Here is a 119,785-nt window from a genome sequence, read left to right as displayed (position 1 = left end):
TACGAATAAATGAGGCTGTATATCAACACTGTCTTATTTTGACGATTATACACAGTTCCTGGAATGACAGATAAAAGGCTCAGTATATTAAATGTCTGTACCAGATATGCAACACTACAGATCTTGTGGGTTATGTTGTGATTGCACCAGAATTGATTAATTTTCCAGGTTGTTCACTTTGAAGTTTAATTTGAAGTAAAGTGTAAAATCAACCAAATGTTTTTAAGGTTAACATTTGCACAACTTGGAGCTTTGTGAGTTGCTTTTACCTTTTTCAGTTTTATGAAACTGCTGCTCTTTTCCAATAAATAAGATTTGATACCATTGACTTTATGTAATTTGGATGTTTTTGCAGTTGTAATATTAGTGCCACCTGAATTTAGAATATTCTGGGTATAAAACCAGTACGATGTGCGTATTTTGATGAGTTTTTATAATAATTGCAATAAACTTACACAAGCAAGTTAGATCAGTTGTGCAATAGTTACTATGACTTAAAAAGTTAAGTTACAGGTCCAGTACATATTGAGTGTCAATTACTTAGGGTTTGTCTGTTGAATTTAAAGACAGTTTTACAAATTACAAAAAAAACTGAGTTTCGAAACTTAATTCAACGAATTACCTCAAATAATTTGAGTAAACTTAACTTGTTAGGGTTTACAGTGCAGGAGCTTTGTCCAAGTCAAAGGCCTGCCGCAGCAACTCTGACACTGCAGAGCTGGTGAGCGAGATCGTCTCCCCCTCTGGGACACCGACGATCCTGATGTTCTGGTGGCGAGACCTGGACTCCAGCTCATCACACCAGCGTCTCAACCGGAGTGAGGTACTTAGCCGTAGGGTGAGTAACGGCTCTCGACGGCGAGGCTGTGTGTTGGAGAGCTGGCCGTATAAGCAGCTGAGAGGGACCGGGATCTTTGGTAGCTTTAGCGGCTTTTGGAGGCATAATGTCCACCAAACAAGTCCACAAAGTTCACAAAGACATTAAGTGCAGTGACAAACCAACCAAGAAGTGAAAACGAGCCTCAAAACATTAAAATAAAACTCCGATCGGTGGAGAGCTGCAAAAACACGGCTACACCATGCTGCGCCACACCGGAAGTCTCAGACTCAATGTTAATTTAAGGATCTATTTATTATTTTATATATATATATATATATATATATATATATATATATATTTAGTCTTTAGCTAAGATTATATATTACATCACTGTTGGTCACTGGAGTTGAGGTGGCCGTTTACCATAGATTGAGCGGATCCAGCGACTGATACTGTCTGGGAATTCATTCATTTACAGTAAAAACCTGATGCTGCTCGACTGTTTACATGTAACCATGGTGACAAAATGTGGGCGGGGCGTTTGGGCAGCGGTGACATCACAGTCGCGGAGGCTATAAAAGGCGAGTGCTGCTTGAAAATCCTTGTTGCGTTTGCGTCGCAGATCCCAAAGCAGGAACGGTAAGTCGGAGCCGGAGTGTTCTGAGTGTATGTAGGTATATATATGTATACATCCGTGTCTGTGTGTCTCTCTCAAATAAAAAATATATACATCCGTGTCTCTCTCCCATAAAAAATGCATTCATCCGTGTCTGTCTCTCTCTCTCTCTCTCTCTCTCTCTCTCTCTCTCACACACAAATAAAAAATGCATACATCCGTCTCTCTCTCTCTCTCCCATAAAAAATGCATTCATCCGTGTCTGTCTCTCTCTCTCTCTCACACAAAAAATGCCTACATCCGTGTAGGGCTGCACGATTTGGGCAAAATATCTAATTGCGATTTTTCCACAGAATATTGCGATTTAAATTGTGATTATTTTTAATCCATTAAATCCTAAACCTGTATTAGTGTTTCAAATATCAAATATAATTATAAACTTCTACATAAAAAAATATTCCCAGGGTTGTCAGATTAAATGCAGTTGTCAGTTTTATTTTTAAAACTCAACACCTTTAAAGAACAACAAAATTCACATAAAGGTTTAACTGCAACATCAGTTACTGACTAGTCAGCAGTGGACAGTCATGCATCAGTAGAAAAGCTGAAATAAGCAAAATATCACAGCTATATGTTAAACTCTGAGTACAAGATGCATTTTTACAAAATAAACTTAGCAGTAAATCACATTAAGGGCAAAAGTAGCATCATCAAATGTTTGCATGTATAGACAGAAACCAGTGATCACAGGTTTCTTGCCAAAAAGATGAGCATGTCCGCCTTTTGCGGCTTAAGGCATGAACGCTGACAGTTCACAATGTTGCCTCCTGCACTAAAGAGCCTTTCTGAGGGTGAACTTGTTGCTGGTGCACAAAGATATTTGCAGGCCTGCCTGCTCAATTTTGGAAAGTTTTGGTCCACTGGTTTATGTCGGCTGCCTTTATCATGTTAGATGTGTTATCTGTGGTTATGCACACTTGCCCCCCGTCATTTAAACCCCAGTTGGCCAACGCGCCTTTTAATCCATTCGCGATGTTCTCTCCCGTATGGTCAAGAGAAAAGTACGAAGTATGTAGAGAACATATCTTTCACATCTTTAATTCAAAATGTTAATTTATGAAGTGAACAGTGAGGCTTTGGTAAGGTTCAGCGGTTCAGCTCGACCACATATCTGTCGTTGTTGCGTGATACTCCACACTTCTCAGCTCCGTTTCAACTTTGTTCCTACATGTAGTGTACAGTTCTGGAATGGCGACTTGGCTGAAGTATGTGCGGGATAGAAGCTGGTATCTTTTGTCAAGAGTCAAGAGAAAGTTTTGAAAGCTATTTTTGGACACCAAATCGGTACCATGTCTTTAGCCATGTACTTCGCGATAGCATCGGTTATCTTTTTTTCATATGGCGCAATGCGGTCGAAGGCCTGTGTAACAGAAGTTTGCCTGGCCGTGGTACCAGATAAATGTGCCTGAGGTAGGGATTCATCACTGGACCTTTTTAACATGCACTCATCGTACAGCTGTCCATGATGTTTCTTCAGGTGTTGATAGAGGTTAGTGGTGTTATCTCGTGAGGTTAGCACCGATGCTCCACACGTCTTGCACAGTACCTGTTTTTGGCCAATGTCAGTTATCCTGAAACCAAAATGCTCCCACACACACGATGTGCCATTTTTCTTTGGTACCAACTCGTCCACTGGACTTTGGGTTAATCTTTCGAGTTTTGCCTTAGGGATGTGCATGACTAGCGGCTTCTGATTGGTCAACCGCAGGCCGTTCACGCGTTTTTTTGTTGTTGGGATGATTTTTTCCTGGTCCTACTTGCAGGCTATTGGCTCATTCAAATCGCAGCTCTTGCGATTGGAAAATCGCGTCCATTCAAATCGATTTCGATTAAAAAACGATTAATCGTTCAGCCCTACATCCGTGTCTCTCTCTCCCTTACATAAAAATTCATACATCCGTGTGTGTCCACACACACCTGAAAAAAATAAAGGGAACACTTAAACAACACAATATAACTCCATATAAATCAAACTGTCCACTTAGGAAGCAACACTGATTGACAATCAATTTCACAGCTGTTGTGCAAATGGAATAGACAACAGGGGGAAATTATTGGCAATTAGCAAGACACACTCAATAAAGGAGTGGTTCTGCAGGTGGGGACCACAGACCACTTCTCAGTACCTTTCTGCTTTCTGGCTGATGTTGTGGTCACTTTTGAATGTTGGTGGTGCTTTCACACTCGTGGTAGCATGAGACGGACTCTACAACCCACACAAGTGGCTCGGGTAGTGCAGCTCATCCAGGATGGCACATCAATGCGAGCTGTGGCAAGAAGGTTTGCTGTGTCTGTCAGCGTAGTGTCCAGAGGCTGGAGGCGCTACCAGGAGACGTGGAGGAGGCCGTAGGAGGGCAACAACCCAGCAGCAGGACTGCTACCTCTGCCTTTGTGCAAGGAGGAACAGGAGGGAGCCCTGCCAGAGCCCTGCAAAATGACCTCCAGCAGGCCACAAATGTGCCGACTCCATGAGGTTGGTATGAGGGCCCGACGTCCACAGATGGGGGTTGTGCTCACAGCCCAACACCGTGCAGGACGCTTGGCATTTGCCAGAGAACACCAGGATTGGCAAATTTGCCACTGGCGCCCTGTGCTCTTCACAGATGAAAGCAGGTTCACACTGAGCACATGTGACAGACGTGACAGAGTCTGGAGACGCCGTGGAGAGCGATCTGCTGCCTGCAACATCCTTCAGTATGACCGGTTTTGGCAGTGGGTCAGTAATGGTGTGGGGTGGCATTTCTTTGGAGGGCCACACAGCCCTCCATGTGCTCGCCAGAGGTAGCCTGACTGCCATTATGTACCCAGATGAGATCCTCAGACCCCTTGTGAGACCATATGCTGGTGCGGTTGGCCCTGGATTCCTCCTAATGCAGGACAACGCTAGACCTCATGTGGCTGGAGTGTGTCAGCAGTTCCTGCAAGATGAAGGCATTGATTTTATATAATAATAATAATAATAATAATAATAATAATAAAAAATATAGCCGCAAGCGGCGATGAGCGGGTTCAAGCACACACAAGCAGTACCAGACCTTCAGCAGGTTTAGCCCATCAGGCGTAAAAAGGCCTCAAGCTGTTTGTTCGCATGCAGAGTGAATAGAACTGAAAGGAGCTCAGATCATGAAAAGGCCTTCATTTGCTATAAACAGCAAGCAGAGGTCTTTACCCACATTATAAGTTTCCATTCATATGTACTGAGCTACACTGGTTTGTAGAACATAGATGTCAGAACTACATGACCATTGGCAGCATTTCTCACATAGTACCACTTGCACAGTGGACTGGTTCAGTATTTAACCCATTGACTTGATGTAGGCCATAGTGAGGCCTAATGCAGTCATAATGGGCCCTTTAGGTGTAGAGCAGCTCAGTGAAACTGGGTCAGAATCAGTCAAAAGGCCTCAATATGATATCAGTATTGATCAAGGACTAAAACCATAGACGTTCACCAGGTTTTGGTCAGAATGACCTTTTGACCTTTGTATAATAAGCCTTTGTAGTGAAATCTTTGAAGAAATAAGACAAAATACCAGACAAGCCGTACAATTTGACATGACATGCAATCAGAATGTTTTTCAGGTGAGTGAACTGAGTCATATGACACCAAGTGTGCATTGATCAACCTTGTAATAACATTGTAATAACAATTTAGTTGGTTAATAAGTGTTTTTGAGTGCTGAAGTGACATCTAAAGGCCAATCTGGACCAAACATAGCACACACCCTAAGACTCTCAGTATGTTAACATGTTTCACATTTTCAGATGATCTGGCCAATGACTGTTGAGTTATAGCAAATCGAGCTAGAAATACCATGACCCCAGTAATTTGTTGACTGATCCACATGACCCAGAGTAGAAAAGTCCAAATGTTTTTAATAATTTTTTACCTAGAGAGGCCCCAGAATCATTCTAGACCAAATTTGAAAAGTTTGGATTAAAATCCAGAGACTAGTTTGAAAAGGAGGGTTTTCAAACAGTTATCGACTACATAAAAACTATGCACTTTTTTAACAAACATATATTGGCAAAATAGTTTGTCATGATGCAGTACATTCGATCCTAGGTGAAGTTTGTAATAGTATTGTAATAACATGTAATAACATGATAATTTTTTGAATAGCGCCACCCAGTGGCCAAATCCGTTGAAACTTGACTGGTTGTTACGAAGTGGCAACCTAGAGCCAACATTCAAGTTTCATGATGACTGGTCATTGTTAAGTCTGTCAAAAGCCTTCTGAATCCTGATTGGCTGATGGCGGCCTTAAATTCCAATCTCTCAAATTGTCCTTCGAGATCCACTTATACTCTGTCCAGTAGCTCCTACTTGCCAAGTTTCAGCTCAATCGGATGCACGGATGCTGAGAAACAGTTAATGGGCAATGGCCCCGCCCCCTAATGACATATGCACACCAAAATTGATAAGCAACCACAGAATCTGGTCCCAAATGTGCATGTCAAGTTTCAATGTAAAAGGCAGAAGCATTCTCCACATATAGAGTTTTAAATTAATTATGATCTATGTCAGAAGTGTTAATTAGCATATGGCAGCCATCTTGTTCATTGAAGTCAACATATTGTTAATAACTATTGATGAGCAGACTCTTTTGAACGTTTTGATATCAGACACATGAGGATTGCTTGAAAACCCTTGAACTAGTTTGCAAAAGTAGGTTTTGCATATTATGCAAATTAGCAAAAAATCTAAGTGGGTGGAGCTAAATGGTCCAAATGGCAAAGTTGTTTGTCTTGATGCAAGGAATCAGACAAAAAAAGAATTTTTACTCCAGACTTCATGGTGTAGGAGTTATGAAGCAAAACGTGTTTTGCTGCTCTATCCTGCCATCCTTTGGCCAATCCTGCTCTATCCTGCCATCCTTTGGCCAATCGGGGTCATTTTTTGTCGCTGGCGAGATGCACACAAACTACACCTACCCACCAAGTTTGGTGTCTCTACCACTTACAGTCTCTGCTCCACAACCATTTTTGTAGGAGAAAAAGAATAATAATAATAAGAAGAAGAAGAAGAAAAATCCGAGCAAAAACAATAGGGTTCTTGCACCTCGTGCTTGAACCCTAATAAAAAACACACATATATATACAGACACACAATATATATGCATGCATGCATTCATATACATATGTATGCATATATAAGTACATGCATACACGTACATCCACACACACCAGCCCCCCTTCCAAGCCATTTATTATTGAAGAGAAACCCCAAAGTACCACCACTGAATATAGATTATTTGGGTGGTGGCCCTTGGTCCTTGGACATGGTACTGACGTTGTAGTGTGCATGCTGCTTTTTTTTGTAGTCTATTACAGTCTATTTAGTCTATTAGAGTGAAAGCACAGACCGTACATACCCCTGAGGATGACTGAAAATGGACGAGCCCAGCAAATATGCCTTTTGTAAAACGTCAGCATTTCTCTCTCCCTCTCTCTCTCTTGCGGATCTCTTGTGAAATCAGCTTCAAGTCTGGTTCAAATTTCCAATCTACAAAAAATGCAAACTTGAAGTGAGAAAAGAAATATGTGCAATCAGCAAAACTCTGGTTACTTCCAATATGTGAGTCCTAACCTTGACTATCCAGACTGCCCCTGCCTCTGGCCTCTAAGACCGATCCACGGCACTCTGAATTGTCGCTGCCACCGTCTTCCAGGGCTGCACAATGTCTTCCTGGACATCATCTTCCACTGATGTCCAAAGCCAAAACATGACTGTGCCTGCCTCGGTCATCTGAGGGTAGCCCTTGGCTATCTAATCTGCGTCTCACTTCCAACGGCTGTTGCTCCTGGTTAGTTTTTCTGTCTGCTGCTACTATATTCTTCAGATCTGAAATAGAAGTTTAATTTTTATGCAGGACCGTGTTTGTCAGACAGGAGGCCGGAGTCAAAAAGTGTCTTTTTTCAGAACTTCATAAAGTTATGAAAAATTGTTACTCTTCAAAAAACCTCTTATGAATTCTTATTTTATTTTCTTAACCATTTTCTTAAGAGATTCTAAGAAGAAATTGTATTCTTGAAATCATTATATTCTTAAATGTTTTTTCAACCTTCTAACAGACCCATACTTTCTTAGGCTGTAAGAACTGACGAAGTCAGAGTCTAAATTTACAGACATAGTTTCTGCTCCTCTTGCCCATCCTCATCTGTCACCACTCAATTATCATAATTTCCAATGAGGCTTTTTACCTGTTTTTTCCACCATCATCTAGTTCTTGTTTACACAATTTTTTAATGCCTGGTTTGATGATTTTCCTCTCTTTTGCTCCTCTGAGTAGATTAACTAAACAGAAATGAAGTTAATACACATTCAAAATCTCTCATGCATTGTTTATGATGTGTGGTAAACTGCACCGTAGCCCACATATGAAAACAATGAAGATTTTCTTAGGAAAACAAACACCTAGAAGTTCATAAGAGAGGGAATTTCATTCCCCAACATCTTCCTAATTTTTTTCTTTAAATTGTTTTTGAAATAGATGCCAAGTAAAAGTTGACAGATTTATGACGCGTTCTTAACCCACAGAATTGTTTGCACTTTTGTACTCGAGTGTGTATTCTGTTCTTCCCTAAAAAGAAATCCCAAATAAGAAAACAATGGAGAATATCAGAATCTTTGTCAAAGCTGCATAAGTGGATTTTAAGAAGAAATTTCTGCTAAAGAACAGTTGATGAATGAGGCCTTAAATGCAACTGTTAAAAATAAAAATAATAATCTCAAGTATTCTCTTAAGATAATATTCATTATTTTCTCAATAAAAGAAAAATCTTCATTGTTTTCTTATGTGGGCTACATTGCATTTTACCGTGTAAAGGGAGCAAAATACCAAGGGGAGCAAAATGTAGGAAAAACATCAAACCAATAGTTGATAAATTTTTTTTTTTAGCAAACTACAACTAAAGGTAATGGTGGAAGAAACAGGATGGGCAGGAGTAGCAGAGGCAATGTCTGTGATAAATGTAGGCACTAACCTGAGGCTGTCATAATATTTAGAAAACATTTAAGAACATTTTCTAGAATACCACTTGCTCTTAGAATGACACTTAAGAAAATAGTTAAGAAAAGAAAATAAGAATTCTTAAAAAGATATATGAAATATAAATGTCATTTTTTTCTTAAGACACTTTGATAAATTTGGCCTGTAATGACAGTCTCTTACAAGCTGCACTGGTCCACATGGTCCTGTATTTCAGCATGGCAGAATAGTTCGTTGCAGTAAATGCACTGCATCTTCGGCCCATTTTCATGTATTGCTTTAGATATATTCTAAGACTCACATCCAGGAGACCATTCCAAACACTACAGTCCCTCTTCAGTTTGCATAAGTCCACAGATGACGCAGTGAACGCTGCCCTCCACACAGCCCCCACACACCTGGAGAGCAAGAACACGTATATCAGAATGCTTTTCATTGACTACAGCTCAGCATTTAACATGGTCATCCTAAACCAACTTTTCAGAAAAGCTCCTCACCCTCGGACTGACACCCGCCATCTGTACCTGGGTGCTGAACTTTCTAACAGGTAGACCCCAGTCAGTCAGAGCCAGCAGCTGCACATCCAGCACAAGAACAGTGAGCACAGGGGTCCCCCAGGGCTGTGTACCGAGTCCCCTTCTGTACACACTTCACTTATGACTGTGTGGCCTCCCAGAACAGCACCAGCATCAGGTTTGCTCATGATACTACAGTCGTTGGAATGATCACTGGTGGGGACGAGACAGCGTACAGGAAGGAGGTGGCTGAGCTAGTGGCCTGGTGTCAATTTTTCCCTGAATGCAGACAAGACCAAGGAAATGATTGTTGATCCATGGAGGAAGCTTAAGCTGCACACACCCATGTACATTGGTGAGACTGAGGTGCAGAGGGTGAAAACCTTCAAATTCCTCAGCATGCACATCAGTGAGGATCTCACCTGGTCTCGCAACACACACATCAGGAAGTCCCAGCAGCGACTGTACTTTCTGAGAAGACTGAGCAAATTTTGCATGCCAGCCAAAATTCTCAGCACCTTCTACAGGAGTACGATCTGGTATGGAAACTCTACTGCTCAGGACAGAAAGGCTCTGCACTTACTACCCCCCCCCCCTCCCATCCTGAACTGGTTTAACTTTGGCCAACCTTGCACTCAATAACTGCACCTTACCTATACTACTACTGCTGCTGTTAGAACAATACTGTTTACATCTATACCTTACACAGAACATTACTGTTCACATCGGTTACTTGATGCACTTTATGAACAACTGCTCTACATATTTGCACATGCAACTAATTTTATTTCAACTTTGCACATACTGCACATTTTTACTATTGCTTTTAGAGTTATTCTTATTTTTTTCTCCATTCTCTTAAGATTATGTTTGGTGAATGGAGGAACAGCAAAGTAAGAATTTCATTGTACAGTGTAACTGCCTGTTCTGCTGTGCATATGACAAAAACACACTGTCCATTGTTTATGTCCATCCTGTCTGTTCATTTCTCTCGGCCAAACACTGCTCCGGTTTTATTTATAGGCATCCTTAGGCCCAAGTTAGGCCTAACTGGTTTAAACTGTAAAAGGGCTGCTGATGCGTATTTGAACCCGCTTATTGCTGCCAGCAGATATTTCTTTTTATTCATCTGATTATTCTCTACAAATATCTGGCCAAACCAAATAGTAGATCCCAGAGACAAGAAACTTCAACAGATCGTACTTTCTCCCATTACTCAGGCACATGAAATAAGATTCAAAATTGCATAATATACAAAACTTACTTTTGCCAACTAATCATAGGGTTTTTGCTCAATTCCCACACAACTAGTGTCAAAACACTCCCAGAAAAGCCTGAACCTCAATAACTATCAAAAATCTTCACTTTTATAAACAATATGGCTGCCATATGCCAATGAACACATCTGAAACAATTTATTAGTTCAAAAATTCCATAACTCAATGCTTCATCAAAATTTGAAACTTAATAGGCTACCTCTGAATGTACTCCTCAATATGAATATCAATTGTGGGGCACTGTAACTTAAATACCGCAATCTGTAAATCCAATCAGGCTGAAATTTCTGCAACTAGTAACTACTTGACAAAGTAGATATCAAGTCACAATAATACAATCCTTTCATAATTATTCTTTTACAACTACTCTTTGGATTTTCATCTCAACTGGTCTAGAAATACTCAGGCCTCTCTAGGTAAATCATTAAAAAAAAAAAAAAAGCCTTTATTACTTAACATTGTGTTGCTCCATCAAATAATCACTGTAGCCATGACATTGCTAGCTTAAATTGCTTCAAATTTATCAGTCCTTGGTTCAATCATCTCAAAACTTCATAGGCTTGTCAAATAAATACATTCTGGTTGTGTCTGCCAAGTTTCTGCAGATGGGGTGGCTTTAGCACAAAATCACAATATTATTACAAAGTCCACAGATAAACAATCAATGCCATCAGATTCAGGCTACCTTGTCACCCACTTTCACTTGGCTGCTCTATGCCAAACGGGCCCCCCTATGGGTGGCACTGGGCCTCATTATGGCATACATATTAAAGAGGTTAAATATGGAGAACCAAACCACTTTGCAAACACAACCATGAGAAATTTTGCCATTAAATTATGTAGTTTTGACATCTATGTCGATGTATTCCTGCATCTTCTACAAACCTTTGACCAGCACAAATGAATGTAAACGTATTTAAATTGCACTGCCCACTGTTTGACAACACATGGCCTTTTGATAAGCTGACTTCCTTTCAGTTTCATTTCCCCTGCCTATAAATAAGGCCCAAACAGCGATAGTCCTTCTTAGGCCCAATTGGTTTAAACTGCAAAAGGGCTCATACTCCTCATACATACTTGAATCCACTTATTGCTGCTCACCGCTGTATTTCTTGTTATGATGATTCTTCCCTACAATAACCTGGCCAAACCAAACTGTAGGTCATGAAACTTCGTCAACAGATGGTACTCTTTCCCACTACTCATGTGCTGAAATAAGCCCAGCTGGCATAAAAGGGATGCAGTTGCACAGCACGTTCGACCTTTTAACTTCGAAAGCAAAATTTTTAGACACCGATCCCTTCAGTCAAAACAAAATAATCTGTAATTTGGGACTTTTTCCTCCGCCCAGTTAGATTATTCACAAAATGTGCAAAACATTTTTGCAAACTAGTCAGAGTTTCCTCTCAATTCTCACACCACTGGTGTCAAAAAACTCACAAGAGCCTGAACCTCAATAATAAGCAAATAATCTTGACTTATACAAACAATACGGCTGCCATGTGCCACTTAACACCTATGAAATTATGAATTAATTCCGAATGACACTGACAAATGAAGGCCTTTTGAGAAGCTCTGAATTCCTTGCATTTTTCTTCTTCTCTCTATAGATAAGTCCCAAACTAAATCAGGCCTTGTTAGGCCTAGCTGGCTAAAACCGTATCACTGCCGTTTGCAGCTATATCGTTCTCTTTGGTTTCATATTAGGGCATCTGAATGAGCACTAAACTCAGGACAGCCATATGATCTGAAATACATAAAAGCCAAAATTACAACAACTGCTGCTATCACTCCTTGTGCATTTAAGAAATTGACAAAGAAAAAACCTCCAGCCACAAAACTCCAGAGATGCTCACCCGTTACTTTTGGTCCATGTGCATGAAATTCTCGAGCTGACAGAGACCATACAAGTTGTGAGAAAACAAATTAAAAGCCTACACATTTTTCTTTCACATCAAAAGATGCAATATTGTCATACATAAATCAAATTAGAAAAAAACTTGCATAAAAACAAAAACCCACAAACAAAAGCCCAGAGGTTTTCTGCATGCGTATTGTGTCAGATTGTGTACCAAACTACTCATCAAGACGAAGTCTCAAAAGGTACATGGGAAAAAATAAATAAAGACAATTTCACAATTTGCTTAATAATAAAAACCTGGACATTATTACACTAAACAGCCCTTTTTTTTTAACAACTAAAAATCCTCACACTTCCTTACAAAAGATGTTAACACATCGTTGCATGTCTTTTCTTTGACCAGTGAAATCAGGGGAGAGCGCGAACGCAGTCCCCCACTACCAGAAATTATGCAGTCGAGATTCCCACATTTGGGGAATTCGCAGGGGTCAGCACAACCGGAGTGCAATGGCTGAGCCTCACCCTGGGTGAACCACCTTCTTGATCATGGTATCTCCCCTGCCAGGTAAGTATGAGTTGTACACGCACTGCAGAGCATCACCACCACTGGCTGTACTATTCACAGTGACGGTGGACACTTCATTCACTACATAAACAAAACAAGGAAAACTATAAATGACAAAAAAAAAAAAACACCAAAGCACACATACTGCATAGTGCATAAATGTACATACAAAAGTATATGTAGATGTTTTTCTTGTGAATAAGACCCAGAACACCACTTCCCATGATGCACTGCTTCTCAGATTGTCCTCTCAACTCTTTGGTCTTGTGGTTCTCTTTGGTTTGGCATCTAAATAAAATTAAAAAAAAAAAAAAAAAAAAAAAAAAATCACTGCCAACCAAACTGAATAAATAGTCAGAAATTACAACAACCGCTTTCACTGTTCTCACACACCAAAGAAAAAACAAAGAAAATGTCTCCTCCCACAACTACACACATCACACACTAGGGGCGCTCTCACCTTACTCTTTGTTAATTTGCATTAGTCACAGACAAAGAAACGAGCTGCAACAAAGCCAAAAAAAAAAAAAAACTTTTCTTACATATCAGAGTATTACACAGTCATAAAAATAACCAGAGACTTCAAAAAATTTAATACAAAAAGATATAAGCTCTCTACATATGCATTTCACAGCTCTTTTTTTGCCAGATTGTGGACAAAACTATTTATCAATATAAAAGTCGTGTCCCCCCGAAAAACTTGGTAGATAAAATAAACAGAGAAAGCCATGAACATGATCCCATAACCCATACAGTTATACTAAATAACTGTAACAAAAGAGCACATGCCATTCTAATAATTCCTCCACCACCATATAAACAGAGTCTTCTTTTGACCAGTGAAATCAGGGGAGAGCGCGAACGCAGTCCCCCACTACCAGAAATTATGCAGTCGAGATTCCCACATTTGGGGAATTCGCAGGGGTCAGCACAACCGGAGTGCAATGGCTGAGCCTCACCCTGGGTGAACCACCTTCTTGATCATGGTATCTCCCCTGCCAGGTAAGTATGAGTTGTACACGCACTGGTGAGCATCACCACCACTGGCTGTACTATTCACAGTGACGGTGGACAATTCAGTCATTACACAACCAAATGATGAAACCAAGAAAAAACAACAAAAACAAAAAAAGCCACATACTGCATGGTGCTTTATCCATGGATATCACACGCACAACAGAACATTGGGCTGTTTCACTTGTGAATAAAAGTCAGAACACCACTTCCCATGATGCACTGCTTCTGAACATATCAACGTTCTACTCAAGTGTTTGTTTCCTTTGCTTTTATATATTATGGCATTTAAATGAGCTCTAAACTCATGGAAGCCAGCTGATCTGGGAAAAAAAGGGAGAAATAACGGCTGCTTTTCATCTTATGCACCACAGAAATCGACAGACAGAAAATGTCTCCACCCACTACTACAGACATCAGACACTAGGGGCGCTCTCCCCTTACTCTGTATTCATTAAATCCACAAGAGTCAACACAGGCAAAGCAATACGCTGACGCAAAGCAAAACAGGGGGAAAAAAAAGCCTTCATTCATTTTCTTACACATCAAAAGATTCAAGTGTCATAAAAAGGGACCAGCCACAAGCTTTCCATATGACCGAGCTTTTCTGTCAAATTGTGGACCAAAACATTATTTCTCATCATAAAACACTAAAAACCAGTAAAAAAATAAAAATAAACAAAAAATACAGAAGACCTCGAACACAATTCCACAGTTCACTTAATGGTAGAGACTTCCCTATGAATCTTGTTTTCACTAAACATTCATCATCACAAACATGCAAAAACATCACCACATGAGCAAAGTCTTCTATTAAACAGTGAAGTCTGGGGGATTCCAGGGGTCAGCATGACCATAAGAGCAATGGCTGAGCCTGCGTGAACCACCTTCTTCTTAATCACAGCATCTCCTCTGCCAGGTATGCGAGTTCTACGCACCCTGGGGAGTGAAATCACTACTGGCTAAACTATTCACTACGATGGAGCGCGGTCAATTAATTTCAAATTAGACCAAAAACTTGTGTAAACACTATTTCAAGTTACTAGCTGCATGTTTATATCATATTGCTGCATGTTCGCAGATAACTACCGTGTGTATATAATTTATGTATGTGTATATAATTTATATAACTAACATTTAATTATAAATATACAAATATGTAAAATATTTTATAGATGTTTTATATACACAAGAACAAACACATAGACTTGTTTCTTTTTGTTATTAAATATTGTTCTTTTTATGGACACAGTTCTATTTTAAAGTATCTACATTCACAACAGTCAAAACACACACAGGAACATGTCCGACTTTTCCTAGCACAACTCCTACGATATTAAGGCAGGGTTTTTTACCATTTCTTGTTCTTTTAGTTTTTCTTGTTCTTTGGACCATGAAAACCACACAAAGGAAAAAGCCTGGACAAATTCTGATTCCAGTGTTCTTACAGAAGCATTTACACACAATGAGATCAACAAAACAGCCAAGTAAACAAAAAAGCAAAGCGACTGCATAGAGAGAACTACTTCAGCCCCTCACTGCCACATAGTCAACTCTTACCGTCTATATCATTATATCAAATAGCCCTACCTCGGCATGCAGCTTAGACGTGATATTTGCGAAAAAACATGAAACATCAGGAACGATTTTGTGTATTAACGTACACACATAACACGTTAAAAGCGCTTGACATTAATACCGAGTCTTATTTTCACCAACAGAGGGGGGTGCACCGTTCCCGGAGGTACTGCAATACCGGGTCGATGCGTGGAGTGGACGGAGCAAGCCCCTATTCCATCTCCCTGCTCCAAAAATCAATTTAATATATGGTCCCCGGGTAGGGGACGTATCAGATATTAAACTGATAAGAACAGATACTACACTTGATCTTAGCCAAAAGGCCGAGAAGCGATACTGAAACAGCGCCACAACGAAGCAAGTCACTGTTGAAAGTCGATTGCACGGGGGCGGTAAATAACGCTTTCGGCCATCGTCATCGCCAAAAAATACACAATTCAACAGACGTACCGTTTTACGCTCAAGCTCTCTGAAGAATAAAGGGACTCAAACGTGCACAGACGCCAAAACATAAAAGCGGAGAAAATGATCATGAGCTCACCAGCGGTCCAATCAGAATCGTCGAAGCACATTTAAGCTTGTTTAAATGTAAGTTTAGAAATAAGATATCGCAACCTTGGGACAAAACAAACGAGAATACGTCCTTCTCGCTAATAAAGTCACAGGCCTTAAAGGAGCCGTTTTAAAGGACGACAAACGTTGGCTCTGACAGCACCGCTTGCCTGTCAGTGGCCAAATGCGGTATTGCAGGCGAAATGTCGCCATGGAGCCTCTCAGAAATGGGAAGGCCAAGCTGTCGATTTGCAGATCTCATCATTGCTTCGGTAACACCATTTAAACCATACACCACTGCACACGCACCATTTAACAGTTTCATTTTCAGTTGAACGAAGAATATTCACATGGAAACCAGGGTGTATGATCACAAAATATTACAGCGTTATCTGGCCGTTTTAAAGCGTTCAACGTTCCTCGACTCAAACACGCAACGGCCGACGTTAAACTGCCGAATCCCGCTCGTTCATTTTGAACGGCAACATTTGCTGTTAGCCAGATTTTTTTAACGCCATTTGCTCAGCATGTATCGTTTTACAACATCATGCATAAAATATTAAGAACACTTCGTTAGCTTGACATTAATACAGCAACAGGTGTACATGTCTTACCTGAACGAGGTGCAGAAGCCTCTTCCTCCCAGTTTAGCCAAGTTAACTTCTCCTCGCTAGCTAGGTTAGCGAGCTAATTGGCTAGCATAATCAACGCAGGCCGACCAACTCCCGACAGGAAAAAAACATAAAAACAGAGCTCCCGAGGGCAAATTATCTGTGGGAAGCGGTTAAACCACCGAAGCTGCAACGGGGAAAGTCGTGGCTTAAAGTCTAACAGAATGTATTTTATCGATGTATTCTTGCTTCGTTTAACCACTTCGAGTGGGCCTGATAGCGGCGCCGCTAAAGTAGTTAGCTTAGCCTAGAGCAGCTCGTTAGCTACGCTGATTACTTTAGCGCTGACGCCGCGTTATTAGCGCTGGGCGTTTAAAATTTGTATAACATTGTCTTACACGCATTAATAAAAGCTATTATTACTTACTTGTGCCAATATTAACATTTCAGGAAATCATCATCTTTAGAAGACGGAGAAGACGCGTCTCTCTCCTCGCCCGAACAAACTCAAAGTCAACTCCCCAACACCGCCTCTCAGCTCATCAGCTCACACCCTGTCCAGTCATGATAAAACAACAGTCAAAAGTAAGTGACATGGACCTGATTGTCATTAGGAAACGAATCATTTTGGGTTGTCTTTTTATTAGTGCAACTATTCTTTTTTTTTTTTTTTTTTACAGGCACATGGATATTACAGCCAGCTGTTTTGGATCTCTACTCTCCAGGGTTGTATATCTCCAGGACTGGGTCCTGCAATAAACCAAACAGTGCCTGTATGTACTATGTGTGTAAACTTTAGTAGTTTTAATAAAATCATAGCTTCATTAATAGCTTTTTTGATTGTCTGAAAATGATTCACAGTTGACTAGTGTCCTGACTGGACTCGACTCGTTCTAATATGACAAACATGATATAAATCAATTGGTGCTCTCTAAGATGAAGTCTTTATATTACTACAGTCTATTTTTATAGAGCAAGGCCTATTGATTCAGTCTTCCTCAAGGAAACCTTCTTCTTACGCACCTTAGAGCAGGGGTCACCAACATGGTCTGTCAATCTGTCGTTCCTTTTGGTTTATGTGTGTATAAAAACATGACATGTCAAAATGAAAGAAGCACAGAGCAAGAACACCAATCAGGGCCCAGCACACACTTTGTATTGAGCTTGTTTTGACCTGTTGGTCATACGACCCAGTGCAAGCACACGGTTCAACGTCAGCGCAGCAGCGTAAAATTTTGGGCGAGTCTATTCAACATAAATGATGGAACTAACCTAACTTTGTGTAATATTTTACCTTGGGTATCTCTGCTTTAATTCAAGTACCTGGTTTGCGTACTTCATTCACTACTGTCAATAATAACATATAATTAAAGGTAAATTGTTATTTCAAAAGTGTGTATCAAACTGGTAGCCCTTCGCATTAATCGGTACCCAAGAAGTAGCTCTCAGTTTCAAAAAGGTTGGTGACCCCTGCCTTAGAGCGATCAGCTCTATATCACTTAGCATTAACCTCAACTGAATCCCTCCCATTACACACACCCACGCTGTCTTGTGTTAACAAACCGTAAATGGCACTGATAGTAGAGCAGTAAATATGAACAGGTATCAAAGGGCATCCAGCAGTTTCAGTCAGATCCCCTCAATGTGCCTGTCAATAGCTGGCACAGTAACAGCAGCACAATCGGTCTCAGAAACTCTGCTTGATTTTATTTGTGCACAGCATCAAGTTTAGCTGTGAGTTTTGTTCTACAGCCTTTTTTGGTCTTCATATATAGATTATTTAATCTAAGATCTTAAGAGATGTGTTGTACAGGAAAGTGTGCGCGGTTAGTAGGTTTGATTCTGCTGCCCTCAGCGTTTGCATGCATGTTAGCCAACCTGCTGCTGTTCTTCCCCAATGGTGAGCGTCTGGAGAATAGTCAGATCTCGACGCAGGTCTGGCTCATGGGAGGACTGATCGGTGGAGGACTGTTTGTGAGTAATGGTTCACTCTCACTCTCTTTTTTTTCTTTGATCTTTCTGTTTTTCACCACAGTCTTACTCTTTCTCAGTTGCTGCATTCGAAACAAATATATTCTTAATTTTCTTCAACGGCAAAATCAAATAGAAATACCTTTCAAAAATAAAGGTTCCTAAATGGTCCTAAATGGATGTGTCCTTAACTGGTATAGAAGCTTTACATCATGTGAAGTTTGCTCATAGTTTTAAAAAAAGGGTTCTTCATAACATCTCATTAACGAAAAGAATTATTTAAAAATGTCAATTGAACGGTCCAACTGTAAATGTTCTTTAAGGAACTAAAAATTATTCTGTTATGATTCTCTCTTCAGCTCTTTAATTACTGTTATAGATATATAGATCTCTCTCTCTTTCTCTCTCTATATACTTTCTATCTCTCGCATACTATACTATGTGTGTGTGTATATATATATATATATATATATATATATATATATATATATATACACACACACACACATATAAACGTCAAAGGAAGTATTTTTCATGAAGTCTTAACATGTTGTAAAGGGCAGCTGGCATTTTCAAATTCTGTAAAAAATAAAACATTTAAAACAATGAAAATGGAGATACAAGCTTTTGTTGTGACAGCAGTGGTATACGGTATTGGTCAGTGATCTCCATAATAAACCTGAACATAAAAATTTACTAAGGAAGCCCATTTTTGTTTGCTTATGAATGATGGGAAACCTTCACTGCCTTTACGTAAGATTTTAGCCTCAAATAAGTTAACAAAGTAAGAAACAAAAATTACTTGCATTGTATTGTATCAGCACTGGTTTTTTCTGACAGTGTCTTAGCTCAAGGGTAGTTTGGGGTCTTACCTGTCTGTACAACCTAGGATACATTCTCTGAGTGGACAACAATGCACTTTTGCTGCTCTGGATAAGAGCGTCTGCTGAACGCTTTAAATCTAAAAGGAAACTAACTATTTTAATAGTTCAATGAACTCAGAAATTTGAGGCAGCCAGGTTATTAGGTTTTTTTAAGTTGAAACAACACATCTTTTCTAGAGTGCTTCTTTGTACAAACTCCTACAAATGTGTCTGGGCTTGCTGGCTGCTATCACTGTGTCACACTCAGCTGCAATGGTTTGTTATCACCCTATTCATGCGGCTAAAGTGCCCTTGCACTTTGGAATAAAAAACCCTGAAAAAAGAGATAATCTGACAAATATAGAATAAGATTAGATAAGAATAATGTATCAGTCTACTACACAGCACAGACCTGATCACATGGAATTGCATAAACTCTTATTATTAAACACTGTGTCATAAATGATGTTGTAAAAGTCTTTTGTGTTCAGTGATCTTTTATTGTCCATCAGATGCTGTGTCCAAGCTGTTCTGCTATCAGAGCTGGGGGCAAGGGTTGCTGTGGGAAAGGTTGCTGTGGGAACCGCTGCCGTGTGAGTGAACATGCTCTAGCAGAGAAAAATACAAGGAAAACGTAAACTCAACATAGAACTGATGGAGTGGAGAGAAAGTGGACTGATGTTTGAATTGTGAGCGGAATGTTGCACAAATCAATACATGTTGTAAATCAGTAACAGAGTTCACACAAAGCACTCTTTTTCTGGTTTCACATAAAATACATCTTTTATTCGAAAAATGAAAAGAGCTGAAAGAAATGTTAGTTGCTGAGATTACAGGTAGACTATAGTCATATACGGAACTTTGGACACCCCTGTTCTACAAGTTTTGTTGATTTTCTTAGTAAAAAGAAGTTAACATATCCTCTTTAAGACACTTTTGTGTGATTTGTGTTATGTGCTGTGTTTAACATATTGAAAAAAAATGTAAATATAAAATGTACCATAACTTTTGCACAGGCTCCATTTTATGTTTTATTTTTTTCCTCCCAATATGATAAATTCATCAAATAAAAAGTAATTGTGCATTAAACTGTGCAGGATGAGTTCTCTGTAGAAAGACTTATTTTCACCTAGAAAATCAATAAAGCATGTAATGACGAGGGGCGCCCAAACTTTGGCATATGACTGTAGCTGTACTAATACACAATTAATTGTAACTACAATCTTACAAGTGTGCATTTGTGTCTGCAGATGCTGAATTCTGTGTTCTCCTCTGCGTTTGGTCTGATTGGGGCGATATACAGCACCAGCGTTGCATCTGCAGGACTGGCTATTGGACCAAAATGCAGAGTGTCTGATGAGACCTGGAAGTACCCCTTTGAGGACGCACCCCAAGGGTAACTGAGCCTTAAAGTAAAGGCAAACAAAAACAGTTCATTACATATTTCAGTTTAGCATTAATATATATGGTTGAATTCCCAACTGCCGCTAATTCAATCAAGAACTTCTACAGCAATTTGCTGCCTAGGAAATCATAATGTCTAGCATTACATACAAACAGCAGGTGTTTATTAGATAAATTTTTACTGTAGCCACTAGATGGATCTGTAGCAGTGGATCTCATCAAGGTTTCAGTCCAAAATACAGTTTATTTACTTGTTATAATTTTGGACATAAATGTGTCCATTGAATGTACAACACACTTAATCAAAACACACATTTATTTCTCTTATAAACATGCTATTTGTTTATATAGTAGCATACTCTCAGCAACATACATCTTGGGGAGGAGAGGAAAACAGTTATGACATTTTGAAGCAAAATCATTCACATCTTTTCATGAAATTTGTAGCCCAATCAGGCTGATTTGAGCACTGATTATGTCAGGTTGTAAAGTCTTTGTAGGTGGGACATTTAGAACACATGTTCAGTTATTTTGCTCTAAACCTACCAAAATATTTACCCTGACGACAATTTAAATATGTCATTTTTAATGATCTTTTTTTCTGAGTAGACATGTTATATTGGTGTATAGAGGCTTGATTTTATTTTCTCTATATTGTCTCCGATTTTACATCTACAAGATGGAGCAACAAGGTAGGTGTCTAACAGAGAGGACAGTGACTGGACACAATGTTTAAAATCTACAGTAACACTGCTGTGTCTGGTCCACTTGATCTGTGGTGGTCCTGTGGGGGGTCTCACCATTGAAGAACAGGGTAAAAGGGGATTAACAAAGTATGCAGTGAAAGAGATGGACTACAGTCTGTAATTGTAGAAGTATAATGTGCACATATGTGTTAAGTGGAGCTGTTAAAATGGACAATTAGTGTAGAACAAGGTAGGTGTAATTAATGAAGTGGCCAGTCACTGAACATACATTCCTGTGCAAAAGTTCTATATGCAGCCAAGAATATTGTTTAAAGCTAATGTCTTGGCAGTAAAATGTACTGCTCAGATAATTAGCTTTACATTTCACTTTCTCAGACGGCTAAGACTGCACAATACAGTATTTCTCTCTCTCTCGTCCTCTACAGAAACAGCAGTTACTTAGTGGATAAATCTTTGTGGTCTGTCTGCGTGTTCCCGGAGAATGCAGTTCTTTGGCATATCGTTCTTTTTTCCATAATCTTGGGGCTGGGCACGGTGCAGGTGGTGCTCCTCGCCATCCAGGTCATCAATGGTTGCCTGGGCTGCTTCTGTGGGGACTGCAGAAACAGCAAAGAGGTAAACATTACAGCAGTGCTTTTATAATGTTCCAGTTTGGTCTGCCAGGGTGATGTGGCTGGGTGCATTAATTAATTTATTAGTAATAAATTTAGGGCAATTTGTGACGCCAAACCATAATGGCCAAAGAATCAATAGAGGGTTAAAGATTTTATAGTTAAACATACAGTGACAGGCAAGGCATTTAAACATGCTGGCTCTACACATATGTACTTCACCTCCCTGAGTGCACTTTGTGCCATTGGCTGACTTTTTGATGTGTAAATTCAGAAAAAAGATCATTAAGGCTTTAAGCATTGGGATGCATGTTAGTCTAGGCCATTTTAATCTGGGCCTTAAAACTTAATATTATTATGATAGTGTGTTTTTGTTTGTTTTTTGTGTTTCTTGAAAAAATATAACAAAAATTAAAGCCTGATCTATTTAGCCAATTACAAGGTATTGCTAAGTTACACTAATAAGGACAGTAGGGGCATGTACGCCAAGTTATTAATTATTAACATTTTTCTTACTATTTTTCAGGATGATGGAGGATTGTGAAAAGAAGATTTTATGGATGATGAGTTATTCATATGCCAGACTTCTTTTTCCATACATGTATGCACACTATATTTATGCTATAAGTACATGTATGGACACCAGCTTCCACATTTACATATTAACTTGACGATATGTTAATTCAGTACCAGTAAATAGCTAAATATCCATTATGAAATAGGATTTAGTACATTTATATTTCAAAATGATAGCTGTATTGTGCTTCATTGTGCTGATTTAAAAGATCAAAAGATCTATTTTTATACATTTAATGACAAGTGGTCCCAAAGCACTCTAGCAATGTGGAAATCGGAACATTTTCTAAGTGTGTTTTCCTTTAAGTCCCTCTGAACTTCTGACATTGTATGATTACATAAGCATCTATTATCAAAGGCAACTTGTACTACACTATTTATGTTTCTGTTATCATTAATTATTAAAGTGAATATGTCAGAAAGAGTTATGAATTATTGACTGAAAGAGAGTCATTCCTACACTTGGAGTTCCCAGGCTGGGTAAGAAAAACAGCCTAAGAAGTTTCATTACAATGGGATTCTATTTGATACCAGGACTATCACTATTAATCAACTAATCTAGTGATTATGTTAATGATTAACTAAGTAATATGGTCAAACAATAAAAACTGACAAAGGGATTTTTATTTTATGATTAACCATCCAAAATCACAATACCTTCTGAGTTTTATATGCAATGTTGATAACAGTAAAATAGTGGAAAATAAAAATATAAATAAATAAACAAAATCTTGACAAACTTTTCTTTGGGCACTATTCTGTCTTACAACACCCTGCATGTACCTCTCCAACGTGATAAAAAAATGAATAGATCAAAAACTGAAAAGCTTAGGCTGAAATCCTCTTAAAATGATCAGAAAACAATATACAGGGCAACATGCGGCAAATTCATAAGCATATCATGTAATAACTAAAAAGCTCCAAAGTTGTTACACAAAGTTGTTTCACATTAAACCTCTCTGAATTTTTTTATTTATGTACAGAAAAATACTTTATGAAATAAATGATAAACATGTAAACACTGTGGAAAAATATAGTATATAGTATATAGATGAGTATAAAGTATATAGATGAGTTGGTGAGGTTGCTTCAGCTTCAGTTCTTACTATAATAGAAACCAGTAGCAACATTCAAAATATGCTTTATCATCATGCAGGTGCTGATTCATTGAGGTCAATTTTAAAATCACATAATCCAGGCCTAAAAGTGACATGCTCTAATAACTGTGGAACTAAGCTGACACAACAACCTCATGCTTGTTATTTACTGGAATGCCTTCGTAGTGCTTTCACTCTTTCAGCTCCACACCAGTATGAACTGGAATCTGTTTGAGAGAAGGGTGAAAGGCCAGGCACTCTTGTGGTGGAAGTGACATCCACAGCTGTACAAACAGCCTGGAGGCCAGTATTAATGTACTTTTGTCAAACACATAATTTTACACTGAACTGGGAGAATTCAGTGAATATTCTGATGTTTTCAACTTAATCTCTATTTGCTATGTCGGTTTTCCCTAATTTATTGAGAAAAGAGCAGAAATGCTATTAATTGAAAACACTTCAGCACCTGCCCATTGGCTTCTAAAAAACTTGGGTGTCACTTTAACTGATTTTCTGTTCTTTTAGAGGGTTCAGGGAAAGTACAGGAAAACATACATCAAAATTACTGTGCATGGAGGTCGACTGTATGCTACAGATGTTGCAGATAGAGATTAAACAGAAAAATGCCAGAGTATTCCTTTAAGATTTGAGTAGGTGATGCTATTTTTACATAAGCATAAAATGTTGACCTATACTCAGCACTAAGGGCAGAGCCTGTAATCATAAGGTATCTCATAGTGCTGTACCTGAATCAGTTAGGCTTTTCAACACTCAGTACCACATAGCAGAAGAATCCCTGGTCCTAGATCAGTTATTCCACTCCGAGGATGCTTCTGCAGATCATGAACTTAGGTTAAGCACATAATCTTTGTTGCCACAGCACCAGTGAACTGTAATTGTTGCCTAACCTGAAGATAAACACCCTATTACTGTTTGACTGTGCCCAGTGCTACAGAACCCCGCCAACTCAAGCTGAAGTAGCCTCACCAACTGATAAACGCAAACATACCTTGCATGTTTTAGCCATATGTGGTCAGGAGAACCTCTTGTTTGTCATATGAGTTGAATGAATGTGATCTTGTTTCAGATCAGGTGCAGACCTCTATTTAGCTAAGGGACCAGTTGGATCAGCATAGCAGAAAAGGTTGAACGCTTTGGTAGCACTGTTTTGGTGCTTTATCATATGAAATATTCAGGCTTGCGTTTCTTTAACCCTGTAAATGGCCACAGCTCAACTCCTGGAAACACTCTATCCAAAGAATGGCCCATGCTATTTCATAATACCAGCTGCCCTTAATATTGTGAGAACATGAATGAATAGAAATGAAAAATTATTTGGATTACATTTTTTGTTACATTGAGGTTAAGAACATTTTTCTTGTCCTATAAAGTTATCATTTCAAGGTTTTCTTTTGACACAGACAATTTGTTGGTTTGGCAGTGTTAACACATACTAATCAACATAATTATTCTGAGATACAAATGTGCCAGATTTTGCTGAATGTCTACTCTTCATCTGATGTCCCTGGGCAAGTTAATGCTCCAAAATATGACCAATATGCAGAAGCAAGTGCAGAAAACAAGCCAAAACAAGAAGTAAAAAGAGGCTTGAAGAAACACTGAAGCAGGAAGAGAAAGAATGAGACCAAAAGACATTCTATGCTTCTTCTCATGCAGATCACACAGCCAAGGACAAGGGGAACGAGAAGAGTGAAAGACAGTGTAGACAAAAGAGCTAAAGGGCTGAGCTAGAAAAAAACATTTAAAAAAAAGACAGACGTGTTGGGTCAGATTGAGGAATGGAACAGACCAGCAGCAGTGACAGTTGGTGTGTACTCAAACAGACTAATTCAGTCTGACCACTCCGCCAATTACACAGCCTTTCAGGCCTCGCAACCCACAGAGAGTGCAGGGGCAAAACATACACAAACTCCAACAATGCAGTCCGGAACAGAGGAGAACAGAGCAGAACTGGAGCAGACCAGTTACAAATGAATGAATCCGACGGACCGTATTGGCATGGTGCTCAGTAGCAGTGTGATCTCAAAATGGCACGTAGAACCACAGCTCTTTACCCAAACAAAACAAAACACACTGCTATTTCCAGAAAGCTGCTTTTAAACATACTCCACGCATATTTGCGCTGGCCTTATGCATGTGGATATACAAGCACTGTCATGTTTTGACTGGTGCAGGAATAAACCTTCCACACTGTAAACACACTTCTCTGAGACTGACTTAATACCTCAGGAGAGACATCACATCACAGGTGCTAGATAGGATGGAATTCAACACAGACTTGCAGGGAGCTGCACACGTACTGATCATGCAACACTGAGCCAAGCAACAGAGCTGACCTGACATCTTCCTCCATAGGAAAATTGAATATTTTGCAGCATGTGGTCAGTATGTTAAAAATGTGAACAGAATGTATTGGAATATTCTTTCAGTATATTTCTTTTTTGAATTAGAGTGAGGGAACAAGTGAAGGAGGTGGCCGACAGAGGGAAGAGAAGGACAAAGCAGGAGGAAGCAGGGGTGGGGGTGGGGGGGGGTCCATGAAAAGGAAGGGAGGGCGCAATTTGGGGTAACACAACTAGAAAACTGGACTGAGGCGACTTGAGCTAGCCTGTGCCAGTAATAGCTCTGTATGTTCCAAAGCTCAGTACAGCCAGAGTACAAATACAGCTATAGGCTCTGGCATGAATTAAGGGACTCTTACAGTGGTAATCTTAAAAGGCAATGCCATCTATTAAAAAAAAATCTGTGTAGTTCAGATGTAAATAAAGTTATTTAGAGTAGTTTGATGTGAAATCGTACATTGTAGAGAAACTTACAGATAGCCATTTTATTTAAGATGCAAAATCATGCAAAATAAAATTTGACTAATGCTAAAATAGTGGTAAATCTTAAAAGTGGTAAATGTGTGGCCTCTTTTGCTGTATAATGCCACACATATATCTCTCCACCTTGACTGTTTTAAAATAATACGTTTACGATGCCATCTCATATGAGGGGTACCACCCCAGTGACAGTTTAGTACTTTGGTTCTGAGAGTGTACTTCCTATTACTATCACTTAAAAGCAATTTTGGCTACATTTCTCAAGAACAACGCATTGCAGTTCAAATCAATGAATCACTTAGTTTACATCTCACAAATTTAATTATGCAGGAATTTTTAAAATTCAGTGGAATTCTCATTTAAATAAGAAGCATATGTGTCATTTTTCACCATCAAGCACAGCCGACAGCCACATAAATGCTTTCTGTGAAAACATAGTATACAACACAAAAACATAGTTTTTGGGCTTTATTGATTTTTATTGCAGCCTATAAGTCTCTGACAACCACAAATACCTGTTGGAACCTTTATATCTATATGCACTTTGATATAAAGCTACCAAAATGATTCCCATCTTGGTCAAAGGGAAAATAATTACTTGATTTGGAGCATTAGATGAAGAAATTTTAAAAAGGTTATTCACACTGGCACATCTCAATTACAGACATTATTCTTTAAGGAACCATGAATTAAAAAGTTCATTCAAACTTGTTCAAAATTACATTCATTCAAAATGGGTTCTGGCATCATTCTTTTGGCTCTAGAATGCTTTCTGGATTCTTTATTTTTTGAGAGTGTAGAAAAAAAACCTTCTAGAATTTTTATGTAGCATGGATGTTCTTTAGATAGCAAGAAACAGCAAGGAAAAATGAACAGGGTTGATTAAGAAATAAAAGACATCAATCTTGCCTTTGGTAATGAGATTTGTCTTTACATATTGCAGTCTGACTGTAATGATCTTAGATGGCTCAATCTCTGCAGGAGATCATTTTCCCCATGACTGTGTATAATTTCCTGATTGCGGCCTCCTTCTGTCTGCCATCACTACTACTTATGTTTATGGAGTTGCTATTCTTATCCTTTGCTATCTGATTCCAGCGGCAGCCTTTTTTCTAAATAACAGGAGGGCCAAATATTCACTGGGGATGAGCTATTCAATAGCCTCTGATTGGTCTGTAATGGAACATGAATTAAGTTACAGTGGCAGCTGCCAATGGGCGCTCATGGGGTCAGAGAGAGGTGTGTTCCATTAGGGAGTAACACGTGTCATTCATGGAAGGTGACTGTCAAAGATCACATATTCAATCATGGTACAAATACTTTCTTTTGAAGGGCATGGAGAGGAATTCTCAAAGATTGGGACAAATTAAATTCTTTAGGTCATGCAACGTAACTACAAATCTCAGATGCTGTGTTCAGTGGAGGTTCTTATCTGAGAGAGGTTTGTAACAGGATTACAACATACAGTGTAGTTAATGACCTCTGTGATAAATATAAATAGTTCCTTTTGTCACTGGTGAGGTGTATAAATTACAGTGCACTGCATCCACTGTTGAGGTTATCATCTCATTTGGTCCAGTTATAATGAATTGCCTTGAGAAAGGTCAAGCGTATTGCATAAGGAAAATTTCCATAATTGTCTCAAATTGCTTTCCATTCTCTTCTGTTTTCAGTATACAAGTGTTCTAGCAGCAGCTTTAAAGGGAAACTTTGCTGATTTTTCAAAATTCCTGCATAATTAAATCACTGCAATTTCACAGTGTTCACTTAGTGGTTGTGACAGGAACCAGATGTCTGAAGAGTTTAATACCTCTAATAGCTCCCTTACAGCTATTACATGAAATGCTCACAAATACATGGTCTATGTAGTGCACTGCATGTGTCATGAAACTATGGCCTCTCCACAGAATAGTGGAGAGTGCTCTAAACGTTAGGTGGAGATTCATACAGCTTATGGTGGAATATAAATTGCTTTCTGTTGCACAATTCGGGTGTAGAAGGTATTATTTTATGATCTGTGTAGTTCACTATTTTAAGAGAAGATTTCGGCTCAGAAAACCAAAAAGACATCTGTAGGTTCACTGTTTGTTTTGAATGCCAAATAAAATGGTTATATTTACATTGTAGACATTATGACCCCTGGTTCCTATCACCACTACTGTGAAAAAATCTGTCTAAGTTTTTCTGCAACTAACCATTTCACATCAAACCACTCTGAATCACCTTGATTACATCTCAACAATTGAATTACTCAGACATTTAGAAGAACTGCTTAAATTCCCCTTTAACTGTCAGCAACCAATACTGGCCCTTTTTTCCAAACGTTTCACTGATCTCATTTGGGATCAGTTCTGTCTCAGTACTGAAGCGCTAAAGGGCAGCTACTAGTTGCTTTGTTGCTCTTTATCAATGGCTCACAGTTCTTGGTTAATGATCCGCTGCTCACTTATGTGTGTCACTGAAAGATAGTGGCCCACTTCACGACTCCAAAACTGTCCTTCACCCACATCCAGTGTAATGGGTGTTGAAATTAGAAAAAGGGAGAGGGGAGGGCAAAATAAAACAGATGCGAAGATGAAGGAGGGAGACCAAGAAGCCATAAAGGTGGGAGAGAGAGAGAAAGAATTACAGCTGAGGTGGACATTGCCAATAGCAATTCAGAACAGTCAAGTGGAGAGAATTTTTACTACTACCCTTTCAGAAATGTACTGCCCTAAGAGAGAATAAAGTGAGGTTTGTTCAGCTCAGACAGCAAATATGACTATATTACAGCGCTACTGCATAACGTCTGATAATACACACATGAATATAATGAAATGTACACACAAATAAAAAATATGACCTTAAAAGGGATCTAAGACCAGCTTTCTTTCTTCAGCTTTTTTCATCATTCTAACCAAAATTGTTTGAAGTCATTACAGGCCAGGACCAGGTCTTAATTTGTTCTAAATTCCACAGTGCCAAAAAGCCAGTGCTTAAAAACTGAACCCACAGCAACAGAATAGTTAGCGTTGATGGAGAATCTGGACTGCAACCCAGATTGTGCAGCAGATACTCTGGTGCACATTATAATCTGTTTCTTCTTTGGAAATCAGCTCTGTAAATTTCCATTGGAGAAAATCCAATGGCAAAGTTCCTGAAAGACTGGCCCAGATAACAATGTGAATAAGGGCATGGGCCCAGTTAGCAAACCCTTGCTGCACTCTTAAAAAAGGGGTTCTTCAAAGTCAGTTGTTTGATTGTCACAGTCCGAGCAAAACCTCCCATCACTAAAAATGTAAAAACTTTTAATGTAAATGAATGTAATAAGATTTTAATCAAAGTCCTTTTGGACCATTTCTATTGCTCCATTTGTCACGAAATGTTTGACATAGTGGGAAGAGCACCTTTTTTAAGTTACAAAAACGGAAATGCAAAGTTTTGTTCTGACAACGATGATGTGTAGAACTGTGAACTTTCAAAGAGCCAGTTCAATGCTTTGCATGATTAATTGGTCTTTCCTCATGATGGAAAGCCTGTAGAAAGCTTTGAAAGAATCATAAAGGGTTCTGCTATTGTTGCAAACCATAGAACCTTTCTATGTAGAACTCTTTTTGCTAACTACACCTTAAATATTGCATGCATCTCATGCAAAACAAACTTCAGCAGAAATGGGCTACACTGTTGTACTCTAAATAGGTCCACACACACACACCTTCTAACCCGATTATCCTTCTGGGTCACAGGGGGAGCTAGAGCCTAATTCATAAAGCTTAATTCATAAATGGACTGTATGGACAGGAGAGTGAATGGTACATTTTGTATGTTTGAATGGTTAACAATGTTTACATACTACACCAAGGAATAGTGAGGAAAATTCAGGTTTCTTCTGCCTTGTTTCACTTCTTAGCCTGTATAAGCAAACAAAATGAAGGCATCAATAGTGATGAGGACTCTCTTACTCACAGGAAATGAATGAGACCCACTCACTGCCTAAGCTGACACTTCACCACCAGGTAGATACACTTGCAGCTAAAACTATTCTCTCTAGTCAGGTGGTATAGTGGTGCTGCTGGTATACCCAATTCAAATAGATACATTTACTTTAAAAATATAGTATCAAATTCAGTTTCCATTCAGGTGAAGCTCCACCTCAGGGCTTCTAGCTAAGATAGAAAAAATGTTTTGTTTTGTTTTTTCGTCACTCTCAGCTTACGTAGCACAGCAATCCATGCAAGTCACTGAACCAGTTTAGAGATACAGGCTTTCATCAGGTCCCTAGAGTAATGCAGATTTAAACTCAAACTAGAGCACTGGAGACTATGACGGGGCTGGGCTTATAAGGTCAAAATCAGTATAGAGTGCCCAGTTAAGCTTACGAAATCAATGAAATCCAAAAACACCAAAGAACATTGCAACAATTTAACATTTAAAAGTAAAGAATATACAAGAAATACACCAGAAAATAAATACATAGAACAAAAAATACACAAAACAATAATTATAAACAAAAAATATTCATGACACTAAATAGACAGATTAAAATTTTGCCTACAACTGTGCCTGATTCAAATGAATAAAAATATCAGGACTTTGTCCTTCTGTTTACTTATGTCCAGCAATAGTAGTCTTGATGTAACATGTTCTTTCATATTTGAGTCAAATACATTCAATACAGTTCTGTGTTCAGTTTGCAGCAAATAAGGTGGAACAAGGATAAATATATACTTTTTACAGTCGCTCGCTGTATGTCTATATGAAAAGCCAACACTCCACACATAGCCGGTAATGTCTATTTGATACTTCTGTAATCCCACAGGGTTCAGAGGATTTCCCTGGACACAACAGTCACATCAATGGGGTTCTTTCTTTCTGTGTTTTCATTCACTACTCTGCATACTGATTTTTTTAGAGTTATTATTTTGAAAGTTATTACTCTATCCTGTAACAATATGCTGATACAATGCATTAGCCTAATAGCAAAACATACAGCCTAGTAATTGTTCATTTTCATGTAGATTTCATTTTAGAGTGCCTTAATTGTCTTTTTTGTTCTGTTTTAGTTTTCTGTTTCTCTGTTTGTTTTGTTATGCCTAGATTTTTGGTTTATCTGTTCCTTTGGGTGACACTATACAGAAATTTGATATATGACAATGTGTGGATTTCTAATATGACATACATTACCATAAACTAAATAGCATATACAGATTTCCCTTGAGCCCAACTTACCATTGGAACATATCGCTGCTGTCAGAAGAAAACCTTGTATATCCATTTTTGTCGATTTTCAGTTTTGAAATAATTTGAAAAGGCATGTTGGCCTTTACATTCTGTGTAAATTTCATGAAGGATGGACCAAAAAAACAGCCAAAAATGACTTGGGAAAAAGTCTGGTTCCATTGACTTACATTGAAAGTAATGCATGTTTTTTCCTTCTCCTGTAAATTTACCATTTTGGAGATACAAGGTTTTGTTCCGACAGCAGTGATATGGCCATGCATGTGACATATATGGTAACTTATTTGAAACTGGCCATTTTCAAATATGGAACATATATTTCAGTCATATATCAACAGATACAAATTTATATGTATAACAAACACAGTTCTTTGCTTTTAAAACTCTTTCAATGTATCAGATGTATGATCCATGCATAAAACATCTGTCAGACATACAGTATATGTGCATATATTGTGTCCAATATTTGATAAATGAACACATACATAGACTTTGAAATATATGCCTGACTCTTTATGATTCAGATTTCCATATGGGACGTCAGTTGATTTTAAATGTTGGCTACTTTATAAATAAAACTTACTAACTTGCTAACAGTGAGGGAAACGGGCGTTCTTTAGACTCTGAAAACACTGGATCTAACACAGCCGGTCTACTCTGTAAGATTCCTACAAGTGGTCGGACAAGCGGTCCAAGGCGGTCTGTGAAGAGCGTGTTTATCACTCCTCTCTGGAGCCCTGCCAGAGTCTTGAGGAAGCACTGAGCGGAGCGGGAGGGGCGTGGCCTGTGTATGTGGGGGCGTGGCCTGTGCTCAGCGTGCGCCGTAGCTGCTGAGATGAGCTATTTAAAGCTAAAGCGCTCCGTGTGCTCCCCGAGCTTTGCGCGCTGTCTGGACAGGAACAGCCACTGAAATGTTATTAATCTGACTGAGTCAAGCAGCTGAGACGACCAACCGAGGAAGCACGATTTCAGTGCAACTGGGACGATTTGAAACGCCACTTCAAACTCTCTTTCCACTTTTTCCGAGACTGCTTCATTTTACTGGTAAGGCAACGCTGTAAATTACCATTTACATTCTGCACGACAGGCGGGACAGACTGCTTTAAACGAACAAAACGCCTGCACTGCTAGTGAACACAAGGTAGAGGGTAAAAAAGGCTGTTTACCTGACTTCTGCTGGAGGTGTGTCACTTTAGGAGGGTCTGTGTAATGCAAGAAATATTACCGCCAACGTTGCCACACATTTCACTGTATTAAAGCAGAGTAAAGAAAACAGCTGCATATTCAACAGTACGCCTTTACAAAACATCTACACTAATGCTCAAATAAAATACCTGTAGTGCTGAGCATGCTTTAATGATGTATAATAATGTGATATTCCTGCAGCACAGCCTTAGAGTAATCTTTGAAACGTATGTAGTAGCTTGTAGTAAAGTATTATTAAAAGTATTCATTTACTTAAACGCGTGAAGCGTTTGTTCTGTGGCTTTTTCATTAGAATCGTTTCCTCTTAAGTAGAGAAATGCAATCAAAGCTTGCTCGAAGAACGAAGCTGAAGTCATCCTCTTATTCGAATCTTCCCGTCCCGCCTTAAACGGTGCAGTCATTTAAGGCGTCAGAGTGGAACTGCTGCACCATTTAAGGTGGAACGGGAAAATCTGAAGCAGGAGTTGGCGAATAGGAAGCCAACTTCAGCCTCGTGCTGGAAGAGGCCTTCAGTCAGCTGAATGAACGCAGCTCGGTGGGTTTCCTCTGATTAGCTCACACATAGCTGAGATTACGGCTTTTATCGCCCATGATACCGCTCCGCTTTCTCCTGAACGTCCACCACTTTTATGTAACAGTGGATGGAGCAGCAGTAGGTCTGCTGAAGGCGTTCCCGACCGTCCAGCTGAGTGATTTAGTTTGAGTTCAGCGGCTCGTTATTAGCTGGGAAGCGCTGTTGGTCCCCTTTGCCGTCAGCTTGTACGTCACGTACGACACGCTGAGTCCGTGTGGGAGAGCACAGCGCTGAAGAAGCAGGGCGATTGCGCAATTCCCCCAGTATCCGCCTCCCTTCCGAGCTGCTGAAGTTCGCTTTCGTCTCTTTAGTGTTGTTGTTTGGATGTCCGGAACGCTATAGGCGCCACTACAGTCAACGCGTTATCGTGCGTGTTTGAGAGAGCCTAATTATTCGCTGTCCGCACTTTGTCCTGCACAGCTCATACAAACAGTGGTTGAACTGTAAAAGTCTTCAAGGGGCGGTGTCTTGCTGAAAGAAATCACAGAAACCATTTAAACGTTTCTGTTGGTTCCTGGTGGTGTCTAATAGTCGCTAATGTTATTCCATCAGGTTTTAATCCACAGGATCTAATTGTCTTTTTTAACCCACCATGCTTTCTAATGGGAACTGGCTTAATAGTTACCAGAAGAGACCAAAGGTTTCCTGTAGAACACCTTTAAACCCCATTTAGGAAACCATCAAATGCACCTGGTTCCATCAGTTCCAGAACACATGTTAATCCATTAGAGTCCTCTACACTGTGATATCAGATCAACACAAAATATCATTACTGACTATTGGAACCAACAGAAACTTTAATGTTTTTTAGCAGGATTATCATCAGCAGATGACTATAGTATAAAACATCTTACCATTACTTGGTTTTGCTGTGTTCATTTTTGTGGCATTTTGCATTTCAAAGGCAAATATCATAAATTTAAAGGGTCTTAAAATACAGATAATAGACATCTCAGGTGCGATAATAAACTGTTATAATAAAATAAAGTGATTAAAATCCACTCCCAAATTGAATCCTAGCTATAAAGGGAGTTTGTATTGCATAGTGGGTAACACAGCTGCCCTCCACCCCCCTTGAAGCAGAGTAAGGTTCTATACCCTGCCCGGGCAAGCACCATGTTGTACTAATATGAGTCTTTGGGAAAGGCTCCTGACGCTACGTTTTGGCTTCTGCTGTGACGTGACATGAGTGTCTGTCAGTGCTGTAAATGTCTTGGATTCAGTATATAAAGCAATGGTTCCTGGACCGGGAGAACTCATCTTTTGCACATTTGGGTCTTTTTTCTGCTCTAACACACTCACTTCTGTTCAGGAAGGGCTTATTCACTAATAGGTTGGTTGACAGAGCAGAGCATGGAAAACACCAAAAAAAGCAGGACAGGGCTACCCCAGTACTACAGATGGGAACCGCTGATAGAAAGAACTGCATTCTGTATTCAATTCTCAGGAAAAGAAATTTGCTCATATTTGGCACCAGACCGTTCTGGCAGCAGAGGACACTGCAAATCACTTGGTGTCAACTTAAGTGCCTTGAGTATCTCCATTCTTCTCTCCTGTTATTATTAGTCAAATGCTCCACTTTAGGCTCGTAAATACTTAAGCACAGAAAGTGCCTTTACAGACTGTAAAAGTCTTTATAGCACTTTGATCTGTAACATAATCTACATCTTGATTGCTATGTACTTTAATTTATATGTATATGTGATCTTTTTCACTATTTTTGGGAACATATTATATAATATGCTCAAACTGTGAACCACTATACAGTCTTTACTACTTAACGTTTCTGCATGGTCAAGTATACATTTCAAAAGACCAAAGTCAGTCTCTCACAATGTTAGAGAGTGGTAAGTTTATCAGAGTAAGTTATGGATGGTGATGCTGAAGACAGAGACCTTTGGAAGGACCTTTAGATATATTTACCCGTCCTGATTCTTTGGGGAGATTTTCAATAGGCCAGTTTGTCCAAACATATTAACGTGAAATGGCAGCAGCATCGCTGTGTGCTGGGCACAGTGCCTGACTCAGAGGGGTCCAAGGAGGAATGAAGCCAAATACCTCAACATCACCAGAAAGTTACCCATAACCCACTCAACCACACATTCCATGGTTGTGGATATGAATTGCAATTTCAAACTTTGAAAAAGCTTAAGAATATTTTTTTGCTGTCATTTAACATGTGCCGTATATTAGAGGCCTAACCACAGAGTTAATATCTCATTTTGACTTTTTTTTTTTTTGGTTCAAGAAGCATTTTATGGATGCTATGTCCCTGTTGGTATACTCTTAAAAAACTAAGATTGCCAAATGGCTTGTATGTTGGACTTGCGATTCTAGGAGAATTCTTTAATTGACACAGATCCTTTACATTATGTGGAGGTTCTTCAAACTTGCACATGAAAGGCTCCTAAAACTGTATGTCTAAGTCAATAATGTTCTTTAAAGAATCAAAACTGGTTTTTCTACTACGCTGCTCCAAAGAAGCTTTTTGGGCACCTTTATTCTTGTAAAGATCTGTGGAGTATGAAGAACCTTTTTAAGTTTGAAGAACTACCCCATAATGATAAGGTTCTTGAAAGAAGCCTTAAATTGGTATAGAACGTTTATAGTTTGTAAAGGTTATATAAGCCTTTAAAAGGTTCTTCACACTCACACATCTCTTTTTCAAACAAAGTTGTTCTTCTATGGCATCGCATATCAGATGCCCTTTACATTGTGTAAAATTTCATGATGAATGGACCAATAGGCATGCTCCAAAACTGCTTGGAATAAAACGTCTATGCATTAATATGTTAAAAGTTAAGGATATTTTTGCTTTCTCCTTTAAAGTTGTCAGTTATGAGATATTTGTTTTCCTTGAACGGTTACGATATACTGTGTGTATAAACAGTGGGACTTGGGAGCTCAGGATTCTCAGAAAAGTCTAGGCCTACATGAGGAAGCAGGGGCATGGCCATGTGTTGTGAGTAAACTTTGGAGAACTGCATGGAAAAAGTCAAGTTGAATTCCTTCATTTGTGTTTACTTAACCTATGAAGGAGTGAAAACACACAGACACAGATATGTAGCTTGTCCTACCATTCAGTGTACGTACATGGAACTGCTGCCATGCATAATCAGAGATCCTGTTTGTGAAAGGCCTCATAAGTTTTTAAGTAAATGACCCCTTGAGCAGCAAGACAGCTTGGCGCAGGCCCACAGGTTTCCCACGTCATACTGGGACTCAGGGATAGAACCTTGAGTTAAAAAATATAACAGGGAAGAGGAAAAAATGGATCTCTCTGGCATTTAAAGGTAGAATTCCAACTGTTTTTTTCCTACATTATTCCACTGTTCTTTATTTCTGCATAATACAATCACTATAAACTGAGTCACTCAGATGTGATCAATCCATTATAGAGAAGCTACCAACTCAGATTTTTTTTACAATGGTGGTCATAGGAAGCATGGTAGCAATGTCTACAACACAAATGTGGTCATTTTATTTACTATCCAAAATGACCAGTGAACCTACATATCTTCTGAGTTTTTATAAGTAATGTCTATAATAATAAAAAGGTGATAAAGCAAGAAAAAGGTTTTCTTTGGGGACCGTTTTGGCTTAAAACACCTTGAATGGAGTTGAAAAAATGAAAAAACCTCCTCTCAAAACAATCAAGAAACAAAATCTTAGGCATCAGGCAGTGTAATTATAATCATTTCATAAAATAGCTTTCTATGGGGTGGGTACCTTTTTTAAAGATGTTAAACTCTTTGGACGTCTGGTTCCTATCACCACCATTGTGAACAGTTCTGACTTGGTAAGTTTCTTTAAAATGGAGCATTTCACCTCAAACCACTCTGAATGACTGAGTTTACATATTGATCATTTAATTATGTGAAAGGTTTGAGAAATCAGTGGAATTCCCCTTTTAAGTCCCCAGTTACGATTTATTTTACTCTCTCTCTCATCTCTCTCTCTCTCTATATCCCTACTGAGTGCTGCCAGAGAACTCTTCAGCCTGAAAGAACAAGGGCCTACAGTTCCTCACCGCTGACGATACCGTCTACACAACGTGTCTGTGTTGAATTAAGGGTGTGACAGTGAGGGGAGGAGTATGCATTGGCTGTATCTGAGCTAGTAAGCAGAATGGCATTAATATTGGTCATCTGTTCCATTTTGACTTTTCAGCTGTAAGTGAGAGGACTACACGAGGCTGCTGTTGTAACAAAACCTCGTATCACTGAAGTTCTTTATAGGGGAAAGGGGAAAAAACAACAATCTTTTAAAAGAAGTTAAAGTAACAAGATTTTATTACGTCATTTTGGAGCGTTTCTATTCTCTTTCAAAAAACAAAAACTAATGGAGTGACAAGGTTTAGATATGAGAGCATGTAAGAGTTCCAATTGCTACATGAAAACAATAACACTAATAAGATCTTACTCTTGCTTTGGGGCTGTAGTACTGGGAAAGCTTTCGGAGAAAATCCTCGAACATTGTGTTCTCCCAGTAAGCTCGGGGGATGGGGGAGCAAGCCTGATCCAGTGACAAACACCATGGTTGCACTAAAGGCTTGAGTAGTTTACAATTACAATGCACAGAGATGGCTTAGGATTACATTTTCAAGGCAACACCATTGAATGAGCATCTGTACTTTATTGGCTATCACTGTGGACAAAACACAGAGCCAGATATGTAATTCATCCCTCAGTCCTAGCGTAAGAATAGGGAAAGTAGTTGCATAGAGACATTGTTTGTAAAAGATGTAATCCATGCTCTTGGTATTTAAGTAAATGGCCACTTAAACAGCAAAACAACTTAACACAGGCTCACAGATTTCCCTTCTATGTAAAGTGAATGTAACAGAAATGTATAACAGTGATACAACGGTTATATGTTTAGATGTAAAGCTCAACCGGACATTTGAAGATGTCCAGGCTTGGAGGAAGCTCCATAAAATAAACCTTTATAATGATATTTTTTCCATAGCAACCCTTCCTTCATAATATACTGTAATGCTAGGTTCAAAGTTAAAAAGTTAAGTACAGCCATGTTTCATGACATGTTTTGTTGATTTTCTAAGTGAATTTAAGTTAACACATCTTCTACAGAGAACACACTTTTCATGTACAATTTAAATGCACAATTAATATCTATTTGCTGAATTTAACATATGGGAAAAAATGAAATCTATAATGTGGCCAGTGCAAATAAAAAAAAAAAAACATTTTGTATGGAATGGAAATAGTGCATTAGAATTAGCAGGAAAAAATGACAGGTATTTAAGTGCATTCCCTGTGTGGGATGTGTTCACTTATTTTCACAAAGAAAATGAACAAATTTGATTGGAGTGTTCAAGCTTTTGCATGTGATTGTACATGCAGACTTCTAAGATCTTACTGTCATTGTGGCTTTTACAGTTTCCAAGAACCACATAAAACCTCATCTCATACTGACCCTTTACACAATCGGCACCAAATCTGTAACTACACTTGAGTGATTGCCAGGCTGCAAAGGCACGTATACTGTTTTATATTGTTTTGCACTATCACATAAGTCAAATGGAAACACAATCGCCATTGTGTGCTCTGGGGGAACTGACATTGTCCCAGAAGTTTTTTTTTTTTTCATGGGCTGGAACTGAGTGCGGTTGATCATGTGCCAGATTATTAGAAGTGTGAGAAAGCTACCAAGCTTTGGAAAGTTTAACACATAACTGTAAGGTATGGGGTAGCTGGAGGAGTGACAGGCAGGCGAGAGAGCGCTGTGGATAGAACGAACATTAAGTCATAATGTCAAAAAGAAAGAAATAAGACTATCCAGCAGCAGTGTAAAAATGCCTTGATCTAAAGGTGGAATTTTAAAGATGTTTGGACTATTTTCAAATGTACCAATCTTAAAAAAGAGCTTGTTTTGTCTTGTTATATTCGACTACTGCGTTCCTGCAGTACTGGATGTATAGCAAGAGTTTTTTTATACCCTAAAAAATCTAATCATATTGTTCTGAGGCCAAAGATTTATGCTCTTAATATTCAGCCTTAAAGAGAATGAGAAATGCTTTAGGAGGCGTGTCTAGGGCATGTACTGGCATGGGTCTCTGTGACAGTGACTTTGTCAGCAACATCTACTGACACTATATCTGTGTCCATAACTTAAATGGTAAATGTGGGATATATACATTCACTCATTTCAATTATATATACACTCACTTTTTTTATCTCTACTGTGAGAGCGGCCTTGTTTACACAGGCTCTATAATCTGTAAGTTAATCATTTCAGTGAATGAGACAGAGCGGTATAAAATGAGAAGGCCTTGCAGCGATCATGTAACCTGATAGATGTTTTAAATACAAACCAGTACAACTAGTTTGCGGTTCATGTTTGAACATATTAAAATCTGGTGAAAGAGCATTTGTTGTTTTACTGGCTCAAATAAAAGTAAAACTGTCTTTCCAAAAACACAACTTGAGCTCAAATAACTACATTGCAGAGTTCCCAATAGAACTGCAGTGGAAATTCTTGTAAGCAGCCCTGATCAGCATAAGAACTGCTGTTTCCTACATGATATTCTTCTCCTTATATGATCCTTTTGGGCTAAAATAAAATGGTGAACTTCCAAATTCAGAGGTGTGATTAGCAAGAAATCATTACAGATGATGTCACTGTCACATTTTGAAATGAAACCCCTAAAAAGAATTTGCAGTTAAATGTTAGGGACGTAAATTTAAAATGTAGATTAATCTGCGATACATATATAGGCTACTTTATGTAAAAGTCATTTAAAATGAATCAAATGTACAAATCCACCAAAATGAGTAAATGAGAGTAGTAAGCCCACCTCTGCTGGCTATTACTGACAGTTTAGAGTTATGACTTTCAACAGGATCATAAAGAGATCTGCATGTCTGAGAACATGACCTATTGTGTTGACTAATGCCAATCAAGGGCTTAGCAGGACGCCTGTCTAGTCCTCTGACGTCGATTCACAGGATTAGCTAGCGCTGGACAGCGGTGCCACACCTTTTTCTGAAGACACTATGGCAGGGGGTGAAGATTCGATTATCCTCCTCAACACAATCAAACTATTCCCATCAGTACTGCAATGGCTGTAATCAGATCGTGATTTAATGATGGGTCTTACTCTCAATTCACAAAAAGCATAAATGGGATTAATGGGATCAAATGAGTTTGAAGTATGCGACATCTGTATAGAAGCCCATTACCCCACCTAAACTAAAAATCCAGCACCTAATTATAATTTTATCACTGAATTGCCATGCCATTATTTTGAGAAAGTTCCTCGTTATTAGTAGTTCTTTTATATAATGTGTGTGTGTGTTAAAATTAATGAGAAAGTTTGTCAAAATAACAACATATAATAAAAGAATAATGGCACAGCAATTCACTTTATGATGAAACAAAAAAATATAATTAGGTGCTGAATATTTAATTTTAAGTGGCATGAATTTGTTCATTTAAAACTCTGAAAAGAAACGGGCTCTTCTCCCTGATAAATTTCTTACATTGCCCTCCTTCTTATTCCTTAGCGCCCCCTGGAGGAATGGGTGTGAAGGTGCTCCTGTGCTTCCCTTTCTACAGACGCTGCAAAGACAAATGCAAGAACAGGCAGTGCCCTCCTGAGCCAGGTAGGGGACCTCAGCTACTGATTTCACATTACTGTAATCATTAAAGCCATTACGATCGATTATATCATAATTGGATCATCCATCGATTATTTTGACAATTAAACTGTTGGAGCTTTTTAAAACGGCTGAACAAAAGTGGACTTAACAACAGCAAATAGCAAACCATGCAGAGCTTTTTAAATATCCTGAAATACTTAATTAGGAAAAAGATCATGTAGGAAACCTTTAAAAAAGACTCTCGTATGTACAATACACCATGTGGCTAAAAATACACATGGCTCTGTGTGTAACTGTGAGAGAATGTAATGTGCAATGTCAGCATGCAAACTGCCAACTAAACACCAAGAAGGCACATTTTAACTGACTATTAAATCGTGTTAAGTTTTAACTGTGACAGCACTAGATTTCACCTTATCATCCTGCAGATGACTTTTGTTCAAGCTTTATTTATAAGAATTAAATGTTTTTCCCAATAATAATAAAAAAATAAATACCATATCACCGTAAAAAGAATTACGATTAAGGTTTTCCTGTAACACAGTATGGTGCTGACATCTCACTATCTGATGGGTTTGGGATTTCTGAAGTCAAACTCTTGGTTTTTTTCTAAATATGAAACCTAATACTTCCAATTCTGACAGATAAGACAGACAGAACTCACCTTTCCCAACACTGAGTGCTATCTGATTAGAACTGAATGGAGGCTTAACAGTACTTTGGTTAATATATATATATATATATATATATATATATATATATATATATATAAAATAGTATTCTACACTATCTGCTCATGGATTTAAAACTCAAGCCATTACTAGAAACAGATATTAGCTCTTTGTATTTTGTTCTATCCTGGTTGTAACATTCTAATGCAATTCTCTCTTTAAGAAACTGTAGTATCATGTGAGGAACCAAAGCCACGTCTCTCTTCCACCACATCAATGGGCAGTGAGGGTGACAGCGGGAGCAGCCTGGGTGGCCCTCAGGTATATTTTTCCCAGAAAGCTCGAGTCTCCTTCAGACACCAGATGGACAGCAACATCAATGCAGTAGATGCCACATATTAACTTCCATTGGTTGCCAAGCTCCTGAAAAGGACTCTGACCCCTCAGTTGTGAACTGTAAGGAGAGACAGGGGTGTTATCATGGGTAAAGGAAGGTGAACTGAAACGAGATGTGTCTCACAGCCACTCAGTGGGTGACCTCTTTTAAATGCTGACACGAAGATGGAATCGGTCAGTGTGTTTGCCACCAAAACACCACTGACTGGCAGAGTTACACTGGAGAGGGAAGAAGGGAAAAATGAAGGTCCTGAGCTTTTATGGAGAGATGTTAATGAGACTACAAAAAGTGCTTTCTGGGTTCTTTAGTTTCTGTCCTGCTCACTTCCCTTGGCATGGCCTTTCATACTGTCTGGTACTTCTACACAGATGTCTGCTTAGAGTTGATTGTTCTGTGGAAATGTTTGTCACGTTTTCAATTCACAAGCAAAAATTATTCCGTTCTTATTATTCTTAGCTAACAAACCCTACATGCAAATACTATCAGTAAAAAGAGGTAGAGGTATTTTTTCTGGCCTACAAAACAAGGGGCTCTTTTCTTTTCAAGACCATTTTGGTTTCTTTACAAGTGCTCTTTTCCTTTTGCCTCTTATACTGACATAGAGCACAGATTGGTTAGTATGCAGACACAATTTGTTAAATACTACACAGTTGTTCATTCTAAATGCTTCATGCTTTTACAGCATCAAGTAGCGATATTACAGCAAACAGGTTTACGTTTATCCTAGAGTACGGTTGGTGATTGTCAAGACACCTTCAAACTCATCTCGTCAACCACCATAACACCGTTCAAAAAGTGTGTTGCATGTTTTTAACAAAAAAAGGTTTGCAGATTTTAACAAAAAATGTGATTAACAAAAACGAGGTTAATACTGAGATTTCATTAATGGCAAAATTACATTTCTCTGCATTTAAAAAAAATTACAAAAACAATAAGGTCTACATTTGTTTGACAGAATGCAAGAAAACGTTGTGCTAAATTTTTGTTTGGTCAAATTTAAACAAAAAAAACTTTTTAAACTGTCCATTGCTCTCATAGAGCTCTGTCTCAAAAATGACTTTATGATCTGTATGTGCCATTTTGCTATTAAAAACAGTTCTAAAAACACTTTCACTCTGCTGTTTTATTAAAAACACATGACAATACAAAAATATTCACAGGCTGGACATAACCAGTCTTTAAACTATCCTGTAACCTGCAAGTTTCTGAGAGGACTCTACATGTGTCAGTCATGAGTTTCTTCACATGTTTTTGGGTTTGGAGATCACTCCGTCTGGATAGCGCTTCTTGAAGCGAGCTACTACATCAGGGTCCAATAAGTGAATTCCATCCAATTGATTTCCCAAAGTTACCCTGGAATTGAAGAAAGGACAAGCCTGAGTAACAGGAGTGAAGAGAAAAAAAAAATATTCATAGGTATAACTTTTATAAATTATGTACCAGTTTGGCTGGACATTGTGTGGCCTTCCAAAGAGCTCAATCTTCCTAGTGCCAGGAGATAAACGCTCAATCATGCCATATATCTCATCTGGCTTGTGACTTGTCGAACGGACCTAATATAGAAATGTGTGAGAAAACCAATGTTTTAGTTTGTTTTATTTTTAAATATACAAGATCAACATAACAAATATCATGTGAAAGAGTCATATTTCCAGTCATATTTCTGTTTCTACCTCTGCAACGATCACATCACAGTCCAGGCCTCTGTTGAATCCCTGAGGGTTTCCTTTCACTCCCACCTAATAGAGGAGAATAAGACACAGATTTAAAGTTACAAAAAAACGGAGGAAAAAAACCCCAACATGAAACACAACTCAGTCGAAAGTACACAGAAACTCACTAAGCAGTGTTCTTTGCCGTGGTTCAGCCAATGTCCAGTCCTGCCTGTGCGAATGATCCGCTGGAGCTGGTTGGTCTTTACCCAAATGATCTCGTCAACACGTTCATATCTGAGAGAGAGAGAGAAGGAGCGAGAGAATCACAGCCCAGCCGAGGTGAACACTGCCAGTGCCAGTTTGAAACGGACAACTGGAGAGAATTTTTATTGCTTCTTTAGAGAGCAAATTTGATCACATTATGCTACTGCTAAAGTGTAACTAATTTCTGATAATACAAAACACAAGCAGGTCTTTTACCATTTTGCACAGAGCTGAACATTATTATAAATAATACACCTACCCCCAGAGGCTCAGACACTCTCTGCCAAGCTCCATAGCTCTGTAAGCAAATGTGAACATTGAGAGAAGTTGTAAATATCTGTATTTTAAATGCTCTCAAATCTATAAATGGCATGTTAATTTCTGACATTTTATGGGAAACACTGGTTTACTAAAATATTTGTTGGGGCAGTCGTGGGCTGGAGGTTAGGGATCCGGCCCTGTGACCGGAAGGTTGCCGGTTCGATCCCCACTGCCGACAGTCCATAACTGAGACACCTAACCCCCCAACTGCTCCCCGGGCGCTGTGGACTGGGCTGCCCACCGCTCCGGGCAAGTGTGCTCACTGCCCCCTAGTGTGTGTGTTCACTAGTGTGCGTATGTGGTGTTTCACTTCATGGATGGGTTAAATGCGGAGGTGGAATTTCCCCATTTGTGGGATCAAAAAAAGTATCACTTATTTCATCTGTTGCAGAAAATGGAGCAGAAGGAGGCCTGAAGGGTCCCTACTAATACAGCAGACTCATTTTCCCTAGGGACACCTTCAAAGCTAGACACTCCTAAAGCACTTTTTTCAACACTGCGATTAGTAATTTAGCTTATACATTTACCTTTATGAAAATAGCTACTCCGCCTCCTCTCGATTCCCTGCCAATTCTATATTAGAGCTACATCTGCATCATATATGGAATGCTTAAGCCATGTCTCTGTTAGGATTAATATATCTAGGTCAGAATGTAGTCAGTGCTTTGGTCCATTTTATTCTATTGAGGTAGACTTTTAATATTTAAATTAATTATTTCAAGATTGTTTCTTCTTTGAGAACTAGCAAATCTTTTTCAGAGCTTATAGGAGGTTTTGGCTGGGAATAGAGAGGAGGTGAAGGCTCTATGCAGATTAGGTTGTTTGTATTTATAAAACCATAAAATTTGTCTGCTTCATTTGACAGTTCTTATGTGCTTATATAGAGAACTGGTCCTAGGTCTACTACCAATAATTGCTGGAACATCAGAGCAAATATCATAGGTATTGCATAATCATCTAAAATGAAAAACAGAGTAAAATGTGTTGTGTCCTATAATCTGTAAACCAAGCCAGTTTAGATGAGTTCTATTAGATCTGTAGAATAATGGCTGGCTCCAGAAGATAACTGCCAATAAAAGCCAGTGCAGAGGTTTTTTTGAAGGCAATTATGAAGGTTTAAAATGCAACTACACCTCTACCCAGGATCGGAACTGGGCCAGAGATTTCAAGCAGGCTTTTATAGAAGATAAGTAAGAATGTGAAGTCTCTTAACAATTTTGGGTTTTGAGCTCTGATATCACTGCATGTACGATTATCTTCTTTAAAAGATTAGAAAGCTGCAGTGTAACGTCTGAGACTTCTGCACCAGGGACTGGGTGAACAACAGCTATGGCATGTTTAATGGCAAGACCAAGATCAAGGTTTAAACAAGATGCACTGTTTAAAGATGGGTTAAACAGTACCTCTACTTTGTAAAAGATCCAAAATTTAACTTGCAAAGTCATAATAAGCATAGAACACCTGTAAAATGATTAAATTAAATAATGCTACTTTTATCCACACCTGCCAGTGACCCAGAGGAACAAGAAGCCATCGTCCTGGAGAATTGGGATGTTGAGTTTTCTCATCTCGTCATCAGTCAACGTTCCATATGGAAGCTCCATGTGGATGTCCCATGGAGGATCAGCCATCACCACAGCAAATTTCCCCAGGATGGACACATCCAGGTAGCGTATATCACAGCAGATCCACTGATGAGGAATAAAAAAATAAAAATAAAGGAAACTGCTACAGCTGGACTAGGACAATATCAGTACATAAAATCTATGAAAAAGGGGAGCCTAAAGGCATTAAGTTAAAATTTTAGGCATGGATACATTTAGCCCTCCTGAAGTCTGAAAAACTCAGATACTGCTAAATCACAATGCAGACGGCTGGCTCCAGCATGAAATAATAAATTCCAACATCAGCCAAGCCAGTTCTTTTTTCATAACAACCAGCACTAACACATGTGGAAAGGGAAAGCTTCCAAGAATGCTTCTATCTCAGCAAAAAATAAGATGGCTTTCAGAATCCCAACAGTCACTGCGCAAAACTGTCAATAATTATAAGTTCTGAAAGAAGGCCAAAACACAGATGTCCTCTCAGGTTGAACAATAGAGTTAACCTGAATCCAATTCTGGCCCAGCATCAAGATCTCCGTTAATCATGAGATAGTCTACTGCTTAGTCACTATCTACAGTCAAATGTTCTCTCCTTTTCTCAAATACTCAGTAGATCTCCTACCTGCGCTGGGAACAGTTTCCCCACGTTGCTGTCCGCATCTCCAGAATGCAGGCCCAGTTCAGCGGCCCCTGCTTGTGGTCCCAATGTGCCGCTCTCAGCCTCAGGTGGGCTGTCAATCTCATAGTGCACGTATTTGCATGTGTCCATGTGGAAACAGGTGTTCAAGAAGGAGCAGTCACCCAAGCTTTCGTCTGTGTGCTTGTTGATGATTCGCCTATAGAAGTCACATGACTGTTTCAACCAGTAGAACTTGGACACAAAAATGCCTTACACAATGTTCATTTCCTTACTCACCATGTTTTTATATCTAACACACATTTTATATCTAAGCACATATTTGACAACTAAATAGTCCACCACAATTATTTCAAGATGTGGTGCTCATGAGGGGCCTGGACTACCAAAAGCACAATCATTTTTAGATCTAAATTTTAAAAAAATGGAGTTGCCATCAAAATTATAACCTACATTATGAACAAGTTGGCAGTCTGACATAATATGTTCAGCATTCAACTCTCAGTCCAGAAAAAAAAATATGCTGGTCTTCTTGGTCAAAACAACACAGGCCTAAATCTTACATTTTCTGAAAATAATTGCATATTAAACTGCAGCCAGAATATTTGTCAGAAAGAAGAAAAAAAAAAAAAAAAAAAAAAAAAAAATCACATTTAGACATTTTCCCCCAAATCATTTAGCCTTAGCTTGGATCTGTATTTTTATAAACCTGCAAGTGATAAAGACTGTTGTAAATGGTGCTATATAAATACACTTAAACAGAACTGAACTGAGAATGGGGCAAGGTAGGGATAAGTACCCTGTGCAATTACCTGTGCCCGGTATAAGACCTCAGACATCAGTCTCAGTGGGTTTAACATCTGTGTGGGGTAAGGCAGACCAATCTATCTTTGTGTGGGACGTATGAGACGGACCAACCTGAAGTGAAGCTTGTTGCAGGGTTGTGGGGTGTCTCCATACCGCATACACTCTTCTTTAGTCCCATGATCACAGAATTCCTGTACCTGTGCTCGACCTCTTGAACGGAACTTCTCCACAATGGACTGCTCCCTGGCTGAACTAGTGTTCAATAGCTCAAGGATCTCCCTGCTTACCTACCACATACGCACGTACATAGATTTAATAATCATTTGCTTGTATTTTGCATGTAGCAAGTTAAAACCATCAGAAAAATTGGCCATCTCAAATTTGCTTACTACTTTATCACAGTTCTGTCAATATAAAATTCTGTATTTTGTAAAATAAAATGCAACCTATTTGACTTTTTAGTAGTTTGGCTCCATCCATCGTCATCCACTTATCCGAGTCCGGGTCGTGGGGGCAGCAGCCTAAGCAAAGAGGCCCAGGCCTCCCTCTCCCCCACCACCTCCTCCAGCTGTTCCGGAGAGATACTGAGGCGTCCCCAAGACAGTCGAGAGATATAATCCCTCCAACGTGTCCTGGGTCTTCCCCGGGGTCTCTCCCCCGTCTGACATGTCTGGAACACCTCCTTAGGGAGGTGTCCAGAGGCCATCCTTACCAGATGCCCGAACCACCTCAACTGGCTTCTCTCAACATGAAGGATCCATCCCCAATCTGTTCCCACAAAGTCCAAAATCTCTTGGTCTGCTGAAGCATTAAGAGTTCCTTTCACTGGAACTAAGGGACCAAGCCCAACTCCTGAAAAACAACCCCACACCATAATCCCCCCTCCACCAAACTTTACACTTGGCACAATGCAATCAGACAAGTAGCGTTCTCCTGACAATCGCCAAAAACAGACTCATCCATTGGATTGCCAGATAGAGAAACGTGATTCATCACACCAGAGAACATGTCTCCACTGCTCTAGAGTACAGTGATGGACACCACTGCATTCCACGCTTTGCATTGCACTTGGTGATGTAAGACTTGGATGCAGCTGCTCAGCCATGGAAACCCATTCCATGAAGCTCTCTAAGCTGTTCTTGAGCTAATCTGAAGGCCACATGAAGTTTGGAGGTCTGTAGTGATTGACTCTGCTGAAAGTTGGTGACCTCTGCGCAGTATGCGCCTCAGCATCCGCTGACTCTGTCATTTTACATGGCCTACCACTTCGTGGCTGAGTTGCTGTCATTCCTAGTCGCATACACTTTGCTATAATGCCACTGACAATTGACTGTGGAATATTTAGTAGTGAGGAAATTTCACAACTGGACTTTTGCACAGGTGGCATCCTATCACAGTTCCACGCTGTAATTCACTGAGCTCTTAAGAGCGACCCATTCTTTCACAAATATTCGCAGAAGTAGTCTGCAGGCCTAGGTGCATGGTTTTATACACCTTGGGCCATAGAAGTGATTGGAACACCTGAATTCAATGATTTGGATGGGGTGAGTGAACACTTCTAGCAATATAGTGTATTTATATATTATAAGAATATATTCTTGGAAACCAACAAAGACACAAGCCTACATTTTTGCACACCGTCTGTCTGGTGAAGCTGTTTCCTGAGTTTTAAGTTCGTCAGTCAATAAGCCTTTGCAAATTTCACATAGACTGATCCAGTAAAGACTTTATGACTAGTGGCTTTAATGATGCTTTGTACCTTTTTGCTCTGCTGCTCCTTGGTTGACTGCTGGCTCAACAGGCTTTCTATCTCCATGTCCACATGAGACGTCTTGCCCTTATTGGTTCGCCCTTTTTTCTCAGCCCCAGCTCCAGCACCTCCCATCTTCCAATCAGAAGTCCCTGTCTGTGAATTAGATGACGATGCCAGGGAAATAGATGAAGTCTTGGGTGGTGATGATGGAGAGGGTAGCAGAGGGGAGGAGCCAGGGCCCCTTTTTTGGTGAACGGAATCATCACCTTTCCTTTTGACACCAGTCCTTTGAGGTTGGGCTGAGGAACTGCCAATCATAGCCCATAGTTTTGTATGATCTACCGAGATGACCAAGGTGCATGAGGAAGAGGAAGAAGACGAGGTAGTGATGGTTGGCTGCCGGACTTCGATCAACTCTTGAGCAGAAAACTTGAGTAGAAGACTCTGGATACAGGTGTGGGATACAGGTGATTCAGACTAAGAGGGAAAAAGAGGAGCGGAGGAGATAGAGATCAAAATCAATGTACAGAAATATAAAGAAAACACAGACCTGCACAGATCACATTTAGTGACTTGTTTTTAATCTCATACTGCCATACATACACAGTTGAGCTGGTTGGTGATGGCAAGAGAATCAGTGGGTAGTGACAGACTCAGTTCGGACAAGTATCCCAGAAGTCTTCGCTCTAATTCAGGGTCTGGCGGACGCTCCACCTCTACCTGTGCAGGGGTTTGGACAGTTGGCCCAGGACTGTCACTTCGTGTGGTTCCCCCATCAACACCTCCAACCTCTGATAAGAGAGAGAAAAATATTAATGAAGTTGACTGCTAACTCCACAGTGCTTGCACACACTACACAAGCAACAGTTTTTTGTTCCTTTTCATGTCAAACCATGAAGTGCGTTCACTAACAGGCGTATTCAACCAAGAGCTATAAGAGCTTTTATGAGACGGAGGTCACCAGTGCTGTAAATGTTTGGGGGGTGGGAGTGGTATTTGCTGTGGGGCCCATGGTGACAGGAGACCCTAAACTCTATAGTTTAACCCTAAACACATAGATACTGACACAACTGCAAACAGCTCAACAGTTAGCTTCCAACAACACTACGCAGACAGCACTGACATCTATTCATTAAAAAAATCCTTTACAAACTTCAAAATTATTCATATAGTATTTATACCTTTAAAATCTTAAATAGGCTTTTTTCAGTTTCCATATACCTCAATGGTTATATAAAAACCAAATTCACAAAATGTGAAATAGTTCATTTGTAGAAAGATTTACCCATTCTGATTTCTTTACCATGGTGTCAATGGGAAGCAAGGGTCACAATGTCTACAACACAGTTATACCCATTTTATTTACTATGCAAAACCACCTGTGATCTTACACGTCTTAAAATACTTGGAAGTCATTTTCATGAGGCGGGCCCAGGAGAGCCTAGTTATGCCGCTGGCTGCATAGCTTGCATGTGTAACGTTACCGTCGAAATCTAACCATAGTTCTACGAGTTTTCATTTGGAAGACATCCATCATTTGTAAGGCTTGCTGGCTATTATATTCTGTCGTTTTTCACACTATTAAAGCTACATTCGAGCGGCTAAAGGCAGCTAAGCTCGCTGTGAGCCGCTGTCTGTCCGCACGGCCCGGCACGGCCAGCTTTAACTACACAGCAGTAACGCTCGGTTACCGATGGCGCCCAGCTGCGCGGGGTCTCGCCTCCTCCTCTGGATCCTCTCTCGGAGAGAGTCCACCTGCTTTTTGTGCGCCTGGATGCTGCTCCATGTATCCGACATGCTGAACAGTACAATACAAAGAGCACTTCGACAGAAACCTTCGCAAACTTCAGCTAAACACACCAAGTCAACATTTCCTTTCTATGGCGGAAACTGCGAGCGGGAGGGAAAAAGGTTGCATAAAAGTCTTCAGGACGACAGCTGAGGAAGCCCGTTTTAGCTTTTAATAAAAAAAAAATAAAATCAACTTGACTAAGTAAAAAACTCATGAAATAAATTGAATTCGCACATATCAAGATTTTACGTTTAGAAATATATTTTATGATGTCGAATTTCAGGTCTCACAATAATTCAAGGATTTTCCAAATTAATTCTAACGGAAGGATTTCTTTTTAGCACTAAAATAAAAAAAAAAGTGCTAATTAGTTTTGGACATATTTGAAAATTTACCTTAAATGTATCTGAATGATTTATGGATAACAACGAATGACTGAACTGATGACTGACTGAATTACTTGACTGATGAAAAATAAAATGATTAGACTCACTGATTAGCCTGTGAAATGTGTATACGTAATGAATTTCGAGGTAAAGTCATCACTTCTCTCTAGAGCTGCTGGACGGTCGGCATCCACTCCAGTAATTCAAACATTCGAGGAGTTCGAATATTTTAAATCTATTTGTTTGCTGAATCATCTTATAACACGGTAAGCATTAGCTAGTTTCGGTTTAAATGAATGTGTGCGAGCTTTTCGATAGAAAAAAAAAAACATTTCTTTGGCTGAAGGGTAACAATGCGATGCCATCTAGTGGCCTCTACAAAGAAATGTACACACAAATTTTAGTATTTAGTTTGTAGCCTATTTAAGCAACGTTTAGTATTTTCCCCCCATTTTAAGTGTTCAAGCTGCAGTCATTCTCAAAGTGGATTATCAGCAGCAGCATCTTTTCGTCTATGGTTTAGTTTAGTTGGTCTCTTATGTGGTTGTGTCATCTCAGTATTTTTTGTCTGTCATAATGTGAACTGAGAGAAGTCCTATGTGTTTCGGGGCCCACCATGTTGCCCACACCTGTGCCATGCCGTCTCAGTAAATGTTAATTGCCAGACATGAGAGGATGAATAATCAGGGTAATCAAGGAAACCAGAGGTGGTGGTTTGGGGGCGGTTTGGGGGCAGGGGGTTTTAATGCCACCTTGCTGCACCTTAGCTTGTCACAAGCCAACGTTAAATTACTATAGATGCCGTAACACTGCAAAAAGATGGAATTTACAATGAAATCCTCCAGTCACAGTGTTAAAATGTAAACCACATCATTCAGAGCAGTTTGATGTGAAATGCTCTGTTCTAGAGAAACATACCAGGTCAGAATTATTCACAGTGGTGGTGATAGGAACCAGATGTCTGAAGTGTTTAATGCCTCTAAAAGCTACATCACAAAAAGTTATTAGGTGAAATGCTTGCAGATACGTTGCTGATGTCTGAGACATTGTTTCATGATAGTTTTGAGGTGAGGTGTTGCCTAAAGGCATTTTAAAGCCTTTCTTGCTGGGGAGGTATGTGTTGAGCAAAATACTCCATCATCAAAATTACATACAAAAACTCAAAAGACAAGTCTAGGCTCACTGGCTATATAATCCAGGTCCTTATCACCACCAATGTAAAGAAATCTCAATCAGTAGGTTTTTCTACAATGAAAAAATTACATTACACCACACTGAATAGCTTTACTTGCATCTCAATAATTGACGTATGAATATTTATATATATTTTGAATTATGTCAAATTCCCTATATAGAGCTTTGAACTAGTATAGGCCACTTGGGACTATGATACACATAATAATATAAAGATATAGTATGAACACAATGTACTTCTTTACTGATTATATTTTGTGGCCATATTCCGTTTAAAAGTGTGGCCTGCTGATGCTGTCTGGCAACAGAACAAACAGAGTGTAATAGACCACAGATAACTTTCTGTTTGTATTTTTACTCCATAAATACCAGGTCGTGATAGGTGTTGGGCAGTATATGTCAGCATGCGTGTGTCTTTGCAGTCACCTGGCAAGTTTATAGGATGGATTCTTATTGGGGGAGCAGTGGGCATGCAGGCCAATTAACATTTGAGTCACTTCTCGTCATTAGCAGCTCTGTGTAACAAGGACTTCACGCAGAGAGCAAGACACGCAAACATACTTTGCGCTTAATCACAAGTGACGCACTTCTGGCCTTAACGGAGCTCCACGTCAGCGCACTCCTTTGCTTAGCAGCCATTAGCACCACTGCTGAAGGTTTCATGTCTGAGGTTTAGAACACTCTTTGTCTGCCAGGGGCTTTGAAGGGCCACTTCAGAAAGATGGCTGATGAAGAATGATGGATTTGAAGGGTATGGAACCTGCATTTGGTAGGGCTGTGATCTGTATATCAGTATTTGAGTAATTCAATGATTAATTTGAAAATTATTCAAGTAATTTTTTTAAGTTAAAAAACAAAGATACCAAACAATAGATATGACAATTGAACAATAACAAATTATGCAAACACCAACTCCACACTGTGGGTCAGAAAGGATTTGTAGCTATAGTTAAGAGAATAGATAATATAAAAATCCAGCAAAGAAACTGCTGGAAATGTAAGCAACTTCTAAGACTGAACTTAAGAATTCTTGGAAAATTGAAATCAAGTCTATTGGAAAAAAATTGTAAGGTATAACATCAGCAATTAATAGACACACTGATATTCAGTTTTTGAGTCTTCTGTGGAATTTTCTTTTACATTTCCGCTATATTTTAGCAAATATATATAAATTCTACAAATCAACAATAACTGTGCATTAAAATGTGCAGAAATGTGTTCTCTCTCGAGGACATCTTGACTTATTTTCACCTCAACATTTCATTTGACCAGGGGCACCCAAGGTTTTTTTCATATGACTGTGTATACAGTGGTGCTTTACTGCATACATTTTTACTGCATATATTTGACTCAACACTTTATTGAATTTGTCTGTGTGTCATACAGCAAGACAACAACCCTAAGTACGCAAGCCGTTCTACCAAAGAACGGCTAAAGGAGAATAAAGATTGTGTTTTGGAATGGCCAAGTCAAAGTCCTGACCTTAACCCTTCAGAAATCTTGTGGAAGGACCTGAAGCAAACAGTTCATGGGAGGAAACCAACAAACATAACAGAGTTGGGGCTGTTTTGTTCAGAGGAATGGGCTAAAATTCCAACAAGCTGATGTGCAGGACTGATCAACAGTTACAGTTTAGTTGCAGTTATTGCTACAAAAGGGGGTCACACCAGGTACTGAAAGCAAAGGTTTACTTACTTTTGCCACTCACAGATCTGTAATATTGAATCATTTTCCTCAGAAAAATAAATGAGCAAGTCTAATATTTTTGTCTCATTTGTTTAATTTGGCTCTCTTTATCTACTTTTAGAACTTCTTAAAAGAACATCTTTTATGTCAAATTTATGCAAAAATATAAGGTTCACAAACTTTCAATTTCATATATATATATGTATGAAATTGAAAGTTTGTGAACCTTATATTTTTGCATAAATTTGACATAGAAGATGTCATATATATATATATGCTCTGTGGGAGTCCTGTGCCAAAAAGGTGGGCATATGTGGGCAAACCATTTGAATAAATGTCCATCAGGCTCTGTTTCTCTGTTTCTTACTCATTGCCAGTTCATTTTAGCAGTAATTTTTAAAAATTGGGTGATTGAGTTTAAATGAATGTGACAGCCCTAGCATTTATCTGATATCAGCCATTAGAATAGGATTTCTAATGCAAAGATGACACTTTTATGTGACCTTATCAAAATTTTTCCCCACTGAGACCCCCCCACCATACACCCTGACTTTCATCCCGACACGCACCCAAACACCCACCCTGCTTACGCACATGCACAGATGCACACTCATAATCGCTTAAATATACAACCCCACCCCCCCAACTCACTCATAAGCACCCATCAACCTCCATCCTCTCATGCCTTGCCCTTTCTCCACCAAGAACACCTCCCCAAACAGACCCCCCCCCCCCCCTCTCTATAACACAGGTATATAATGTGCCTCATGCTGTCTTTGGTCCACTGTGATCAGTTCTCAGCTCTCTGAGGTTACAGGCGTGTGCGATATACAGCAAGATGTGTTCTCAGCTGCAGGTCATGGTGGTGGCTCTGTCTGTCCTTGTGTTGGTTAGTACGGTCAGTGCAGCACCCAGAGGAGACATCCTGGCCCAGCTGCAGGCAGACCCCAAAGGGAATGAGGTAAGAGATTCTTCCAATGCACGAATGTGTGGTTGTTTAGAAATGCGCTTCTATGAGTGTAACTTTATTCTTTTACCATAATTGTTTTAATGGTAATTTTTTCTCATGATTTAGAATTGTATTATTTTGTGTGTGCGTATGTATGCATGTTTTAGGTGCATGTTTGTAATTTTTATTACTTTGACTAATGCTTTTTTTCAATTTTCAATGACCATCTTTCATTCTGTATTATTTAATGTTTTGAAGTTCTTTTGTCTTTGTGGCTTTTGACTGAAAAATGTGCTACACAAATATTACAATTACTTTCTTTTTCATCTAAATGTGAATAGAGCTACTACTTGATAATGCAGAAATGTATTTATGTAAATAAATGTAAATATTAAAATGTATTATTTTATGATATGTATTAGTATTTGTGTTTTAAATGAATGATAAGATACTGTAAATGATTTTTCAATGGATTAAAATTCAAAATAAAAATAACATTTCGCATGTGAACCTGCAATTGCTCAAGGTGTGATTTATGGAAAGTTATATGTGAAATTACATATTTTCTTTATGAGCAGACAATTTACAAAGGTAGGTTTTGTTGTATTTTACCAATTTTCTTTTTTCTTTCCATTTCTTCAGCTCAACATGCTGCAGGTTGAAACAGTTCTACACAAATTATATCGGATCATATTTGATGAACATTTTCAGGATCATACTTTGCATAAAGTGTAGCCTTCAAAATGTTAGATTCACTGCAGAAAGACATATTTTGTAGAGCCACAGTCGGCTAAGTGTGACGCCTAAGAGAGAGATGTTCTCAAGAAATTTATGCTGTTCTGTGGTGAAAAACCAAAGCACAAGATTAAAATAAATAAATAAATAAAAATAAATGTTCCTAAATGGTTTTAGCACTGGAAGCAAAGCTCTAGGAGAACATTTATATAGAGGTTCTTTGAAGAACCATTCATTCAGAAGTTCTTTAGGGAACCAAAAGCAGATCTTTCATATTATTACGCCAAAGAATCCCTTCTATGACTTTGAGTATATTACAAATGTCCCTCTTATTTTCTTCTGTTTCTTCCTCTTCTTGTACAGGAGCTTTCCCGCATGCTCATCCTGAAGCTCCTGTCTGATCTGGAGATTCCAGGTGATAATGAGGTGCTTTCAGGCACAGATGTGAGGAGCGACATGGTGCGCCAGCTGCCCTTCCCACAGCGGGAGCGCAAAACCGGCTGCCGCAATTTCTTCTGGAAGACCTTCACCTCCTGCTAGCTCCACGACTTCACATCAAATAGTTTATTAGCACAACTCTGAAAGGACTTTTGTCTTTAATGCTGTAGCGTATACAGGGGTATTCCACCCTCATGCCCAATGGGGTTTATTTTTGTAGACCTTTTATTTATGTTTTTGGAATATAATGCATTGCTGTTTTATCCCTGATCGCCTCTGGATATAGACATATCTGATGTTTACTATGTTTTTGACAGTGTCTTTGTTAAGGTCATAGCGTAAAGAACCACATTTATTTAATGTGACATTTGTAGCTAAAAGTTGGGTTTAAAAGTCAGAAATTCAGATTTAGGCCACAAATATTTCAAAATGCTGCAACACAACAGATTACATCCCAAGATCATCAAATACCTACAAGCAGATCTAGTGTCATATCTGTAATATTTGTCTAAAGTGTATGGCTTATATGCTTGACTACTAAGAAAAATAAAGATCAACAAATCACTTGCTGAAAACATGGATGGATTTATGAGTTGAGATTTTTTTCTTACATTTATCAGAGAAGAGCCCCCCCCCCCAAAAAAAAAAAAAAAAAAAAAAAAAAAAGTATGTGTACAGGTAAATGATCATTATAGAGTGCCAACTTCATAGTTTTACAAAAAACACAAGGTGAACTCTGCAGCAACAAGGACACTTGTTCATTAGCACTAGTGGGCAGGGATAAGATACACCAGGGCAGAAACAAGGCAAAAACATCCAGAGATACATTTAATTTAAAAAAAAAAAAAAACAGAAAAATATCACACCTGAGGGAGTTACTGGGTGCTCAGTAACACGGCATTAAAAGCAGAAGTAAATAAACAATGAAACTATTTGGGAAAATAAGACATACCACATCTGGGTATTGGACCAAAAAAAAATTAAAAAAATATTCCAGTTAAACGATGGCACATTCAAACAAAATTCTGTTTCAAATTCAGTAAATAAAACTGCAACTGTTATTCTGTACTTTGTGTTCACTTTGATCACTGTGTATAAATGGACTAATTCTCAACATTCACCACTCCGCAAGATGAATATACTGTCACATCAAGAATACCTATTCAACGCATTGAGGCTGATGTAACAAAAAACAAAACAAAAACAACAAAGTCAATTAACACACTTCATCTAATAGTTATACCAGTAAAGAAAAGCCCAACTACTAATGAGTAGTAAAAGTAATGAATCATAAATGACCTCTTTTCTATGTGGCAAAAACGGAAATACCCCCCCCAAAAAAGGATGGCAAACTGATATTCCAGCCACAGCAACCCCTATGGCACAATACCAACCGTTAAATGACCTTCAGGATGTAAAATTATTCATGCATTATATGTTGAGTAAGTTCAATGTTTTATAGAAATCCATTTACCAAAGATTCCAAAAAGCAAGCTCAAATTCCACCTGCCCTGATTGCTACGATACGTTAACCTCACATTCAAGAGGCTCCGAGCTAAAGATCATCTATCCGAGTGTTTCACTCACTACACTACAAATCTTTTCACTGCTCCACTGAGTCCATTTGCAGCAGGGGTGGGGAACTCCAGTTCTGGAGGGCCAGATATCTACACACTTTGGGGACTTTCCTGCTCAGGTATGTTTGAGCAGGAAAGTTTGTGCCGGACTCGAACCCTCAGTTTCACACCCGTGATTTACAGCAACTTTTTCCTCATAGAAGTTACTACTTCACAGTAATCAACCTGCATGATCTAACAGAGCACACACAAGTAATTTTACTGCATTCCATAGATGAATCCCAAGTAACACTCACTCAAAATTCCTTCATTTAGCTGTGCTGGAACATGGTTCCCGCTGATGCTGATCTGAGATGGTTTAGGTATGGGTAGGAAAAATTAGCTCCAAATCAAAAAGCCAGATAAAGAGCAAATCCACCAACTTTCAGCCGGCCACAGAAAATGCAGCATCATTTTTTATATATATATACACACACACACACGTCGAAAAGGCTGCCATTGTATTAGTCATCATTGCCATGATTCAAGGTTAAATCGTAGGTATTAAACACACGATAATGACCAATTCAAGTGTTAAAAATATTGTTCACTGATATGTTTAACACTTCCTGCTGAAGCTGCTGAGGTTAGTGTTTAATAGTAACAGACACTCTATATTGAGGACAGAGGCTAAAGGACCTTTTAAATTGGATGAGCAAAATATCAAATGTACTGCAAAAAAGTTCTCTTGGTGAGCAAAAACATCTTAAATGTAAGCACCTTGTAAATTTGGACAAAATACAGACAAAATCTCATACGTCTCAATACGAAGTTGTTGTGAGAAAATGGCAAGATTAACCCATTTCAAGTAGGGATGCAACGACAGGGAAATTTTGGGCTTATGCTGATCGGGCGTACATGTCAACAGCAATGGTGTTAATATTAAAACTTAGCATTTATAAAATGAAAAATTAACATCATGATGGAGAATCAACTAACAAGCTAAACTGCTTAAAAAACTAGATGTGCAGAGGTGGAGGATGTGTTAACTTATTTTCACTTAAAAAAAAAAATAAATAAAAATTGTATTTTGACGTGGGGTGATTAAACTTTTGCAGCCAATATTTGTAGAGGGTTACAAATGCATGAAATGAATAAAATAGCCCAGCATAGCCCAAACATTCTGCTGTCCCAGAATGCAATAAATACATTGTAAATATCTGTTTGAAATATGGGCAAAATCTAAACACTAGTCCACTGCTAATTTTTTTAATCTGCCCAATCATTAAACAACCCAAATTTCAAGACATTTTAGCTTATTGTACACAGGTTTTACATTGATAACTGCACTAGCTCCGCTTGCATCGTGGACTACTTGAAGACAATTTCACCAAATCACTTTGTAGAAGTAAAGATGCCTAGGAATACACAGGATGAATAATTTGTACTATCCTCACAATGACCCCACACTGAGAAGTATTAGACAAATTGCTTATATTTAAAATCATTTAAGATGCTGCTCAAGTATTTTTGCTGTGTGACTCTTCCTGGTTACAGGAAAGGGACGTCTACACAGCACAGACAAAGTTCTGAACTAGAGGATGTCGCTGCTGTTGGGACAAAACCTCGTATCTCCATTTTTGGCAGTTTTTAACATAATTTGAAAATGCCTTCTGTTCTTTACACTGTGTATAAACTTCATGATAAATGGACCAAAAGAAATGGCCAAAAATGTTGATAATGTCTGGTTCCATTGACTTACACTGAAAGTAAAGATGATGTTTTCCTTCTGCTGTAATGTCAACATTTTGGAGATACGAGGTTTCGTTCCGACAGTAGCGATATGGCGATATGCAGAATAAAGTCAACAAAGTAAATCTCATCACGACTGTTTGAGTGACTAAAAATTTTTGGATTATTGAAGATAAATCAATAAAACAGATTCTCAGCGGCAGTGATTCTTTACTATAAAGTAAAAAGGTACCCTGATCAAACCCTAACCCTGTTCAGAGAAGTGAGCAAAACATGAACAACCCCACACCCACACACACCCACACACACACACACACACACACACCCAATATTTATATCCACTGTAAACTCACCATCTGTTTCATTAAAATGGCCCATGTAAAGGACTCAAACTTCATTCTTATTTCATGACTTGAACTATAAACCCTGAGCATGTGGAATTCAGCTATTTGTTACATGAGGTTATTCAATTACCTGCTTTCTGCTAATATAAAGGGGTGAAACAGGAGTAGGAATTTGAAAATGGTGAACTGTCTCTACGAACATCCCTCACAGACAACATCAAATACCAGAGTGGCAAGATAGAGAAAAGATGAAAGAAGTCGTTAGCAGTCGGTAGAGATTTTGGCAGAGAGGTCTTGGATTCGTCGGGCACTGCAGCTCTTGCACAGAATGTGGCCATCCAGAGGATAGCAGCCTCTGCCCTCTCCTTCAGATGAGAGAAGCAACCCACACTCCTGCAAGAAAGTCAGACACACAGTTTTGATCACATGTACTGACTGGCATTGAATATGCATCGATAGCATAATTTTAGTAGCCAATAGCAGTGAAATTATGCAATTTATGATACTGGACTTAATTCAGCAAGAACAGAAACCACATTCACTTAACCACAGAATATATAAATTAATGGCATGTAGTCTTCAAGTACATAAAGTAAGTCACAGCCTTAATTATTTTCATTCTTTTTATTATTGTTTACAGTATTTAAGTAAACATGATCGGTGACCAAGCTTAAAAAGATAGAGCCACTAAGCTAGCAGAATCAGCAACAATGCTGATACAATGAAATGTTGGTAGGAAACTCAGTGGCTGTTTTATTTAAAAATAAAAATAAAAACAAAAAACAGACAGAAAGCATGCACACATGTATAATAAAGGCAAATCTATAAAGCACACAAATCTATGAATGAGTTCATAAGAAAGCATATCGGAATTGATGGGTATCAGACCAATTTTTGCATAAAATGCTGGACCAGGTAAAGGAAAAAACTAAATCCTTAACTTAAACCCTGGACCTAATTTACTCTGAAACACTGCACAATGTGATGTTAGCTTATTTCTTCCTGTGAGCTAGTAAAAGTGCATGATATGATGAGCATCTAAGTCAGCCAAGTGCAGTGTTTCTATTAATTATAGCTTAGTCATTTTTATAAGGCCCATATTATCGAAAAGATTTTTTTTTAGAGGGGGAAAAATAAAAACAGCCTGATTTAGAGTTTAGAGTATATTGTTGATTCACTGCATGGTGAATCATAAACTAAACTACACAAACAGCTTTTATGATTCGCTGTTTTTGTGATGTCACCAAAAACAAACATTTACATACATCCTCCTATTTAGCCTAGAGCAGTTCTAACCTGCTCCTTCACACTGAACTTAAGGAGTATTCCAACACAGACTGATTTCTGAAGTGCAATACAGGGGAACCAATTGTAATAAATGTTAACATTTATTAGTCTTAAAAGGCACAGCACCAAAACCAGCCTGATTAATTCTAAGAAATAAAGAGATGTTGGAAGTGGTCAAGCTAACTATGGTAAATACAATGGTAAAACTAACTATGGCTGGCTTTGGTATAAAAGACCACATAAGCATAGATTTAGGGGGGAAAAAAAATAAACAGATTTCAATTTCGGTATCAGAATAGAAAGGGGTATTGTTCCATCTTCAGTAAGCATAGCTCGCAAAAGTTTAGAGAATAAGAAGTGAGCACTACAAAAATCTCAAATACGTGTTGCAAGAACATGTTGCACTTTGATTCAGGTAAATGCTTACTGGCTGTCTGGTAGCGTTGGGGGTAGGACTAGATTAAAATCAAAATGGAGCAGTAAACTTCTTTGTAGAAATAGAGATCAGCCTTTTATAACATCCAGCACAACTTTTCTTCAGTCTATTCTCTACAATGCAATGCAGGGTTTCCTTCTTCATTGCTTTCTTCTTCTGTATTTTCAATATTTACTTTTTACATGCCAGAAACAGCAAGCAATTAATAATTAAACTCAGTGACAACTACAACTACAATTTAGGTGTGCTTACCTCACACACATAGCAGTTCACATGGAAGCTGCGGTCCAGAGCGACAATCCTCACAGTCTCCTCCTGGCCTGGCTCAGGCATTATGGGCTGGCCGCACACAGAGCAGCGTGGGGCAAACTTCCTGCACATGAAACAGGTATCTACATTGCTTTTTTTGCAAACCGATGCACACCTCACAATAAACTAATGTTTGGGAGAAATTTAACACCTGAAGATTCCTAGTGCAAAAAAAAGCTACACAAGGTGGTCATAAACCTCAGGTCACTACTTTTGCCAAAAACACTGAACTATTCTTGCATGTAGTTAAGGACCCAGGATGGCACAGAGATTCCCAGAATGATACAAAACACACACACACACACACACACACACACACACACACACACACAATGATTCTAGCACTCAGAGATCAACACTAGTTCAGTTACCTGTGAAAGTCCTCAATGCAGTGGATTTGGGAGGCAGCATCCACAGTGAAGGGCACCCCGTCCAAGCAGCAGCCACAGACCACACAGGTGAAGCAGCGTGGATGGTAGGCTTTACCCATTGCCCGCAGGATGCGGTCCAGGATTGGGCTGGAGCACTTCGAGCACCGCTCCAGTGTGCTCTGAACCACAGAAACAAGACATGGAGACAGAAGACTAAAAAACAAAACACTGAGATGGAACTCTACACTGAGAATGAATGTCTTGGTTCTTTCTCTATGCCATTCTTCAGATAACGATTTTTAAAAAAAAATAAAAGTCAAAACAGAGAACTGCAATAGTGAAGTTCAACAGAAGACATTCAACATTTTTTTGAGAAATATGGAATCATCAGAAAACACAAGAAACAGTGTACAGCGCAAGTGTTTCTGTCTCCAATTCAGTAATTAAGGTTCTGGTCTGAGAAAGACATTTTCTAGGGTTTCATTGCCAAAATGATACGCACTAAAAATCCCTGACCAAAAAGGTAGGTGTGTGTTAAAGTGGAGGATGAATGATTAAAGGGGGAAAAAACCTACCAAGAATAAAGGTTAACTTACTTGCCATCACAGTTTCCTAATAATGGAAACATTCATAGGACCCAGTTGGCTACTTAAACAGTTGTATTTATGTCTGACTTTTATGCTTCAATGCTGATTTGTACCTTTTTTGCTGACAAACATAACACGCTACATTTGAACAAATCATGACATCAAAGTAAGCAAAGATAACAGACAGCTAACAAGGTACAAGGCTTCTTCATAAATATTCAATAGCAAGTTTCAAGTTTGAAAGTTTCACTGTAAAACTGCACATTTAAAGTAAAATATATTGCCTGAATGTCTAGTCAAGTATTATTTGGCTGTTTTAGCTACAGTTGCCATGAAACACTTAATAGCACAAATAGCTTGGCACAAACAAAAACACCAAAAAGCCTCCTTTAGTGGCACTAGCAGAAATGAGTATTATGCTACTAGTGTTAACTGAAAAAATAAGGCTACTTAAGAAGTGTAATTGCATTAAACATTGCAGTGTAATGAAATGTGTGACTGCCACATACCTATATCGCCACTCTGAGCATAACTGAAAAAGTTTATGAAATGACAAACATCTCAGCCCAAAAATATAATATGGCCAAACACATAACAGGTGAGCTGTACAGACAGTGCTGTTGATAATACATCGCAACGCATCTGTGTCAGACCTAATTAAGTCAACAGTATTTCAGTGTTCTTGGAATTAGAGATTTTTCCAGTGCCCAAATTCACATTTAATGTATCGTTTCACTACACTATAAAAAGCAGTAAAAGTGAAAAAGGGACAAATTAAAGAATACAGAAGGGCAAAAAGTTACAAATTAAAACTCACAATGTAACAGCTCTCACAGTAGCTTTTTTTGTCCAGTGCATAGAAAGGCTGGCCTCTAAGGCGAGCATGGCAGGTGATGCACGTAAAACACTCCACGTGGAATACTTGCTCCATAGCAATACAGCCACTGCCATCACCTAGCACATTATCCCCACATCTTGCACAGCGGCCTGAGAGACAGAGAGAGAGACAGACAGAGAGGGACAGAGACAGAGAAATGAACAAATGAATGAGAAATCAATAATAAAAACACTAAGGGCCATCTGGCTGCTGAAGAAAGTTACAGGAAATAAGTTTCACCTTTCAGGTTTATGCTTAAAGCAACACTTCTTTTTTTTTTTTTTTAGGGTGCGAAAGACAAATCATACCAAAGTATTCTTCTGCAGGGGGATGATTCATGTCGTACACCAACTTCTTAGTGAGCCGATCCAACTCCTCCTCTGGTCTCGGCAGTGGCCCCTGGTGGTACAACATGGTAAAAGTCAGCAGTGAGCTTACACAAAGCAAATACAACTGTGGGCTGGTACTTACAAAGATTTCTGAGTTAGAGGCCTGGGCCCATATTCACAAAGCTTTTTAAAGTAAAGGTGCAGATTTAGGATCAGTTTCTTGTCTTATTTAAGATGACCTTACAGACAGAAACAGATGTACATTCCTCAGCTGACTTTTGTGAATATGGGCCCAGATCTCAGATCAAATTCCTTTGACAAATATGGTCACAAAAACTATGTCTACTGCCTGGGGAGCCCTGAGGACCAGCTTGGGAACTGCTGTTCCAGATCAACACTCCCACTCCTGAGGTGAATACAGGCCAATGTTTCCTAAATGCATTGTACCACAAATACCACCCAATAATGGCAGAGTAACCAAGAACTACAGCAGTGGCTCTCAACCTCCATCCTGGAGTATCCATGTCCTGCAAAGTTTAGCAATTTCCCCTGCTCCTATTCTGCCATAAATGTGAATTACTGATTCATAAAGGAGCACTGCACCAACACTCTTTGTGCGTGTGTGGAATCTGATGCACTGGTTCAGTTAGTGGTTTAAAAGGAGGGGAGAGAAACATACATTTTAAAAATTTGTTTTTAACATGCATTTGGACACTGAAAAAGTCTTGGGCTTTGTCGCATTCCTCTGGTGCAAATGGAAACTGTACTAGAAATGCTGAATGAAACACTGGATGACACTTAAATACTCATGGCTTTAAAAAAATTTTAATGTCAACATTTATCTACAACTGTGTGCTGAGATTGCTCATCATAAAAGCCCTAATTACTCACTAAACCTTAAGAGGAAAATTACCTTGCTAGGTTGGTATGCTGACCCCTGTTCTTGTCCTTTTTTCCCTGGCGGTCCCTGTACCCTGATCGGTGCTTGAACTTGACCTGATCCCCCCTTATACGTTGCCGGGTCACCGTGAGCCTCCTGGGCTGGAGGGGGAGGTGGTGGGTACCAGCCCTGTCCCTGTCCTGCCACTTCAGGGTAATGAGGGCGGTCTTGTTGAGTGGGGCGAGAAGCATGCTGGCGGGGAGGGGGCGGAGTGTAGGCTTGCTCTGCCTGCCGTCCGCTCTGAGAGTAGGTAACAGGCTGGGCAGTTTTGACTTGCACGCTGAAGCGAGGCCCAGTGGGAGTGGAGGCAGTGGTGTAGGAGGCAGGCACTGGCTGGGGGTATGGTTTAGGGGCGGAGGAAGAAGGGGACGGATAGGCGTACTCTGGCTGTGGAGTGGAGGTGTAAGGAGGAGAGGAATGGTACTGACTCTGAGGATGAGGAGGGTAGCCCATGGAGGGTCTAGCCTGGGACGGTACTCCCGTCTGGCCAGAGGGTTTGTAGCGGTCGCTGGGTAGGTGCTTGTTGTAAGGCACATTATCGTATAGCTGCGGGTGAGAAAGTTATAACGAACATACCTCAGGAACATTTCCTCTAGAAAATCTTTAAGTGTTAATAGCCTTAAAATCTTAGTTTTCTTAAGAATCTTAGAAGTCTATGTAAACAGAATAATTTGGATTTTTTTAATGTTTCTTCAGTATGATGCATCTTTTTTTGAATAATATTATTTAGGCTTCTATGTATGATACAAGTTTTAGCAAGTAATTGCACACACAATGCTCAACAATGTCAAGAGTTGATGTGTACAAAAACCTTTATGTTGAATGTCTCAAACTCATTAGCTTTACACCATTAGCCACCACCAAAATCATGTACCGTAGGCCTGGTGTAAACAGCCAATCAAAGACTTCTGAGGAAATTCATTAACTGGAGCATGTTTAGTAGACTGTGGTTGGAACTAGACTCTAATTATAGCCATGTCAACCTATCTTGACTTAAATTTTTTTTTGCCCTGCAAGTTGTTTGGTAGCAAGGTTTATACTGAAGAAAGATGACAGAGGAGCTGTACCTGTGTGCTTGAATTTGGAGGGTGGCTGTCCATGTCAGCCAGCATGCAGGTGAGAGAGTCTATCTCTGCATCAATACTAGAGAGGTGCTTATCAGAGCCTCGAGCCTGAGAATAATATAATAAAACATATGGATTCATTTACCTGGTTTACAGTTCAGACACCAAATAAAGTTTCTATTTAGTTTTTTGGTGACTAGAACATGAACTGACCTAAGCAGGATACGCAATAATAATAATAATAATAATAATAATAAAAAAACATAAAACAACATATTAATTTTTACCATCAGCACATAAAAGTGTTTACAGGGGGTCATGCACACGTCTGGGCCTGCTTCTTCTGCTGTTTATCAGATTAACAAAGTGAAAGAAATGTTTTTTCCTCCCTCTGACATGGCCACATCTTTGAGAACTCAGAAGAACACAACTGAACTTTAATGTATTTATATATTATTCCAAGCCCAAATTATACTACTGATCATCAACCTAGAAGCAAATTTTTAAAAGAAATTGAGGCTATTACTGCAATGAGACTCTTTAAAAAGGAATGCGTTAACATTATGATTCTGCAGGTTACAGAGGACAGATTTGGTTGACTCACATGGTGATCGTAGCTGGCCATGTGTGGGCTCCAGGAGAGGTGGTTATCTTTGGACCCATCTGCTGGAGGATAGTAGTGCTCTCCTGTTTTGGGGTGGTATGGGGACGGCCCTGAAAGGTCATCCTGATGCTGGTGATACATGCTTCCACCTAAATAACCAAACACATACAAATAAGTAGGGATGCAACGAGACCGTTATCAGGCAGATACTGCACTCATTTACTCGTACTCCTAAAACTCATCACTACCAACATTTTGATACCTGCTGATGATGTGTGATATAAGCTGAGTGCAGCTGCCGCACTAATGAACAAATACAGTGAAGGAGACTTCACATGTAGGAGTGTTACTGACTCTGTGACAGACACAAAGCCGTCGCATATATACTGTGATTTTAGACAGTTTTAAAACACACAATCACAACTGCTTCCCCAATACAGGTGAAAAATAAGATAAATGAGGCAAAAGTGTTGACAGTTCACACCAAAGACAATATGCTAACTAGTCTGTTTGACTGAACAGAACTGCAAGGTGATTTTTAGACAGAGTGCATTGTCTTATCGTGTATATTTCAGTGCAGTGTTAGCAGTGCTGCTGCTGCGTTTTGCTCAGTACTTGGCGCAGAGTGTTATTTTGAATGAAACAGCTGGTGAAAATGCTCATGGACAGAGCCGGCTAAAGAGGCTGTGTTTCACACAGCATGGATGGAGCGTTTTCAAGCAGTGCAATTCAACAAAAACAAGATTTCTAAAAATCATACAGTGCATGTCTAGCGTTAGAGGACAAAGTACTAAAAAATAAGTACTCATATGCAGTCTAAAAAAATGGTATTGATACATCCCTGCAAGTAAGAATGGTGACTAAAAAGATAATCTTATCAACGTGGACAGAACAAATGTCACCCACAATGCCACACTGAACAACAACATACTGTTTGGTTGGATGACAGTCTACCTGCTGCTGAAACAGTCATGAAATGATTCACATCTTTTTATGTAAAAAACTGGTCTTTAACATCAGTAGTGTTTTGTGCGAATATGCGAGAAGGTCCTTTGGGTTTATGATTCATAGTTCACAGAAACCGTTGCCCAATATCACTCATTAACAGGCAGCTAGAAAACAACCACTTACTCTGAGGCAAACATTCTACAAAGAGGAAACAAAGGACCAAACAGATCCAACACAAAACACAGTAACTTCATCGGTTTGAGAGCTGCCAAATTGAAAGAATTCAATTAAAAACAATGAAAACATGCAGTCTGTGAAAGAGGCACATCTTGCAATAAAGCTGCCAAATGACTGAGTTACCACCATATTTCTGTTTTTACTGCACTGTAAATCCAAATGTTTAGGTGTTACAGTTTGAGCTGTTGTTCTATTTGATAAACTAGGGAAAGTTTGACTGTAACATGAAATAAACACTAGTGTTTTAAACCTAACCAAAACAATTATTTTTGAAAATAAGTGTCATCTTCTTCAACATTGGCTCTTATTTGATGTTACAGTCTTTCTCAAATGTGTTCTTTAACATGGGAACAACATTGATGAATGTAAGAAATACATAAAGTGAATCTCAATCAACTATTTATGAGAGCTTGTATGTGGGTTTGTTGTTTTTTTGGGCCTTAAAAGAAATTCTCACCTGAGGGTCCAGTGGCCATGTACCTTGTCGGTACACCATGTCCGACTGCTGCTCCATTTTGGTCATAAACACCATATCTGGGCCTCTGGTCAGAAGGACCCTTTTTGGGCAGTCTGTAGTAGGCAGGTCCAGCATGTGACATCTGTGCTGCAGGTCGCTCAGGACTACCCAGAGTCCTCGGAGGCAGCCAGGTGGGGCCGGACATAACAAGCTTCTGGTGGCAGAGCAAATAATTTTCGTTAGGAGTATGAAAATGAACATATTTGTCAGTATTTTGAACTAGTGTTTAACCTTATCTCTATAAGACGATTAGCAGAGACAATGTGTCCTGTACTTCGGAAAGAACAGAAACCCTATACACTACAAGAGATGAAACCTACTGATCTATTCACATTTATTTTGAATTAAGAGGTTTTCTGCTTTGTCATGTATAATGAAAGGTTCAAATTGCTGTCCATAAAAATCAGTTTCTTATTCTGAAACCAATTTAAGAGTTTTTTTTTCGCAAGAGCTGCAATTATAGATGACAATATCAACAGCATTATCTAAAACCATTTAAATGGAGAATTTTAAGTCAATAACATCGAGCCTGAGAACTGCCTGCAAGTTACACAAATCAGATGCATCCAAACACCTGTGCGCTGTGTATTTGACAACAAAGCCACTCTGGTGCACACCTTTATTCAGCATCCAAACCTTAGGCCAAAAAAAGTGAACATGCAGGACTATGAGGAAATGGCCAGGATCATTAATGGAAATCCCCAGGGTCATTTAATAAACGCTCACTAACTGAACATCAACCAAAAAGAAGTACGCCACTACGCCCGATCACACCGACAGACGCATCTGTCACCAAGGTCTTATGCCTTGCATGTGTGTGCGCAGATGGTTACCAAGGGAAACTAGAGGATGCTCTACTGTGGGTTTCCTATGGCAACTTGCAGTTGCTACAACAACAGGCTCTGAGTTAAAAAGCAGGAAAAGGGAACCATTCCTAACCAAGAGGGGAATTCCAGGGGTCCTCAAGCAAACAGCCTACCACACATACACGCACACACACAAATTCCCACAGGTGCGAAGTTCCTCCTGATCCCCTCCATTGGCACAATGGCCATTGTCTTTAATATTTAGACGTGACCCTTTGTTTACAAGCCTCTACATGAGAATGAGATAGGAAATGTTGTGTAATTATCAATTTTGTTGACCCATCTGGACAAGCACAACAATGTCCACTTCACAATGGCAGTCAAATACAAAATACTGGAAGGTTCTTTTTCATTTACAAAGCTGCCTTCAAGGGGGGAGGGAGTTCATCAGGAAACCAAGGCCTAAACTTGACACAAAAACAGATGAGTAGAGCTGAACGATATCAATAACATTCAGTACTGCAGTATTTGCAGAATACATCAGTATCATAAGTCTGCATTATTAAAGTTAATTAACACATGCTTAAAGTACACAAAATAAAATGACTTGGAAACAGGGATATCACTATTTTACAGTTATTATATCACATATATAATGCTCATGAGCAACTAAAATACCTACACAACACCTGTAACGTTCAAAAAGGAAATTACATTAAGTTTTCAAAATGAATAATTCAATCTGTGAGATGTAAACAAAGCCATTCAGAGTGGTTTGAAATGGTTAACTGTAGAGAATTTTATCAATGTGGATTTCGTAGACCAGTCCTGATAGGAACCAGAGACTGATGTCTACAACTCAAATGTAACCATTTTACTCACAACGCAAAACAACCAGTAAAGCTACACATGGCAAAGATTTAATATATAAAGTTCATAAGGATAAAATAGTGGAAAATCTTTTGAATAAAAAATCTTGGGGTACCACCCCTACCCCAAACAGTTTACAACTATTGTAAAACAATGTTTTTGGAACTAATATATCTTATTTTTTACCATTGCATGTGTTCTCTTTGTGAGGTAGCCTGTTAGAGTAATTAAACAGCTCATTAATTTGGACGTCTGGTTCCTATCACCACCACTGTGAACAGCTTTAGAAAGAAGTGTTTCACAACTAACCACACTGGATGACTTTGCTTACATCTTGAACATTTTAATGCAGAAAGTTCGAGAAATAAGTGGATTCACCCTCTTAATGCATCACGACTAGTCAAACAACAGCTAAAAGGTAAAGGAAGCTGTCCTCTCACTACACTGGGCTGCAGCCAAACAAGCGTCTGGAAGTTTGTGAGGAGCGTCACCGTCACTAGGCCGACTGGGCTGGTATGTGAGCCCTAATCACACTCGAGGAGCGTCTGGCCGAGATACGCGCACCCTAACAAGCCAAATAACGAGCTTTTTGGCTCAAGACATTCCTAAATTAGCTGTTTAAAAAGACTTAAACCAGAAAACACGCTGAAGAGGGGTGTACCTATACCCCTGTCGTTTATGGGTAGGAGGGAGGGAGTGAATGCTACCGCTGTGGCAACTGAACGATAACTTGTTTAGCCAATGACCAAGTGAACTGTTAAATCTCGGCACCAAGGCCGCCCGGCCGGTCCACACTACACTAACCTCCTGTACTTCCAGCAGGGCTGTAACTCTGTGGGAAAACGGGAACAATGGAGCATTTACTGATTTCCGTAACGTTACCTCCTCGAAATGCTGGCTAATCCACTCCGTCTACAGCCGGCCTGACTCGCCTCTCATCTCATCTGCGGAACCAAACACAGTTTTGCTTCGACTGCTGCTCAAAAATCAGCAACGAGCCTGCTCGCCCCCTGTGTTGGAGTATGGGATATAAAAACCCTGAATCTGGTAAACATGCCAGGCGAATAAGGAATAACGTTAAAGTCTAACAGCTCCAGACATCGTGTCGCACACGAATCTGAAGTCAGCCTCTTACTGGAATGGACCCGCTCCACCTTAAATGGTGCAGTAGTTAGGTTACATTCTGGCGCCTGGGACGTTTAAGGTGGAACGGGGAAATTCGAACAAGACGCTGGCGAATAGGAAGCCCAACTTCGGCTTCACTGTATACAATCAAACGGATTTAAACTGAACTCGGTCACTGAAACTCTCATCCTGTCTGACGTTACTGTTGAACAGCCATGGAGTAGCAGCGTGTTCGAGCCGTTAAAGCCACAGTGTTTGGCTGTTTGGTGCCCAACAGCCCGAGCTGTCTTTCCAGCTCGACGTACTAGATAACTAACGTTACAGCTAGCACCATCCTCACTTCTTGTTGTTGCACCAAAGACCGTTGAACTGGCCTGCATTACTTCGCCACGACTTCACGGTTACATAAATAAACTTTTCATAACAATGTGAACTAGGCTGCTTTCTAGTCCAGTATTGGATGCATTCCTGTAACCTACTTTTTTCGTGGATCCTGCGTGTGCGTGCGCCACAGGCCCAGTAGAAGCCGCGTCTTTCCCCACCCGTATTGGGACAAGCTTCGCCTCCCCGCCCAGGATTGGACACTTGTCCTTAACATCGACGGAATCCGTATGAAAATTAACGACTTAGCCAATCCTAGCGCAGCTGCAGGCATGCTGCCAGCCAATCCGAGCACAGGAGGCGGGGTTTGTCGAAATACGGGTGGGGAAAAATACGCTAGGATGAGCTCTGAACGCGTGACGTTAGGGGTGGTGGTGGTGGTGGTGGGGGGGGGGTGTGCTGGCCAGGCAGTGTCCCATATTGGAATGACAGATGGTGCATATCCTTATCTACAGAAAAAAGGGAAAAAAGGGGGAAAAAAATTGTCACCCATGGCGACCTAATCCCTAAGCCTTACTTTGTACAGAGGCAGCGTGAGCTGTAAATACATAAAATAAACCAGAGGAAAGAGAAGGAAAGACACATAAATCTTTGCTATGTTTGGCCTTACAACTTTGAGAAATAAAACGTCTTGTGTTCTCTTATAAGAATGATTTCTTGAAACTTTTACTTCAGTCATAATGTCCCCATATTTGTGCACTCGCACTAATCTATCTATCTAATCTACTCGCACTATCACACTCTATAGACCTCTGTGGTTAGTTTACATTTGTTTGGTTTAGTTGGTGGAATCAGACTGACCTGCTAGAAGTGGTATGAAGTGGACCAGCTTGAAGTGACCAACCCTGGTGGTATTCACAAATCATCTTAAAATAGATCACCAGTTGCAGGATCATATTTGCTGCACTCCCTACAGACCTATATTACTATGTGGTCAAAACATACTGGCCTAGAAACAGCACTCTTGAATATAGATGCTTTGCGAAAACTACACTCTGAACTGACCCTGGCTGACCCAGAACCTCCACACAAGCAATGAAACCTACTGCTGTCACTCAGCTTTTCATGCCAGCCAATCGGCTTTCACACCACTATTATTTGCCAATTAGTACAATAGTTGCCTACACCAAGTCCTCAAGAGTCTAATCAAATACTCACACCTCTCTCTCCTTATGGGGATTTATTTTATGATTTCAACAGCCAGACAGATCACATTACACCCCTTAGGGGACATTGACGTTGACCTGAGGACTCCAGTGAACTGTTATCTCATTATAGTACTGCAGCGGAAGTGGATCATGTGACAGATTAATGGAATGCACCATAAGTGCAGAAGAAAGGTTCGTCTAATGTTTGATGTTATTCAGACACTTTTATTAAAATCAGTCTCAACCCACATTTGCATGTGGTTTCATTAACAACTTCTTATATTATGCTTCACAGCTTGGAGACATGGGTGAACACCAGTGTGGTCCCAGGTGAGTTACATGTGTGCTCCAGGTGTTCTCCTGTAGGAGCACAGCTTTGGCTCGTCCATAAGCTTTTCTCAGAATAGGCCCTCGAAGGATTCGTGGAAGTACAGGGACCGTTAAGGGGAAGTGTCAAGGAGACATTGACTCTAATGGGAAATGTCAAGGATAATTCCTGGGACACTAGAAGTTATCTTCAAGCATCAATGAACAGGTAATACTTAATCAGCATGTGTCTTTTTACGCTTTTGAAACTTGTATTATAAAGCAATGCGAACAGTTGTCATATTAACAATTAACAAATGCATAGAATTCTAATGGAAAGTAAGCCTATAGTCGGGATTTTTGACAAGGAATGCTATAGGGGTGGGCAATATGATTTTACATTATGAGGATAAATTATGTGATGGTAGGAATGCTTATTGCATTATCAAACACTGTAATAGAATTCTAATGAAAAATAGGCTTGTAGTCTACTTAACCATTTTGACAAAGGAAGCAATGAGGTGGGCAATATGACAACATGTTTTCAGATGATGATAAATTATGAGATGATATGGTATTCGGGGTATTGTCAGTACTTTTAGAACACTGAATAAGTGCATTTATCATAAATCAGATATATGTAGACCAATTATAGAGAGCCTGTAAAGAACAACAACCACTGTACAGTTACTGCATAAATTGTGTGGTAACAAAAGGTGATTGGATGTCAGCCCATTATGGCAACATCTTATTTAATGAATATATTTTTACCAATTTCTTTTTTATAGTTTATTTTTGAAAGCACTGAATAAAAAGGTATTGTATCTTTTTCTGCACACAAATGTAAGAAAAACAAAATACTGTTGAATCGTGATGTTAAATTGTTGCCATATCACCAGGCTTAAGGGTGCAGGCACATAGTTCAATTGTCTTAATATGTATTTTCCAAAGAAATAGCATGAAAAACAAAACTTCAAACAACTTCATGCTTAATTTGGTTTATTCTTAAGAACTGATGTGGTGATTTTCTTAAAGAATTTACATTCTTTCAAAGTGTCTATTAGTGAATCATATTCACAGATAACAGGTTCATCAGTTCTTTACTTGAGCCCACAGTGACTTTCTCAGACTGGATGAATCAATATCGCAGAAGAAGGTTTTCATCACATGCTTAAACTCTGCCCTCGATTTGTGTGGCTGTTGACAGGCATGTGAATAGGCTATTGTTGTTAGCAGGGATTTTTCTTCAGATCCATTTCCGATAAAAGGCTGCTTTGCATGGCATTAGCTTCTATTAATAATGCTATGTTGGATACGAAAGGTAACATGGACCTGAAATATCATCACCATGTTTAGCAGGAGTGGGTATAACAAAAGCCTTTAGAATGATTAATGATTTCAATCTGGGGTCAGAAGGCTAGAATAGTAACCACATCTAACAACTTTCTTTCAGATTTCCGGCCACTTCCAGAATGACAGTGACTCTTAGTTGATTCATGGCTTTCCTCATGGTCTTTTCTCACTTTCCAAGACATTTCCATTACTCAGAGAGCACTAGTCCATTCCTCACATGAAACACACACACACACACACACACACACACACACACACACACACACACACACACACACACACCCAGAGACTCATCAACATAAAGTGTTCACATATTCCCCTCTACGTCCGCAGAGGAAGCTCCTTTTCAGTATTTCTTTATTGTTTTCTTTGTCTACTTTTTTCCACGTTTCTGCCTCCTACTACCTTCCTAAAGAGGACAAACAACCCCCACCTCACTCAGTCCCCCACCATTCCCCACCGGATAGCCCCTGTGTATGTCCTTATATGTCTAAAACACTCAGCTTTGACAGGAAGAAGCAGTTTATCACCACCAGTTATTGTTTCAGCAGCTGCAATAGTGGAATTGTTAGTGATATTATAGAAAGGACATAGTTAAATAGTTTAAAAGTAACTATTTTTTGTAATTTTTGTACTTTCACAGCCTTGCACACTGTGTTACTTCTTGTTTTTTATGCTAGGACAAGCAACAGAAAGGTCTTATATTGCATGATCAGTACCTACAGTGGTCATGCAGAGAAACAGCAGTTAAATAGCCAGAACACAGCATCATTAACATAGTTAATTGCTTTGTGGTGCTCATATCTGGGTCATTACTTGCTGACTGCACATTAAAGAGCCATTTTCTTAAGCACACAACAGACTGAACCTAGACTTGACTAGATAACTAGACCCAGATGGAAAAATACAATTCAAGTGTTGTGCTTTTTTAAAAAAAACTAAAATAGCATTAAACAAAAACATTTCAAGCAATTTTCAACATTGCAAAATGGATTTGATAAAAACACACCATGTATTGGAATATGGGGAGAATCGATTGAAAATTCTTTTGGTCTCAAAACTAGATGACCTCAATATATCTGGGCAAAATACTGCACTCACAATAGAACAACTGACATGCTTTACTTTCAGAGTGCATGAGGCTATGTAAGATTGTCTTAAGCTGTTGATCTACAGTAGAATAATGTACAGTAGAGATTCACCCCACCCAGAGTGTGCTGCAGGACGCTAGGCGAGACACGAAGCTGGGGATAAAAGTGGTGCTGCTGCCAGTCCGACAGACTACAGTTTCCGCTAATTGGTGAACCTCCTTCAGTAATGTTCTCACTTTTCCTCGGCCGCCCCCCTCTTCCGTTACTCGCACAATGCCTGGAAGTCGCCTAGACCCACATCTCCTTCTATTTTTTTGTCTGTTGTTTTCTTTTTCTCTTTTTTCTATCTCCCTCTTTAGCCAAAGACACAATTGATCCAGGCCCCCATCAAAACAAATAAGAGCACAAAGACACACACACGCTCTTGACACCCCAGACCAAAAGATACTTCCGACTCACATTAGAGTACTGAGTGCATGTGAAGGTACAAAGTAAGTTTTGTAATCACATAATGATACATATTTGAGATTCCAGACTAATTTTCTTGTTGGGTGAGGATTACTTTTTTGGCACATTACTTACTTGTACTTTAATGCAACTTTTCATGCAAGGTTGCTTAGCGAAATCCTGCCCTTATTTGGATGGTCTGATACCATTATACATCACATTATTTGTATAGTAGGCCTGTATTTCACAATCTTAGTGTGTAACAAGATCTTCTGACATTTTTCACCAAACAGTGATCAGTACATCTAACTAGGCCTCAGTTTCCCAAGTGCATTTTAGTGTAAAGATCATCTTAACTATTAGAGAGAGTGTTCAGTGTGACGCTTCTTTGTGCTATGATCCTTTTGGGAAACTGCCTAGTTCAGTACATATGCTACACTGAAGAAGATCTTGCCTTATGGAAATTTATTTGAGACTTTAAAACAAACTCAAGTTTTGATTAAAAATACTAGAGGCTGAGATTTATTCCCTATGACGCGTTTGTACCACTAGTATGGGGCATGTTTACAGCCTGCCTTGATAAAATTTAAAGCTAATGCTTATATTACGTTGCCAATGATCTCAATAGACCTGAAGGATGAGTAACCACGCTGAAATAAGTGATGCATTAATCTCTTTGTCTTTTAGTTCATTTTTGGCAGCTGTATTGAAGTTATATACTTTATTTGTGTATAATCGATGCACATATTTGAATGAAAAAAAAACCCAGCAGATCACTTTTTTGTGTGTATTAGGTCTATCAGTATGTTAGAACATCAGTGTGTTACCTATTTATTGTACCGTTCTTATGCCTTTCCAAGGTGCCCCAGGTCTTCTCATTTTGGGGGGTGATAGTAACTAGACGTCTTGAGCATTTATTGCCTCTGAAAAGCATTTCAGAGAAAGTTATCCCTTGAAGTGGTTACAAGTCTTCTGCGTGTAAGCTCTGGGCTAAAATGTATCATTGAAATATTATTATTACTACCATTTTTGCAGTCCCCAAGGACTATTTTTGTGGGGGGTTACACTATGGTATTGTTATCAACATTCCATTAAAAAACTCTGACACATGTTAGGTTCACTGGCCATTTGGATAGTAAATATAATGCCTATATTTGCATTGTAAATATTACAACCTCCCTATCACCACCACTGCGCAGAAAATTTGTTTTCTCTACAATGAACTCTTTCACATGAATAACTCTGCATAATTGAATTATGCAGTAATTTTGAAAAATGAGTGCCCATTAACTGTTCTCTGCCACTTGCTATAATCCAGGTCACAATTCTTTAATACTTGCCATATAGAAAAAGCATACAATTCTATCAACCAGTAAAGGACAAATTAATCTTAAAAGCTTATAGGGCAACCTAATGTGTGCCAACAACTTATTAAGATTAGTCTGAGACTGCATGCACGTGAGCATGCATGTGTCAGAATCTTTCCATAAACTATGTATATCTGAATAGTCAGAACTGTAGTCATAAAATGTTACTGAAATCAATGATATGATTTCTGTTCACTTTTAATTATTGAACCAGGCAACATCGTTTGTACAACTAAAAAAAGAAAACATTGCAGGAGTTTACAGACCACATCATATGTCTTTAAGTATTAATGTCACACGCACTCAAAAAGCCTATTTATACCTTGTGTTCTCAGTGTGGCTGAATGAGGTCAGATTATAATGTTTCTGGATAAGAACATTTCTACACATACATTGTTTCCATTTTAATTTATTTACCTTTTCTTTATTACGATGCAAACGGACAAGCTCGCTTGGATGCTTTCATCGCCTGAAGTGAGAGAAGGCTCTTAGTTAGGGGCTAACTTCAGCCTTGCATAGCCTCCATCTTTTATTATTGAATTGTTTATTCTCTCATGTGCTAGTTAGCACTCGACTAACAAAAATGCATTCTGTTTATACTTGTGTTAAATGTGATCCGGATCTATCTCTGATCACCTCTGAATGCAGTATGAGTGATCTGATTGTAATACATTCACAGTACATACTAGGGGCGTTTACACCTTTCATGCATTCAGGTGAAATCTGAATGTGATCTGGTTAACAAAAACGCATGTTAATGCAAGGTGTAAACAAGCATAAGTGAGGATGTGGCTTGTGTTTAGGTCTTGTTGATCTTGATCCAGAGCAGTCCAGCCTCCACCCTGGGTCTCCGATGTAGTATTATGTTACAACTAATTAACCTTTTAATTGACATTCTAATTTTAATTTAACCTGTTTTCTAATATAAAAAAGGTTATTAAATCAAAAGATTAAATACATTCTTGCATAGTATAAAAAGCTATACCGCCAAAAAGTTTAAAAGATTTTCTTGCAAGAGTGAAGAAGATGAAAAACCAAATTTCAGCCATTGGTTCTCCTGAAGAAAAAGGCTTATCAAATATGCTCATTGCCCCAACCCAGGGCGCTGTCTTCACTCCTCCTCTCCGACCATCCTAGGTTTTCCATTGGCTATCATTATATTTGCTATGTTAAAATGACTTTTTGACACCTCCATGCTTTGTCTGACAAGGACCATTTTTATGACTTCTGCATAATGGCTTTTTTTTTATTATTTAAGAGTTACGACCCGTTCTTGCTCACTGCTTATCTATCTCATTACCAAAAGCTAGCTTGCTTTTTAATTAAAAGACAATATTTCTTACAGCTCATATCTGCTCATCTCGCAAGGCCTTCTAAGCAGTGCCTGGCACGGACACCTCTTCCCTAGAAGCATTAAAGCCTAACTTTCCGACCTAAGGCTGCCTGGGCCTTAGTTACAATGACTCTGTACTCTAGTTTAATAGTTTCTAAATTAATAACTGCCACAAACCTTTTATTATTGATAACTCAAAGATATATTTTATCAACAAATCCCTACAGTCTCCAGTGCAAAATCAACATTATACTGATGAAGATATGATAAAAATAGTAGATAATTCACTTCCACATCCTGCGTGAGATTACACATTTTGACCAGCAAGGTCTCCAAATCCCCAAATCTTACATAGTGTAACTTTAAATGACAGCAATATTAGCAAACCTTTAAATATGAATTAAAATTTTCATTTCATTTTTCCCAATTTTTCAGCACTGTAGTGAAATCATTAGACCTTTAATATTAACACATGCTTAGGCAGGTCAAATTAAAACAATTGTTGTCTGAAAAAAAAATTACATGCAAGTTCATGCATGAACACCACACATATAAATTAATACTTGCCAGATATAACCAGCACACAAGTCTATCAAGCAACAAAAGAACAAATCAATCTGTCTCATAAGCCTCTTCGAGTGTGCCAACTTATTAAGATTAGAGTCTTCACGTGCACATGTGTAGGTGTGTGTGTGTGTATGTCAAAACCTCTCCATGAACTGTGTGTATTGAAGATGAGGTAACTTCCCATTTGTTTTCAGCTTATTGGGGACCTAAAAGGGCCCCACATCCCCAGTCTCATTCTCCACACGTCCTTATTGACGGATGTCCTGCGCAGGCGTTGCATGCCTGACTTGTGTGTGTGTGTGTGTGTATATGTGTGTATTGCTCACAGGAAGCATCATGGAGAGGGTGTTCCATGGTTCCTGCACATCTGTGTGCTGCATTTCTCTAGGTGTTGTGAGCTTGTTTTTCAGTTGTGAGAGAAGGGTATCACCCCGGCTCATTTTTTTCACTCTCCCATTTCCTTCCTCATTATACCCATAACAAGGGCCCTCAATCACACTCAGACATATAAAGTCACAGGAAGACAGACAGAGAGGTTGCCGGCAGCTTTTGTAGCAGGCGTGAGCAGGGTGTGTAATCTGGCTTCACCTGCTGACTTGGCTGCATTAAGGGAGGATTTTCTAACTTGAGGTCGGCACCTGATTCCACAAATGAATAGAGATGATGATCTAGGATCAGCCCATGTCCGTCATCGCATTCTGTAGAAGCTGAAAGGCGAATATTAATCCTCAGTTATTGTCCCTCCTCTGTACAGTTTGCACAGAAAACTTTTCATACAACTTCCAGATGTGAAAACCCAGATGAAAAATCTTTAGAGGAAATCTTTAGACAGAAAGGAGGCAAGAAATCTTGAATGAGAAATGGTCGATTTCCTGTCTTTAGTTCAGTTGCAGATAATTTCTGAGCACGTGAGTTACATGATCTCTTAGTCAAAGATCAAAGGAGTTACATGTGAGATTGCAGGGATCTTTTGCTCTGCAGAAATATCTAAGCAGAATTCCACTGTTTTTTTTTCTAAACTGTTGCATAATTCAGTCACTGAGATGTTGAAAATGTAATTTAGAATGAAATGGTTCATTGTAGAAAAACTTTTCCTTGACTTCTTTACAGTGGTGGGGTAGGAACAAGGGAATGCAATGTCTAAAGTGCAAATATAGCCATTTTATTTAATGTCCAAAATGACACTGTCCATTTAATCAGCTCCACTTACTATTTAGGTGCACTTTGTAGTTCTACAGTTACAGACTGTAGTCCATCTGTTTCTCTGCACACTTTGTTAGCCTCCTTTTACCCTGTTCTTCAGTTTTCAGGACCCCCATGGACCCATTTGTGAGGTGGATCATTCTCAGCACTGCAGTAACACTGACATTGTGGTGTTTCAGTGTGCGTTGTGCTGGTATGAGTGGATCACACACAGCAGGGCTGCTGGAGTTTTAAACACTGTGTCCACTCACTGTCCACTCTATTAGATGCACCTGCATTGTTGGTCCACCCTGTAGATCTAAAGCCAGTGACGAAAGCTCATCTCAGACCAGTGCAACACACACTAACACACCAACACCACATCAGTGTTACTTCAGTACTGAGAATGATCCAGCAACCAAATAGTGCCTGCTCTGTGAGGGTCCATGGGGTTTATGCAGCAAAAAATTTAGTGGATGTCCCCTGTAACCAAATGTCCCACAAACACAAAAAAGTAGAGGACCCAGACTACAATAAAGCATTTAGAGTTGAGAATTATAGGAGGTCTGTAATCAACAATATTTCCTAAATCAGGAGCGTGATTAAAACCTAACTAAAGTAGTTGAGGAAAGTGCCCCAACCTCTCTCAAATTCACCCTATGGTTTAGCTCTATAGTTCAATATCCTCTACCCTATATGACCTATAACACAATTTCCTCTAACCATCTCTGAAAGCTGGGTGGGGAGGCAGATTTTCATTCTCTTAATATTACTTTCTGAGCTATTACCATTCCTTGGTACTGTTGTTTGCAACTTTGCAATGTAGCATCTGAATCAGGGGAAGCATCTGAAAAACCAAAAACAACGATGTTTTGGCCAGAGCTTCCTCACTCCTGAGAACACCGTTGCACTGCTCCACAGCTTAATGCTGGGGTGGTGGGGAGGTTATACCCACTAGGTGATGCTTGGCATTAGGCACAGTGACCTTAGGCTCATCTACAGAGCATTCCATTCCATTGGTAGTCCTTTCTTATGGAGATTGAACACCTGCATCAGAAATGGGGACACCTTAAAGTAGCTGCATTCACTAATTACAAAAGGGTGTATAATATCTGGGATACAAACTATGCAGTCATATGTAAAATTTGGCACCCCAATCACATTATGTTTGTATGATGTTCTAAATGAAATAACAATGAAATATCCTCTTTGGGGAACAAAGCACATTTTAATGCACAATTACTATTTATTTATAGTGTTTTATATATATACACACACACACACACACACACACACACACGTGTATATGTGTATGTGTGTGTGTGTGTGTGTGTATAAATATATATATATATATTTATATACTATTTTAAAGTTTAATGTTATTGTTACACCATGGGGTCTGAGAGTAACGCAATTTCAGTACACTGTATGTCCTGTACATACTGTAGTATTGATGAATAAAGCTGACTATTTACACAAATAACTGATATCTGAAGGAAATGACACCTCTTTATGCTTCCATAGCTTTGAAATTGATCCGAATATTAATATTATAAATATATAATATTTTGTAGTGCAGGGTGTATCACGGAGGGTGTTAATGTAAATTCCCCTTGTTTTTCAAAAACTTCCTCTCGGCCCATTTCCTTCGTCCTGGAGAGAGTCAGACAGGGTCAGTGAGGTCTGCTTTGCTTAGGTAACTCCTTGATAGTGTTATGGGACCTTCTGACCTTGCGACAATACTAGTGTGCCCACGCAAATGCACACAGACATACTCTCGCACGCACCCACTGTTTAGGCAAACACGCACCCTAACAGATAAACCAATATTCTCTGCATGCATCCACCCACACACAAACACTTAATATGGACTATGTACACAACAGATCAAAAACACAAACCTCACTTTCCTGTCATCACTTTACACTGCAGGCAGGCTTAAACACAAAAGGCTCTAATACATAACTATAAATACCTGAGGTGCGTTGGGGCCCTGGGGCCTTTTCCTGCAGCGCTTCCAACGCGCGTGGGCCGCCCGGGGAAGAGGGAAACGAGGATCCGGAAAGGCATTAGTGTTTAGGCCAGACCTCAGGCCAGTGTTAATGACTTTATTGTCAGGGTTAAGGTTAGGGTTTGGCGAGAGGAAGCTGTTCTCAGGCCAGCATAAAAACGACATCTTCTACCAACACAGGAAATGAGCGGCCCTGGACGCATGGAACTTCCTGCACAACATTATAAAGGCAGTCCTCCCTCTGGTTGCACTGGCCAGTTGTAAAAAGCATCATCTGAGAAGGGTGCACAGAATTGTGTGTGCAGTTGTGGGTTTGACAGCAGCAGAGAGGGGTCACAAAACCACAGCAGCGTGTGTTCTCGTCCCTGCTGGTCGGGGTGAGTTTATGTTGGTGATTATAAATCTTTGAAATAATAATTTATTTAATAAGCTAAATAATAAGCTAAACATTTGTTTGGTGAGAGATGCTATGTTTTGTTGGGAGACTTTCATTCAATGAAATTAAAAGCAATCAGGAAGTTTTTACTGGAAGCTGAAGCAAGACTGCCCTTGCCTTTCAGTTGTGGAGAGCCACTGGTGATTCTTTGAATGAATGGATGATTGAATGCTGTGCTATGTTTTTGTCTGTTTCATGGTCTACTTTGTATAATCTAAACAGTAAAATTCACGGTCAAAGTACTGTAAAATGTAATGGTCAGTACCTGTTCTTTTATTAAAAATGATAAAAGCATGTAAATAAACCATACATGTACTTTATTTCTGTTTATTTCTGACCACCTTTATTTCAGATTTCAGTTACTGTTATTACAGCAAAATGTCAATGTCAAATGTCAAAATTCTGTATGTTAGAAGAACTAATTGAACTAGTGAAACTATTGAATTGCAGTAAAAGGCATTATTTTTAAGTAATTAATTTTACATTTTAAAGATTTTAAAGATTTTTACCATCATTGAGAAAATAATTTTACTAATAATAACAAGTATTTGTATGGAACCCCTCCTGCCAAACGTTCGGCCTAATTGATCTGTGTAAATTGTCAGTGATCAGAGTTTTGCGGTCTTGTATTTAAGAGTCACTTCCTTTAAATAGTTAAGTAACTGTGAAAATAATATAGAATTTACATTAACCTTTGAAATGTACAGACTGATTTAATGCCTTTGAGCTCTAGAATTACTATTCAATTAATCTTAAGGCTTATTATTGAGTAATTTCTATGAATGAACTGGTAACTATAAAACTAATCTGTACATTATGTAGTTAAGAGAGTTATGTGTGGGCCTAAATGACCACATGGAAGAGATTCTGAATTAAATCATCTTTTCTTTTGCAGGTACGAGTAGGGAGCTGGTCTCCCCAGTCAGAACCGTTTAGTCTCTTCTCACCATTTCTAATAAGGCCAATAAGGTAATAAAGCAAGATAAGCAGGTCCAAATAAAGGCAATGTTTTTCGGTTCCATGCAAATGTTCAAACATATACCAGCTGGGATGTCTTGTCTGAACATGCCTTATTTGTCTTTGCCAGATGATGAGCAAAATGCAGATGACTGAGGGATGTGGGGTTTCCGTGCGGCATGATCAGGTGGTGGAGGTGCAGGGATATGTGAAGGAGTTCACACGCCACTCCAACGATGTCCTGCTCAATTTAAACGAGCTACGCCATCGAGACATTCTGACTGATGCCACGCTGCTGGTGGGCAGTGCCCGGTTGCGTGCCCACTGTGCAGTGCTGATAGCGTGCAGGTCAGTCTGCTGGGAAGCCCGGCACACGGGATGAACCCTCTTTCTCTTCTCCTCCTTCCCATCTCTCTTCCTCCTTCCTCTGGTGCTGATTCTGTTTTCAGACAGACGTCTCATTGTTTTGAGGATGGTTTCGTCATTTTTTATTCTCCTGTTGCCATTTATGCGCAGTGGATTCCTTCCTTCTACCCTAACCTTTATTCAGTCATTTGCCTCAAGAGGAATGTTGTGTACTTTCTAATTTTATAGTCTTTTATGTTTTTTACTTTGATATCTGAATATGAGGCCCTAATTTGTTGCAACCAGTTTTACACAGCTGCACTCCTAAAATAAAGGTGTCACATAGGTTTCTTTGAATTGATGCCAGAGGAGATACACTTTTGGTTCCTTAAAGAACCTTTCCATACATGGTTCTTAGAAGAACTAATCATATGAATGAGATGTGTGAATCTGATTAATCTTTTTAGAGTTCCTCAGAATGTAATGGTTCTACTCCGAATAAATGTTCTTCCTAGAACTGTACACCCACATTTAGGAACCGTTATGTTTAAGAGTGTACTTTCTATTAGTAATGTTGTGTTTTACCTCCACAGATTTTGTCGTGCAAACATGAGGTATTTTTAGTTTTTAATCTTAACGAGACTCTCTCTCTTTCTCTTTCTCTCTGCAGTGGTTTCTTCTACTCTCTGTTCTCCCGCCACACGGCCAGTGCTGTTAATGAGCGAGGGGTTTCCCTGTCACTGCCAGAGGGGCTGGATGCGGGCAGTGTGTCACTGCTGCTGGACTTCATGTACACCTCCCGCCTTCCTCTGACCCCCAGCACGGTGCCTGGAGTGCTCACTGCTGCCACCTACCTGCAGATGGACCACGTTGCCGACACCTGCAGAGCATTCCTACAGAACAGGTAAGACTGTAGACCAGGGAATTCAGTTCTGGTTCTGGAGGGCCGGAGTCCAGCACAATTGCCTGCTTCAAACCACCAAATAAACCTGGTAACTTTCCAATGCGTTGAATCAGGTGTGTTTAAGCAGGGCAATTCTTTAAGTGAGCTGGACTCTGGCCCACCAGGGCTGGAACTGATGACCCAGACGTGGAGAAAAAGACAAACAGAAACTGAATTGTGTTCAAAAACTTTAATGGAAAATCTAACCTACAGCCTAATGTTTTTTTTCGCAATTGCTCAGTACTACACAGTCAAATCTCCACATAACTGAATTTTACTCTCACAATTAACAGTGGTGAGGCCTGGAGGACACATGTAGTGATACTGATGGAGGATATCTGCATAATACCTCCTACCTGACTTTCTGTGTGAATCTGACCGAGATCATGTTGTCTTCCTCACAGTGAAGGGATGTGTGTGAGCCCACCTCTGGTGGAGTCGACCTCTAGAGGCCCCCAGGTGAATTCCACAGCACCTCCAGGTGGTAGACCCCCTCCAACACATCCCTCTTTCACCTCTTCCCCTTCCAGACCTGCTGCAGAGGCAGAGGAGCCCAGCCCTGCCAGAGCTAGGTAAGAGAGATAGAGACTGAGAGTGAAGGGGATGCAGGATTTAAAGGAGAATTCTGCTAATATTTTAAACTTTCTGCATAATTACATCATTCAAATGTAAACAAAATCTTTCAGAGTGGTTTGATGTGAAATGTTTAATTCTAGAGAAACTTACCAAGTCAGAAATGTGCACAGGGGTGGTGACAGGAACCAGGCACCCAAAGTGTTCAATGTCTTTAAGAGCTAGAAATCTATTATATGTAATGGGCATGTATACAGTGCCTAATGCCTGAGGCATTTTTTATGATGGGTTTTGAGATTAGCTTTTGACCTTAAAATGTATGTTAAAATGTGGTTCTTATCATCTCCACTGTAAAGACTGAGCTGTTAAGTTTCTCTACAGTCCACCATTTCATATCAGTACATTCTGAAGGTTTATAACATTAGAATATTTGGTTCTTTACATCGTTATGACTGATTTATGCATAAATATTAAACAGATTGTTGAATTTCCCTTTAAGATCCGTCTTTTCCAAGAATCCAGTAAAGTGTTTGCAGCTTTTTACAGTTCACAGATGAAAGAACTCAGTTGTATGGAAGAATTTGGTAGATATCTTACGCTTAATGTGTTTAAAAGGGTCACTTGCTATACATCAGTGAGGGTAATATCCCAGGGGAAAATAGGTTAAAATACAAGACATGTTCCACACTTAAAAAGATGAAAGGGGTAAACCATATATAAGAACAGTAATAATGTCCTATAGCACAAGGACAGAGAAACTAAACTGTAAACTACATCTGATACATCAACCGCAATCACAGTAGCATAAAACATAAAGTAATCAGTGTCATACTTATGAACCCATAATTCTTATTCTTTGCAGAGTTCCCGGAGAGAACTTGACCTCACTGAAGCCTGTTCCCAGACCTCAGAGCCTGAAAGTGGAGAAGTCTGAACCTTTGTCTTTTTCCCCCAACACTCCATCTCCACACAGCCCTGCTCAGTCCAACGGCCAGCCCAACTCACCTGCCGAGTCCAGCGGCTGTAGTCTCTCCCCTAAACTGAAGGTGTGCTGCCTGTCTGTGTAATCACTGAAGATAAGCATATAATCAAATAGCTGTAATGTTCTTCATTCCATTTTAATTTGTTTGATACTGCTGTACAAACGTTATGATTGGATTCAGGTGTCTGATGATCTCCTTTGTATTGGGTCAAGTTTTTTTCTCTGTTTTTCACTCTGAGTATGAAAGTTGCAGTAATATATTTAGCTGAACAACAACAGAACAGTTTGTCTATGTTTCCACAGCAGCATTTAAGAATTTATCATCTCATCTTTACAGCCACGTTCTGAATCCAAACCTACTCCTAAGGCCTGTAACTGGAAGAAATACAAATACATCGTCCTCAACCCTCTCTGTGCTACATCTATTAAAGAGGAGGGGACAGGCGAAGAGCAACAAACATTTAACCACTCCCCCACTGACAGTGATAGGACAGACACCACACCCAAACCATCTGAGGAGACATGGCCTAAGACTGGACATGGGCTGAATGATGTGTATGTTGCTTTGGCTTTATAGCATATCCAACTCTGTGTGTTTATGCTGTTACCATGTTAATACGTTTCCCACAGAATATTTAACCATTGCTAAATTATTGTTGTATTTTCTCTAAGTGTTATAAGAGGCTATGTTAAGACTGGGTTTACAATAATAAAATGTTGTTATGAAGCTTTGTAAAAAAAAAGCTTTTATGAGTTGAATATGAAAAATATAGCTGGGTAACACCTTTTCTTTATGCAGGCAAGGCCTGTCTCCAGTGTATGACTCAGCACAGCAACAAATGCCCTTCACTCCTCACCATGGGCTCTCACCACACCCAGCGGACACTTATAGGGGACCACTGGTCACTTTTAGCCGAGAAAACCAAGGTTAGCACAAATCAGAACCCTCTGTTTGTCCCATATAACATGAATATGTACTGTAGGGGCTTCATGCCTTATAGAAAAGTCACATATATTTCATATGTCTAATGTGCAAAAACCATATGTAATGCATGTGACTTTTTCATAAGGGATTTTTTATGTCATGCTGGACTAATTCCTTATTTATTAATTACGTCTTTGTCTTAATGTGTAACAAAATGTGTTGATCAGGCATAGTTGGCCCACCAGAAAGTTAGCCTAACTCCATCCCCTCAATAGAGGACAAAAAAGTAAAGGAAATTAGTGTTTATTGTCATTCCTCAATGTAACCTGAATACATCAGAACAAAATGTCATTTAAGCCTCACACGCAACAGCAGCACATTACACATGACTACATAAGATACATGACATGAAAATATGTGGCAGTGTAAAACAGGGAAAAGGTACATCAAATGACAGGATTTGTATCTATTGTTCTTCATAGGTTTCTGCTCTGTGTATCAGCACCCCTGCCCCCCTGTGCTGGAGGCTGCCAAACAGAGCGCTCATTTATTTGGGAAGCTTCAGATCAAGCTTGAGAGCCACTCCCCTGTGATCTGTTACTCAGGGAACCAAGGCAGCACAAAGCCTGCCTGCTCAGGTACAGCAATTATTCCTCAGACCTGCTTAAAGGAGAACCCTAGTGTTTTTCTACCTATCAGCCATTTCTTTAGCATGTGGTGGATTACCTTAGATAATTACTTTGATGCAGTTCCCAACACTGTTAGAAATAAAGTTACCGTGCGGGTACATTTTTTGTTCTTCAAGGTAAAAAAAGGTGTAAATGTTCCATCAAAGGTAAAAAAGTAGTTCTAAGGTCCAATTCTGTACTTTAAATATATTTTTCCAGGTGAAGTACATATTTGTACCTTTTCATAGCCTAATGTTTTAAAACAGAATAATAAAATAAAAAGGCTGGAGACAAACTGGGTGTGTGGAGTCAATGCAGCTTAGAAAATATAATTTCAGTGGATTATGGTACAGGATAGAAACCGATGAGCAAGTGCTGAAACACCTTCCCCACTGGCTTCTATTATAAATGTACTATGAGTCAGTGGTTTTTCTGTTCTTTTCTGGGTATATTATTGTCCATTGTAATCAACTGTATGTTACATGAGGCAAATAGAGATTATGTTGAAATATGCTGGAGTACTAGAGAGTACTGGAGAAATAAACAATTAATATTATAAACAAGCCATCTGAACCCTTATGTCTAATTATTTTGTAGGAGACAAACCGTATCGCTGTAATGTATGCGGGGCTCAGTTTAACCGGCCAGCTAATCTGAAGACCCATTCCCGCATCCACTCAGGAGAGAAGCCCTATCGCTGCGACACCTGTGGAGCTCGATTTGTCCAAGTAAAGTATAAGACTAATGTGCTACACTGTACCAAAGCATCATTACATTTTAAGTAGATAAAGTAATAGCATTATTATGTAAAAATAGCAGTATCACCTAAACACCTTCAAATATGTATCACTAAAGGAACAGACACATTTCTTTAGTCAATTGTTGATGAGCTGAATCAAGGGTGCTACAGCAGGGAAACTAGTAAACTGTAGTTTTGTAGCCCTTATGGTGATAAAACAACATGACACACAAATCCACAGGGATCCATTTAACTAGAGCACTGGAAAAGTGTAGTAAGCTTGTGTTACCCGTTCACTCACAAGTGTGTGTGTATGTGTAATTGTATATGTGCCAGGTTGCTCATCTGCGCGCTCATGTACTGATCCACACTGGGGAGAAGCCGTACCCATGCCACACCTGCGGAACACGTTTCCGTCACCTGCAGACACTAAAGAGCCACCTGCGCATTCACACAGGGGAGAAACCATACAGTGTGAGTACTCACGTACAGCTAATGCACACACACATAAACAATTTGGATTAAGTGCACATATCACATTAATTGAAATATAGCAGCCTTTTAAAATAGGGTACTTAGCAATTAACAATATTACTGTTTAACTACAACGTAAACTTCAATGCAAACAGCTTGAACTATTCTTAGGTTATAGAAGTGTTTAGAAAAAAATTGGGAAACTGCAGGATTTACGGCAGAGAAACCTGCGGACTCTTTACCGATTGCTTTACAGTGGTGGTAGGAATCAGGGGTTACAATGTCTGCAACAAACACATTAATTAAGCCACTACTCCTTCTGGGTCATGGGGGATGCGGAAGCCTATCCCAGCACTCATTTGATGGAAGAAAACTCCACACAGGAAGGACCCTGGTTGCCCAGCTGGGAATTGAAGCCAGGCCCTTCTTGTTGTGAGGCAACAGCACTGATTCCTATAACCACCACCGTGAACAATTCTGACTTTCTGTAGAAAGGAGCATTTAAAATGAAACAGCTCTGTATGACTGTGTTTACACCTTACTTGTAATTCTTGTTATTCATCATTAATCTTTGGTGTAGATACAGAAGTAGGAACGTGTGGACATTTGAGCATAATAGTCTAACAACATGAAGCAAATGGTAATGAATGCTTGATTTGCGGTAAATTAACCTTTTATCGATGTCATCTAGAATTCCAATAATAAGAAGAAAAATGGAAAACAACATTATCACTAATAATCTGCGCACATGGCAGTCAGTACAAAAGGAGGGGGCAGTCAACCTTCACCTACAAGCACAGCTATTGGCACCCAAGCTGCTCACTGCTGATGGTTTCCTACCAAATTATCTGCATGAAACAGGACGTGCACCATGTAAATGATATGTAAATAAGGGAACAATCATGAATCAGACACTGAGTAGTGTGTACATCATTGAAAGACGTCAAATCTGCACTCTTTCTTACTCAACTTTGATAAACAGGGATCAACATATTTGTGTTTCATCCCATTACAGGCCTTAAGAGTAGGTCTGGATTCAGAATGTGGTTGCAAAGATCATTTTAAGAGATACAAGGTTATGTTATGACGGTGTTATATTAGTGTTTTCACAAATCTTCTAATGTAATGGTTTTACCCTCTCTCTCCCAGTGTGAGAAGTGCGATTTGCGCTTTCGTCATAAGAGCCAGCTGAGGCTGCACCTGAGGCAGAAGCATGGGGCTGTCACCAACACCAAGATCCGCTATAAGGTTCTGGCAGACCCGTACCAGACTGGGACAGCCGTACTGCAGAGCTGCTGAGGGATCCAACATATACTCAATCAATTCACACAATTCCTTACCCTGCAAGCTCGCTCAGGGTGGCGAACCTTCACCACTTCCACAGCCTGAAATCTGGTCTCGTTTCAGGCAGAAATCAAGTCAAGTCAAAATCCCTGTCAAAAGAGTTTTTTTTAAGTTAGAAGTCATTGGATGTCTATACCTGGGGACTTCTGAAATGGCTCACCAGAGATTTATATGAAGAGAAGAGCATGAAAAGTATTAACTATGAGGCTTTTAAGATTGTTTAATAAAAAGAGGTGGAGTACAGCATTCTTGGAAAGCACACATGTACCAAAACACAAAAAAGCCTTCCAGAAATGCTGCTCTCCTGCGCTAGACGTGCTGACTGTAACTCTTATTACCTATCATGCTTTCTACTTTATTTATTTGGCCAGCTGAACGTTCTTTCTCAAAAGTTTTAATAGCAAATATGTGGAGTAAAGACAAAAGCAAAAAAATAATAAAAAAGAAGAAATGACAAGGTACCTACAGCTGTCAAGCGGTTAGTAATTTCAGATCAAAAAGGAAAGTGATGTAGATGGTATGTGGAGAGGTGCGTTAGGAGTTCAGATGGAGAAAGAGGAAATGCAAGTGAAGATGCTTAAGAAGTGAAGAGCAGAAAGTGCTGGAAAAGAAGTGTGATGAAAGAGTCTGTATGTCGTTTAAAAAGGAACCTGCAAGTCTATACTGTTATTGATGGAGTGCTTAGATTGTTTAATTTTGCCAGTAGTAGAAGTGTGTCTATGCAAACGGCTCTGATTATGAGTTAGTCATTAAAAATAATGTGTAACCCTGTTTTTTCCCCATGTTTGCATTCATATTTGGCACTGACTAGTTAGATTTCTTTTCCTTCTTTGAGAAAGAAAAGTCTTTTGCTTGCCTGTATGTCAGTAGGTCAGTGGTTGCCATGTTCTCATATTTAATGACAGCCTAAAGACGTTATATTTTAGTTACTTGTGCACTAACAAATGTTCCGCTGTACTAACTTAAAAAGGCCTGGAGCCTGTTTATTTTAATTAAGTAACCCTACTAAATACGTTGAAGTATCCTCAGTTTTGTTTTAATGATATTTTTGATTGGAAAGTATATTTTGTTGATGGTTTGTGATAGTCTAGGAGTCCAAGCAGGCCAAGGACTCAAACGAGCCAGACAAAGTAAATGTAAAGGTTGATGAAGAGGATAATGTTGACGTTGTCAAATGTAACGTTCTTTTGCTGGACAAAGACAAGACCTATTTTATATAAATTAAAATTAAATTAATTTCTTTCAATCTGAAATGCAGTGTCTGTGGTCATTCAGTGTGTTGCCTTGTTTAGGGATCAAAGAAACATACACATAGTTCCAATTTCTGGAATCATACGAGTAACAATCTCTTTATTAATGAAAGCACATAATAAAATATTTTGTCATGTTGCCTACTAACCATGTACATCACATATTTCAAGGTAGGAAAATCTACAGCTCCCTTTACAATGCATTTCAGTAACTGTACTGGTCACAAAGTTCAAGTGGTAAGTCATGTTTCTTTATCTCTGGGCTCCAAAACACACAATGCTTCTCCTCCTCATCCTTCCTTCCTCTGGTTAGATCACCACTAGCACAGGCTGAGTCATTCTAAAGTGCTTCTTTTCTCTACGGGTGGTGCTAGACCAAGAACAATGAAGTGGAGGGCACCTGCTTCCTGCTATGAAGTAAAGCAGGGTGCAAACACTGGGTCATTCATGTGCAGCTCAGGGCAGAAGCAGCAGTTTATGTTGATATTGGAGCCCTCACCCAGACTTACACCCAGATCTACACTGTGGTAGAAAAAATTGCTCTCCGTTGAGTCTGAAAACTGATTGTTCTGTACACCTGCGGGGACCCAACCCTGGTCCTGCTGATCTATCACCCTTCACCCTTTAGTTTTGAAATACCTGGTCTTAAAAGGCTTGACTAAGTGGATCAGGTGTGTCCAATTAAGGTTGGAGCTAAACTCTGCAGGGCAGTAGATCACCCAGACTACGTTTGGGTACCCTCTCTGTACCCAAATATACAGTCATGTGAGTACATAAGAAAGTACACAACATGAAATGTTTTGGGTTTTTGGCATCTGTGGATATATTAGTATTTGACCAACAGTTACTTTTTTTTTTTACTCTGATCTAGGGGGATCAGCCCTCCGATGGACTGGCGACCTGTCTGTGGTGTACCCTGCCTTCCGCCCAATGACTGCTGGGATAGGCTCTAGCACCCCCCGCGACCCTGAGGGAGAAGCGGCTTAGAAAATGTGTGTGTGTGTGTGTGTTTGGGATCATTATCCTGTTGGAAGATTCACTTCTTCAGCTTCGACTTTTTTACACATGATCTCATCTTCTCCTCAAGCACTTTGGTATGAAAGAGAATTCATAGCTGATTCTATGATTGCGAGTAGACAGACCCTAAGGCAGCAAAGCAGTCTCACCTCATAAACCATGACATTTCCACCATCATGCTTTACAGCTAATATAAGGTTCTTCTAATAAAAAGCTGTCTTTGGTTTTTACCAAATGTGGCATCTGGTACAACTCTAGCTTTGACTCGTCTGTCTGCCACATTGGCAAAAGCTGCCTGCAGATCCTGTGATGAAATTCTGGGTTTCTTAAACATTTCAATTTGATAGATGTAGGGGGTGCTTACTTTTTCCACATTAAACTGGATTTCTGTTTCCTGTTCAGTTATATAAAGGATCACAAAAAATGTTAATTTCAGGTGTCCCTTGTCAAATGTATTATCTTAATCAACACTGTTTAAATAAAGACTGGATATCTGTATGCCCAAATATGCTGAAAATGTCTAATTCTTTCAACGAGTATACTTACTCCTTCAAATGTATGTATCTTCATGTTACAGTGGTGGTGATAGAAGCCAGATGTCTGAAGCACTGATTCCACTTAATGCTCCCTTACAGAAAACTGTTATGTGAAATGTTAAGAAATATGCAGCCTGGTGTCTGAGACATTGTTTTATAATAATTTTAAAAAGGTTTTGGCCTAAAACATTTATATTATAGGGCACAAAAGGAACATTACAACTATCAACATTAGCTATAAAACCTAGAAGACAATGTGACTCCTGGTTCCTATCATGACAAATGTAAAAAATCAAAGTCAGTAAATTTCTTGTAAAACAGAAAGTTTGAATTTCACATCAAACCACTCTGAATGACTGTGTGTGCATGTGATTCACACAGCAGGTGTTGGCCATTTAAGGGGTTAGAAGAAACAAAACTTACACTGGACAGAACTTACACTCCTTGAGCCAAAATACAAAATTCTCTTTTGCTTTGGATTGCTTTACTAACGTTAATCTTTCGCAGGCTAATAACTGGATAATAAAAGGATTGTGCCGGAGACAGGGCCAAGCATCAAACAGTAATCTTATTTGAGCACGACATCTGAATAAACTTACCATTTGGTTGTTTGTTAATGACCCTAAAGTGGACAGAAATAACTGATGAGCTTTTAAATCTGAAAAATAATCCAGACAGTATCATAAGCATATAACACGGACCTTGAACGCTGTGATGTTTAAATGAGTCAGTCAAGACTGGTGAATCAGTTCGATCGACGTATCGGGAAGAATCGGTTTAAACGAATCATTCGTACGTCAATCGGACTCGACCAGAAGGTGTGCGCGCCTGGATTTATAAACAGTAGAAATACTCAGAAATATCGACTAATGACGGTAATATTACGTACAGAGTCGTCGACTATGTGGTCCCATCGTAGGAAAAGATGGTCGAGTAAGTAAGAAATAATGGGTTTCAACCTGACTGACAGGCTTAACGTCTTCTGCGTTCAGGAATGCCATTTCGTGAGCAACACAGTCGAGGCGAATAGTTCCGTCTGGACAAAAAATAAGCACCAAGTATCAACCGAACCCCTCACAGCTGTGCTTCACGATAGTGATAACATGACATATAACAAAATAGTTATTATAATAGTTAGTAATGGTTTGGCAGTGCATTTAGAAAGTGTAAGCCCCAAGTGCTGTGCGAGATGTATTTCATTGATTACCCGAATCGAACCGTAAAGCGAAAATGTTTTCATGTACTCCACATTTCAAAATAAAAGTCCCAAACGGCGAAGTACAGAAGACAAGACGGCGAGATCTGTTTAGGTGGTAATTGCATATTATATAATACAGTCTTTACAGGACTTTGTTTCCTCCTCAGGCCTGCTTCGGCTATGGTTGTTTAAATAGTCTCTAACTGTCAAAGTGAGAGCAGAAACGTTTCTGTCTCAATGCAGCGCCCTGTTAGCAGCGCTATTTATTGCCTGGAGAAGAAGCAGAGTGTCTATGGAGGACTCAGTCCTCATCGTCTGGACAACGGCATCATAGCAAATACAAAACAGGTCTTTTTTCTCTGGCCAATCCAAAACCAGAAACGTGACAAGGTTGACTTTACTGCCGTTTTTCCGCGAAACACGGCGCTGGCAGTCGGTCACACTGCCTTTGCTGAAGCCCCCGTTCAAAATGCACCGACTCCAGGTCAGTCAGTCAGTCATTCAGTCGCCAGCGGTGGAGACGCCGATCGGGAGATGGAGCAGCTGGAACTGATCCAAATGAACTAGACACGAGAGTGCAAATGTCACTCACTTAAAGCTGAGAGATGGACACACAGTGTCACGCAGAAAAGTTGTAAAATGAAGATTTCAAGTTGGCGTCGTTTTCGTGTCATCATCGGAAATTCGCTCTGACAGGAACAAAGGTCAGTACCTAAACTCACTTCGCGCTTCGGTAATGTCTTCTGTAAAGTCGGTATGTATGATCACCTCATAAGTCTTTGGACAACGTAAGGGCTGCTTTTTATGGTTTAGTTTAGTGGCATAAAACCACCTCGAAATGGTCACAAACTGTTAATCGATTCCAGCCGTTTTAAACCGGATTGTTTTTGCTTCCTATACCGAGTGCAGTTGTTTGATTATTTCGTCTCTTATACTGAATGAAATTAAACTTCGTGGTTGGATAACATGAAAAGCACAGTAAATAAAGGCGGTGTGCTGGCGGTCCAGACGCTGTCCCTGTCTCTGTCTCTAAGAGGTATCTGCATTGTTTGGGTTCACTGAAATGTCCTGTTTTGGGATTTTATGGTGGGGTGCAAACAGTGGTCTGCCTGTAGGTACAGATGAATTACTTTCTGGACCAGAGATTACTTCGTGTGGTCAGCAACACTGATGTACATATCAAAGATTAATCCGAAACTGATATTTCTGAATGTGACTGAGTTTTATTTTATAATATCAACTGATTCTCTTTCCAGTCTTGGAGTCTTGGCCTGCATGCTGGCTGGCTGGCCGTCATCTATTAAGCATCTACAGAGCAAAGGTAAAGGTCTTATCTTAAGGTAAAGGTAAAGAATCTTCCTTTTCTTTTTGCCAATAAGCATTCTACCATTTCTGACAGGTTTATTGATAGCTGCTGTGTTTTTTATGGATTCTGTAGATTAAATAATAATAATAATGATCATGATTATTATTATTTTTATTATTAATTGAGTAGTACCAGTAGTACTCTCATGATATGCATTTTGGCATACCACGAATAAAAACAGAACTATTCTGAAATAAAACAAACATGCACATTTAGTCAAAACTGACCATGCAACCATTAGACAATGAATACTACTAATGCCACCAATATATAAAAATATTATTAATATTAATATATAATAATGATAGTAGTACAAAATAGCATGATATAAATTGAGTTCATATCACCCACCTCTAACATCAAGTCAGTTCCGGTAGTATTTCTCCTGAATATCCTGTCTTTTTTGAGCTCTTTCACAGTGGTGTAGTCCTAAGAAAAAAGTGGGTATACTATAAATCTGCAGCAGTCCAGCACAGATGGTCAAAAAAACTGACATCAGTAAAAGCTCTCTGTTTAAATAAAAACAATTTTGAATATTCTGACTGTAATTTGGAGCCTCTAGTCTTTTCCAAAATGCTAACAGCCTTCTTAGCTGCTGTAGCACTGCTAGTTTTACAGAACTAATGTTAGTAAACCCTACCCAAGGTTAGTTAATGTGCCATGCTACTAGTAAGCTGGAGTAGCACATCACGCTAATATTGATCAGTTTTCATAATGCTTAATTGTTACTTCAGAACAATCAGCATATGGTGTCCAATGTTGGTGAAAACGAGGCAATCAAAACTGAACATTAATCATAGAATCGTATTTTTCTTGGCTTGTGAAAACAAAACAAAATCTAAAAAAAGAATATCAGGCATTTAAGTCATTTTATTTTGAGAAATAAAATGTGTCTTATTTAGTCTTATTCCACAGGAAGATAATTTTGCTTGTTTCAAGACATAATGGCATCTGCCAATAGAATAAGACATTTTCGCTAGCTAAAATAACAAAGAAAAACAATCTAGAAACAAGTTATGTAATGTTATAATATTATAATAACAACCTCATAATAAGCAATATTAGATACATTGACTAGCTTCTAGATGATTTCACTCAGAATTTTTTTGCAGTGTAATATTAATGGAATAGGTTTCGTAGGGATGTGAAATAACAAATGTAGAGGCCAAAGTACAGAAACTTGCCACAGAGGAAACTGCAGTCAACAAGCCCTGCTGTGGTGTGACCTAGTCTCTCAGGACCCGGTAGCCTTAGAAATTTCCAGAAGACCTCGGTGGGCTCAGGTGTAACGCTGGGTTTGCTCATGCTTCTCTCTGCATGTGTATGTAGAGGGACTTTACACTTCGATTTGTGGTTTATATAAGTATTAGAGCTTCATAAGCTGGACAGTTCATCACTTTGACATCTACTCATTCAATATTTCTTCTAAAAGCAAGTGAATTATTAGAGACTTTGATGTAGTACCAGCATCTTCTCTTCTGAGAAGGCTTTGATGTTGGAACAGTGATTTGATGATTTGATTACATTTAGCCACAAGTGTTAGATGATTAGTTGTGGATCACAAACATTGCAATAGCTCATTCCAGATGTATTGGATCATGCTCCATCACTCCAGAGAACACAGTTCCACTGCTCCAGAGCCCGGTGCTGGGAGCTTTATACCATATAACTGATGCTTGGCGTTGCACATGGTGACGCTAGGCTCATGTGTGTATTAGCAATGATTTCCTATGGAAATGTAAGCTGTGTGAACACCTGTATCAGCAGTGGGTGCACTTTAAAGCAGCTGTACCTCCATTTTCTTCTCTTACTATCGTTTTTCGTTATTTGAAGTCAGCATTTATCCTTTACATTGTGTAAGACTTTCACGATGATTAGACCAATAGAAATGGAGGTGTGTTTCTTTAGACAGCAACAATATAATGTGTAGTATGAGACCTTCTCTATTTTTCTCTGCTCTCATTCTAATTCGTTTGTTTGGAATTCTTGTTTGGAAAATTGACAAACAGTAAACCAAATACCTCAGAAGTGCTCAGAATTGTGTGCTGGAATTTGAACAAGGCATAATGCAGTTTGTGTCTTTAAACTGTTTGATTTTGGGTTTTTCTAACTTGAAGTTAAACATTAGTTGAGGTACATGCACGGCTTAAATGATTTTTGTATGAGCAGGTTAAGAGTCAGGTTAGTGGAACAAAGGTCATGTAAACAGCTGTGCATAATTTGTTAAGAGGCCTTATTGTTAGCTTATACTGGCTTGTTTCTGTTTGTGCATGAGAACTAGATTTTAGCTAAAATCAATATAGATATATTTAGCAGGACATTTCTTATATTCACAAAACATGGCCATTTCTCAGACCTTATGGCAGAAAAATGTGAACAGTAGGTGTTCTTTAGCTGGTTCTCACATGAGTTCATTTGTAATCCTGTGACATTCTTACTGTGTTTTCTACACGGCCTTGGGAGAAAACAGTAGACAGTCATGGGAAGTGAATAATCCTTTTGTTTTGGCAGTTTGTGGTTATAGCCACATTAGTTAAAGCCTCAAGCACACGAGCAGCACTTGCCCTAATAAGTGATACATTATTTAAGTCTAAGACTACACCAAAAGACCTTGCTGTGTCATTTATTGTTTGGTCTGTATTCTCTTATTGTATACATAATTCTTCCAGTCATTGTCTTTTTAAAAATAATCACATCAAATTGAATTGTGTTTAAATTTGAGATTTGTTCATTTAAATGTCATAAAGAAAAATCAAATGATTGTGAGGTCAGAGATTTGCATCCCTAAACTGTCACAATAACCAGTTTTTTCATGTTCAGTCTCTTAAAATTTCAAAGTTTCTCTTTGTTTGTCTAATTCTCTGCCACTTTCTGCAGAAGTGATGGCTAAGCATGAGGAGAAGCAGCAGAGGCAGCAGTCCTGCCAGGCAGTGGGAGCTCCGGATGGTGGTTGGGGCTGGGTGGTGGTGGGAGCCCTTTTCATGATCTCTGCATTGGTGTTTGGACTCCTGCGCAGTCTAGGGGTCTTCTTTGTTGAGTTTGTGCAGTACTTTGAGGAAAGTGCTCAGGCTGTTTCCTGGATAACCTCCATAGGAGTGGCCGTGCAACAGTTATTGAGTGAGTACAGCTACACGACTGCAATCAATATCAGTTAACAGTCAGTTAATATGTTGTTAACTTGTCACATGAGGTTAATTATGTGCCTGTAGGTCCTATAGGCACAGCTGCTTGTAATGCCTATGGAGCTCGTCCTGTTATTATGCTGGGAGGCTTCCTTTCTGGACTGGGACTCATTCTGGCTTCTCAGGCTACAACACTCACCCATCTTTACCTCACTATGGGAATCATTTCAGGTATCATCAATGATTTCAGGGAATCATTTCATTTCATTGTACTTGGTTTGTATGAAACACTTCAGAGAGTCACTCATGTACCATAGACCTCTGAGATCATGTGCCATTCAGCGTTATAAACAAGCGTTATAAGCCAATGTGTGTTTGTCCTGTGTACGTTTTTTCCCGAGTGTCACTGGATCCTTTGAATTACAAACAATTGATGTCGCGTGAAAACATGTCTACTTTTAAACTTAGACCCAACCCCCTTTTCTTAGGGAAAGTTCAGTAACTTTGCTGCAGGGCTTTAGTTAAATTTAAGGAATCGTATGCCTTTAAAGAAGAGAGGATGCGACAATTATTTATTATCGCCTACCGCTTCGATTTTGAGGGGTCAGAATGTAAGCGCTGCTCCATTTAAGGCAGAAGGGGACATTTAGCTTGCTTGCTACCAAGACATTAGCATACTATTAGCAATTTCTTGTGCTTTTTATGAAGAAAAGGACCATAATACTTTAAAACAGCATTAGTAATTAGTCATTTTTAACAGGGGAAATGCTCACATTTGTGGGTTTCTTAGGGCACTTGCATAGCCATCTTGCCATTTTTCTCATAACACCGTGTGCCTTTGAAAAACCTCCATTTGGAGGGCATGTAGCCCTAATACTTCACCCTACACCTCTATCTCAACAAAACTCACCCTACACTTAGGCGTAAATGTACAAAATCAAGGGGTAAGGGCTAAGTGGCAGGGGCAAGGGGTGAACTGAGATTAGGCCTTAAACACTCATATACCAACACCAGCCACTCAAACTACAACTTATTGGATGAAGCTTACTGGTTTGCATGGGGTATTTTGGTGAGGTTGCCAGTCTGTGTCAATTCAGGGCGCAGCAGTGTTAGTTTGCTTGTAGCCATAGTCATATTTCAACTTCTTAACAACCTCATTATTCTGTAGATCCAGTGACATTGGATGGAAGAAAAATGTCTGCACTAAAACGTATTGGCTTTGTAACATTTTAGTTTACCACAAGATGCAACATTAATTTCTGCCATTCATTTCTGTTATAGAAAAACCCAACTCAGACTCAGAGTTCCTAACATGTGCATTATACAGATGATACAACTACAGAGGTCTGTGGTTAATAACCGGCCTATTTGACCAACATGGTTTAATTTAGTTAGATTACATGAACACTTGAACTCATCATAACACCCACATAAATGCTTATCTGGATTGGTCAAGATGCCTATGTGATTATACAGAGAATATATGCTTTCTGTCTTTCTCTCTGTTTGTCTCTCTCAAGGTTCAGGCTGGGCTCTGGTTTTCACACCTGGTGTGGCCTCAGTGATGCAGTATTTCACCGTACGACGCTCTCTGGCTATGGGCCTGGGCTTTACGGGCGTTGGCCTGTCCTCCTTTGCCTTCTCTCCACTCTTCCAATACCTAGTGCAGACATACACTTGGCGTGGGGCGCTGCTCATACTAGGGGCCCTCAGCCTCAACATGGTGGCCTGTGGAGCCCTAATTCGACCTCTTGGACCACCCAAAGTTGTGGAAAGGGTACTGGTCTATATTCCTGTTTGAGGATGTGTTTTTCCGAAGTCTTTGATAGCACAAAGATTACTGCCAAGTTATAGAGCCTCTAAGTGAAAGTTCAAGTGATTCAGGTCACATTTAAGAGGTTGATTACCCCTTAAATGGTAAGCAGTGCTTTATTACACACATCTATAACCTACAACTAGCTCAGCCAGTTTACATTGAAGTCCTTTTTGTTGCAAAATATAAGCCTTGGTATGTAATAAGTCAGGGAATTTAAGGGGTTAATTTTCTGAAACCAATTTAACTCTCCCTGATAAATAACTACGTAACTAAATGATGTTACATCATATTTTCAGGATATGTTGTATGTCTCTACACATGTCAATGACATAACCAACCTCAGGCTATAGTGTAATTTTGTACAAAGCAGAGCCTGATCTCTTTATTCAAAACAGACCCCCCCTTTTACATTAGGTGAACTCAGCCACCCCCAGCTGGGCAGAATGTGGCCTATATCAGCAGAATAGTTTTGTCTACTTGCCTTTGTTCCATAGTGGAGATGCCAAATGTGATACATTTGGGCTGTAGAGTATAAATGTGAGGTGGATTGTGCTGTTCTGTGCTGTTCTTGTGTAATTACTTTATTACTTTGATTACTTTATTACTTTGTCTCCGTTAAGAGGGAAAAGACAGACTGGCATAAGTAGGGCTCGCATTCAATGAATCAGGACTATGAGCTGACCCTGATAACAGTTTTGCCCAAGAGCACAGTATCAGCAGCGTAGACACACTTCCACCATTCACGGGATTCATTGCGGCATCCTTTCGAGACAGATGTTTAGTGGAGAATCACTCAGTACAGTTGAGCTTAGTCGAAAATATGGTGATTCCCATAGTCTTCAATTACCTGAAAAAGTTAAGGTATTTTAAAATCAACTTAGTCTGGAGACGTCATTAATTATGATGATCAAATGATGAAAAGTTCTGACATTTTTTTTGTTTCTGGTAAGAGATTAACTATACAGGATGGTATCTAGGCCATGTGGTATAAAGGTCCAAATTCTTAAATGCATGGCTGATTGTAAATGAAGTTTTTCTGGTAATGATCCTTTGAAGCAGGGGTGTTCAGTCATATCTAAAAAGGGCTGCATAATTAATTTGTTAGAATAAAAGCTTTGCTTCATTACAACAGAGCAGAAGCTCACCTGGTTGGTTTTTGAGGACTGAGACCATCTGATTGAACAAGTGGAATCAGATTTGCTTTGATTTGGAATGACTGAAGCAGTTTTATTTTTAAAATAAAGAATTGTCTGAGTAGCTAAATTTGATTATTAAGTACATGTGCAGCCCCGGGAATCACTTAGCTACTATATAGAGTCAAACAGCTGACTGACCCATGCAGCCATATAGCTGCAGTGCTGCATCATTCAAGTGGCTAGTCATAACTGTGGTGAAGCATTCCTTGTGTAGTCAGAACAAGAAGCCTCAGAAAAAGCAGCACATTACAAAGCCTACCTGTAGCAGCCTGTACAAAACATTAGCACTATATACTTATGGTAAAAGTCATGAAAATGGTCATGGAATCTCATAGTTGGTCTATGAAAAGTTATGGAAAATTTTGGGAATTTGGTCTTATAGTTATTCTGTATATGAGGGATGTTCCCATAAAGTGAAGAGTTTTGGCAAAAGGAGTGTTATTTATAATAATACAATTATAATGAAATAAGTAATAATAAAATCTTAGTTCTTAGGTGAATCTGTTGCATATCTCTCTGTAGTGTTATGCAGAGCAAATTGACAAATAAAAAAAAGAAAGTAACCATTTGCTGCATATGTAAGTGACAGTGTGTTCAGGATACATACACATTTAGGAAGCTCTCTCCTTCTGCCTCTTTCTCACTGCCTTCTTTTTTCTTTTATAGGCTGAAAGTTCCTCTAAGTCCAGTGGTTGTGGCTCTTTTTTTTCCCGTGTCTGTGATTATTTTGAACTGTCGCTGCTCTCACACCGAGGCTTCCTCACCTACTGCCTGGCCGTCACCTTCTTCAACGCTGGCTATTTTATTCCTTATGTCCACCTGGTGGCCCACAGCCGCCTCGTTGGCTTCAGCGAGTACCAGGCTGCCTTCGTCATTTCTGCTACAGGCATGACAGACATTCTGGGACGTGTGATATCAGGCTGGGCCTCGGACCTGCAACGCATTCGGACGGTCCACTTGCTGACCACCTGGACGGGATTAGTAGGCGTCTTTCTCCTGTTGTTGCCACTGTGTTCTCTGGGAGGAAACTATGTGGGGCTGTTGGCGGTCAGCCTTGCGTATGGGTTCTGTGCCGGGGCCCTGACGCCACTAGTGTTTGCAGTTGTGCCGCAGATTGTAGGGATGGAGTGCATGCTTGGAGCTCTTGGCCTTCTGCAGCTTATAGAGAGTGTGGGAGGCCTTCTGGGAGCACCATTTTCAGGTAAGAAATTAGCATAGTCATTATTCCATTTCTTTTTCAATACACCGAGCACCTCATGGACCTGGCTTGTAACTCCATATTTAAAGGAAAGAAGATTCTCCAGAAATTAGAGCTGTTAGGTCGCAAGTAGCTTCTGGGCCCTGTCCCAAACTTAAGCCCTGCAGTCCTCCTCAAAGTCAGCCTTTTGGTAGCCTCAACAACATATGAACCAAGAGTTCTTGAGGGCACTGGGCTTAAAAATGTGCATTTGGGACAAACTCTGACAATGTTGATATAGATAAGCATAACAATATAGATAAGCATAACACAGCTCAATGACAGTAAATGAATAAAGCATGTCCTGTAACTAGTGTAGTCTAACCTGTATAGAAAAGAATGCTGGGTAAGACACCCCTGTTTAGCCCTCACTGATACAGGCTTCACTAAGTGCACTTAGATTCAGAAATCTTTTACAGCCTTGTGGACCTGAGATAATCAGCTTTAACATTAATTTCTCTGAGGGTTTGTATGTCTGACATCCAGCAGCTTTGCTATGATGTTAGGCTTGGCTGGTGCAGGTTTATAACTAAGTATCCATAGCTAGTCTTTGCACTAGATGATTAGATTAAAGATCAGATCAATCATGTATGACCTCGCTTAACTTCTCAGTTAATAGAAAACTAACAGACCTGAAGTCACTTGGTCTGTGCTGTGACATGATTTGGGCTGTTGCTATCAATTATATTAGTATATAATTATATTATATACTAATAACTATATTATATTAGTAACTATATTGTTTGTAATTAATAACTATATTATATTAGTAGCTGAGTAATCTGCTGATTATTTGATAAATAATTGAGCGACCAAGGTTTTTAAAAAAGGCCAAACAAATTAAGTAGACTTAAACATAGCAGGCCACGCATAGTCTTTCAAAGATTCCAAAATACTCTATTGGAAAAGGATAAACTAAAAAGCCTTTTAAAAAAAGTAGATAAAAAAACACTGTGTATATAAACAGGTGCTTTCATTAGATTAGGGTTTTTTAATCTAATAAGCATGACAGCCTCAGGAATGATCCAGCAGAGACTTACCTAAATGATGAGCAATTAGAATCACATATAAAAAGGCATCTTAGAGGTGCTAATGGTTCATCTTAAAGTGATGTAGCAGATTTCAGCCCTCTCTGACTACAAAAAAAGAATAAGCTTTTTTATATAGCACTTTATATGTGCAAGAGCAGCTCAAAGCCTGTAAGTATCAAAACCACAAGCACCAAAGTCAAGTACATCAGCTGAAGCAAAACCTTTGAAAGGAAAAAAGCTGTTCACAGTAATTTGCAAAGGTTTGGGTTACATTTCAGTGCATAATTGTTGTTTATTTGCTGATTTTTATCGTAACGCTGAACAGGCACAGAAAGACGCTCGCAGATCTTAAAAACAAAAGTTGGTTTAATGAGAGAACACTTGGGAGGAAGGACAGAGTCAGGCCAAATCCAAAATCAGAATCCAAAGACAGGCAAAAGTACACTAGTCATGAAGTCAGAAGAGAACTGCTCAGCAAACCAGCAGAGTGGCAATACCTCGCAATGAGGAGAAAAAAACAGGATCATCATGATCATCATGACGTCATGATGATAGGGATTCTGGGAAATGGAGTCCTGGAGCGTGTTAAGCAAGGGAGGAGAACCCAGAAGCGTGATATTTATTCATAAAAATAAAACAAAAAAGTAAAAAAATAAAACATAAATAGTGACCTATGCAAGAGTTATGGCACATTTTAAAATGTATGTTTTTCCCCCAATATATTACATTTAATTAAAAAAATAGAGAAAAAACACTTCAAAATCTAGGAGTGAAAAACAGTTCAAATCTAGGAGTGATAAGGGACTCTGACCTAAATTTCAGTAGCCATAATAAAACAGCTTTTTTATCATTCAAGAACATAGCTACTTCAGAGCATTCATGTTGAAACATGACCTGCAGAAACTTGTGCACGCCTTTGTCACCAGCAGGCTGGACTAATCTCTGTCAATGGCCTCCTGTCAGTTATAGAGTTGATTTTAAGGTGCTGTTGGTATATAAGTCTCTCAGTGGTTCTTGGACCAAATTATATTTTCAGATTTGGTAGAAGCTTACCAAACCAGCAGATCTCACAGGTCATCAGATTCAGGTCAGCTACTGTTACCTAGAATTAGAACTAAATGAGGTTGGTCAGCCTTCAAGTAGAATTAAGTGTAAGAGTGCAACATTATACTGTTATATTTGTGTTTATTCTTATCATTTTTCTCTCTTTCCTCTCAGGCTGGTTGAGGGACCTCACAGGCAATTACACTAGCTCTTTTGTGGTAGCTGGCGGGTTCCTCATCTTGGGCACCTTAATAACAGCGACCCTTCCACATTTCTTTTCCTGCACAAACCCTCCACCCCCATCACCAAAGAAAAAGGCTAAAAATGAGTGCACTGAAGATGGGCTGCTTAAACAGACATTCTCTGCGGACTGTGAACACGAGAAGTTACACGCTCTGGAGGATGTACGTTACTCCGACAGAGATTCAGAGAAAGCCTCATATCACAATCACACAACAGAACCAGGTTCAGAAGCAGAACACGTACCTCTCACCGCAGACAGGACAGAGGCTGAGGGAGCATGTGTTTGACACAGAAACTGACTGACTGCTAATTTTAAACTACAAGTTTTTAGTGTGAAAAATTTCAGTGCTGTGTTTCGAGAGAGGTCACAATAGCAAGAACAGGCAATGATAGTAACCCTGACAGAAGAAACCATCATCACAGTCAACCTGTTTTAGGTAGGCTTAAACATGCACTGTGTATTTGCTACTTTCAGTCGTTGATAAGGTTCTGACAGTCTATATTGATTCTGTACTGTTATTTTTTTTAATTTAAGTTTTAATGTTGATTTTTAGAGTGAAAGGGTGAAATTCTAGTTATTGCAGGCAAAATATTTCTGTTGGCTAATACAGACACGCAGAAGCAATAGAAGCTGACATACCATTAATATACAGGGTACTGTTTCTTTTCACATCTTACTGATGCTATGGCTTCCACCATTACCATAAAAGTAGCCTTAACAAAGGATCAGGATTCCAAAGCTGTGTCCAGGTGGTGTCCGGTTCACTGTATAGTGCACTATTTTGGGGTTATGCCATTTTGTAGCAGTGTCCAACATATTTAAGTTGCATGGGCTCCATATGCCCCATGTTAATTCTAGACATTTGATTTTAAAATAGAAGTTCTAAAGTGGTACAAATATGTCCCTTTCCTCTTGGAAAGTGGAGGTAGCGCACATTCAAAACTGATTTATAGTACGCAATTATACCCTTTTTATGACCGGGAGCACAAGCTGAATAGCAGGCAGATGCAATGCCATAGCATTCATTTACATTCATTTTCACATAGAAAATATTCTTTTTGTACTTGATAATTGAAAATGCTGCTTATCTTAAAGGCACGCTTGGTCAGAACTATTAAACTTGTAAACATTCTGAAAAACATTCTGACCTTTACCCTTTTGGCATTAGCAGATGCCCATTCAGATGACACAGTGGTAATGATACCTTTCTCATACTTTTACCTCTCACTGACAGAATCTGCACTAACATGCCTTAAAACATGCTTAATGCATGTTTTAGTTTAATACTTTATTTGTGAAGTCAGTATGATTGTTTTTACAGTTTTTACTGTTTTTCTGTTTCTTGTTAGGAAACCAGTGCTGATGTTATTGTGTTTTTTATGTTTTGTTTTTTGTCTCGGACATGAATTCTAGTGTTTGTGTTTCTAGTGTTAGTATAGAGACAGTGTTGTCTAAGTTTGACACTAGTCTCTGTTGTGAAGATTTTAAATATTGATATTGGTTAGTTAGCACCTGTTAACCTGTTTGCCACTGTGACAATTCCTAGAAATACTGCTGTTGCTTATGAATGGGCATAACCTTTACAAGGAAATAGGTGTTTTATTCAAAGGCCAGTGAAGGGACGGGTTCATTATTTGGTGACATTCTTAAGCTGTTCTTATGTTCTGAATTGCCCAGCAGTTAGTCTGTTCGACCCACTTAAGATTGATTAAGTTATTTATTTAACTTAAGGTTTATCAGTAGTGTTCATTAGAGACTGTCATTTGGCCATGCTCTTACTGAAACAAAGATTATTGGGCCTCATTCACCAAAATCTTCCTACAAGGTTTTTTATTTGTTAGAACAGTTAGTGAGATGAGGCCCATTGATTTAAAGGGTTATTGGTAATTTAAGGGTTTACATTCTAAATCACATTTAAAAGTAATCTATTTGAAAGATACCCTGGGATGTTTCATTCCTGTGGATTTTGGTGTACAGCATACCAAGTGATTTCTTGTTGTGTGTGAGCCACTGAAATATTCAGAAGGCCTGGAGGTCAGAAAACCTGAGCAACCAGCTGTGAGTTCTGCAGTTTCTTTAGTTTGTTGTGAGCATACCAGAGGTAGTGCTTTAAAAGAAAACTTGATTTGCTTTGAACTCTGGTCTTAACGCAAAATATATGAGCCTTAATCTGCAGTGGCTGGCAGCCTCGCTATTGCCAGCCCTCACATTCACACAAGAGGAAAGTTTAAAACTCTAATCTCTATATCTGACACAGAAGAACCATGGGCCTTTACAAAAAGACCCATAAAGCTGCTGTTGATAAAGATTACTGTAGTGATCATAAAATATCTTGTCTGTAAAAAAACTGATCATCATACCAAGCAAGAGTGCATTTATATTTATATTTTTTCTTATTTGATAGCTTTAATATATTTATCACTTGAATTGTATGTTTTTTTTTTCACTTTTATAACTTGTGACATAAATTTAGACCGGTATACAATACTTAGATATTGAATTACAAGATGAGTCAGAGACCCAAAGGATTAATATCATATCCTTTTGTGAAGCTAATTTCTTAAACAAATATTTCCAAAACAGAAGGTGGAGTGGAGTTCAGCTGAGGTTTGGGAGTAGCTGACTCTGCCTGTTCTTTTCTCTCTGGCATCATGAGCCTGAGGTTCTGACCCCATTTTGCTGAAATGCCTGGATCTTTCCAGGAAAATGACTACACACAAATACATGTGATTATTATGTTCCAAGTTTAATTACTGAAGTGTATATTTATAAATTGAATAAAATTTATTTCTCTGTATTTCTCTTGTTAAGATGATTGAATGTGGTGTATATGCAAGGGATAAAATAAGTTACAGCGTTTTGGTTCTAAAATTTGATTGGCTGAATACATTTGAAGCTGCTGTAAAATAATGGCTATGCATGCAAATAACAGTATAACTAATGTACACATCAGTTGAATTCTGTATTACTGTGCCTTGTTACCTCTCCATGGATCACCACCTTATCGTGGTGGAGAGGTTTGTGTGCTTGAAGGACCCTAGGAGCTATGTTGTCTGGAGCAAAAGCTCCTGGTAGGGTCTCCCATGGCAAACTGGTCCTAGATGACAGGCCAGACAAAGTGTGATCCATAACCACCCCTATGAGGACAACAAAGCAGGACTCGTGTACCCTGCCCGGATCAGGGTTACCGGGGCCCCACCCTGGAGCCAGGCCTGGGGGAGGGGCTCGCCAGCGAGCGTCTGGTGGCCGGGCATTCACTCATGGTGCCCGGCCGGGCCCAGCCCGAAGGAGCTACATGAGTCCCCCCTCCCATCGACCCACCACCGATGGGAGGGGCAGTAGTAGGGGTGCGGTGCATTGTGGATCGGGCAGTGTCCGAAGGCGTGGGCCTTGGCGTTCTGATCCTCGGTTGCTGAAACTGGCTTTTGGAACTTGGAACGTTACCTCACTGGCGGGGAAGGAGCCTGAGTTGGTGCGCGAGGTTGAGAGATACCGACTAGATATAGTCGGGCTCACCTCAACACACAGCTTGGGCTCTGGGTCCAATCTCCTTGAGAGGGGCTGGACTTTTTTCTTTTCTGGAGTTGCCCATGGTGAGAGGCGGCGGGCAGGTGTGGGCTTTCTCATAGCCCCTCGACTCGGCGCCTGTATGTTGGAGTTTTCCCCGGTGGACGAGAGGGTAGCTTCCCTACGCCTTCGGGTTGGGGAACGGGTCCTGACTGTTGTCTGTGCTTATGCACCAAACAGCAGTTCAGAATACCCAGCCTTCATAGAGTCCTTGGAAGGGGTGCTTGAAAGTGCTCCTCCTGGAGACTCGATTGTCCTACTGGGGGACTTCAACGCTCACGTGGGCAATGACAGTAAGACCTGGAGGGGTGTGATTGGGAGGAATGGCCTCTCTGATCTGAACCCGAGTGGTGTTCAGTTTTTGGACTTCTGTGCAAACCACAGTTTGTCCATAACGAACACCATGTTTGAACACAAGGATGTCCATAAGTGCACATGGCACCAGGACACCCTAGGCCGCAGTTCAATGATTGACTTTGTAGTCGTGTCAGCGGACTTGCGGCCATGTGTACTGGACACTCGGGTAAAGAGAGGAGCTGAGCTGTCAACTGATCACCACCTGGTGGTGAGTTGGATCAGGTGGTGGGGGAAGATGCCAGTCAGACCAGGCAAACCCAAACGTATAGTGAGGGTTTGCTGGGAACGTCTGGCAGAAGAACCTGTCAGATTGATCTTCAACTCACACCTCCGTCAGAACTTTGACCAGATATCGGGGGAGGTGGGGGACATTGACTCAGAATGGGCCATGTTCTGCTCCTCCATTGTTGAAGCGGCTGACTGTAGCTGTGGTCGCAAGGTCGTTGGTGCCTGTCGGGGCGGTAATCCTCGAACCCGGTGGTGGACACCCCAGGTGAGAGATGCCGTCAAGCTGAAGAAGGAGTCCTACCGGACATGGTTGGCCTGTAGGACACCAGAGGCAGCTGGCAGGTATCGACAGGCCAAGCGATCTGCGGCTTCAGTCGTTGCCAAGGCAAAAACCCGGGTGTGGGAAGAGTTCGGTGAGGCCTTGGAAAGTGACTTTAAGTCGGCTCCGAAAAGATTCTGGCAAACCGTCAGGCGACTCAGAAGGGGAAAGCAGTGTGCCACTAGCACTGTATATAGTGGAGATGGTGTGCTGCTGACTTCGACTGAAGACGTCATTGGGCGGTGGAAGGAATACTTTGAGGACCTTCTCAATCCCACCGACACGTTCTCCAGTGAGGAGGCAGAGTCTGGGGACACGGGAATAGGCTTGTCCATTACTGAGGCCGAAGTCGCTAAGGTAGTTAAAAAGCTCCTTGGCGGCAGGGCTGCAGGGGTGGATGAGATCCGTCCCGAGTTCCTCAAGGCTCTGGATTTTGTGGGGCTGTCTTGGCTGACACGCCTTTTCAACATTGCGTGGACATCGGGGGTGGTGCCACTTGATTGGCAGACTGGGGTGGTGGTGCCTCTTTTTAAAAAGGGGGACCGGAGGGTGTGTTCCAATTACAGGGGAATCACACTCCTCAGCCTCCCTGGTAAGGTCTATGCAAGGGTACTGGAGAAGAGAGTCCGGCTTATAGTCGAACCTCGGATCCAGGAGGAGCAGTGCGGGTTCCGCCCTGGTCGTGGAACACTGGACCAACTCTTTACCCTCTCCAGGATTCTCGAGGGTTCATGGGAGTTTGCCCAACCAGTCCACATGTGCTTTGTGGATTTGGAGAAGGCATTCGACTGTGTTCCCCGGGGTATTCTGTGGGAGGTGCTTCGGGAGTACGGGGTACATGGCTCTTTGCTACGAGCCATTCAGGCCCTGTACAAACAAAGCAGGAGCTTGGTTCGCATGGCCGGCAGTAAGTCAGACTTTTTCCCAGTGAGAGTTGGACTCCGTCAGGGCTGCCCTTTGTCACCGATTCTATTCATAATTTTTATGGATAGAATTTCTAGGCGCAGTCAGGGGATGGAGGGTGTCCGGTTTGGTGACCTCAGGGTCACATCGCTGCTGTTCGCAGATGATGTGGTCCTATTGGGGACATCAGGCCGTGAACTTCAGCTTTCACTGGATCAGTTTGCAGCCGAGTGTGAAGCGGCCGGGATGAGGATCAGTACCTCCAAATCCGAGGCCATGGTTCTCACGCGGGAAAGGGTGGAGAGCCCTCTCTGGGTCGGGGATGAGCTCTTGCCTCAAGTGGAGGAGTTTAAGTATCTCGGGGTCTTGTTCACGAGTGATGGTACAAGGGAGCGGGAGATTGACAGGCGGATTGGTGCTGGGTCAGCAGTGATGCGGGCTCTTTACCGGTCTGTTGTGGTAAAGAAAGAGCTGAGCCATAAGGCAAGGCTCTCGATTTACTGGTCGATCTATGTTCCCACCCTCACCTATGGTCATGAGCTTTGGGTAATGACCGAAAGAACGAGATCGCGAATACAAGCGGCTGAAATGAGTTTCCTCCGCAGGGTGGCTGGACTCTCCCTTAGAGATAGGGTGAGAAGTTCGGTCATCCGAGAGGGACTCGGAGTAGAGCCGCTGCTTCTTCACGTCGAGAGGAGCCAGTTGAGGTGGTTCGGGCATCTTGTTAGGATGCCTCCTGGACGCCTCCCTTGGGAGGTGTCACAGGCAAGTCCACCGGGGAGGAGACCCCGGGGAAGACCCAGGACACGCTGGCGTGACTGTGTCGCCCAGCTGGCCTGGGAGCGCCTCGGAATCCCTCCCGGGGAGCTAGTGGAGGTGGCTGGGGAAAGGGAGGTCTGGGCTTCATTGCTCAGGATGCTGCCCCCGCGACCCGAACCCCGGAGAAGCGGAAGATGATGGATGGATGGATGGATGGATGTGCCTTGTTATTTAAAACATAATTTTGAACATTATGTAAGTTGGCAACCATAGCCTACTGCTAACCAACTAGTGTTTTTTATTCAATTAAAATATTGGTATTTTATCATGTTGTATTGTGGCTGTTGTATAAAAGCAATGCCACTAATGGTGCCTACTAACACCCCTTAATAATAATGCACTGCCTTTGAGCTTATTGCTCCATCATACATAAAAGTGTAAGATAATTTCTCTCTCAACACGAAGTAAACAAAAACATATACGAGAAGTAATTGCATGTCATCAAGAGGTGTGTTTATTGTGTGAGTTGACAATGCTGCTTACTGTATGGAAACACCAATGAAGACATTAACAATAATGACTTATTATAGGACCCTATAAATTTGAAGCACAGGTTAAAAAGACCCCATGGACTCTGCAGGAGGATGGACAAGGGCTGATACTATGACTAAATCCATCAACATTTTTAAGCAAATGTTGCTCATTAAATTAATTCATGAGACAAGCCAAGTACAAGTATACTAAAAACATCACTATTAAATTGCCCTTATATTAGCTAAATAAGCCTACATATGAGATTTTGCAATAAACAGATTATGGCTGTTACAGACATGCTTACAAAACACAATGTTTATGTAACAGGAAAAAGAAAAGAAATTTTAAACACAGAATTCTAAGTTTGGTCACAAAATGGAACAGAAAAAACAGGAATTCAACAACATCCAGCTGCTGTTAAAGATGGACAAGATAAACTAACACTGTTTCAGAGGGAGAAATAAAAGCACTGGCGTAACTAAATTGTTCACACTGAAATTTAATTCAGTCTCGAGGTTAAAACATAAAATACACATTCATGGTATTGCTGTAATAAAAGAATATTGGATTGTGAAATAGAACCATGATCAGTTCAATTTGACTGGACACCAAAGGCTTGATTTCATGAATCCAGAGCCCTCCTCAGTACCAATGTGAGTTAAGAGAATGCTGGTGTTTGCAGAGCAACAGGACAAACGGTTGCAGTTTAATGGCAGCTCTACTGCGTATCTATGGAATCAGCGGATCACTACACCCTAGTGGGACTCCGGCTCAAAGATCCAGGCTGACTACAAACTGCAGCTGATAACAACGCGCTGACTTTACAGCAGCATGCATTTCACAATTACGTTTTCTCTTCTGGCATCATGGCCAGCCACGCAATGACACAGTAAAATAAGTAAGACAGTTGACGTATCTGTGCTCCACCTATAAATATGTTCTTTCATAGCGAGTGCTGTGAGGTTAGACAGGCTTCACAGAACATGGGCAAAAGCCCCACTGACCCTGATGAGAAACTGAAGCGCACTATGTTTACAGCTGCTACAATGCTAAAGTTTCCAGTTCAAAATGTTACACTACAGAGCTGCTGTAGCAGAAGAACAACTTTGCCACCATGCAAACATTGGCCTGATTACACAAAAACTACCCTAAACGTGTTACTTTCCACACGTAAAAAAAAATTAAATAAATAAAATTTCACATGAAAAACTCCTAATTTAGGTTCTTTGACAAAACAGTGTTGAGTGCTCCAGCTTTTTATCAGGTAAAATGGGATTTTTGTTTTACAACAGGATTTATTAAAGAACACATCTGTGGGCGGAGCATGAATAGATCAATTATGAAGTAAACAAGAATTTTTCTGCCCATGTCTATGTGCTCAGAACATGGTAGCAGTGGCAGCAGTGCCATCTGGTGGTTATGGGATTTTAATGTCAGCACTGCGACGTTTCAGCTTCTCTGGGTTGTGGGAGGCCATTTGGGAGAAATCCCTAAAGATATCATGGTATGTCTCATCACCTGCAGAAAGAGAGAGAGTGAAGGAGGCAGGGACAGAGAAAGGTGGAGGTGAAGGGGGGGTGGGGGGGGGGGTGTTATAAGGAGAGAGATGGGCAGGGTTACATTTAGTTTCATTCTGACGTGGCACAAAACAACATTTCTAATAGACAAATATACCAAACATAATTTCTCCATCTCTTTCCTAAGCAATCTAATCTGAAAGTTAAATAGGCATAATAAATTAGTTATTAAGTGAGTTCTAATGCACTAGACACTTTAACCAGTGCACACCTCAGTTTCTCATTACACCAAATCTAATGTGTGCATTGTGTATCACACACTTGATTCCTTCCATCCCATTTGTAAATCTCCCGTGTAAAGCATTCTATTAATATACACAATTAAGGATTATTAAAAAAAACAACAACAAAAAAAAAAAAAAACATCTGCTTATCTTCTTGTAATGACATGCACACATTTAGACACAAATACAGACACAAATAGAACAATATACAGTACTGTGCAAAAGTCAGAAAGCACCTCTCTTTTTCTGAAGACAGATATAAAACCATCCACTTTGATAAGGAAGTAGAAAGCAGAAAATAAGGAAAAAGAAAAAGTAAAAGTAATTTCCAAAACCAGAGTTCAAAAACTGTAAAGATACGGAGAAAGTAGGACCCCAACAATCATGCAAGAACTGGTAGACCACCAAACCGGTCACCATCAGATAACCAGTACTTAAATCTTTCATCTATGAGAGAGAGGATAAAAGTCAAGTCCCACTGTTGCTTCAGATCTGAAAATATCCATAGCTGTTTCCTTTCTTCTACTGTTAGAAGACAACTGAACGCTTGGAGTCTGAAACAAAGTGTAGCTGTCAAGAAGCTGTTACAGAGAAAAGGAAAGACAGAATTTGCAAAATCATACTAAGAAGCTACTGGTGTTCTCAGAACATTTGGCTGACCACCCCAAAGTCCAGACCTCATCATTACTAAATGTCTTTGAAATTACTTGTATTTTGAGAACCCGAAAAAGCAACCAACGTCTAAAATTGAACTTTGCAAGAGTCAAAAATATCCCTGCAGAAGTCTCCTGAAAGGAATGGAAGCTGTAATAAAAGCAAAGGTGAGAACAGTAAATACTTAAGTGTTAGATTTTCCTATGTAATATGTATATTTTATGATTTTCTTCCAGATATTTACAAATTAATTACTTGCACATAATAGCTCCTTTGACTAGAAATTAAATACATGAAGAGTGGTCTCTGACTTTACACAGTATACACAACCACAAACAGTCAGTCAGTGAAATTTTCCATTCCATGAAAGACTGAAGGGTTAAAAAAGTTCAGAAAAGCAGAATGAAAGGAATATTTTGTATTTTCAGCAATATTAGTGTCAGAAAAACTTTGTAAGTAAAAGCAAGGATTTGCACCCAAGCACTGCAACAGCACATTAAATGTTCCTTTTCCTTTTCTCCTAAAACACTGGAATGCATGACAGACTAAAGACGCTGTGGGTGGTACAAAATGTGAGTGGAAACGTTTAGACTGTGGGTAGAAGTGTTAGTCTTGCTTTTACACATCAGCTAAGAGGAGATGAGGAAAAGGAAGTGAAGGCAAGGCAGCTTGCCAGATCGATTACCTGTGACACGCAGTGCAGACGACACACTGCAAGCAGTGGACACTTGGCCGTCCATCTCAGGACACACAAAACACACATATACCCACAATCAGCGACATAGACAGAGAGACATTGATATAGGAACAAGCTGCCATAATGAAGCTCCTCAGTGAACAACTGATGCAAAAGACAAGAGCACAGAAAGTCAGCAAAACTGACACAGAATAAGCGCTAATTATACTATAAATATTACACATACTCCACAACCACAGAGCAAATGCTCTTGAATTTGAAAATTCTGAACCAGCTGGTAAAAGTAAACTCCCCATGAAGGCCAAAATGTACCTAAGTGAAGTGACTGATAACCCAAAAAAAAAAAGCTTAACTTTTTTTTTCCCGCCCTCAATCTGTGATACTATTGGACACCAGAGATCCCAAAAGTCTCTCTCTATTCTACTAGAATTTAACCACATATATCACTTATGTACATATGTACAAGATATTAAAATATACATAACAATACACTTTACATTATTTTACATTACACTACATTACTTTAAACAATGGCAGTACAAATAATGCCTATTCTGACTCACTGGAGCTTCCTCTGTTGAAGTGTTTGTGGGTTTATATATATTTTTTTATCATATTGCACATTTTCAGTAAAGTCTACTTAGTTGCCTGTTACTCTGAACTATTCGTTCTGTCCCCCCAAGGTCCAACCACTAAGGTGGTGCTTAAGCGCCTGAAAGCTTTTCTTGGTCTGACCAATCAGATCCCCAGATCCACCCCCACCAACACAACCCTCGGAGTGACCTGATTGGGCGAAGCCATCCATCTCTCGCATCTCTTTGTTCATCTTGGCTATTCGAAGGCTGTGGAAAAAAAGGTATTAGATACTTGTCAGTCAGGTTCTCAACCCACACACACACACACACACACACACACACACACACACACACACACACACTTTCTAAGCCACTTCTCCATGAGGGTCACGGGGTAGGTTCTCAACAGTTCCCTCTTATTTCTTGTAATAACACGCTTTGGTAGAAGCTGCTCTCTAATGCAAACTTCAGATCAGTGATAAACCATATTGTAATAGGGAACCCCTACATGCCAGAGCACCTGACAAACAACACACCGAAATGCTGTTCTAGAATGTTCTCCTCCATTTAAATTATTCTACAAGGTTCTCCCCAGTTCACACTAGTTATTAGGCATGTCACATTGGAACAGGCATAAAGCCAAATGGCAAGATTAAGGCATTAAGGCATAAACACAACAAAACACCAACATTCTAACGTTGGCAACACTTTAGAAATAGATGTAATGTAAATGGGGAGAACATTCCAGAGCAATGAGAATGGGGAAGAACAATTCAAAACACTGAATGAACTGAACATCCCAGTCTTCCCACATTTAGTATTATTTGTTCTTACTGGATCAGTGTGCTCTGGCCTTTACAATATTGGGGGATGCTGGCTGGCTCAGTGTGCTTAAGTGTGGCAAATCAGCCCCTTTTGTATCTTTCACTTTCCCCACTCACTCACAGTGTAACGATGTCAGCGTTGGCACTATCTACAGCTATGGTGATCGGGTCTTTTTGGTGGATATCCTTGGCATTGTAGTCCGCTCCTCTCTTCAGAAACAGACACACCAGCCTGCCACAACACACACACATAGGTCAAACAGGGGGATCTGTGTACTTTACAGCTCTTATGTGTCCGTTTGAATTCCACTATACTGCAGCATGTACCCTGTATGTCCCAGTATAGTAGCGTGGTGTAAAGGTCCTCTTCCAATAGAGTCTGCCTGGTTAACATTAGCACCATTCTGCAGTAGGAACTCGCACGCTGCCAGGGAATTCTGTAGAGCAGAAGACACATTAAGACCCTCACTTGCTTTCTTAAAGCCTGGGTGATATGGTGAGTATCTAAAATAACTGACAAAAAAAACCCAATGAAAATACTTTAAAGTCAATAATCAATAATGTTGGGAAAGAACTGAGAGAACTAGAAAGGACTAATTAAAATTTACACAGCTTGCTAAATAATGTTACATAATATACACATGGAATATTTTTCATTTCACTGTTAAAAATGCTGTAGAACAATGGATTAATTAGCTGTTTGTCCATAGTAGGGTACATTTTCTCTGTCTCTGCTGCAGCATTATCAGAGGAAAATTCTAAGCTTTTTCTGCAGTTTAACACAAACCATGTTTGGCATACAGCAGTTTAGCCCTGCACATTCAAGCTGAAGTAATTAGAGTGTTTCAGCAGACTACTTTTTGAGTGAGGCACAATTAAAGGGCAACCAATTACAACAGGTGGGTATGGTGGTTGATCAAAATAAAAAATTATATTATATTATATAGTGATGATTTTTTGACACTGAACAGGCCCCCATATTGTTGTTGTCCAAATGAAGGGGATAAAAAGAAATAAGCTATGCATCTCCATTTTTTCATAATCTGAACATGGTAGCAGTCATTTACATCGTTTCAACATTTTATGATGAATGGCGCAATAAAAATGCTTAGAAATCACTTGGAATAAAACCTCTTTACACCAACGTGCATTAAAATTACAGATGTTTAATGTTTTTGCCCTTTCCTGTAAAATTACTATTTTGGAGATACATGTTTCCCCTTTGACAGTAACTACATGATCAGCAATAGCTGACATACACACACGTTCACACACAGCTACTGTCATTTTGTAACAGGTTTTTCCTTTTTAAATTTCTGTACCATTTGAAAACATCAGCTGACTTTAACATCACATGAACTTTTTATGTTGAACAGACCAAAATAAATGGCACAGAATCATTTGTAATGTCATTAGATTAACATATATTACAGATAAGTATTTCAGACCTGCAATATTTTGTTACCAAACCCATAAAATGTATGTACACAGACACCAACAGCACAAACAAACACATTCACACCGGTCAAACGTCAGTACTACTTCCTGTTACAACACAAATACAAAGTGGCTTTCTCTGCTCTGCTTATGATGCTGACACCACAAAACACACAAATACACACACACACAGCTCTCACACACACTCACCACGGTAGCGGCCTGTATGAGTGGTGTTCTGCTGTCCTCGGCTACATTAACCCAGTTGACGTCAGCTCCATGTGCCAGAGCATCGGCCATGACAGGGAAGTGCTGAAGTGCTGCAGAACGATAGAGCAGAGCGCCGGGGTGAAGACCGCTCAAATCCTCCTCGTCTTCATCATCTGCACACAAACACACAGAGAGCAGGACATCTACATGTCATCACTGTGTTCAGCAACACATTACACAGGAGATCACAACGTACATTTCACATATAGATCCATATATGCTGATATAAACGTATTTGTATGTGTGTGTATTTTATGCTAATAAATAAATATATTCACTACTAGTTAAAAGTTCGGACACAACTACTCGTTGAACAAGGTTTCTTTTTGGTTATTAATTTTATTTCATTTTATTTTCCACATTTTGTAATAACAATGAAGACATCATGTGGAACTGTAAACATTATTATATAGTTTGCAAAATGACTCAGAAACACTGGCTGTATTGAAAACCATGAGTCACAAGTTTGTGGTTTTGGACATAGCTACTGTACTTCTATCAAATAGCTCTGTTGAAATCACAGCCGAGTAGTAAAAAGTATATATATATATATATATATATATATATATATATATATATATATAAAAATATATATAAATAAATAAATATAACAAATTGTGGTACTAACAGTACATTTTACAATTTTAACATCTCACTATACTGTAACAGTAAATTTCACTCAAGTCCTAAATGTAATCTACTTATTTCAAAAATAATGTTTAGAATGTTTTTTTTAATTTTTAACAAAAATACATACATAAGTATTAATGTGAATATTTATATTTGCCTTAGAATCAACTTTGAAACAAATATTAGACCAAATGCTTTACA

At 39.6% G+C, this 119,785-nt stretch overlaps 7 protein-coding genes, 2 long non-coding RNA genes and 3 other non-coding genes across 21 annotated transcripts in view; 5 read left to right on the top strand and 7 right to left on the bottom strand.

Annotated features, from left to right (window-relative positions):
• Nucleotides 1–4,365: 4,365 nt before the first annotated feature.
• On the bottom strand, nucleotides 4,366–16,974 carry LOC108442813. Of its 3 annotated transcripts, XR_005131649.1 has the most exons (6): nucleotides 15,840–15,985; nucleotides 8,986–9,282; nucleotides 8,790–8,886; nucleotides 7,087–7,341; nucleotides 6,872–7,002; nucleotides 4,366–4,414 (listed from the first exon to the last, which is right to left on the bottom strand). It is a non-coding gene; the product is annotated as an uncharacterized LOC108442813 (long non-coding RNA). The 3 variants fall into 3 exon arrangements; XR_001859079.2 differs by lacking the exon at nucleotides 8,986–9,282; XR_001859078.2 differs by lacking the exons at nucleotides 8,790–8,886; nucleotides 8,986–9,282; nucleotides 15,840–15,985 and adding an exon at nucleotides 16,889–16,974.
• LOC119262737 lies at nucleotides 12,551–12,714 on the bottom strand. Its single transcript, XR_005129869.1, has one exon. It is a non-coding gene; the product is annotated as a U1 spliceosomal RNA (small nuclear RNA).
• LOC119262723 lies at nucleotides 13,553–13,716 on the bottom strand. Its single transcript, XR_005129857.1, has one exon. It is a non-coding gene; the product is annotated as a U1 spliceosomal RNA (small nuclear RNA).
• On the bottom strand, nucleotides 15,443–15,633 carry LOC119262705. Its single transcript, XR_005129844.1, has one exon. It is a non-coding gene; the product is annotated as a U2 spliceosomal RNA (small nuclear RNA).
• Nucleotides 16,025–17,291, top strand: LOC108442812. Its single transcript, XR_001859076.1, has 3 exons — nucleotides 16,025–16,122; nucleotides 16,912–17,046; nucleotides 17,142–17,291. It is a non-coding gene; the product is annotated as an uncharacterized LOC108442812 (long non-coding RNA).
• A 788-nt stretch (nucleotides 17,292–18,079) lies between these two features.
• Nucleotides 18,080–22,712, top strand: LOC108442834 (transmembrane 4 L6 family member 5-like). The gene is made up of 5 exons (XM_017723071.2): nucleotides 18,080–18,435; nucleotides 19,808–19,888; nucleotides 20,546–20,691; nucleotides 21,832–22,021; nucleotides 22,544–22,712. The coding sequence occupies exons 1-5, from the start codon at nucleotides 18,262–18,264 to the stop codon at nucleotides 22,559–22,561; spliced, it is 609 nt and encodes a 202-aa protein (XP_017578560.1). The 5' UTR covers nucleotides 18,080–18,261; the 3' UTR covers nucleotides 22,562–22,712.
• A 19,665-nt stretch (nucleotides 22,713–42,377) lies between these two features.
• On the bottom strand, nucleotides 42,378–51,169 carry mettl3 (methyltransferase like 3). Its single transcript, XM_017723070.2, has 11 exons — nucleotides 50,953–51,169; nucleotides 49,865–50,052; nucleotides 49,268–49,738; nucleotides 47,620–47,795; nucleotides 46,687–46,900; nucleotides 45,964–46,151; nucleotides 44,399–44,437; nucleotides 44,061–44,169; nucleotides 43,894–43,959; nucleotides 43,661–43,773; nucleotides 42,378–43,573 (listed from the first exon to the last, which is right to left on the bottom strand). The coding sequence occupies exons 1-11, from the start codon at nucleotides 51,056–51,058 to the stop codon at nucleotides 43,462–43,464; spliced, it is 1,782 nt and encodes a 593-aa protein (XP_017578559.1). The 5' UTR covers nucleotides 51,059–51,169; the 3' UTR covers nucleotides 42,378–43,461.
• Nucleotides 51,170–51,529: 360 nt separating this feature from the next.
• sst5 (somatostatin 5) lies at nucleotides 51,530–57,020 on the top strand. Of its 2 annotated transcripts, none has more exons than XM_017723075.2 (3): nucleotides 51,530–51,705; nucleotides 55,170–55,280; nucleotides 56,367–57,020. In XM_017723075.2, the coding sequence occupies exons 2-3, from the start codon at nucleotides 55,179–55,181 to the stop codon at nucleotides 56,541–56,543; spliced, it is 279 nt and encodes a 92-aa protein (XP_017578564.1). In that variant the 5' UTR covers nucleotides 51,530–51,705; nucleotides 55,170–55,178; the 3' UTR covers nucleotides 56,544–57,020. The 2 variants fall into 2 exon arrangements, with proteins under 2 accessions (XP_017578564.1, XP_017578563.1); XM_017723074.2 differs by having other exon boundaries at nucleotides 51,532–51,705; nucleotides 55,114–55,280.
• On the bottom strand, nucleotides 57,007–71,952 carry trip6 (thyroid hormone receptor interactor 6). Of its 2 annotated transcripts, none has more exons than XM_017723068.2 (10): nucleotides 71,880–71,952; nucleotides 68,540–68,753; nucleotides 66,898–67,046; nucleotides 66,297–66,401; nucleotides 65,203–65,775; nucleotides 64,269–64,359; nucleotides 63,901–64,070; nucleotides 62,497–62,675; nucleotides 62,069–62,189; nucleotides 57,007–60,486 (listed from the first exon to the last, which is right to left on the bottom strand). In XM_017723068.2, the coding sequence occupies exons 2-10, from the start codon at nucleotides 68,742–68,744 to the stop codon at nucleotides 60,355–60,357; spliced, it is 1,725 nt and encodes a 574-aa protein (XP_017578557.1). In that variant the 5' UTR covers nucleotides 68,745–68,753; nucleotides 71,880–71,952; the 3' UTR covers nucleotides 57,007–60,354. The 2 variants fall into 2 exon arrangements, with proteins under 2 accessions (XP_017578557.1, XP_017578558.1); XM_017723069.2 differs by lacking the exon at nucleotides 71,880–71,952 and adding an exon at nucleotides 71,158–71,436.
• A 10,890-nt stretch (nucleotides 71,953–82,842) lies between these two features.
• bcl6b (BCL6B transcription repressor) lies at nucleotides 82,843–92,225 on the top strand. Its single transcript, XM_017723066.2, has 12 exons — nucleotides 82,843–82,963; nucleotides 83,918–83,991; nucleotides 84,110–84,327; nucleotides 84,995–85,228; nucleotides 85,672–85,839; nucleotides 86,703–86,886; nucleotides 87,160–87,377; nucleotides 87,622–87,749; nucleotides 88,230–88,385; nucleotides 89,013–89,143; nucleotides 89,491–89,628; nucleotides 90,778–92,225. The coding sequence occupies exons 3-12, from the start codon at nucleotides 84,110–84,112 to the stop codon at nucleotides 90,925–90,927; spliced, it is 1,725 nt and encodes a 574-aa protein (XP_017578555.1). The 5' UTR covers nucleotides 82,843–82,963; nucleotides 83,918–83,991; the 3' UTR covers nucleotides 90,928–92,225.
• A 2,365-nt stretch (nucleotides 92,226–94,590) lies between these two features.
• slc16a13 (solute carrier family 16 member 13) lies at nucleotides 94,591–108,826 on the top strand. Of its 5 annotated transcripts, none has more exons than XM_017723063.2 (7): nucleotides 94,591–94,708; nucleotides 96,230–96,294; nucleotides 99,217–99,456; nucleotides 99,549–99,692; nucleotides 100,982–101,238; nucleotides 103,140–103,674; nucleotides 105,960–108,826. In XM_017723063.2, exons 1-7 carry the CDS (start codon nucleotides 94,701–94,703, stop codon nucleotides 106,313–106,315), a joined length of 1,605 nt encoding a protein of 534 aa, XP_017578552.1. In that variant the 5' UTR covers nucleotides 94,591–94,700; the 3' UTR covers nucleotides 106,316–108,826. The 5 variants fall into 5 exon arrangements, with proteins under 5 accessions (XP_017578552.1, XP_017578553.1, XP_037390151.1 ...); XM_017723064.2 differs by having other exon boundaries at nucleotides 94,591–95,677; XM_037534254.1 differs by having other exon boundaries at nucleotides 94,591–95,677; nucleotides 96,230–96,319.
• Nucleotides 108,827–112,653: 3,827 nt separating this feature from the next.
• acap1 (ArfGAP with coiled-coil, ankyrin repeat and PH domains 1) overlaps nucleotides 112,654–119,785 on the bottom strand; it is a 27,067-nt gene continuing 19,935 nt past the window's right edge. Inside the window, exons 19-23 of one of the 2 annotated variants that reach the window (XR_001859082.2) lie at nucleotides 118,895–119,067; nucleotides 117,575–117,684; nucleotides 117,369–117,479; nucleotides 115,837–116,690; nucleotides 112,654–114,214 (exon numbers count right to left, since the gene is read on the bottom strand). Coding sequence is in view for 1 of the 2 variants with exons in the window: in XM_017723062.1 (XP_017578551.1) it covers nucleotides 114,114–114,214; nucleotides 116,632–116,690; nucleotides 117,369–117,479; nucleotides 117,575–117,684; nucleotides 118,895–119,067 (554 nt within the window). In the remaining variant the exon portion in view is untranslated. The remainder of the gene's footprint in view (nucleotides 114,215–115,836; nucleotides 116,691–117,368; nucleotides 117,480–117,574; nucleotides 117,685–118,894; nucleotides 119,068–119,785) is intronic. The other variant, XM_017723062.1, reaches the window with a different exon arrangement.

Source organism: Pygocentrus nattereri, chromosome 2 (genome assembly GCF_015220715.1).
Source record: "Pygocentrus nattereri isolate fPygNat1 chromosome 2, fPygNat1.pri, whole genome shotgun sequence".
NCBI classification, from domain to species: domain Eukaryota; kingdom Metazoa; phylum Chordata; class Actinopteri; order Characiformes; family Serrasalmidae; genus Pygocentrus; species Pygocentrus nattereri.
Note: the sequence above shows the minus strand (reverse complement) of the source record. Positions and strands in the feature narration are given on the sequence as shown.

Coding starts and splice junctions, on each gene's coding strand:
- LOC108442834 (XM_017723071.2), top strand. CDS start 18,262: ATGTGTTGTACAGGAAAGTGTGCGCGGTTAGTAGGTTTGATTCTGCTG. Junction 18,436..19,807: donor TGATCGGTGGAGGACTGTTT/GTGAGTAATGGT, acceptor ATTGTCCATCAG/ATGCTGTGTCCAAGCTGTTC. Junction 19,889..20,545: donor GCTGTGGGAACCGCTGCCGT/GTGAGTGAACAT, acceptor TTGTGTCTGCAG/ATGCTGAATTCTGTGTTCTC.
- mettl3 (XM_017723070.2), bottom strand. CDS start 51,058: ATGTCGGATACATGGAGCAGCATCCAGGCGCACAAAAAGCAGGTGGAC. Junction 46,901..47,619: donor TGCAACAAGCTTCACTTCAG/GTTGGTCCGTCT, acceptor TGACTTCTATAG/GCGAATCATCAACAAGCACA. Junction 46,152..46,686: donor GGAAACTGTTCCCAGCGCAG/GTAGGAGATCTA, acceptor ATTCCTCATCAG/TGGATCTGCTGTGATATACG.
- sst5 (XM_017723074.2), top strand. CDS start 55,158: ATGTGTTCTCAGCTGCAGGTCATGGTGGTGGCTCTGTCTGTCCTTGTG. Junction 55,281..56,366: donor CAGACCCCAAAGGGAATGAG/GTAAGAGATTCT, acceptor CTTCTTGTACAG/GAGCTTTCCCGCATGCTCAT.
- trip6 (XM_017723068.2), bottom strand. CDS start 68,744: ATGTCCGGCCCCACCTGGCTGCCTCCGAGGACTCTGGGTAGTCCTGAG. Junction 66,402..66,897: donor TGGCCAGCTACGATCACCAT/GTGAGTCAACCA, acceptor TATTATTCTCAG/GCTCGAGGCTCTGATAAGCA. Junction 64,071..64,268: donor CCCTGCAGAAGAATACTTTG/GTATGATTTGTC, acceptor TCTGTCTCTCAG/GCCGCTGTGCAAGATGTGGG.
- bcl6b (XM_017723066.2), top strand. CDS start 84,110: ATGATGAGCAAAATGCAGATGACTGAGGGATGTGGGGTTTCCGTGCGG. Junction 84,328..84,994: donor GCAGTGCTGATAGCGTGCAG/GTCAGTCTGCTG, acceptor TTCTCTCTGCAG/TGGTTTCTTCTACTCTCTGT. Junction 86,887..87,159: donor GTCTCTCCCCTAAACTGAAG/GTGTGCTGCCTG, acceptor TCATCTTTACAG/CCACGTTCTGAATCCAAACC.
- slc16a13 (XM_017723063.2), top strand. Junction 99,457..99,548: donor GGCCGTGCAACAGTTATTGA/GTGAGTACAGCT, acceptor ATGTGCCTGTAG/GTCCTATAGGCACAGCTGCT. Junction 101,239..103,139: donor CACCCAAAGTTGTGGAAAGG/GTACTGGTCTAT, acceptor TTTCTTTTATAG/GCTGAAAGTTCCTCTAAGTC.